A 129,606-nucleotide genomic window follows, 5' to 3' on the forward strand; every position below is an offset into this window, starting at 1 on the left:
TTGTTTGCCTATTGAAGGTTGAGGGAAAGATCGCTGTGTTGCAACCACTATTGAAATAACGACCACTATTGAAATAATTATATCAATAGTGGTTGAGAGTGCATTTCAATAGCAAACATAGTTAGTAACCACTATTGAAATAATTATATCAATAGTGGTTGAGAGTGCATTTCAATAACAAACATAGTTAGTAGCAACTATTGAAATACGACCACTATTGAAATAATTATTTCAATAGTGGTTGAGAGTGCATTTCAATTACAAACATAGTTAGTAACCACTATTGAAATACGACCACTATTAAAATAATTATATCAATAGTGTTTGAGAGTTCATTTCAATAGCAAACATGGGTAGTAACCACTATTGAAATACAACCACTATTGAAATAATTATATCAATAGTGGTTGAGAAAGTATTTCAATAACAAACATAGGTAATATCCACTATTGAAATACGACCACTATGGAAATAATTATTTCAATTGTGGGTGAGATTCATTTTAAGAATTGACAATATTTTTTTTTTCATTTCACTTGCATAGTGGTCAAGTATTGAAAGAAAAGTTTCACAGCGTAATTTTTAATTTTTTATCCAAAATTTCACAAAAATTGGATTTTAGGTGATAAATATATAGATTAATAATTAAAGTGTATACATCAATAAGGGTGGTTTTGGTGAGGCAAAATTTTGAACAACACGGAAGGTTTACAATTTCTTTATATTCTAGAAATTTATTATTTACATCATTTTCAATGAAATCAGACCAAAAAATACATATCAATCCAGGCATCCATATTTTGTTTGCATCAACTTTCCTCAAACGATCATAGATTTAGATAGTTATTAAAATTATAATTTCAAAAGTGATTAAAATAATTATTTTGATAGTTGCTGATAATACTTCATAACTAAAACCATAATTTAATCCACATTGAAATCTTTATTTCCAGTGAGAACATTATTTCATTAGTGGTTGCAACCTATGTTTGTTGTTGAAATTAATCTCACCCACTATATTGAAATAATTATTTCAATAGTGGTCGTATCTCAATTTTGGTTATTACCTATGTTTGCTATTCAAATGCACTCTCAACCACTATTGATATAATTATTTCAATAGTGGGCGTATTTCAATAGTGGTTACTAACTATGTTTGCTATTGAAATGCACTCTCAACCACTATTGATATAATTATTTCAATAGTGGTCGTTATTTTAATAGTGGTTGCAACACCGCTGTGTTGCACTTCCATGGCGTTTATCTTTGTCTCGTCACCCCCCCCCCCTGCACACTTTAACCCTTTGACACCTTCTCTGTGTTATGGTGTTTAAAATACTGTAGCTTTTATCACACTTTATGAGTAAATTTTTTTAAAAATCTGAAATGTAAATATAAAAACTTGAATGACGATTTTAAGACTATAATCTGTATTACTGAATTTTAATTTACCGACCTCTCTCTCTCTCTCTCTCTCTCTCTCTCTCTCTCTCTCTCTCTCTCTCTCTCTCTCTCTCTCTCTCTCTCTCTCTCTCTCTCTCTCTCTCTCTCTCTCTCTCTCTCTCTCTCTCTCTCTCTCTCTCCTCTCTCTCTCTCTCTCTCTCTCTCTCTCTCTCTCTCTCTCTCTCTCTCTCTCTCTCTCTCTCTCTCTCTCTCTCTCTCTCTCTCTCTCTCTCTCTCTCTCTCTCTCTCTCTCTCTCTCTCTCTCTCTCTCTCTCTCTCTCTCTCTCTCTCTCTCTCTCTCTCTCTCTCTCTCTCTCTCTCTCTCTCTCTCTCTCTCTCTCTCTCTCTCTCTCTCTCTCTCTCTCTCTCTCTCTCTCTCTCTCTCTCTCTCTCTCTCTCTCTCTCTCTCTCTCTCTCTCTCTCTCTCTCTCCAAATACTTCAGCTATTTCCTTAAAACATTTTATTAGCTTCAAGTAAGTGAATTGAAGTATAATTATAACAAGTAACGGATTACTCTTATTTCAGTATCCAGATAACGTACAAGGCGTACTGTTCTGAGGGTTACTATGGATCAGACTGTACAGCTTATTGTCCTGGTATCCACAGAAATGTGTCGTCAACGGTCACACCTACTGTAAAATGGGTAAGCCATATTCATAAAAGTACGAAAAGTATTGGGTTTCATGCAATAATACAACTGATATCTTGATTCTTTTTTTAAAGATATAAGGTACAAAAAATCAGAACTTTGAATTAATTTCTGTTCTGAGAGTGATAAACACCTAGTTAATCACAGGTCACAAATAACAAACACGAGGGTTGTCCCAGAAAAAAAGCGAACATTTTAAATATTTCAAATACTTTTCAATCAAAACTAATAATTTTTGGCATGCTGTTGGGAAATCATCTTTAGATATTCTGACAAAATATTATAGGCCTGTGATGTTATATGCATATAAAACAGCATTTAAAGTAGGATATTTCTCTGGTTTATGACTAGATGAAATTCTTAAAGTACATTTGCTTATATGCCTTCTATATTTAGGTGTAAGTGATTTAAAAGACCATATTTTTCTTTCCTCATCAAAATAATAGAAATGGTAAACCGCATTTGAAAATTAGCAGGGATTATATTTTAGGCGGAATGATAAAATATCTTCTTTTCTGCCCCTCAAATTTATGATAAGACAATGAATTTATTTATACTTTTTACAGAATCAAAGCCTTGAAAAACTTTTCGTTTAATTAATAATAAGGACAAAAGTTCCTTAATATATCAAGCTTCCAATATGAGTAGAGATTTGAGCTAAAAATCCTTAAAAAGTATTTTTTTTCTTTGTAAACGATCAAAACTTTTTGTTTTTGTATCATTTTGTATCTCTATGTAACAACTTTACCATATATGAATATGATAAAAATTTAAATATAGGAAGCATATAAAAATAACTAATTAACCCAAAAATCTAAGAAAAGTAGAGGAAATTCGGATTAGCCAATATCCAATTTAGTTAATTATTTATGTCAATTTAGTAATTTCATCTTATAAGCCCTTTATAGTAGTATCTTTTTTACGCAAAAAGAAATATATTCAATCTTTTGAAATACATGCAGGGATTGCATAATTAGCAAAAGTAACTTTTTATTATTTATGTCCAGGAAAAAGGTAATGACCTTGACCCTTGACCCAAATTTAATTTCACTGATACCTCACTTGGTGATATTATCTTCTTGATTCTGTGAAAATTTCATTCATTTTTAAATATAAAAAAGGAGAAGAATCCTACCTTAAATGATGTGAAATATCGGTGGTCGACACACGACAATTTTTTTACTTTTACAAATAACATTGTGGTTGAAGTTTTTGTTATTATCAGGCTATATGGCAATATACATGTAATGTCAAAAATTTTACTTACATGAACACTTCATGACTTTGGTGTACTTGTGTTTAAAATTTTATTTATTGACATCATTAATGACAGATACGAGGGCCGTTTATAAATTACGCAGACTTGTTGCATTGAAAAAATATTTGACGATATAATCGGGCAAAATGTCACTCATAATATAAAAGAATCTTTACTTATATGTTCTTCAAAATTTCATATGAAAACTTTGTAATTTAGATTTAGAAATTTAGATGCATGAATACGTATTTTTACAGTGCGCCAATTTATGCAGAAATAAAAAGCAGTAAGATTTGCAAACACCTTTTGAAAATATATCATTTGAATGGAACAAAACAACAAACGTCTTTGATTTGCAGGTCCTATGCAATTGATGCATATCGAGAAAGCGCCTCGAACGCTGTAAAAGTACCCATACCTGATATTAGACATTTCCAGAGTTCGCCACCTCGAGCTCGTACTCGTACATGGATAAAGGGATACTTAGGGGATGCGTATCAAAAAACAATTTCATGTTGAATAAATATCTTATTAACGTTCAAAGGTAAATATATATTACCCCTATCTAATTTAACGAAGGTAGGACATTTAAAGTGTTAATAACGTTTACACTATATATAACAATTTGACAAACGATACGTCTAAGACTTTTCAACCTTTCATACGACCCCTCTTTGTTATCAACAGGCAAAGTCCGAGTTCGAACTCGCTATGCTGGAAATGTCTAAGGTTACTGCATCGGTTCGAAAATGTGCACAAGTCAAGTGATATACACCCTGAATTCCATTTTTTGAAATATGCACCACAAAAAAGAAATAAACTCCATAAAAGCTCAATAGTAAACACACTGTCATTACTCCGTACAGACTAGCACGTCGATACACTTAGTCCGTGCCATAGATTTTGGTCAGGAAAAATATCACAAGTGGAAAGAGAAGTTATTTGGTATTTGCGCAGCTGAAAGGGGGGGGGGGGTATTATAACTGCTGTTCATAAGCTATAATTGTGAATTGTTTATCTACATGTAGTTCTAATCTACATTCTATACATAGTCGTGTATATAGTCTGTAATTGGTTTGCGTCGCAAAATTCATTTGTCAATTATAACTGATTATTTTAGTACTAATCTCAAATCTAAACCAAGTTATTTGATGTACGGTAATAATTTACCTCAAATCTTAAAAGCAATTAACCAGAATACAAATTTTTATGTGAACATCTATACATTCTTTAACACATACACACACGGAGAAAGGCCATCCCCTGTTCAGATTGACATTTAGACATTTAATTTTTTGGAGGGGAAGGGGAGGGCATAAACAATGTTCTAAACAATGAAGTAAAGAAAAGTACAAGGAGAGATAAAAGACACTCTAATAATGTAATAGCTACAGAAGCTGAGGAAGCGGCAGAGAAAAGAGACTTCTGTACCATGTACAAAATCACAAGAACCCTGGCTGGGAAAAGACCACCACAGACCAAGCCAGTAAAAGACAAGGAAGGCAACACTATAACAAAGGAAGAAGACCAGAGAAAGCGCTGGACAGAACATTTCAGAGAACTCCTAAATCGACCAGCACCAGAAACAACACCAAACATACCACCAGGAGACTCTGAACTAGCAGTGATCACCGCCCCTCACACAAGGGCTGAGACCATCAAGGCTCTGAAGAAACTGAAGAGTGGGAAAGCAGCTGGGCCTGATGGAATCCCTCCAGAAGCCCTTAAAGCAGACACAAAGACTTCAGCAGACATGCTACTACCCTTCCTGCAGAAGATATGGTCAGAGGGAAAGGTACCAGCTGATTGGAAAAAAAGGACATCTAGTGAAGCTACCCAAGAAAGAAGACCTGGGACAATGCAAGAACTGGCGTGGCATCATGCTTCTCTCTGTCCCAAGCAAGATCCTAACAAGAATAATACTGGAAAGGCTCAAAGATGCTATAGAAGAACGACTTCGTCCTAAACAGGCAGGCTTTAGAAAGGACAAGTCCTGTACAGACCAGATCGCCACTCTACATATAATAATCGAACAGTCACTGGAGTGGCAGTCAACACTGTATCTTAACATCATAGACTTTGAAAAGGCCTTTGATAGTGTTGATAGAAAAGTCATCTGGAAACTATTACAGCATTATGGAACGCCTCCTACCTTTATCAACCTGTTACAACAATTGTATGACGAGGCAACATGCCAAGTCATCCACAATGGAAGCTTACTGAAGCGTTTGAGGTACAGACTGGGGTTAGACAAGGCTGTCTACTGTCACCAATGATTTTTCTACTGGTAGTGGACTGGATCATGCGGGAGACAACAAAAGATAGTAAGACAGGAGTCCAGTGGACTTTCATTCAGTGTTTGGAAGACCTTGACTCTGCAGATGATCTATGCCTCATGTCCCAGCAGTATGAGCATATGCACCTCAAGACAAATAGGCTTGTAAAAGAAGCAACAAAGACAGGTCTAAAGGTGAACATCGAAAAGACAGAGGTGATGCGGCTCCACAATAAACAGAAAACGCCAGTTACACTTGGAGAGCACAACCTTAAAGATGTAGACTCCTCTACATACTTAGGCAGTATCGTCACAGCCACTGGTGGAACAGATGAAGACATAAAAGCTAGAATTAATAAAGCCAGACACATCTTCACCACCCTCAAGCCTGTGTGGAGTTCAACAGCACTATCCACACACATAAAACTCCGCATCTACAACACCATTGTTAAGTCTGTGCTCCTCTACGGGTCTGAAACATGGAGAGTCACCAACACCACCTCCAACAAACTACAAACCTTCGCTAACAGATGTCTGCGCCACATATTAAACATCAGATGGCCAGAAACTATAAGCAACAAGATCCTGTGGGAAAAAACAAACCAAGACCCAATCACTAAGCAAATAGCCCGCAGAAAGTGGCGATGGATTGAACATACCCTCCGAAAACCACCAGGAGACATTACACGGCACTCACTCGAGTAGAACCCACAAGTCAAACGGCGAGTTGGGCGTCCCAGGAAAACTTGGCAGAGGTCATGTGAAGAGGAGATCAGGCAATGTGAACACACCTGGGATAACTGAAAAGGGCTGCCCAGAATAGAGTGCGGTGGAGAACTGTTGCCGAGGCCCTATGTTCCACCAGGAACCAAAAGGATCCATGATGAAAGAACGTGATTGAGAGTGACCAATGTCACGCTATATCTCATGAATAACTTCAGTTTTTGGTTTTAAAACAAATAAAAAGAATATTCTTTACTTGTTTAATAGATTTTAAGCTTGACAAGAAATGGTGTTTGGATGTTGAGTAGATAAGGTAACTTAAACTGTATAGGTACTCTTGGCAAAATGTTGAGAAAATGAAAGCTCAATCACATATTTTTTTTATAATGCTTGTGACTTCGAAGACTTTGCTGCTCCTTGACTTCATGATATGTCCTGATAAATCACTTAAAATTCATACCAATATACAGCATTTTGATATGAAATTTTGAAGACCAAATAAGTAAAGATTCTTTTATATTATGTGTGAAATTTTGCCCGATTATGTCGTCAAATATTTATTTCTGTGCAACAAGTCTGCTTAATTTTTGAACGGCCCTCGTGTTTAAATATACTGTAGACGTATACTTTTTTTTCACGGGGTCATAATTACGCGGAATCTCAATCAATTACACATCTTTTCTTTAATTGTCCCAAAGTAAACCCAATTTGGACTCTTTTACAAGAATTGATATTTGAATAAACTGGAAAAATAATAAAATTTTATGTTTGTACTGTTATACATGGTTCTTCAACAGATGACACAGTTATCAATCTTATGTTGCTTCTTATTTAACTATACATATTTCAACAATCAAGAAAAAAACAAAATGCAAGTATTACTATCAAGTGCTATTTAATACTTATATTTGTATTACAAATGTGAAAAAAAATTGTATTAGTTTAACAATGAACTTCATGTATATAAAAGAAGATGGAATGACTGGAACCATATATTTGAAAACATAAACATCTAGATATAATGACATCTATTTTTTCATATTTGTGTAATTTGTTTTCGGGGTTTTTTTCTTGATATTCCAAAATTGTACATTTTTAACTCTCCCAGTCATGATGTGTCTCTGTATGTGTATGTCTGTTTAAAGTCAATAATGATATGTTTTTAAAAAATTGCGTTTAGAAAAATTACGCGGATTTCTCAGACTGTCATTACATGTATATGCATTGCATTTATACTAAGTACGCTTGGACAAATATCCGCGAAAAATTTGTGACTGCGTATATAACGTAAATTAATACCACGCGGAAAATGTACTTCTGCAGTATATGATTTATAATGTACACAGCACATGTCGATTTGTGTCAATTTATCAGTTGATTTTTTGTTATCTAGGTATGATATGGGCCTAACAAAAATAAACATGAAGTTGTTCTTATTTAGTTAGATAATACATTTTATCAACAATCCGACGTAAATTATGGCTGCACAAAAGCCTATTTTGTTTTTATTGCTGCTATGGATTATTTTAGCTAAGGTACGTACATGTATAACTACTGCTGTTGTTTCTAGCGACCCTTTACTTTTGACAAGATATTGAAACTCCCGCCATTTTCCTATTAAAAACACTGCAATCATTTATACGTAACAGTTTCTTTCATATTTGAATAGTTTTTTTTAAAGACTTGTTTTGTGAAACGATGTATTCTCCTGTCGGAAAAATTCTTCTGAGTTATTTTATAGATCAACTGAGGAAGAGTATTCTCAGTTGATAAAAAATGCACTTTAGCAAAGTCTGACAACAAATTACAATTTTTTTTTTGTCCGCGTATATTATTTATTACAGCCCGGAGGACCAGGCTGCTCTATACACATAAGTTTAAGTGTTGGTGTATGGGAATTAAGGTGGACGTAGTTAATCAGAATTAAAGGTTTTCTAAACATTGAAAAGATTGTTAATCAGAATGTTTTCCCTTTATAAATTACGAGATACATAATATATTTATTTCAATAAAGTGAATCTGTAAAAATATATATAAAGTTGCTTATCAATTACTATCGAAAAAACGACAGGTCCCCTTTTTTAGAAGATGGAATTGAGGCAAACCTCGTTATGCATAAATTATCCCACGTTTCCAACTGTTGTTAATGTCATTGGCATACCCAATTAACATACTAGACAGGACAGTGATTCCTTATATTTCCATTTCATCGTGAAATAAAAATAAAACTTTGGATTTAAAAAAAATGTATCATAGATTTAAACTACACAAGACCTCCCATGTCAATTTCAATAGTTCCTGTCCATGTTTTAACTATCGTTGATGCCATGGCATATCCATCATTGAACAAACTAGACAGTGATTCCTTAAAATTAAATTTAAATATATAGCAATATAAAATGCAAAATGGAAAAATGAAATACGTTATACGCTTTTCAAAATACCAAATACATGCATGTACATTTACTCCATGTTATTTTATTCATTTTTACTTCTACAGGTGTCAGTAGGGAAGATAACTTTCTTCATACACATAGATGAAGTGAAGAGTCCCAGTAATAAACTTCACGGAGGAGGATGTTGTCAGGGTGTGGCGGATAGCCAATGTACCAAGTTATGTAAACCTGTACTCACCGTATGTCTTAAGTAAGTGATGTATGACTTTTCTCACTTTGATAATACTGAGCATCTGCACACAGATTTTAAATATTTCATTTTTAATTACTTCAGAGACAGTATTCATTCCTGTGTGTCTAGTTTCACCACCACATTAGACATGAGACGACAAGATGTCTTTTATGGTTCTAAAGTTGGGAATACAACAAACCCCAAGTTTTTAGAAATAGATTCATGGGTAAATCTTATTATACCCCACGCAACAAGTTGCGTGAGGTATAATGTTTTTGAGACGTCCGTCAGTCAGTCAGTCAGTCAGAGTGTCAGTCCGTCAGTCCTGTTTTTTTTTTGTCAGTGCAACTCCTCATAAACCACTGCACATAATTTCGTCAAACCTTGCAGATATTTAGTACACAATGTAAAGATGTGCCTATTACCAAGAAATTCCGATTCCTTTTTTCTGGGAATTTCCACACTTTTCAACTTAGACTTTTGGCCATACCTTGAATAAACGAGGGACGTTCAATAAATAATGTCATTAGCTCAATGACATACAACATAGAAATCATTTGACATTAAGCTTGACTTTCTCTCATTATTGAATCTTTAATGAATTGATAACAGTTTATTTGACCACTTTTCATCACATAGTTTCATCGTGAGAAGCTGGAAAACAAGGGCTATTCGAGGCACTGCATTGTAAATGAATGGTAAAGAATCAATAAACTAGAGTGAAAATAAAAGCTACATTAAAGCTGCTGTAAAACGTGTTAAAAATCCCAAAGAAATTTTCACTGAAATATGTGACATTTGCATCAATCAATGCCTGTTTTATAGACAAATAAGGAAGTGGATTTCAATGATAAAAAATTATAAATGAGTGAAAACAACAGGGTGTAGAAATGTCTTAACAATTATTTTAAAATATCAGTAACTGTAGTTATCCAAATTTGTTTCATATTCAGACAGATAATGGAACATGAATCTATTGCTAAAAACACTCAATACAAAATTTACCATAAGATGTACTTGATAAAAACAGCAATGGTCCGACAAGAGCAAAGGTATGCAAGAACACAAAGACAGATTTATATGCAATTTTCTTAAATATTAGTTGTACTGTTGTTCACATTCGTATTCGGGGAGACAGTTTAATTTCTGGAGGAGTCTAGAAAGCAATCTTTTTGCAAAAAGATCGAAAGGTTTATTAGAGGAAGGACCTAGAATCAGGAATCCACTACATTAAATTTCTTCATGACAGCGTCCAAACCCTGCACCCCTGAAGAGTAAAGGGGTTTTCGGGATAAAAAGAAAGTTAATATTTTTTCACATTAACAATATTCGCTAGATCTTTTACCTTTTGACTTGTTTCTATTTCCAAACTTGAAAAACCACCTTTCAGAAAGAAAAAAACAAGTCCAGGAAATCATTGGATCTGCTATTTTCCAGTATACTAAGGGTCATACCCAAAAATGTGTTCTAAATACAATAAGAAATTATATAAAAACTTTAACGGACATCTATTTTAATCAAAAGAGATTAATAAGTATAATCATGAAGACTAAATCATTTAAAAGCGTCTTTTGCTTCTTTCCGAGCCCCGATGACATTATTTATTGTACGTCCCTCGTAGAGATGTACATTTTGTCAGCGCAGCTCCTCATAAACCGCTGCACAGAATTTCGTCAATTTTTGCAGATATTAAGGACACAATGTATAGATTTGCATATTACCAGGAAAATCCGATTCCTTTTTTTTTCTTGGAATTTCGGCACTTTTCAACTTAGATTTTTGGCCATACCTTGAATATAGAGATGAACAGTTTGTCAGCGCAACTCCTCATAAACCGCTGCACAGAATTTCATCAAACGTTGCAGATATTTAGGACACAATGTGTAGATTTCATATTACCGGGAAATTCCGAGTCCTTTTATTTCCGGTATTTTCAGCACTTTTAATTTTTGGGGAGCGTGGGGTGTGTGAGCTTGTTCAAGTTTTCTTTCATTAAGCACAAATATGTACACTGGAATAATTTTTTAAAATTTTGTACAATTAATTATTTATATTCAATAAATGTTATCTTATGAACTTAGAAAAATTATCTGGACAAGATATCAGTGAGAGTGGTAGATTTACAACACTCCTCCTCACCACTCATCTACCAGACAGAGTTCTCTGACTACAATCTTAAAATAGGAGACAACATACTGTCACAACACTGGCGACAAAAGAAACTAACAGCAAGTTATTTCTCGGATAAAAATTCTTTTTCGTAAGATAGAATTTGTTCTTTATTCACACCAACTAAACAATCCTCACAATCCTTAACTTAAAAAACTATTTTTTACTATAAAAATGTCAAATGACTTTCGTTTCAGTATCCAGTTAACGTACAAGGCGTACTGTTCTGAAGGTTACTATGGATCAGACTGTACAGCTCATTGTCCTGGTAATCCACAGAAGTGTGTCGTCAACGGTCACACCTACTGTAAAATGGGTAAGATATCCATACCTACTGTAAACTGGGTAAGTTATCCATACCTGCTGTAAAATGGGTAAGATATCCATACCTACTGTAAATTGGGTAAGCTGGAATAATTTAACCAACTAACCACTATGCTAGTCAATCTACAAATACGTGACGCTTTGTAAATTTTATGTTGAAACATCATAATTATAATTTTAAGGTCAAATTCAACCCCATGACATATATGCATGGGTTGTACTGAAAAAAAAAACTAGTAAAAGTCACAAAGAAGACTATTAAATTTACTTTTAATACAGCCAAAAAATAGTTTTACTAGGTATTTGGTAGATTTACAAGATAATATTAGAAAATCTTGTATATAAGTACCTCTCACTAGGATAGCATGTATCTATACGACCCCTTAAATATGAACGAAAATTTTCTAGAAATCCACTAGTGTTCAGCTGCACGTTTTTGTCATTTCATTTATCAAAACCAATACGAAGCGTTCTGATTTCATTGCATGGGATATCCAAGAACTTTTTTTTCTTAACATGTTCGAAATCATGTCGCAGTGGTTAGAGCGTTTGCTCTATATAATTAAGGGGTAAGGAGTAACCTAACATCGCGGGTTAGAAACCCAACGCGGGAAGTAAAATCCAGTCTTATGAATTTAGATGCTGTGTCGAAGTTTGTAATGGCAAAAACAAGATCCACTGCTCAAACACCGAGTATGTGTCCAAATTTGCAGCCCTCCACCTGCAAGTGGCGGTTTTTATTGCAATAGATTAACCTTCAAGAAAGAATCTACTTCCATGAACTCCGACCCGAAATTTTAATTATGTCTCATCGTATCCATGTCAGACTTCTAAAATCATTTTACACCTATATAATGTTTACTAAACATTGGAAATATATTAAAGGTAAAATTCATGTTTGATTTTTGTTTGTTCTTTTTTAATGAGTCCTACTTGCCCTTGGATATACATGTTCAATATATCAAAATTGAAACAAAAAGCAGATATATGGACCATTCTATTTTTCTCAATTACACTAATATGTCATAATATAGAGCATGGGATATATAAAATTACATTTTTTATTGTTTTGATTTTTACCGTAATTGACCTTTAACTTAGAATATTAAAGTCAACACATCAGTATCAATATAATTAATGCAAATGCTGACCAGGAATTTAGAAGGGTCATTTAGATGGTAATGTTTGACTATACTGTATAAAAGGTTATTTACCTCTATCTTTTTTATTTAATTTTCATCTTATCACACTTGCAACCACTTGTTTCCCGAATTTACCGAGATACATTTGAATTTGTCCCATTTTAAATTTGCCTAATCGTGACAAGGTCAAGAGGGCAAAAATTAAACGGGAGCAAGATTTTTCCTGCATTGAGAAATTTCTAATATGCTAAATAAATCTTTCATACAGATATTTTTTGTTCATTTTTCTCCTTAACGAATCTGGGGGGTGGCAGCCATTTTCAGACTATTTCGATCTATATATAGAGCTCCATATAAAAATACGAGGGTTGTCACGTAAAATCGTGGACAAGCTAGTTGTCTAGTGTGAAAAATAAACATCACTGCGTTCTGAAATGTTCACTATTATTTAGTACATATTTTAGTAATATATACAGTAAATTTCAGATAAATATATGCATAAATAAACAAATTATGTGATTTTATGCCATGTATTGTATCAACTTACGGCGCATGGATTATAACGTCAAAGTGTCTAAAACAGCGTTGTTGCAACCACTATTGAAATAACGACCACTATTGAAATAATTATATCAATAGTAGTTAAGAGTGCATTTCAATAGCAATATAGTTAGTAACCACTATTGAAATACGACCACTATTGAAATAATTATTTCAATAGTGGGTGAGATTTATTTCAATAACAAACATAGGTTGCACCCACTATTGAAATAATGTTAACTAATGAAATAAAGATTTCAATATTGATTAAATTATGGTTTTAGTTTTGAAGTATTATCAGCAACTATCAAAATGATTATTTATAACACCTTTGAAATTATTATTTCAAGAATTTTATATCTAAATCTTCCCTTAAGGACAGATTATACAAAAAATATGGATGCCTGGATTTATATATATTTTTGGTCTGACTTCATTGAAAATGATGCAAATAATATCTAGAAATTGTAAACCCTCTTTGATGTTCAAAATTCTGCCTCACTTAAACCATCCATATTAATTTATACACTTTAATTATTAATCTGTATACGGTATCTTTTTCACTCCAAATCCAATTTTTGTGAAATTTTGGATAAAAAATGAAAAATTACGCGGTGAAACTTTTCTTTCAATGCTGGCCCTATCTCAATAGTGGTTGAAACCTATGATTATCATATTGAAATGCACTCTTCCCCACTATTAATTATTTTAATAGTGCTTGGTTGAAACCTATGGTTGTTATATTGAAATGCACACTCACCCACCATTGAAATAATTATTTCAATAGTGGTCGTATTTCAATAGTGGTGACTATCTATATATGCTATTAAAATGCACTCTCAACCACTATTGATATAATTATTTCAATAGTGGTCGTATTTCAATAGTGGTTATTACCTATGTTTGTTATTGAAATGCACTCTCACCCACTATTGATATAAATATTTCAATAGTGGTCGTATTTCAATAGTGGTTACTAACTATGTTTGCTATTGAAATGCACTCTCAACCACTATTGGTATAATTATTTCAATAGTGGTCATTATTTCAATAGTGGTTGCAACACAGCGTCACGTTTTATCTTTGCTGAAAATGAAGTTGGATCAGTCCGACTTAAATTTAGGAATCTCATTGATACACATTCTTTAGTCTCCATAAACAGTCGAAGAACCAATTGGCACCCTCAGGTGATCACGAAGATTTATCAGTAGCTTACGGACAATATTTTCACCGTCATTCAACTAATAGAAAATCTCATATCGGCGGTCTACTGTGACAGCGTCTTTTGCTATTACATTAGGAGTTTTCTCGTATGTTTTGAACTCTCCAGGGACTCGATCAAAAAAGACTTCGCTAAGAAAACTCCTATTTCATTTGTATACTAAAGATATGGTGATATTTTTATAATCTTTTTTCTTCTATGGTCATTTCAAGTCTCTAAAAGTGTCATTACAACATCGAATTAAAACGAAACTGATCTCCGGTGCGCCGTAACGTCATAAAACGTAGCCATTTTTCGTGTGTTGTGTTTACCACTTTTCCATTTCGAATGCTCGAGAAACTGCCAAAAATTAACCAAATGCCTTAAAATTTTTACAAAGACTACAAAATTGATTGTGGAATTGAATAAGGGTAATTTTAATCCAAATCTTATGTATTTAAAACTTTTATTTTGAATTCAAACTCGTGTATTCTTTAATAAAACTTTGGTTTTTTGTCCGCGCGCCGTAGGACAATACCCCGTGAACATTCAAGCATAATAAAATCTTTTTTTTGTCTATATTTTATCAAATAAATTATCATGCATTTAAATATGATAAAGAAACATTTGCTGAAATTTTCAGCTAAGTGCGCCCATTACTTTTCGAGAAAAACGCTGTGTCCTCGATTTTACGGGACAACCCTCGTATACAAAAATGATCAAATTCTAAAACTAGAATGTATGATTTTTTTCTTTGCCCAATGATTGTTGACAGCTTAAGATACCATATCTAAAAAAATCAGTTAAATCTGGTGATTAATTTGTTAACCCCCAGCCTCCTTAAAACTAAAAAATGGATTTGCAAAATTCAAACAAATTTTCAGCTTGTCCTCGTCATGTAGACATTATATATCAAATTTTAATCTAGATGTTCAAACATTATTTTTTTTATCAAACATTGTGCTTTTTCAATTATTGATTCTCAAGAGGGTTGCACGAGGGGTTGTCAAAAAGTTTGTGAAATCTTTGAATAACTTCCATTAAAAATGGTTTGAGCATAGAATTGAGTTGTCCTCTCCGATTGTAACGGGCATTTGCAACCATTCTGTCCATGCGTGAATCACGTGATGTAGGCGATCTTGTAACATAATCCCTAGAGTTTTGTTACAGAAGTTCAAAGATATTCCTGATTCTTATATTTCTTATTTTGTGAGTTATTTTTAAAAAGGACAAAAACACCCATTTGTTACGTTTGCTAAAGTCGCTATGTTTTAGTGCTCTCTGTCATACTTTTTGATAATGTCAAACATAGTTTGATAACATTTAAAGTGACGGTATTTAATTTTTATTTGCTAGAAATACTCCCAAACCGGTACTACTTTGTATTTTTTCTCCCCCCCCCCCCCGTGTAATTTGCCCTTTTAGTTATTTTGTTCATTCTATTTTTCTCTTTTGTACAATTTTTCTTTATGACTTTTTTCTGTATTTTTTTCATGTTACTTTGTTTTTTTTTCTTCTTTTGTACATTCTTTTATTATTACTATTTGCTTTGTACCCTGATCTAAATGTAGGGAGAGGGATAAAATAGGCTGCGCCTGCTGCCCAGTCCTATTCACGATAACATCAGTGAATAACATACTGTTTAATTTAAAGTGACAATATGGCGCATATCTTCAAAAACAGACTTGTTAAAATTTTTTGATAAGATTTGGAATTTTTTTCATACTCATAAATGAATACACTTTCAGAAAATTACAAATTTCATAAGTAAATTATTCTGATTATTTCATTAAAATTAATAATTATTTTTGATACATAAATATATACATCGCAACGTGTTCGAGGTTCCACATTCCATGCTATACACGCATGCGTATAGGTATCACACCGGTAATTGTTTTCACTATATAATTTTGTAATAATGTGGTAGTTGTACTTTTTATATTTTTAGGATATGTATTTTAAACTGTACACATTATTCTCATTCTTTATTTTGTTCATTCAGTCATTCACTCATTCATTCAGCGCTGCGCAATGCCGATTTACTAACACTCTATGTTGTCTTGTTCAGTGTCTGTTATAAACCTAAACACCCCTATTTAGTTAAGTGTTGTATTCCAGGTAGAGTACCAGGTAATGTTGTGAATGGGTTATTCCATTATGTAGTGGGATATTGATTTCTATTGGTCAGTGTGGTTGATTGGTTGTAAGGTAGAATTGGCGGGAATTACTATAATGATTTCCCTTATTCTGAAAACTGGTTTATGAAGGGTGTATACATATATATAGTGAAAATACCTATTTCATAGTGTTGGAGACACCACCCTTATTCATGTAAGTAATTTAGTAAATAATTAAACTACAAAATAAGTATCTGAATAAGTTCTTTATGAATGAAAAATCTAAATAATTAATTTTAATCTAAACTTGCTAAATAAAGTGTGAGTGTGTAAGGAATGTATATGAAGATTAGTAAAGAACTATAAAAGCAAGTTAACCATTTTAATCTATATTCTTGCATCCTAAATAAGGGATATGAGAGTTTGTTGTAATTTTTAAGTATTGTTAATTAGGTCAGATATTTGAAGTGAAGTCAGATTGGTTTAGCTAGGAGTTAGGAATTCACCTTATTCCATAAATGGGTATGTGTCTGTGTATTAATCAGATTGATTAATGTAAATATTGTTTATAAGTTATTTCTATGAATTAGAAGTAAAGTATAATGGTTTAAAGAGATCATTAAACTGAGTGAAATGTGCCCTAATTATTTTAAACGGTATAAATGTAAGTGAACTATAAATGAATGTGTTAAAGATGTGATTATCTGTTTGTATTGTCTTTGTATTGTTTTGTGTGTGTGTGCTTATATGTTACTGTTATTGTAGGGTTGATCCTATCCTATTCCTATCTTACACCAAAATAAATTTGGATCCACACCCTGAGCAATCGATCTTGTTGTTTCATATTGAACAAGAACAAGAAACGGTTACACTATATAGAATAAAAAATCGTTAAAAATTAGGTATTTGTTTACATGAAAAAATATTTAGCAGGAGGTGTTAAGCATTACCTGTCACATTAGCTGACACCAAAAAACAGGGTACCTACACGGCATTTTCGGACTTTTTCCATCTGCAAACAGGGCTACTCTCAAATCCACATGTTTTCACTTTGTTTATTTATTCACAAAGTACATAAAATTTACTAGGCACAGGTAACAAAGTTGTAAAAATGGCTTGGAAGGAAATAGAAAAAACGCCTCAAAAGAAAAGAAAATTTATTATATATATATATATGGACCTACATTTGACTAAGTTCATTTTCATTGGTCAATTACCGGTGTGATACCTTGAAGGACCTTTGAAGGTGTTCGATTTTTTTTCATTTTTGCACCTGAGATTTATTAGATAATTGTCCCTAACATCCTTAAGTCTGGTGATCTAAATCCCCTTATTTCTGAAGATATGAAGCATTTATCTCCCTTACTCCAGAGCAGTCAAGAATAACACACAAAACACTCTGGAAGCAGTTTTTTGTGCATCTTTTGAAGCAGAATTTCATCATTAAAAGAATAAGCTTGGCTACCAATTTTTTATCTGTGGAGAGTATATGCTTTGTTCTTCACAACAAACAAAGAAGAGGTTACAAGTCTAAGACCATTATGTAATTATTACATAACAAATTTGCATTTCCCCTACAAAGAATGAACAAAAATACAGAAATTGTTAAATTTTGGGTTGATAATGAAAACTGTATCTGGTCAATTTATGTTCCAAATAAAGCCTAGGTATTTGTCTACAAGCTGCTGTGCAGAAGTTTATCTAAATGTTGTGTTGTAACTCAGGGCAGTCTAAATGATATCAGCATCTAGGGAGGTTCTTGACAGCTCCAACACTCCAATAAACTGGCTTTGATGATAAGAAAATGGAGACAACAATTCAGGTGTAATTTATTGTTGTGATTTATGTAACTGGCTTTCTCTTAAGACACAAATTAGCCATGAAATTTCAATTTCACATGCATAATTATTCTCTTTTCATGGATTGAATCAGGAATTCCAAAGGTGTTTAATGAATTTCCATGATTTATGCAAGATTACATCTTTTTGTTTCACCAAATTTACATAAAAAATAAAAATTTAAATTTTAAAATATAAATATTAAATATTTGTATGGGTTTGAACACTTTTATATGTGACAAAATGCATCACAGGGACCAGTTTCAGGACATCCTCCATGATTCTCTGAGGTAGGTGGGTGTACAAAAACTGCTGATAAAATTTATAGGAGGTTATCTGAGAGGAAAGGTACACCTTATTAGCTGAATTATAGTTATTATGATATTTTAATTATGTAAATATGCTAAATTTCTTCATCAGTTAAATTTGCAATTTATTAATATTTCAGTACAATGATATCCTTAATAGATCATGCCCTTACCAAAGTAAAATTATTGCAGCAATATTGCTGCTATATAGCGGCAACATTGCGGCAACTCATTTTTGTCACTAGAAACAAGCTTTTTGGGTTAGTGAAATATCACCGCTAGCTGCAACAACGTCTGGTGACATTCTGGCAATACTGCCAGAAAAAAATGAAATATCACCGCTAGCTGCAACAACTTCCGGTGACATTCTGGCAATACTGCCAGAAAAAAAACTTTCTGGCAACATCTAGGATTACCAATGAGCCATTTGTTGAGCATGCTCAGCCATTTACTTCCTCTTTTTAAATAAAGTGGAGGGAATTAAAAAGCAAGCATGTTTTGCTTCATTACTGACTTGTATCAAGTTAATTAGAGTTGTCAATTGTGTACAGTGGGATTAGTCAAGATGAGTAGTAAGACTGCATAGTGTGGAATGACTAAAAAAAGAATTTAAGCAGAATTATAGGAATGCACTAGCGCTCTGTTTCTATATATCATCAGACTTGGTGAGTCAAAACCAATATTCTTTTTGAGATGGATGATTCAATGGAGATAAAATTGGATATGTGATGCATGCATACTAGACTTGTATTTCTATATATGTCCTAGAGTAGCAGGAAAAGATGAATTAAAGCATGTTATTTGGAAATTAATGCAGAGTTGCTGGACATTTTCACAGTGGCATATTAATATTGCTTCTATAAACATTTTTTATGCGTCCGCCTCGATAGATCGGGGGCACATATTGTTTTTGTCCTGTCTGTTTGCTTGTATACTTTAACCTTCACCATTACTTTTGAACCAATGAGAGATAAAGATTTCATATTTGGTATGTCTACTCCACTAATTAAGTTCTTTCAAATGACATCAAGGTCAATGACCTTGTGACCTTGACTGTGACCTATATGCTAAAAATAGCTTTTTCGAATATCCATCATAACTTAAAATTAATGAAAGATAGAGACTTTATATTTAGTATGCATAAGTCACTAATTAAGCTTTTTCAAAAGGCACCTGAAGGTCAAAGACCTTGAGACCTTGGCTGTGACCCATATCCTTAAAATAGATTTGTTTAACCTTGAACATAACTTTTGAGCCATAAAAGATAGAGAACTTGTATTAAGTATGCACCCTTCGTTAATTAAGCTCTTTCAAATAACACCAAAGTCAATGACCTCGGGACCTTGACTGTGACCATATACTTAACATAGATTTTTTGAAACTTCGAGATAACTTTTGAGCCATAAAAGAAGGAGAATTCATATTTGGTATGCGCCCTTCACTAATTAAGCTCTTTCAAATAACACCATGGTCAATGACCTTGTGACCTTGACTGTAACCATATGTTTCAAGTAAGATTTTTTGAAACTTCGACATAACTTTTGAGCCATAAAAGATAGAGAACTCATATTTGGTATGCGCCCTTCGCTAATTAAACTCTTTCAAGTACATGTAACACCAAGGTCAATGACAATTTGACCTTTACTGTGACCTATATGCTAAAATAGCCATTTTGATCCTCAGCCATAAATTTAGAACTATGAGATAGAGACTTCATATTTAGTATGCATACTCCACCAATTAAGTTCTTTCAAATGACACCAAGATCAATGACCTTGTGACCTTGACTGTGCCCATATGCTATAAATAGCTTTTTCAAACTTTATTGGCACCAGGCGTATAGTGTTTCACAAACATATCTTGATTTTCATTATGATGATCAACATAATTTTCTATCTGTTCAAAGAATAGCAGAAGTAGCTATTTCTTATTCACCCTTTGGCTTGCTATTGTTTGTTATATTCCTCAGCACAGTTTGTTAATTGTTAGATTGATAGATCATTATTTCTATTAATTACCAACATACCAGTAATTATGTAGTACTGTAGTGGTGCCCAAATATTGCTGCAGCACAGCCTGAAATAATACATGCACTGCAATTGCTTTGAAGCAACATTACCGCAACACTTTTCTGGCAATATTGCCGCAAAACTAATTAACATACGAAAAACGATATTACCGCAATATTCCGGCAATAATGCCGGAAGATGTTGCCAGAAGATCAATATTTTGGTCATGCTTTGCAGCAATATTGCCGCAACCCCTTTCTGGCAATATTGCCGCAAAACTAATTAACATACGAAAAACGATATTGCCGCAATATTGCGGCAATAATGCCGGAAGATGTTGCCAGAAGATCAATATTTTGGTCATGATTTGCAGCAATGTTGCCGCAACCCCTTTCTGGCAATATTGCCGCAAAACTAATTTACATACGAAAAACGATATAGCCGCAATATTGCTGCAATGTATTGCCAGAATGTTGCTGTAATATTGCGGCAATAAAACCAGAAGATGTTGCCAGAAGGTCAATATTTTGTTAAGGGTGCTCATATAAGCATCACTGACTGAGACTTAAATCAAAAGTGACAGTCAACACCTACATATAAATGAAAAAATTACAAAAAACAGTCTCCGACAAACTGAAAAAACATCAATGTCAGCTGCGAAAGCATGAATAAAGTCCTGAGAACCACAAGAGGCATGCCATGCTGCTAAGTGACATTCTGCACTACATGTATGATGCATGGTTAGAACTCAGAATAAGTATTATCATGCAGACTCTGACAGTATTTAAGGATTTTTTGGTCATAACCTTCCTTCCTGTGAAAAAATTTTAATGAATTTTACTTATGTAGCTTATGTATGAAGTTTATTAGACAGATCTGACTCATTTCATTCTTTCTTTTCTTCCAATGCAGTAATATATGTATCAATGGAGGTGTGAATAAATTAAAATAAATCATGTGTCTGTAGAAATTATAATTCTGTGAGAACATATTTACTTGTTTACATTTTATTGCAGTTGTTGCTTGTGATGAAAAATCATTCGCAAACATAGAATTAGTCTATTCTTGAAAAATCAGCTTTAACACCCTTTACCGCAAAGTCTGTAGATACTAAAATTGACTGCGGTCAGCTGGTGCAAATAATGTAAAGTCATATAAAATGAAAAAAAAACATTCTCTGACTTCTTTCTACATTTTAGTTGCATAATGCTACCTCTTCACTCATATCTTAAAGTATTGAGTGCAAAAAATAACCTATCGTTAATTTTTACAGAGAAATCTGTGAAAAATAATGTAAAATCTAATTCTAATTTTAAAATTGTGTGTTTTCTAACAAAAAGTTAATAAAATCACATATTCTGTTCACACCGGTAATTGTTTTCACTTTATAATTCTATATAGAATAAAAAATCGTTAAAAATTAGGTATTTGTTTACAAAAAAAAATATTTAGCAGGAGGTGTTAAACATGACCTGTCACATTAGCTGACACCAAAACACAGGGTACCCACACGGCATTTTCGGACTTTTTCCATCTGCAAACAGGGCTACTCTCAAATCCACGTGTTTTCACTTTGTTTATAAACACCTCGAGTGCATCACAGGAAGTAGCTTCCTGTGCCCTGAAAAAAATAGTTCCTGTCAAAAACCTTTATTTATTCACAAAGTACATAAAATTTACTAGGCACAGGTAACAAAGTTGTAAAAATGGTTTGGAAGAAAATAGAAAAAACGCCTCAAAAGAAAAGAAAATTTATTTTATATATATGGACCTACATTTGACTAAGTTCATTTTGATTGGTCAATTACCGGTGTGATACCTTGAAGTTTTCATAAACAAAACAGCATGGTAAGAGAGGGAAACCCGGTAGGCCTGCTGCATTGACAAAGTCGACCAAAACGAAAAACAAAATAGGGCTTGAAATTAAAAAGCAACTTTCCTGACAAAAATTTAGTTGGGAGATTAACATAATCATTGGATGAAGAAGAAACGGGATCTCGACGACATTCACGTGGGGCTCGCGAAGGTTCTACCCGATACATGCTATCGAATCATTTCTCATATCTCCATGGCTTTCAAAGAAAAAAATCAGCATAAACTCAACATAAAAATGCACTCATGAAATATAAAAATTATTGCCATTTAAAGTGCAAATTGTATTGGAACCGCAGAAAGACATTTTGTTTGACATTTTGCCGCGATGACGTGTGATTTGGTGCTTTTTCCTTTCCTGCACCCAAATACACAAAACGTCAACATTTGGCCTTAATCATGTTAAATTCCTCTGAATGCAGACTAAAATGTTAACTATCATTAATTTAGCAATAAAATAAGAACAAAGAATTTGTATATATATATATATATATATATATATATATATATATATATATATATATATATATATATATATATATATATATATTCAAAAAAATTATTTTTCCTTGGTATAGGGATAAAATAATAACTTTGATCAGATGAACTGTAAAACTTTATCTGTGCGCCTCATTGAACTGTGATTATTATTACGTCACAATCATTATGTTTAACGTTGCCTACATAACGTCACGAGAATGACGTCATAATGTAACTTGTTTACAATTTCAAATCTACTGATGAGCCCGCATGGGGCGAAAGCGCTTTAGATAAAAGTTTGAGTTTATCATTTGAATTTGGATTTTATATATATATATATATATATATATACATACATATATATATATATATATATATATATATATATAAATCAAAATTAAATCGAAGATAAACAAACAAGTTTACGTTTAATTTTTTACACTAAGCGCTTTCGCCGTTACGGCTCTTCAGAGTGTAACAATGATAATAAAAACAATACAACTTCGTTGTTATGACGTCGTTATTATGACGTCACAAAGGCAGCGTTATACATTGGCACAGGTAAATGTCAAAAAAGCGCCAAATGTATAGAGTTAAACACATGTACATTGTAATAAAATGGACCATTTCTTTAGAGCTAAAATGTTCAATTTACATTTAATTTAGGATGAAATAATTTAACAAAATAATCTTCCTTGGCCCTCCGTAATTGTTCATTATCTTCTGTGATTTTATAAAATGGAAATATCAAAAAGTTTCCATTCGCACATGAATCAAAATGTTCACTGCAAGGTGTATTCCTGACGGAGGGGTCTCGTATTTGTTGTTTATGGACTCTTACACGGTCAGCTAGTTTGTTACCGGTCTGTCCAATATAGTTTTCCCCGCATGAAGTACAAGTCATACAGTAAATTAAATTTCTAGTTTTGCATGACATATTCGCATTGACGGTAAACGTTTTACCACATTTAAATGTAAAATTTTCTCCGGTTTTTAAATAAGGGCAGGTTCCACACAGGGGATCCATACATTTGGCTACAGTGCGTTTTTCCTCATCCGATGAGAATCTGGCTCTTGTTAGGAGTTTCTTTAGGTTTGGAGGTTGGCGTCGGCTATAGATGATGCTCTTCGGGTCAATTAATTCCTTTAAATTTTGGGATTGCTGTAAAATAGGAAAACACTGTTTTACGGAGTTATATATATTAAGGTTCCGTGGGTTATGGGTAACGACCAGCGGGATTTCCTTATTGTTTTCCTGGCGTCCTCGTCTAGTAGAACGGAGATCTGCAGTCGGTATTGACTTGGCCTTTTCAATTGCTATATCTATTAAGTCGTTAGGATATTTTTGTCTGAGCAAAAATGCTTTTAATTCCTGTAGACGGCCATTTCTTCTGGTTTCATCTATGACAATGGTACAAACACGTCTTGCCATATTAAAAGGTATGTTACGTTTAACGTGTGACGGGTGGCAAGAATTAAATACCATTGTCATAGATGAAACCAGAAGAAATGGCCGTCTACAGGAATTAAAAGCATTTTTGCTCAGACAAAAATATCCTAATGACTTAATAGATATAGCAATTGAAAAGGCCAAGTCAATACCGACTGCAGATCTCCGTTCTACTAGACGAGGACGCCAGGAAAACAATAAGGAAATCCCGCTGGTCGTTACCCATAACCCACGGAACCTTAATATATATAACTCCGTAAAACAGTGTTTTCCTATTTTACAGCAATCCCAAAATTTAAAGGAATTAATTGACCCGAAGAGCATCATCTATAGCCGACGCCAACCTCCAAACCTAAAGAAACTCCTAACAAGAGCCAGATTCTCATCGGATGAGGAAAAACGCACTGTAGCCAAATGTATGGATCCCCTGTGTGGAACCTGCCCTTATTTAAAAACCGGAGAAAATTTTACATTTAAATGTGGTAAAACGTTTACCGTCAATGCGAATATGTCATGCAAAACTAGAAATTTAATTTACTGTATGACTTGTACTTCATGCGGGGAAAACTATATTGGACAGACCGGTAACAAACTAGCTGACCGTGTAAGAGTCCATAAACAACAAATACGAGACCCCTCCGTCAGGAATACACCTTGCAGTGAACATTTTGATTCATGTGCGAATGGAAACTTTTTGATATTTCCATTTTATAAAATCACAGAAGATAATGAACAATTACGGAGGGCCAAGGAAGATTATTTTGTTAAATTATTTCATCCTAAATTAAATGTAAATTGAACATTTTAGCTCTAAAGAAATGGTCCATTTTATTACAATGTACATGTGTTTAACTCTATACATTTGGCGCTTTTTTGACATTTACCTGTGCCAATGTATAACGCTGCCTTTGTGACGTCATAATAACGACGTCATAACAACGAAGTTGTATTGTTTTTATTATCATTGTTACACTCTGAAGAGCCGTAACCACCGGATAGAACGCCGCATTCGGGGTGGCGGTGGGGCGTGACTCGGGGTGGCGGCACCGAAGCGAGAAAAACACCATCAAAGTGTGTTTACCTGAATTTTTTTCACATGTTCAGACATCTTAGATCAGAAAATTGTATGCTACGGAAGAGAACAAATATCAACGTACCTCTGACTGTTTAAAGCAGCCTTTGAGAGTGCTCCGTTTTCTCAAACACTCCTCCTCACTTTTCGGGGTATCAACGTTTTCGACTTCTGACATGATATTCTGTTTCAAAATTGACCTCAAAGGGGTTTTTTCCTCAAATCTTCAACAGTTATAAATTTTTACGATAGAATTTAACTTCAGTCCTACTTTAAAAGTCAATATATGTTACTAATTAAGCCAATTTAGGCTTCAAACTCTATGCGACGATCGGGGTGGCGGTTGTTATGCCCTGCGGGGTGGCAGCATGTCCGAGAAATAAGGATTATATTTTCATTCAGCGTTCTCCTGGCCCCCTTGCGAGACAAAAAAGATTCAGATCACTTAGAGAAATTTAGATTATGGCATGGCATGATGTTATAAATGTGGCTATGTCAAACTTTAAGAAGTTTATTTTTATAATTTAAAGTCCGAACTGAGCAAGAAATTAACACGTACTTTATCATGATCAGTGCGTATTGCTTTATACGTGCAGTTGCAACATTTAAGTTTTGAACAAAATTCCAAATAAAGCAGTATAAACCACTTTACATTATAAGAGAGAGGTATTTTTGTGGAGCGATTGTTTTGGGATTTTTACGATTTTTACCTATTGCACACATGATGAAAAAGTATAAATAATTTAGTAATTCATTTATGAAGAAAGATTTAATATAAGGGGGTGGGCAGGGGTTCTGTTCACACTGTGGTCCATAATTTTGCGACAAATTTTATCGGTTTCATTTCTTCAAAAGAAAACTCGAATTTATGTATTCTTTTAGGGATGATGGAGGGATGTCAATCTTGAAATATCACAAAGTCACTGTCCATTTCGGTTCTGGTTGTCCAGGCTAAGATTTGATAGTAGTGCATTGATTGGCTCATGATGTTTTTCCAGGAATATTTTCCAGCAAAGCTTGCTTCATTGAGAAATATCTGTAGATAATTTAAAAGATTGTATTTAAAAAAAATTGCCAGATGTCTTGTACAAAACGAGTGATCTGATTATATTGTTGGAGTGTTAATTATCTGATCTGCGATTGGCAAAAAGATATGACAAAAATAGTTAACTTCAAAGAATAATAAACACGAAAAGAAAATTTGGTAAAAAACGACTATGGTTTGTTTTATTGATGTGTTGTTACAACACTAGGTTAGTGAAAACTTAACAGTTGAATGGAACAGTTGAATGGAAATCATGTTATTTCAAATTATATTTATCCCTGAACATTTTTCTTGTCCCATGTTAAGGGGGGAGGGGGGGGGGCTCAAAGACGTTTTTACTCCAACACATACATAATTATGTATGTTACCGGTCTTGTAGAGTAGGCTTTCCCCCTAAACCCCCCCCCCCTCCAGGAAAACTGGCTCTTAAGTAGACTTTCCGGCGGAAAGCTGGCTCTAGAGTAGAATTTCCCCTAGGGAAATCCCACAGCAGCGTCAATTTTCGGGGAGGGGGGGTCCTAATCTGTATAGTAAATATAGAGTTTGATTTCCTCAGATTCAACCACCCCCCCCCCCCCCGATGAAATACTAGTATAATTTAAGGACAGACGATACAAACAAACCTAGAAAATTACAATTTATGTGCTACTGAAATCACTTTTTATTCGCTAGAGCTTTATTTTCGAGTAATTACGCGAGACAGTGTGTTCGCGAAAATTTGATTCTCGCGTATAATAGTATTCTATTTTTTTTGGTTACAGTGCATTCAAAGAAGGGTGAGTTGTGCATGGGGTTTTGAAAAAGAAAATGGTACTGAAAGAATATATATTGATCTATCCTAACACCTCCCCCAAGAAACGGGATTTAGCATTTGAATAATTTACTTCTTTTGCTTGTCTAATTTTTTTCCAGGTTTGAATTTTGTTCTCTTTCAATTAGCATCACTCCTTTCATTTTTTTCTTCTGAAGCTAATGTATGGTAAAGGTTTTGTCCATTATTGAGGGCCGTATTGGGATTACTTAAGGTGAAATTATTTTTTTGTTTTGCATTTAGTGGATGGGATACCCCCCTTCTCGCCCCAATTAAAAGATATAGGAATGGATAGCGATCATCTATGACAGATTTTCCAGTTTTTTGCCCATAATTAGTCAATTTTGGGGCTTTATAAAAATTGGCTAAGACTTATGCACCTAATTAATGCATTTTACAAGTCAACTTCTTGTAAAACGCATTAATTAAGTGCAGAAGGTTTGGCCAATTTTAGCATTTAGTGTGATACACATAAATCGACAATTTCAGTTAATTTCATATCTTTCGGCTATGAGCCTATGAACATATATGGCACGCCAAATACACAAAAATGAGATATACATAGTTTCACAATTGATAAGGTTATCGATTGTAAACTATAGTTAACAAACCGTAAACTATAGTTAACGATTCGTTAAGCATAGTAAACGATTCGTTAAGTATAGTTTTCATCTGTAAAACTATATTTAACGGTTGTTAACTATAGTTCACGAATGATAATCTAAGTTTATCTGTCTGTAATAAGCGTTAACAATAGATTTTGTTGATAAACATAGATTCACGTTTGTAAACTATAGTTTACAATCGTAAACTATAGTTAAGAGTTGTTAATCATAGTTTCACAAATCGTGAAACTATATTTATCAGATCGTTAACAGTAGTTAACGGTTTGTAAACTATAGATTACAAATCGTGAAACTGTATTTATCAGATAATCTGTTTTGCAATCGCAAATGATTGTTTTCGGTGTTTAGTATAGTTTACGGTTGCGAAACATAGATTATCGCGTTAACTACGGTTTACAGATGTAAAATATAGATTAACGTCGTTAACTACAGTTTACAGTCCGTAAACTATAGTTTACAAACGATAAACCTAGTTTATCGATTGTGAAACTATGTTTAACTCATTTTTATGAATTTGGCGTGCCATAAACGTATGTCCCGAATAAACAGATTATCACAATATGATAATGTAACAACAGTCACCCAGTTGTTGTTTTGTCAGTTTATAATTAGGGACAAATACAAAGATGTTTATATGTGCATAAAAATTGTGATTGAAAATATCTTGATTATTCTGCTTAACATGGACTTTTGTTCATTCAATGTACAATTGTATATAGCAATACGCACCACTACATTGTATGATTATAAAGTGTCTATTCCTTGTTCAGTTCGGACTTTAAATTATAAAAATAAACTTCTTAAAGTTTGACATAGCCACATTTATAACATCATGCCATGCCATAATCTAAATTTCTCTAAGTGATCTGAATCTTTTTTGTCTCGCAAGGGGGCCAGGAGAACGCTGAATGAAAATATAATCCTTATTTCTCGGACATGCTGCCACCCCGCAGGGCATAACAACCGCCACCCCGATCGTCGCATAGAGTTTGAAGCCTAAATTGGCTTAATTAGTAACATATATTGACTTTTAAAGTAGGACTGAAGTTAAATTCTATCGTACAACTTCATTACTGTTGAAGATGTGAGGAAAAAACCCCTTTGAGGTCAATTTTGAAACAGAATATCATGTCAGAAGTCGAAAACGTTGATACCCCGAAAAGTGAGGAGGAGTGTTTGAGAAAACGGAGCACTCTCAAAGGCTGCTTTAAACAGTCAGAGGTACGTTGATATTTGTTCTCTTCCGTAGCATACAATTTTCTGGTCTAAGACGTCTCAACATATGAAAAAAATTCAGGTAAACACACCTTGATGGTGTTTTTCTCGCTTCGGTGCCGCCACCCCGAGTCACGCCCCACCGCCACCCCGAATGCGGCGTTCTAACCGGTGGTAACGGCGAAAGCGCTTAGTGTAAAAAATTAAACGTAAACTTGTTTGTTTATCTTCGATTTAATTTTGATTTATAACTTAACCTATACCATGGACTTCTACAACATTTTCCCTATATATATATATATATATATATTAAATACGAGGGCTGTTCAATAAATAATGTCCTGAACTGTACGACATACATTACAGATATCATATAACATTAAACTTGAATTTCTATCATTATTGAATTTTAATGAATTTATAACAGTTTATGTGACCACTTTCCATCACATTGTTTTATCGTTAGAAGCTGGAAAACAAGGGCTATTCGAGACATTGCATTATAAATGAATGGTAAAGAATCAGTAAACGAGAGTGAAAATAAAAGCCTCATTATAGCTGCTGTAAAACTTGTTGAAAATCCCAAAGAAATATTCACTGAAACATGTGACATTTATAGCAACCAATACCTGTCTTATAGACAAATGAGCAGGTGGATTTCAATGATAAAAAAATATATAATGGCCATCAAAAATGGGTACCGTCCTTACCAACAAAAATTGTAACAACTTACGTACTATTCGTCAAATTTCAACAAATAATATTTGATAATGTATGATTGACTTTATGACACATAGCAAATGTTATAGACATCATATCGGGAGAAGTTTACACTGTTTTTAAGAAATGTTTGGTACTCAAAGGTCACCCTATATTTTAAAAAATGAATGAAAACGACAGCATGCACGAAACTCTTAACAATTATTTTAAAATATCAGTAATTGTAATTATCCACGTTTGTTTTATATTCAAACAGATATTGGAACATGAATCTATTGCTTAAAATCCTCAAAGCTAAATTTACCATAAGAGCAGAGGTATGCAAAAACTAAAGACAGATTTATATGCCATTTTCTTATATATTAGCGGAATTATTGTTCAATTTCGTATGCGGGAAGACAATTTAATTTCTGGAGGAGTCTAGAAAGCAATTTTTTGCAAAAAATGGAAAGGTTTATTAGACGAAGGACCCAGAATCAGGAATCCACGACAATGAATTCCTTCATGACAGCGTCCAAACCCGCACGCCCTGGAGAGTAAAGGGGTTTTCGGGATAAACAGAAAGTTAATGTTTGCTCACATTAACGATATTCGCCAGATCTTTCACCTTTTGAATTGTTTCTATTTCCAAACTTTAAAAAAACACCTTCCAGAAGGAAGAAACAAGTCCAGCAAATCATTGGATCTGCCATTTTCCAGTATACTAAGGGTCATACCCAAAAATGAGTTCTAAAAACAGAAGTTGGATAAAAAAAATGTTACGGACGTGTGTTTTAATTAAAAGAGATTGATAAGTAAAACCATGAAGACTTAATCATTGAAGAGAGTGTCTTTTGCTTCTTTCTGAGCACCGAGGACATTATTTATTAAACAGCCCTCGTAAATAAACTATAAAAACAAAGAGACTTGAGCAAGTCTACCCATTTGTAAGAAATGGCCAAATCTCAGCAATAGTTTTGATAGATAAGGGTTACCTTTTCCAGAATGCGCATGGTGACTATCATAAACCGACTCATACGTCTTATGAGCGTCGTTTATTTAACCTAGATTATGTATGAGTGCCTCCTTTTTATCATATCCCATATGATAGAAGTAAACGATATTTTAGGGGTTTAATGTATATAATGTTGTTAATATATTCTACTTTTATCCTATTGTAAGCGATATTTTATATCTAATTGCTTAGCTAAGGACACACCTCTTCCCAAGCTTGCTTTCACTGGGCAATAGAACAATTAAACATCATTTTTACCATCTCCCTTCATTCATTAAAACAACTAATCCAATCAATATCTTAACATCTGACAAGTCTTTTGTCTTCATAAACCGTGTACAAATTAATAATACTTCTGCATAGGAATTTCCAAGATATACGTTTAACTTTACGGCCGTTCGTTGCTCGAATACGACTGATTCAACCATTTTTGTCACAAGTTATTAGCTCACCTGAGCCGAAAGCTCAAGTGATCTTTTCTGATAACATTTTGTTTGTCGTCCGTCCGTCTATCTAGCTGTCTGTCTAGCTGTCCGTCCGTCTGTAAACTTTTCAAATTTTCGACTTCTTCTCAAGAACTATTGGGCCAATATTAATGTTAACCAAACTTGGTACAAAGCATACTTGTCATTAAAAACTCTTCTTCTTCTCAAGAATCACTTGCCCAGAAAAGCTGAAACTTATGTGGAAGCATCATATGGTAGTGTACATTCTAAATTGTAAAAATCATGACCCCTCGGGGGTAGGGCGAAACCACAAAAGGGAATCAAAAGTATTACATAGAAATAAATAGAAAAAATCTTTTGAAGTCTTCTTCTCAAGAACCACTGGGTCAGAAAAGCTGAAACTTATGCGAAAGCATCCTCGGGTAATGTAGAGTTTAAATTTTCCAAATTATGACCCGTGGGGTAGGGCGGGGTCACAATAAGTATAATTAGGTGGAATCTGGTAAAGAACAACATGGTCAAAGCTACGCAGATGAGCGATGTGGCCAAGGGGCCTCTTGTCTACATGTCATTTTCACATTGTAACGTCACAAACACGGAGCAAAACATATCATTACATATGCTATTTATGGAACATGTATCATGACACCGTGTGCGCGAAATCTCATTGTGATTTATTCTTCTTTGTGGTTTTGTAAATATAGAGATAGAATATAGAATTTGTGATCACCCATCGTACAGACTGAATAAATTAAACTGCGAGACAAGTTTTGGACACAGAATTTGAATAATGCCAATATTTTTCTTTCCATTAATTATTTCGAGCATGTGCTTTTATGGATCAATTTCTAATTTTTAAGGTAATTTGGTTTTGTTCGGCATTTATCATCTTATATACAGTAAAATTCATTTAGTGTGAACACGGATATAGCAAAGTTATGGATATAGCGAAGATTTTTGCAATCCCTAGCTAAATTTTTCACAAATCCTTCTACAAATTTTACGCATATGTTTTTGGATATATAGAATTTCCTGTCATGGCGATCAAATTTTGTAGTCCTCATCAATATATAAAAAAACATATTTTAAAGCGAATTCTGGAAGATTATTTTTTTTTTTTTTTTGAAAACATGAAACTGACATAAATTTTGTTAGTACATGTATTTAAATTTGAAATTCTTGTTTTTTTTTTTCGAAAACGTTTGCTCCCCCCCCCCCTTCCCCCGGTAATTTTTGTATTTTATTCATCCCTGAATATATGTTTTGTATTCATATTTGATAAAATTGAGAATTAGCTATAAATACTTTAAGAAATTTTTCATACAAATATACTAGTAACGCATTACGAATATAGCAGAGTATATTGTTTTCGAATTAACCAAATGTGACAGAATTATATTCATTACAGCGACATCAAGAGGTCAACAAGGATTGAAATATGGAAGTCCCAGTCTGTTTAGATACCCATATAACCATATAAAAAGCTAGTTTTTTTTATTTAAAAATGATTTCAAATGATAATATAATAAATATCAAACATAAGTGTATAAACGTGTATTGTAGGATGGAATGGAAATAACTGTGATCAGGACATCAATGAATGTGCTGTTTCAGTATTTTGTGGACACGGTACCTGTACAAATACAGCTGGTAGTTTCCTTTGTACCTGTCCTTCCTCTGTTTATGGTCTGCGGTGTCAGCTTGATGAGGATGAATGTCTTCTGGAGCCTTGTAATGGAGGAGAGTGTGTCAACAAGATCGGGAGTTACTCGTGTCTGTGTAAAACTGGAACAACTGGTAAAAACTGTGAATCGTTGACTGCTCACCAATGTCATGGTGATACGTGTAAAAAGCATGGGCATTGTCATGTTCAGCATGGTAAAGCTGTGTGTACGTGTAACAATGGATATACCGGCCCTGATTGTTCCATAAAAAATTCGTGTGCTAACAACCAGTGTCAAAATGGTGCTACATGTGTGATATCTGGAACAAATTACACGTGTCACTGTGCTAAAGGCTTCATGGGGGAACTTTGTGATAAAGTAAATTATTGTGCAATTGATCCTTGCAAAAATTCTGGATATTGTATAAATACCGCGTCTGGATATAATTGTTCATGCAATGATCATTTTATGGGACAAAACTGTAGCACGTACGATTACTGTTTTCGACAGAACTGTAATAATCGTGGACAATGTCAAAACAGGCCAAACGGTTATTCATGTCAGTGTAGGTCTCAGTATCTTGGTAAGAATTGTGAGCTGAATAATCATTGTTATAACAATCCATGTCAACACGGAAACTGTTCAAATACATATACCAGCTATACATGTCACTGTTTATTTGGTTTTACTGGAGATCTTTGTGACAAACGTGATTATTGTGCTAGTAATCCCTGCAAAAATTCAGGGCTGTGTAGTAATACTGATTCTGGATATAACTGTTCTTGTATTGGTTCTTTTTATGGAGAACAATGCAGCAAATATGACTATTGTTTCAATCAAACATGTAATGGCCATGGAACCTGTCGTAAATTAATAATACCATCCAATGGGCAGAACTACTATTTGTGTGAATGTGATGCTGGATGGACTGGCTCAGAATGCCAGTATTATAATAACTGCCATAATATATCTTGTTCTAATCATGGAACATGTTTTAACAGTGGCACTGATTTTCTGTGTGTATGTGATCCTGGATTTTCTGGAAGAATGTGTGACTTAACTCAGCACTGTAAATCATCGTCTTGTGATGCCCCTCGAGTATGTATGGAAAATAAAATGGGATATTCTTGTGAATGCCCATTTGGGGTGGCAGGAAGCAACTGTGATAGAATTGACCACTGCCTGAAAAAACCATGTGGGTATCATGGTACATGTAAAGACACAGACATCGGATATAACTGTTCTTGTTACACTGGGTGGACAGGTGCTTCATGCGATGAGATAGATCATTGTGCAAATATTTCATGTCAGAATGGTGCGATTTGCAAGAACAGTTTACTCAACTACACTTGCTCTTGTAAAGACGGATTTTATGGTCAATTTTGTGAAACCACAGATTATTGTTACACTAATCCGTGCATTAATAATGGCACATGTCACAATCAGGCTAACTCATTTACCTGTTCGTGTCCTAGTGCGTGGACAGGGCAGCTTTGTGAGAAGGAAAATCTGTGTTTCACTTCTCAACCTTGTGGACAACATGGTCATTGTTTACAAGTTGATATGCAAGTGCATTGTTCATGTTTTGCTGGCTGGATAGGAGAAAATTGCACAATTAGGGATTACTGTTATAAGTCTTCTTGTGGCTCTATGGGAACTTGTCAGAGCTTAGCAGATTCTTATGTTTGTAAATGCCACCCAGAATGGACGGGGAATTACTGTGAAACGTATGCTTGTGAAAACAACACCTGTCTACACGGAAGTTGTCACGCCGCTAAAGATTATCTTTATTCCTGTGATTGTGATCCTGAATGGATTGGAGATGATTGTGATGTGGTGAATCCATGTAACTCCACGTTATGTGAAAACGGTGGAAAGTGTATGGCCCATTTATTTAATCCACAATTAAATTCAACTGCAATAACAAACGCAACAGCATCATGCAGATGTGCAAATGGATGGGAAGGTGAATATTGCACAGTTGATGTTGATGAGTGTCAACAAAAACATCCTTGCCATGGACATGGCTCTTGTTTAAATAGTGCTGGTTCTTTTACGTGCAATTGTGATCAAGGCTTCACTGGCATCGATTGTGATGTAGATATTAACGAATGTGCGTCTACTCCATGCCATAACAATGCAACCTGCGCAGATGGTGTTGACAGTTTTGCGTGCTCATGTTCTTCGTTTTACCATGGTGAACTGTGTGACAAAGATATTGATGAATGTCAGTATTTTGTTTGTGGTTCTCATGGGACTTGTATTAACAAGTATGGAGATTATAAGTGTGTGTGCGCACCAACCTGGACAGGACGTCATTGTGAAAATCATATCAATTCTTGTTCTCTTGACCCTTGTAAAAATAATGCAACATGTCATGATGTAGGCGATTTATTCTTCTGCACATGTGACAATCGATTTACTGGGCAGCATTGCGATATTGATGTGAACGAATGCATAACTAGATCTCTCTGCAAAAATGGCGCATTTTGTGCAAATACATATGGGTCATTTTATTGTTCCTGTCCAGAAGGCTGGAGTGGGGAATTTTGTGAAGAAGACATAGATGAATGTCAAAACAATGTTTCTTGTCCAAAAAACACTACATGTGTTAACAAGTTAAACGGATTTGAATGTCATGATTGCTCTACTTTTCATTGTCTAAACGGTGGAAAATGTCTTGATACAGAGTTGGGACCAGTCTGTAATTGCACAGAAGACTGGACAGGTACTCAGTGCAATGAAATCAATTTTTGCAAAGACGACCCCTGTGGGGCACTTCAGATCTGCATCAATGAAAAAAGTACCTTCACTTGTGAATATCACTCCTGCAAGAGTTCTCCATGTCAAAATAGTGGCAAATGCATTGAAAGGGGCCTTGAATATCACTGTGAATGCAAATCTGGCTGGAAAGGAAAATTATGTGAGGAAAAAGATTATTGTGCAGTAAATGTTTGTGAAAATAATGGAACTTGTCATAGTGGGTATTCTTCTTTCTTATGCGTTTGCTCCAAAGAATGGTATGGAAAACGTTGCGAACTCCATAACTTTTGCGTGGACCATCCTTGTAAAAACGGTGGGCTTTGTCAAAATTTGTTAGATACATATTTTTGCAATTGTCCACAGGGATGGATTGGTAAGGATTGTAATATTTATAATCACTGTGTAAATTTACCATGCAGAAATGATGGTATCTGCATCAACAAAAATACATCCTACACTTGTGATTGTCCAGATGAATGGAAGGGAGAGAACTGCGAGGAATACAATTACTGTTCAAGTTCCCCCTGCCACAACAATGGAACTTGTCGTAGTGGAAAAGATTCTTTTTCTTGTTCATGCTTACCAGGCTATTTAGATAAAACTTGTGACGTATTCGATCAGTGTCTTTCAGCACCATGTCAAAAAAATGGGACCTGTATCATGAATCAGACTAATTATGAATGCCGATGTCATGGCGGATACATCGGAAAGCAATGTGAAAAGGATCTAGACGAGTGTAAAATGAATCTTTGTCCGGCAAAGTCGACCTGTTTTAATCAAGACGGTGGATATTTGTGCTTATGGGAGAGGAGACTCAAGAGGGCATACATTTCAAAGGGTGAACTAAAATCTTAATTACCTTTCAGAAGTATTTTGGGGGCTAGAAAAGTATTTTGAAAATCCTTTTATAGCAACTGAGTTAAATAGAAGAGTTTTTACAAATTGATTTCTTTCTTAAAGATATTTATTAAAGTTTATTACTTTTGGTTTATTTCTAAAGAATTGAAATATGGTGTCCTGGAACTGCAGTATGCTATAGACAAGAGTGAGGTACATAGAAACATAGTCCATGCTGAACAACTAGTAGAAGAAAAGTTCTGTCAAACGAGGCTATCGTTGTTCCAGCCGACATCATTGGTATCAGAAGGGTAATCTAAAATTTATGACATTAAATTCAAGGCAAAATTTTGACGGATTGAAAAATTCTTCAGCATTTTTGTATGGAAATACAATGTAGTTAAACAGTAGTAGCGGTTTTCTGACTAACCCCTCTTCCCTTACTTGGATTATGCACGGGGTAAGTCCCCACCTATAGTGAGGGCACGAAATAATACATGTGTCTCACCCGCTTATTTTAGTATGCCCACAGACACCTCACGTTTATATTTTTCTTGCAAAAAAAAATAATAACCCATAGGTTTTTTATCTTCTTATGCGTAAAATATGTAATGTCAGGTGCCTGTGGGTTTGTCATAACCGTTATCAAGATTCTTCTGTATTTTGTAGGTTGCTGTTTTTATTTTTCTACCTTTTCCTATCATTTCTATATATTTTCCATATCTGTTTAGTACTTTACTATGAATTATCAGTATGTCAATGTTTTAAACCAGTGTCAAAAAATAATTAGTAAATGTAAATAATTTCATTTATTTTATTATTTTTTAATTTCAGGAACAGAAAAATGTACCTCCATTTTAACTACCTGTGCAAAGGGGTAGAGGACTACTTCTGATGATGTTTATGCGACCACCCAATTGAATTAATACTAGTTCTCAAATTTATATATTTACCTTTTTATTGTGTTAAATATATTGAACTACTAGGTAAACTGATTTATTGATGATTCATTGGAGAATTATTGATTTTCATTTAATAAATTTACATGGGATGCATCATTGTGTATTTTGATATTTTGGAGTAAATTATGAAATTTCAGGCAGTGCAAAATAAACATGAATCATTTGAAAATTTCAATTCCTTTACTTTTTAGCTCACCTGAGCCGACGGTTCAAGTGAGCTTTTCTGATCACATTTTGTCCGTCGTCCATCCGTCCGTCTGTTAACTTTTCACATTTTTTACTTCTTCTCAAGAACCACTGGGCCAATTTTAACCTAACTTGATACAAAGCATTCTTAGGTAAAGGGAAATTTAAATTGTGAAAAATAAAGGACCAAGAACCCTCACAAGGGGAGATAATCAAGAAAATACAAAAATGGGGTGGGGTCATTAAAAAATCTTCTTCTCAAGAATCGCTGGGCCAGAAAAGCTGAAACTTATGTGGAAGAATCCTAGGGTACTGTTGAGTTTAAATTTTTCAGATCATAACCCCCGGGGGTTGGGCGGGGCCACAATAGGGAATCCAATTTTTACATAGAAATATATAAGAAAAAGCTTTAAAAATCTTCTTCTTAAGAACCACTGGGCCAGAAAAGCTGAAACTTTTGTAAAAGCATCCTCGGGTAGCGTAGATTCTAAATTTGTTCACATCATGACCCCTGGGGGATGGGCGGAGCCACAATAGGGAATCCAAGTTTTAAATAGAAATATATAGGTACAAACTTTAAAAATCTTCTTCTTAAGAATCACTGGGCCATAAAAACTGAAACTTATGTGGAAGCATTCAGGGGTAGTGCATATTCTAAATTCATCAAATGATGACCCCCGGGGGTTGGGCGGGGCCATATTAGGGAATCCAAGTTTTACATAGAAATATATAAGAAAAAAACTTTTAAAATCTTCTTCTCGAGAACCACTGGGCCATAAAAGCTGAAACTTATGTGGAAGCATCCTCGGGTTGTGTAGATTCTAAATTGTTCAAATCATGATCCCCGGGGGTTGGGCGGGGCAACAATAGGGAATCAAAGTTTTACATAGAAATGAATAGAACAAACTTTAAAAAACCTTCTTTTGAAGAATCACTGGGCCATAAAAGCTGAAACTTATGTGGGAGCATCCTCGGGTTGTGTAGATTCTCAATTGTTCAAATCATGACCCCTGGGGGATAGGTATTAGAAGGGGGAAAATGGGCAAAGATCGGCATCACCAATGCTACTCAGGTCAGCGATGTGGCCCATGGGCCTCTTGTATTATTGTGTTAAGACCATATGGAAAAATTTTGAACCTACCAAATCATAACAGACAACTTGATGATATTTTGGTAGATTGTATTGGAAAAGGTAAATACAGTAATGCGGGATGTTTATTATCTGCTTAGGACATTGAAGCATCACTAGATATCAGTTGGAGGAGAGATGGGATAAACTACAACTCAATCTGTTGCCAAACAACAATGAGACATGTAGATATAGAAAAAAAGTACAAATTCTGAATAGCCGCAAAAACATGCACAGCATCTGATCATGATTCAAAAAGGCCAGATACCGACCCAGGGTAAAAATTTAAAAAGAAGATACTGAAGAGAGAACGTTTTTCCACAAAGGAACAGGATTAATGCCACAGACTTTGAATGTTGCACAGGAAAAGCCGCCGCTTATTTTCCTCATTTGCATCTTTATATGAAGTATGGAGATAACAAACAGTATACTTACTTAAGCCTGCAACTTTCTAATTAAAACACAGGTCCCTAACATTTTTATCCATTTTCTGATTGTTTAAAGAACATTATTTCGTGTGGAACTTAGGCCATCCAATGAACTGTGCTTTTAGTTCTGACTCACGTCTCCTGTAGATGCATCTTAGGCGTTCTCTCTTTCTTTTGACCTATATTGGTTTAAACTTAGGGTCTGGCCTAGCTGGGGGCCATAAAACTGAGACTAGCTCACTTTTGATCTCAGTCTCACTTTTCACTATATATTCCTTCGGAAAAAGTAAAACTGAGATCAAAAGTGAGTTGTCTAAGTTTTATGGCCCCATGCCTGGTGTACGATGCTGGATGATGACACTTCCTTATAGCGTTTGTCCAATCCAGCCCCACTTTCTCTGTCTTATTTGAACGTCCATTGGTTCCTGTTCTGCTCTCGTAGCTTTCACCGTTGGAGATCCTTTTAGGTCATCGGATGTTTGAGATGTGCCTGAGATAGTTGTTGTAAGATGTCTGGATCTTCAGCAGACTTCACGTGTCTGCACCATACAATAAGACGGGCTTTACAATTAGAGTTAAGGATCTGCAGTTTGGTGGCAATGCAGATGTTCTTTAACATGGTAATTACGTTGTGCCTCCAGGGATAGCATCAGACCTACACCTTCGGAGAGATGGCTCCCTTCGCGGTGTGTCCTGAATACAACGATGTTCCCCCAGTAGTCAGCCTCAGCTGTTCCTGTCCGAGGCTGAAGCCACCTCGTCTCGCTCAGTCCTAGGAGACAGATGCTGTATATAGTGCTTCATATCCTTTGCTGACTGTGCTGTTCTTCCTGCTTCATACATTGTTCTGATGTTCCAAGTGGCAAATCCGATGGTTTTCCTGGGTGTCAGAAAAGGAGTCAGCTCTGCCGTTTTCTTTCGGCTTTCATTACAAAGCATCATATTCATGCCCTGTTCACACGGAGAATTTAATTAATGCGAAGTAAACTTACACAAAGTCTGAAAATAATAATTAAATTGCGAACACACGACAGCTAATGCGAAGTAAACTAATGACCAATTAAAATTTTTTTTGTAGCAATTTAATCAATTTGTAATTTACCGTAAGATACTGTATTTATTAATAAATCAATTAAGTTGGATATACAATAGTATTTGACATAATGGCAAAGTGTCTGTTTTTTTAATTTTAACACAATTTTTTTTTTTCCCAAAAATAGCATAAGTTACCTATAGCTGAACACCGACAAGTGGCATTTGACTTTGAATTTTGCCATTACGCACGCGTCAAACTTTAATTCGAATTAGCTTACGCTTTAGCGTTCACCGCGAAGCGGATTATAAAAAAGCGTAAATTCAATGCGCAGTAAACTAATTCGCATTAAATTCTCCGTGTGAACGCTAAGCGAAATAATTCTTATAACTTTAATTTTAAAATAATTAAACTCTTTTGTGAAAAATTGTGTTGCTTTTTATAGGTTCAAATTTACCACCCAAAACCATGCACTAGTAACGGAAGGGATTTTGAAAGAAACTTTACACAAAGTCTGAAAATAATAAGCTTATTTAGCAGCCATGATGTTTGTTTACATGAGGTAAGAACGAGTAATTGATTAAAGTTGAAGGTACATTTTTATTAAATTCAATCAATTTTCAATTTGGATTCCGAGATACTGGAAATTAATTAATAAATCATGATTAAGCTGGATATACAATAGTATGTTATAATAAATTTTCAAAATGTTATGCGTTGAATTTTAAATGGTAATCAATTTTTGAGAGGCAATACAAATAAAATTAAATTACTTACGATTAACATCGGAATAACTTGGGTTGCTTTTCTAGGTTTTGTTTCATATAAAAATGGCGACTCCAACCCGGAGGCCGCGGAATTTAAATTCGTCTTTAACTCCTCGAAAGTATCATCCTTATTCAAAGGTAAAATAAGTAATTCAATTCTCCTTATTTTATGTGGATAGTTTCACTCTAAAACAGGGAAGTTCGTGGCCCTCTTCAAAGGAAAATGTTCAAGTTCAAGACAAACCAAACACTCAGAAACAGCTGTTTATGAAATAAGATCTTCCTCTGATAATCCCTTAGAGAATATGAAAAAACTTATGACAAAGCAGTACTCAAAATTTTACAGAAGAATTAATTTTTCCTCAAAGTTTGAATTTTGATTTGTCTTGTTACACTAGTTTGTAGGTTAACAGGTTAACAATAACGTTTCATTTTTATTATTTCAGCAAATACGTAAAGGGGTAAATGAGACATTTGACAGAGTGTATGCCTGTGTTTATGGCCATTGTGTTGGAGATGCTATTGGATTGCTGACAGAAACTTTTTCAAAAACAGAGGCTAAAAAGGTGTTGTTATCAGTTATCTTAATCTCTGTGGAGATTCTGCTGGGCTAGATATTTGGACTGACGCCCACTGAATCTTATTTCTAGCATCTTTATTATTATAACATTAACAAGGACATGTGTATCATACATCAATTATGATAATATTGTGAACAGGTGAAGAAACAGGTAGAGTTTGAAATATACTGTAATTGTATTATATTTGGCGTTTATGATATTTGGCGGAAATTAATTTTGAACAAGTTAGCGGCGATTTAGCGCATTCTTGAAGTTACAAATTTATGAGTACCGTATAATCCCTATTAAGGACAGACGAGACGTTCCTTAATAATCTAGATAAATTTTTCAAAGATTTTGTCATTGAAGTATTGCTACTTAAACATGTTTACTCACAAAAAATTTAACCATCCAGGGATAGTTTTCCTTATATAATCCTTTTTGGAAGAAAAATAATTTTCCAATTTTAAATGTTTAAGTGTTTGGATTTTTTAAAGATGTTTTGAAACTGGTTTAGAAATCAGAATGTTATTAAAATTTTGAATATTTTTCATACATTACGAAGATATACAAAACAGATATTGAGGAACATCTCGTCTGACCTTAACCAGTCCAGTCCAATACGAAAAATCGTAATGTTACGAAATATAGTAATATTACAAGAAATCGTAATATTATTCTTATATTACTATTTTTCGCAATATAGTTAAATTACGGAAACTCGTAATATAGCAAGTTGAGAGAGACTATATTACAAGTTTTCGTAATGCAAGACAAAATAAAGCATTGAAAGAAACTGAATGATGTTTATGGAAGTATGATGTCAGAAATACATTATGCACACAAATTAGTATCACGTGGTCATTTTGGTCAGTGATTCGAAAAATGGAAATTTTACAATGGTAATGGGTGAGTGAACATTTTGTTTTATTATTCTTATATAAGAATTTTCCCAAGGACAATTTTCATAAAATTTTGTTCCTCAAGCTTGTCACAATGGTCTATAACTTTTTATTTTTCCCGAAGTCTACGAAAATCAGACCCTCATCTCAAACAACGAGATGTTACGAGAGATAACTTGTAAGACTCTCACTAGGCTCTGAATCCGCCTGCACTTGGATCAAATGCACCAAAACAAAGAAAATGCACTAACCATACATATCCACGGGGAGACCAATAATCTCTGATGAAACATAACAAAGAGGTTGAATCAGAAAAAAGGGAATTAACTCTTAGAATAGTTAGAAATTGCTTATATTACAAATTTTAGGGATATTACGGTATATGTTAACTGCCCCGGGCAAGAAAATTGCAAAAATTTATTCTCTTTATTATGATATTTAATGTCATATTTTACCTTCAAAAAATCTTTTGAAAAAAAAAATAGATACAAGGAACCAATAAAACAATGTGTAACTTTACTTAAATTAGGTGAAGATAATCCATCCAAAATATGCTAAATTATTCATTTTACACTGAGAAATTTGATAATAGACACATTTCATTTTCACTTTCTTCAATTTTTTGATACGATTCAATTTTTGAATGCAGAAAAACTGCAGAGGTAACTTAGTCATAATTCACAAAATACAATCATGTTCAGGTTTGGAAATTTGAGTGAAATGCACAAAATTTTTATTTGCTATTGATGTGGATCAAATTATAGTTCTGAATTAAGAAAAAGATCAATTTTATTCATCTTAAGTATTTATTTCTTGTCTAAGGGCCTGGGCCCCATTCCCAAAAGTGTGTGGAAAATCCCTGGCCAAAGACACTAAAAAGAATACACAGCCAAATGTAATGGTAATACGTTTACAGTAATACTCTGAGGCACACAATTTTTATTTGCTATTGATGTGGAATTAATTTGGTTTTAGAAAGAAATACTATGCCAATTATTCCAACTTCCTTCTAAAAAAACCATGTGTGATTTCATGTTTTATTCAAATTTAATCTTAATTCATTACAAAATCTATAAATACTACTAAATCTGATAATACAGTAGTGTACTATTTTCGTATATGTCTTCTGTCTTGTAAAAGAATGCTTGTTTATCCAGAGGTACAGAGAAGTGTACAAAAGTTTAGAGCTCATCCACAAAAAGATTGTCCCTGATGCACACAGACGGAAATGGCTGATAGGAGAGTGGACCGATGAGTCGGACATGATGATTCTTATACTTCAGACAATTGTCATGAACAAAGGAGAGGTAAGAATTGTAACAGAAAGAAGCACTGTACTTGACTGTAGTCAAGGGGAAACAAGAAATTTTTCTTGGAAAATACATACTTCATCAACATGGAATCATGAAAATTCATTGTTTATATTCTTTTGATTTATGGTAATAAACAGTGAAGTAAAGATTTTTCTTGGAAAATACATACTTTATCAACATGGAATCATGAAAATTCATTGTTTATATTCTTTTGATTTATATTGCATGTAATAACCACAGTGACAAATGAATGCCTATTATTTTGATAGTTGTGACTTGTCTTATAGAGTGAGCTTTTATAAATACATTATTTTTAGGTGAATGCCCATTATTTTGCCCGTTGCTTGATGGAGTGGGCAGAGAAGGGCTTTCCAGAACTGGATGATATTTGTGGTAATGGCTTATGTCCACAAATAAAGGCAGTCATCTCTCACCCACAGTTTTCTGAGGAGCCAGAAAAGGTTAACAAGTTCATGGGCTTCTTAACACATGCATAAAAATTGTAATGCATATGGCTAAAATAATTACTGATTATAGATAGAAGAAGTCAATTTTTGTTGGATAAAATAACATCTAATGCAAATCATTTAAAAGATTAATATTATAAAAATTGGGTAAAAATGCAGCCAAATTAAACATTCTTTCTAGACATGTTGGATCTATATTTTTAGGCCTCTGAGATTATGTGGCGAGACTCTGGGAAACTGAATGCCACCAACAGTGCTTTGTCACGGACGGCCATCTTAGGAACTCTTCAGTACCACACAATCGGAACTGTGATAAAAAATACACTAGACATCTGTAATATCACACACCCAGATCCAAGGTACATTTATATTGTCAAATTGGTGACCATTCAAGTCTATTTGTGTGGGAAGAGAATTGTATGTTTGTCTCACACATCTCCATATTTAATTTATACTTAGGTGAGATACTTCCTGTACATATATATGGAATCAATAAAACCCCCTTGTGCATGACCTTGAGAGTAAGGTCACAAAGAAATACAGTTATAACAGATGTATTTATGTGTTGTGTGTTACGGTAATAATTTAATACTTTTTTTCATTTTAAATTGACGTTTTTCAGGTGTCGGGCGTCTTGTGTTGCATTGACGACAACAATAGCCCTCCTTCTTCAGAGAAATGACCGACAAATCAAGAAGAGCGGCAGTTATGACATTGAGGCTGTGGTGGACGAGTCGTTTACTTACGCTTCTAAACTACTAGTAACTTATGAAGAGGTATATCTGAAAGAACTTTTACTTACACTTCTAAATTATTTATAACTAAAGTTTTAGTCATTGCAAAAACATGGATATTTTCCAAGATGCATTATCGTAGTCATCCTAGGGGGGTGGGGTGGAAAAAAAGGGGGCAACCCCCCACCCCCCTGCATACTACGTGCCTGCAGTCTGCAATAATTGAACATTTTCAGGTAAAGGAGTTGAAGAGAGCTATGCATCCTAGTAATCTGAAGGACCTGAGATTAGATGAACCGGGGAAGACGAATTACACGTATAAAACCCTGGGCGCTGGCTTCTGGGCACTGAGACAGAAAAACTTCCGAGAGGCCATACAGGATATTGTCTTAGAGGTGCCAAGCCTCAATTTCAATGCATTAAATTTATGGTTTCTGAAGTGTAACTTTTACAAAAACAAGTCAAATAAATTTTGCACTAACATTTTAAGAAACTATGATTTGTAGGGTAAGATTTAATGAAAGGTAATCAGTACAATGTGCTTATTTTTGTTTAATTCTTTGCTGATAATTATTTAACACTAGTAATCATTTTGAATGTTGTAGGGTATTGTTCTACTGCCAAATACAAACAAAGTCTTGAAAATAATGCTGCAAGTCTATTTAAAATTTGATTTCATTATTTTTTTTTAAAGGGAGGTGACTCTGATGCTAATGCTGCAGTAGGTGGCGCTTTATTGGGCTGTAAGCTAGGGCTGAGTGCTATCCCCAGGTCCTGGAGAGAAAATCTCATTCACAGAGAATGGCTAGACATCTTACTAGACAGGTAAACCTTCTGATCTGGCCCAATGACCATAAACTGAGAAAAGACTTAAGTCAAAATTTTAATTCAATATAACTTTTGAAAAAACAAATGATAAGGCTATCTAAATTTAATTCCCTGGTTCTCAGGCCAATTTTCTCCAAAACAGATGCGGGAGGGCGGCATTTTATTTTTCATTTTATTGGCAATGAAGTAGATGAGGGAGGTTTTTTTTTTTATTTTAATTTCCGAATTTTCTTTAACATAAAGATAATTTTTTAATCACAGATATACTTTCCAATTCTGATCAAAATTTCTGCTTTATCCATTGCTTAACAGCGTGTAAACATCGTAGGTAATGTCCTCGAATGTATTTTCAAATGAAGTAGCCAAAATCTCATTGTAAATAGCTACCGGAAGTGATATTTGAATACTAAACTACAAAACAAATGAGGTCGGAATTTTTTTTCCCGGATTGGTCTCCGCAATACCAACTTTTTATTTTATCAAAAATACACTAAAATCGGCAATGTGGCTACCTCAAAACGGATGCGCGCGGGCCTGAGAACCAAGATTTCAATTTTATATGGCCTAATAAAACTGAATTTGCATCATTTGTTGGAATTTGAATATTATACAATTATGCAAAATTTTCTGAACATATGTTAAATAAAGCTAAGGATATTCAGAATCAAAATTTTTACTTTAGTCGGTTCTCAGTTTATGGCCTTGAGGTCTATTCACAATTCATACACATATCATCATAATACATGTACAATGTATTATATCTATGTTATATAATATGTATGGTGATATTCATTGGATAAACTCCAATATCATCATTAAATGTATTCACCATACATGTACAGTTGTATTATTATATCTCTATCTTAAATATGTATACCTAGATGGATAAACTTAAATTAATGTCATACTGTAAAACGAGAAAATTTGGCGCATACGTAATTTAGCGCAAACACAAGTGGGAATGCATTGATGCAATTACCGTAAATTTTAAATTATATGAATGTGATATTTTTTTTATCCAGGCTCGTATTTGACTTTTTGGTTTGTCAAGCACAGAAACATAACATAGCACTCCCGTATATCAGTAAATATTCGTCAACTTTACCATGGTGTTGCAATCCCATGGACATGGCACAGTACATGTTAAATTTTATCTTGATTTCATTTTAAATGAAAGAAGTGGAGTATTTATGCATTTTATTCATATTAAAACAATGCATACTTCGAAAGAAAGTTACTTGGATAAACGGTAATCAGGTACTGTAAAATAACAGATTTTCATGGGTTCAGATTTTCGTGGTTTGAGTAAAAACTCCTGGTTCATGGGGATTTGAATTCGAGAATTGAGAATTGTTGAGTAGTTATGTATGTATTATTATACACTTTGTGGTGGACATGAATTTGTGGGTCTCTTCCTATCTTGAAAACAATGAAAATTAACCCCCACGAAAATTTGTGATTTCACAGTATTGTCTGAAAGCTCAATCACCATGCTTGATTGCTTTGTTTACCTGGAGGCGATAGATTATTGGCACGCCGAGAAGCCAAACTTTGAAGATGCTTAAGATAAGTATCAAGTAACAATAACAATAGTTTAATTGAATTATAATTTGGCAGAACTTTCTCGATCGATCCTACAATGTACACTGATAGTGTGTATATAAAATCCAACTACCCTTCAACATTACGTAATTTCGCGTTCCGATTTACATGTACTTATGTTAAAGCTTTGAACACACGCATACAAAATAATATTTAGAAATCTGTTAGCTCACAATAAATTTTAGCATTCAGGGGCTCTTGTGCCAAAGGTGCTAAAATAATCAGTGCACCAAATATTCTCGTTTTACAGTAATTAAATGTATTCATACATATTCTAATACATGTATTATTATTTATATATCAATGATAATTATGTACAGTTAGATGCATTACAAAAATTAATATAAATTTGATTCCTAGTGTTATTTGATTTATTAAATGTATACCTTACCTTTGAAATTGAGCTGCAATCACTGTATCAAGATGTAGAGTTGTGCTTTCATTCTGTCTTAATTTTATTCATTGTTGGCATTCTGTTTTGCAGATATTTTGACATACATGAGGGAAGACATATCAAGAAAGAAACGACCCTGTGATAACGTACAGACCCTGTGTGATATTAGACAGATAATTAGTATCAGCTATATACATGTATTTGGTGCAATATACAATGTAAAGAGCAAACCTTTTTTTCTCCACATATTTTACTACATGTTTGAATGATACATAATTTTTATTGCATTAGAAATTACTGATTTGATATCAAGAGCTTTGAATTGTATTATATTAAATATAACTTTTTTTTAGACCAAATTATGAGTAGAGATGCTCTTTACATTCCTTTTATCTGTTATACAGCCTACTCCGGATATATTGAAATTCAGGGGACCATGCAAATTATTTCAGTATATCCGTAATTCAATATAAGCGAAATCGTGAAGCCACCATTTTTTTAAATTAAAAGTTCAATCTCGATCTTAAAATAAAGAACAAACCCGAACAAATTAATTTTGTCATTGTTTACCATAACAGTGTACAGATCACATGGAATATTAGTCCTTGAAAGTTTAATTGAAATTGTATCTTTGTAATTCTTTTTTATCGATAAGACAATCTTCAACTTCATTATTATTCCCCGATCACATTTATTTACATTTTGGAGAAAAATCACCGATGTCAATTTAGGTTTATCATTAGCCATTCACAGTAAGTATTTAATTTGAAAATTAAGTTTTTTCTAGATCTGTGGGGGTTTCTATGTTGCCTTTAGCCTAAATACTTCCGTATTATATACATGGAAACAAAGAATTTAACAGTGAAAAATTTTATTTCGTAAGAGCATGCAGTATTAAAAAAAACGTAAGGTGCACGTGAAAACTGAATTATTCACACCTTTTTTAGGTCACCTGTGTAAACTCAGGTGACCTATTGCTATCCGTTGTTGTCCGTCGTCGTGCGCTGTGCGCCGTGCGTTAACATTTAAACATTTTCAGCTTCTTCTCTGAAGCCGCTCAACCAATTTCAACCAAATTTGGCACAAAGCATCTATGGGTGAAGGGGAACAAAAATTGTGAATTTCATGGTCCCTGCCCCCCTGGGGCCTGAGGGGTGGGGCCAAAACCACTTAAATTAGTGCAATCTTTAAAAATCTTCTTCTTTACTCCTGGACATCAAGCAGTCAAACTGTTTGCATGATTGTAATCAGCATTGAGTCCTCTACCAAAATTGTGAAATTCATGGCCCTAGGGTTAGGGGTGCTAGTGCTAGGGCGGGGCTAAATATACTGTAAAGTGAAAATGCATTACTACTTTGGAGATCTTCTTCTCTGCTCCTGGGCATTAAATAAGCTAACCAAGTACATAATTATGTTGAATAAGATTGCCTTTTCAAATATTGTGAATTTCATGGCCCCAGGGTCAGGGGTTCTGGTGTAAGGGCGGGGCTCTATTGGTTATATAGTGAAAATGCATTAGTTCTTTGAAAATCTTCTTCTCTGGTCCTGGATATTAATCAAAGAAACAAAGTGCATAGTTATGATGACCGAGAATGCCTCTTCTAAAATTGTGAATTTCATAGCCCATGGGTGAGGGGTTCTGGTGTTAGGGCAGGGCTCTTTAATTGTTTATGTAGTGAAAATATATTAATTCTTTAAAAAATCTTCTTCTCTTCTCCTGGGTATGAAATAAACTAACCAAGTACATGGTAAAATTGAATAAATCTGCTTCTTCCAAAATTGTTAATTTCTTGGCCCCAGGGTCAGGGGTTCTGGTGTTAGGGGCTGGGGGCTCTGTTGATTATATAGTGAAAATGCATAAATTCTTTAAAATTCTTCTCCTATGCTTCTGGGTATAAAACCAATAAACTATGTACATAGTAATGATGAGGAAGGATGGTTCTTCCCAATTTTGTGAATTTTTTTACCCTTGGGTCAGGGGTTCTGGTTTTAGGGTGGGGCTCTATAATGATTATATTGTGAAAACACATGAATTCTTTGGAAAGTTTTCCTTTTCTCCTTGGTATAGTGCCAATGATCTAAGTATATATTTATGATGAAGAAATGTGCCTCTTCCAAAATGGTTAATTTCAGGGCCTCTATGTTAGGGGTACTGCAGAACGGGGGGGGGGGGGGGGGGGGGGGGGGGGGGGATATAGCCTGAAAATAAAGTAATACTTTGAAATCTGCTATTTGATATTAATCACCCATTTCTGATGACATGAAATTTATAAAATTCTAAAATTTTGAAATATGTGGCAATAGAAATGCATTTTCTCTCTATTTCTCTGATCTGCCTTTGGGTATTAAGTAACAAAAATAAGCATGCTAAGTGTATATTATTGATAAACAATGGTGCCTCTTTCAAAATTATGCATTTCAAGCTAGGCTTATGGTTTAAAAAAGTCAAACCAAATTCAGTTGTTGGAAAGTTTTACATGTTACTCAGGTGACCTATAAGGCCCGTGGGCCTCTTGTATATCAACTGGTCAGTCAGACATAATTTCTGTCACCAAACGTAACGACAGTGCCGCCAGGAAATACTTCAATATAACCGTTATGAAAACAACTCATTATCACCTGTGGGGACCGATTAGTGGCTTCAATATAAGCGAAATTTCAATATAGCCGATTTCAATATAACCGTTTATTTTAATGCAAAGAATATGAGAGTCAAAAACTGGGGATTTATTTTTATTTCAAAATAAGTGGAATTTCAAAATAAGCGAGTTCAATATAAGTGGAGTAAGCTGTATATTGTTTGTGCTGTCTTATGAAACAGTTCTGTTCTGTGATAAAGAGAAGTAAATAGGAGGACATTTTCCTTTTCAGTGATTTCATGTACACATTTAAACATGATTTGTTTGTGAGAAGTGTTCATTATAAGGTGTTGATCACTATATGAAATGTTTCAATGTTTAATACAATAGCCATTTGACATTGAATGTTGTTTCTATGATAAGGAATTGAACAGGTATAATCTTCATTGTTTCAGAGTTAATAGTTTTTAGCTCACCTGAGCGGAAGGCTCAAGTGAGCTTTTCTTATCACATTTTGTCCGTCGTCCATCCGTCTGTCTAGCTGTCTAGCTGTCTATCTGTCTGTCCATCTGTAAACTTTTCACATTTTTGACTTCTTCTCAAGAACGACTGGGCCAATTTTGATCAAACTTGGTACAAAGCATCCTTATATGAAGGGGAATTTAAATTATTAAAATGAATTGCCAAGTCCCCTCACAAGGGGAGATAATCAAGAAAAGACAAAAATAGGGTGGGGTCATTAAAAAATCTTCTTCTCAAGAACCACTAGGCCAGAACAGCTGAAACTTATATGGAAGCATCCTGGGGTAGTGTAGATTCTAAATTGTCAAAATCATGACCCCCGGGGATAGGGCGGGTCCACAATGGGGAATCAAAGTTTTACATAGAAATATATAGGAAAAAATCTTTGAGAATCTGCCTCTCAAGAACCACTGGGCCAGAAAAGCTGAAACCTATGTGGAAACATCCTAGGGTAGTGTATATTCTAAATTATTCAAATCATGACCCCCGGGGGGTGGGCGGGGCCACAATGGAGAATCAAAGTTTTACATAGTAATATATAGGAAAAATCTTTGAAAATCTTCTTCTCAAGAACCACTGGGCCAGAACAGCTGAAACTTTTGTGGAAGCATCCTGGGGTAGTGTAGATTCTAAATTGTTCTAATCATGACCCCTGGGGGTAGGGCAGGGCCACAATGGGGAATCAAAGTTTTAGTGTAGATTTCAAATTGTTTAAATTATGATCAGTTGGGTAGGATGGGGTCACAATATGTATTTTAAGGGGAAATCTGGTAAAGAACGGAATGGTCAAAGCTTCTCAGGTGAGCGATGTGGCCCATGGGCCTCTTGTTTTATTTCAAACAACACTCTGACTTTTTAGATAGGTGATCTTACCCAGTAAATCAGGTTTTATAAGCCTAAGTGGCAAAATCTATCATGAATCCTTTAAGATTTTAATATGATTTTTTGGTAACTTTAGTAACTATACTCTAGCAGATTGATATTATTCGCATGTATGTGTTTTTATGCTAAATTATGAATATTTGTACACAGGAAGTATATATTTGAAATATTTTTGAAAAGATCTTACTGAAGCATCTTTAGTGTTTTCCTGCCATGTCATATTTATGCAGTATATTATTTAAGGAATGAATTTAATAGCTACCCATTTTATACGGTATAAACTGGGTTGCGGCAGTTTACGCTTTATAAACCATACCGCGAAGCGGTTTATAAAAAAGCATAAACTGTTCCAACCCAGTTTATACCATATAAAATGGGTAGCTATTAAATTCATTGCTTATAATTTAATTTTCATTCATTTGATGTAAGAAAAAAAGATGATTGTTCTAACAAAATGACTTCAGTTTGTACAAAATTTGAATGTAACGTCGGGCGGATTGATACGTTTTTGACGCAAGTCATTGTGATGTAGGCAACCCATTTTATACGATATAAAGTAAATTTTTTATCCAATTAAATGCAGCGTAACAACCAGAATTGAATTATTGCGTTATAAGTTAAAGAGATATACAATTATCATATCTTTTTAAATTCTAATGGTTGTAAAAAAATATTGGTATTAAATGAATTAATGTATGGTTGTATGTTATTAATGAATAAGAGACCAATGTTTAAATTTTATATGTCTGTTAATTTTTTACTCTTCAAAATATTTTAGGGAAAAACATTATTGCTACAGGTTGGAAATTTGTAATACAATGTACTTGTACATGTCATCTATTTATGAACCCCAAGAAAAATGCTTATGTGTATTGTCACTGCTTCTCTGCCTTTTGAAATAATTACTTGAGGAGTTTACAATAAAAGTATTACATTCTTTTCTCTTATATATACATATGTATATCATGTGTATGAGCATTTTTAAGAGAAATTGTTATACTGCTGTGTTGATTGTAAATTTGTTAACTGTGTACAAACATAAAAAGATTCTGTTAGTTTTGGATTTTCTTTTTCAGTAACTTGAAGGACAGAACAGAATTTTTGATAGGATTGTAACTGTCTACCTGTCAGTTGTAAATTCTTCAGAAGATGGTGTTCTATTGTAAACTTATATTTACTTGGGACAACTGTAAGTCACGATTCATAATATCAACACTATCCTCAATTTGATTTTTGCAACCAAACAATTATTCTTCATCAATACACAAAAGTGCTAATTAAAGCACCTTTTCATAGTCTAACTTGTTTATTGAAAATTTGCCCGATTGCCTAATGTATCTCTATAAAGCATAGGTGTCAGAAGCAAATTAAAAGTGGTGGGGCTAAACTGACAAAAAAGTTTTCAATACCTATATATACATGTAATGTATATATTTGCAAAAAAAGTGCCCCCCCCCCCTGATTCCGACGCTTATGAAATATGCTTTAATTTACATGTATGCCCATTCAAATGCTCATGTCCTAAACAATTACCCAAAGTCCACTGTTCAACAATTTTGCCATGCAGTAAAATTGGTGAATACCAATGGTGGTCAGTATTTTTAGGTCACCTGAGTAAACCTGTTTTTGTCTGTCGTCGTGCGTTGTGCGTCGTGCATTGTGCGTTAACATTTGAACATTTTCAGCTTCTTCTCTGCAACCACTGAACCAATTTCAACCAAATTTGGCACAAAGCATCTATGGGTGAAGGGGAACAAAAATTGTGAATTTCATGATCCCTGCCCCCCTGGGGCCTGAGGGGTGGGGCCAAAACCACTAAAATTAATGCCATCTTTAAAAATCTTCTTCTTTACTCCTGAACATCAAGCAGTTAAACTGTTGGCATGATTGTAATCAGCATTTAGTCCTCTACCAAAATTGTGAAATTCATGGCCCTGGGGTCAGGGGTTTTAGTGCTAGGGCGGGGCTAAATAAGTATATCGTGAAAATGCATTATTTCTTTGAAAATCTTCTTCTATGCTCCTGGGTATTAAATAAACTAACTAGGTACATAGTTATGATAAGCAAGAGTGCCTCGACCAAAATTGTGAATTTTATGACCCCAGGGTCAGGGGTTCTGGTGTTAGGGCGGGGCTCTATTGATTATATAGTGAAAATACATGAATTCTTTGAAAATCTTCTTCTCTGCTTCTGGGTATTAAATAAACTAACTAAGTGCATAGTTATCATGAGTTAGAGTGCCTCTACCAGAATTGTGAATTTTATTTCCCCGGGGTCAGGGGTTCTGGTGTTAGGGCGGCGCTCTATTGATTATATAGTGAAAATACATGAATTCTTTGAAAATCTTCTCTGCTCCTGGGTATCAAATAAACTAACTAAGTGCAGAGTTATGATGAGCAAGAGTGCCTCTACCAAAATTGTGAATTTTATGACCCCAGGGTCAGGAGTTCTGGTGATAGGGCGGGGCTCTATTGATTTTATAGTGAAAATACATGAATTCTTTGAAAATCTTCTTCTCTGCTCCTGGGTATTAAATAAACTAACCAAGTGCATAGTTATGATGAGCAAGAGTGCCTCTACCAGAATTGTGAATTTCAAGGCCCCAGGGTCAGGGGTACCATGGAGGGGGGCTGTACTTATATACAATGTACTGAAAATGATTGAATTGTTTGAAATCTGCTCCTTGGTATTAATCTGACAAATATTTTTGAAAAACAAGCTAGGATGCCTTTTCAAAAATTGTGCAATTTGTGAATCTAGGCCTACTGGTCAGGGGTTCATGTGTGGTAGGGGCAGTACTGATTATTGCTGAATATTACTAATTAGTTGAAATGCATTTTTTGTTCTCATACCCTACCTATGGGTATTAAGTAACAAAACTAAGCAACTGCTAAGTGTATAGTTATGATGATCAATCGTGCTTCCTTCAAAATTGTGAATGCCATAGCATCTGGCTTAAAACATGAATCATTTCAATCACTGGAAAGTTGTTGATTCTCAGGTGACCTATAAGGCCCATGGGCCTCTTGTTGGTAGCAGAAGCGGCTCCGAGTCAGAATGTTGGGAGGCGTGGTGTTATATCTCTAAGTTGTCACCCCGTGCTTTGTTTTCCATAGCCCCTACCGGTACCACCACCACCACCACCACACTTCTGCTTGCCTAGTTTGGGGAAATAGTTTTCCATTGTTTGCATGGTGAAGATGACAATTTACTGAAAACATAATTTGGGAGAAATTCAAATATTTCCGTGAACTTAAAAAAGTCTTTGAAAATCGAAAAAAAGTTAAGATTATAATCTCTGGTTACGGTGGTCGTAGTCGCTATGGTTACGGTCGTGGATTGTCCTCGCCTTGTATCATATGTATACCCTCATAATATTTATAGGTTTTTATACCTCTAAAAACACAACTTTCAAGTAAACGTAATTTTGAAAATATAATAATTTATTTTGAATTTTATGAATCAATTTAGTTATTGAAAGCACAGGGACTTGCTTCTGACGTGTAAAAAATATTTTATTAAAAAAAAAAAAAACGATATACGATAAAACTACACTGTAGTTAAATAGTATATCGTTTTTTTTTTTTGTTTTTTTTTTTGGGGAGGTTTTTTTTATGAATATTTTTTACACGCCAGGAGCAAGTCCCTGTGTTGAAAGCACAGGCACTTGTTTTTGAAATTTTTTCCAAGACATCTAATTTTTAAATATACGAACTGAGTAACTAACCCCCCCCCCCCCCAAATATATTTTCCGGAACTAATTTTTCCGCATGAATTTCTGTGTTTAGAAATTTCCTACTTTCACTTTCTGGTGCCGACCTTGCAAACGCAAGTTTTGGGAGAACATTTCCCTTCAAATGGGGGGTTCTAGCAGTACGAGGCGGGTCGAATTTAATGATCCAAACGATCCTATTGTGGTCAGTACCTTTTTTTAATTATTGGCTCTGAATGGAAGAAAATGACAGGATACTGAGAAATTAGAATTCGAATTTCCTCTATCATATATGTTGTAAAGAAAGTTATAACCTTAGTTATCAATATCAGAACTGCTTTTGTACCTGTTAATTTTTACTTTTTAAATCACATTTTGAAATCTTGGAATGTATTCTTTTGGTAATCTTTACATCTTGAAAACTCAAAAGTATTCTTTAATTTTTACAACTTATATTATATGTACCCTTATTCTACAGATTTCTCAAGATGTGGCAAGGAGAATTGGAATGGATCCAAACAATCCTGCTAAACCTGGTAAGTTAAGGACTTGTTGGTTTAAAAATTGAAAAAATGCAACCTTGGACAAGTTAAATTCCCACTCACCACAATTAGACTTTGTTTCTTGGCAATGTAGTTAGAATAATCTAACTGTGTCTCGGTACAGGCCCTCACCACAGTTAGAATACGTCCCATATACTTGCAATGTAGCAAATCGGAGCGGATCCGCTCCGAAACGATTTTGAAGAATATAAAATGATTTGCACTGGGAATAACTACCAAAATAATCAAAACAAACCTTCTTGAGATTGCTTATGCCTTTTATCCCAAAAAATAATCCATATAAATACGTAAATCCAATTAATTTTCTCAACGTTTTTCTCTCCATTCAAATGTTTACATTCGGAACTCTCTAGATTGTTCCTAGTTAGGGATGGGTATCGCCAAAAATTTCGTATCGCGATATATCACGATTTTTTCCCACAATATCACGATAATATTATGATATTTTTAAAAGCAGTTTTTACAATGATTTTATATGAAAAGTCATTATTTTTCTAAAAAATATGCTAGAAAAACAAAATTTTACTTTCTTAGAATTTTTATGTATATAAAATGAATTATGTTTGGACGGTAAGATGCCGTTCTTTTCACTTTTTACAACATTTTTTATACTTTCTGTAATTGTAATTTGAAAGATTGAACAAATAAATGAATAATTTCTGGACTTTATAATATGTACCTGAAGACCGGTATTTAGGTCTTCGTATCACGATACGTATCACGCAACAAAAAATCGCGATATACCGGTATACCGATAAAATCGCACATCCCTATTCCTAGTAAATGCACTATCGCCCGTGTTTCTTTCTGCTACATTACGAATACACGGAACGAATTCTATCGTTAAACCGGGTCCGTAGGACAATATCATTTTAACGATAGAACATTCTATCTATTGGCAATGTAGCAAATTGGTTTGGATGACTATTTGAAATGGAATCACATCGGTGAGAATAGCAATAAATTTACCACAAGAGACCTTTTTTGAAACATATTTGTCCTCCATCTAATGGTAATCGTAATCCACATAAAAATTGAAAAATTCACACTTTCTTCATGTTTTTGTTTTCTTGCTTCAAATTTACATGACATGATTGAACTCTCTATTTTGTTCTTAGTATGCACATTTTTAGAATTGTCTGTTCTTGATCATTTTGCTACATTCCTAATGCAAGGAAGGCTTCTTTTGTTAAACAGGTCATATCATTTTGATGAGAAAATGTTCTATCTAAAAAAAGAGCCATATGAATATAGAAATATCACAAAATAATTTTAAAGAAGTCAACTTAAATGATTTGCAATATCAAATCCTTAATCATGTCAGCATTATTTTTTTTTTCAAAATTACATATTATGATAGAAAATTTTGGAATTAAAAAAAATGTATATACATAAATATTTTTTTTTATTTTTAGCAAGGAGGAAACTGGTAAGTACTGTAACAGTGATTTGTAATAAAAGTTTATAAAATTCACCGTGTTTTGTAAAACATATACTAATGTAGAGATTGATTCAGATTGTGATGTTAATTGAGATGTCTTTATAAAAGCAAAAAAAAAAATTGGTTTGTATTTTTTTTGTATAAAGATAAAAAATGTGAAATTTCCTGTTTATCCCTTTGCCTGTAGGAAAGTGAAGAGGAACTGACAGATTTATATAACAGTAAAATTAAAGAACTGGAGGCCAAGGTAATTGTTTTGAAATAGTTACTGAAAATTACTGAGATGCATGTATAAAATTTATGAATAATGAAAATTACTGAGATATTTTTGATTTATGAAAATTACTGGTATATTTATAAAGAAGCATATAGTGAAGCATTTAGGAATGTATTCCATAATTTTCTATATCCTTCTTTTCCATATCTTTCCCGATTTTCTTTAAATAATAGTTCTGATATAGAAATTAATTTTGAATGTCCAATTATTGTTTTCACGTAAATCATGCATCTGCTTTTTGTGTTGAACATGTTCTTTGTTGTCATTTAGAATGCTGATTTGTTAAAAGCCAGAGTTAGTGAGTTTGCACAGGCTGTGCAAGAAGTAGAGAAGAAATTCATGTAAGTAGAAGCATACAGTCTTAGGTACAACTATGTACTTGTATATAATTAGTCTATGAGTAATCTCAGTGAGATGTCGTAGTGACTAAAATTTTTAATCTCGTGTTCCTACTACATCTCAGAGCAATCCCACACAACGTGATAAGGGATTTTTTGCCCCGACTTAGACCGCTCATTTCAATCAATACGGGCTGAAATGAATTAGCCGCCTGCTTCCTTTGGTCATCTCTTTTAGTCTCTATTAATATAAAACTTTCCTTTCTTACCTTTAAAAGGTCTAAATCCAACAAAATATAAAGTTTTTGATTTTTCATAGATATATCCCATTCATTTAAACCTCTAATGCTGAAGAGTTCTACAATAGTCTGCTTTGAATACTTCGTTCTACAGTTCATTCCTATAGAAATGGTATTAGAACAAACAAGAAACACAGTAATTAACAAAGGATAAAACTTCTCCTGTCAGACAACTGATCGAATAGTCACTGAAAAATCTGGAAAGATGATTGAACAGCAGATTACTGCCATTGAGTCACCTTTCAGGCATAGAATGCTTATCATAATCAACAAACAAACCTTGTAAACAATATAGAACACTTAAAACTTACTGTAACAGTGTGAATTTACACATTTATGATTTTACCTTAAAGAACTTGCACTGCTTAGCCCTTGGATAGACCCCACATGTAAAGAACCATCGGAGGAAGTTATCTCCCTTCTTCCTAGTTTGCGTCATGGAGCAGGGCTTACTGTGACCTGGACAGAGCGGGATTTTACTGGTACTCTGACCAACTGGAATTTTACTGGTACCCGATCCCATATCCTCTGATGATGGTCTCTGTTGCACTGATGCTTTACTGTCTCTTTTATTATCTTTTATATGTTTGTTACCATGTAATGAATTGATCACATTTTGTGGGTGCACTAATTTATTTCCATTAGCAGCCTTTAATTTTTGAGATGCTGCAGAATCGAAATGAGGAGAGGAGACGGTGGTTTTTCTATTTGCTTGAGAGTGATTGCTCTCTTGAATTTGTGTAGAATTCAAAGCCTTATTGTTGATCAAAGTCTTTGTTCCACTTGTATCTTCATTTCTTTTTATTCTTTTTATTGTCTGTTCATCAGAATCTGTTGATAACTTTCTCTTCAAATCTGATACTGCAGTACCTATTTCAATATAAAGATACTCTACATGATTCAACAGAAAAGAGGACAGAGTCAAAAATTGCTATTCTGGTAAATTTTTAAAAACTGTCACTTTGTATGGTATCAAAAACGAAAGTATTCAACTATAAATTATGGAAATAATGCAGATATGTAGATTGATTATGATTGATTTAATGAAATAAACATTGGTTACTGGTAATCAGAGATTACAGAGCCCACTACAACAAATGTTGTCTTTAAGTAAGGCAAAGTCACACAATTACTCAACAATGTGTACATCCAAAAATGCAAAATTTATGCAATTTTGATCTGATACTTTGGAACAGACCTATATAAAAACTTCAACCTAGTTCTTCAATCTTCATCATGAAAATGTAATTAAAATTCAGCATCTGATGCAAGTTTGAGAGTTTTCATCACTTGATGCACAGGGGCCTGTAACATACTGTATTTGATTTTACGTAATCACTATATGCATACAAAAAGAGAAAGGGAAACAACATCAGCTCGAATTTACACAGGGTCGATCTCGGAAATGACTCGTGTTTTCAATAAAATACCTTGCAGTTAGTGAAATAACGTCTGGGATCATTCAGTAATAATCACTCTTTAATAAAAATACCACCGCGGTCATTTAAGAATCGTGTAAGTCGTGTTTTGCAGATCCAATACCCTGTCATGCAAGTGATGTAGTTTAAGTCGTCCACTAAATTCGCTAAACATTGCATCCAATATTTAACGCGAGATGTGATTGGTCAATGGTGCTTTTCTAGAACAGATCTGACCAATCACGCTCCGCCTTTTACCAATCATGGGTTTTTCCAAAATGTCGTCTGTTCTGGGCTTGAGCCTCTCTGTGAACGAGAAAGCTACCTGCATTTATTCAAATTGGAGATGTTGTACCTTTTGATTGCAATTAACAAAAGAAAAAGATGATTTTCGTGAACGCTGGATCTTAACTTTGTGTTTTCCATCTCCGGAAAGACTTCAAAACTGGAGAAAATGTGCGAATTTTGCCTCGTTTTAGTGGACGACTTAAAGTTCATCGACTCGCACAACGGGATATCGAGTTAGAATTACCCAACTTAAACGCTATAAAAAGTAACGAGGTTTCTGTTTTATTAAAAAATATTTATTGTAGTATGATTTCTAGTTATAATTTAATTGGCTACATTCTTTTTTCTATGAAATACGAAATATTTCCGAGATCGACCCTGTGTAAATTCGGGCTGACGTTGTTTCCCTTTCCTTTTTTGTATATATATAGTGATTACGTAAAATCAAAAACAGTATGTTACCGGCCCCTGTGACTTGATGCATCATTTGTGCAAGTTTGGTTTATATAAGCCTTACAGTTTCTTGGTAATAGACCTGCACCCTTAACTTTTACTTGGTCCATTATCTGGAAATGTATGTCGAATTCAGCATCCAAAGCAAATCCATTAGTGTGCATCCTAAGATGTATCATCCAAGCAGGTTTGCACAACATAGGGCTCATAGTTACTTGGAAATGACACCTGCATAAAAATTTAACCTCTTCACTCATCCAGAAAATGTAGGTCAGATTCAGCAACCGAAACTAGTCTGGTAGTATGCATCTTAAGATGTATCATCCATGCAAGTTTGGTCATTAAAGAGCTCATAGTTACTTGGAAATGAAACCTGCACCAAAAACTTTAACCTGTTCACTCATGTGGAAAATGTAGGTCAGATTCAGCATCTGAAGCAAGTCTGGTAGTTTGCATCCTTAGATGTATCATCCAGGCAAGTTTAGTCAACATAGGGCTAATAGTTACTTGGAAATGAGACCAGCACCAACTAGAACTGTCCAAACGGGACAAAATACCCCCCGCTGGGTTTTTCAGAAGTAAGTTTTTCCATAATAAAAATATGTATCAAATACCAATTATGAAATTTTTATTCCAGTGACCTTGAACTTCCCCAGATAATCTTGGGTCAAGGTCATGACACATCCTTGCGTCATGGGCAATCTTTCAGTGAAATGAGAACCTACCAAGTTTATCCATAAGAAAGATATGGACCGGACACAAATTATGATATTTTTCTTCCAGTGACCTTGAACTACCCCAAATGACCTTGGGTCAAGGTCATGACACATCCTTGGGTCATGGGCAATCTTTCAGTGAAATGAGAACCTACCAAGTTTATCCATAAGAAAGATATTACGGACACGAATTATGATATTTTTCTTCCAGTGACCTTGAACTACCCCAAATGACCTTGGGTCAAGGTCATGACACACCCTTGGGTCATGGGCAATCTTTGTGTGAAATGAGAATCTACCAAGTTTATCCATAAGAAAGATATGGACCAGACACGAATTATGATATTTTTCTTCCAGTGACCATGAACTTCCCCAAATGACCTTGGGTCAAGGTCATGACACACCCTTGGGTCATGGGCAATCTTTGTGTGAAATAAAAACCTACCAAGTTTATCCATAAGAAAGATATGGACCGGACAGGAATTATGAAAATTTTCTTCCAGTGACCTTGAACTTTCCAAATTGACCTTGGGTCAAGGTCATGACACATCCTTGGGTCATGGGCAATCTTTGTGTGAAATGAGAACCTACCAAGTTTATCTATAAAAGATATGGACCGGACAGGAATTATGAAAATTTTCTTCCAGTGACCTTGAACTTTCCAAATTGACCTTGGGTCAAGGTCATGACACACCCTTGGGTCATGGGCAATCTTTGTGTGAAATGAGAACCTACCAAGTTTATCAATAAGAAAGATATGGACCGGACACGAATTATGAGGTTTTTCTTCCAGTGACCTTGAACTTCCCCAAATGACCTTGGGTCAAGGTCATGACACACCCTTAGGTCATGAGCAATCTTAGTGTGGAGTAGTAGATTCTAATGTCCCTCTGTAAGAAAGATATGGACCGGACACGATTGCACAGACAGACGGACAGACAGACAGACGGACGGACAGCTAGACGGACAGACAGACAGACAGACGGACAGACGGACAAGGTGATTCCTATATACCCCCCCCCCCAAACTTCGTTTGCGGGGGGTATAATTATTCAAAGGAAACTATTGCGGAACTCTTCTTACAATAAAAGGGTGAAGATAATGAACACTATTGAGCACTTCCTAATCTCAAAAACTCTTGAAACAATCAAATCTGTGAAAAGGACAATTTATACAATAATTAACTTATGCTTTAATTAGCTCTTATGTACAGTATGTAACACAGGTACATGCATATTTGACTATATTTTAATGCATGTATCCTTAAGCTGTCTGAATCATTCATGTTTTAATGTGAGGGATCCTATTTATTGTATTTTCCGGTTACTGTTAATGAATCAGTATTTGCCTTTGCGTGACAGGAACACCACAGGATCTCCGGTGTGCCAGGACCTACAAGACAAAGTTTTCCGCTGCTACACAGAAAACAATAAAAAGACACTGCTATGTTCTGAAGAAGTTAGAGCTTTCTTTGAATGTGTAGAGAGAGCACGAGCGGTATGTATCGCAGATTTACTGGTAATGCAGGGTGATAAAAAATATATAAGTACTTTAATCTAAAGAATTTGGTACAAAAAAAAAATGTTAATAAATTTTGTAGAAAAAGGTGTAGTTTAGGATAAATCTGAGTAATGAGGAAATTTTAAGAAAGATAGACATGTAGAATGATGTCATAAATGAGAAAATACAATTTATTGCAGAGGAGTTACTTCCCGTTGATTAAAAAAAAAATCAAATTACTTAAATTGTCAACGTTTTAATCTATTCCTTTAGCTATATTGTTCTAGATTTTTGTTTTTTATTTGATACATGTTCTTAATGCCAAAAAAAAAAAAGATTTTAAAATTACCCGTAGATTCTGTATGTTTAAACAGTCAAGAAATTTTCTCCTATTTGATATCTACATAAGAGATGAATGTTTAGTTTAAGTCTGTACATTTTGTGACATCAACAAGTTGATAAGTCTAAATGCTGTAACATTTTGATAATATTTACTTTACAGAATGCTCTGATGAGAAAAGGCTAAGGAGGAGTACTGTTCATCATTTACTACACACATTTATAACATAAAGTGACATTAAAGCATCACTATATAATAGTGGTATTGACATTCTTGTTGTGACTATTAAGCAATGCAGTAATTAATAAAGTTTGTATAACATGATTGTATACTTTTTTTTGTCTTATTGCCGAGTTACTCTAAAAATTTGGTGTCAGTAAGGGCTGTAGCAGTATCTCATTAGAACAGATGAACATGTAATATATGCATTATTGCCATGCTACAATTGTAATGTTTATTCATGATGATAGGATGACAGATCTACTCAATGGCAAGAAATAGCAAGAAGTTAAAAGTTTCTTTTTCTAGCTCACCTGAATTTAAAGCCACTTGCCACAAAGTATTCTTAATGAAGGGGATTTAGGTTTGTTCAAAGGAATTGCCACTTCCTCTTTCAAGGGAAGATCATTGAGATATTAAAGTGAAATTTTATGCTATTTTTCAAAAATCAAGTCATCAAGAACAATTTTAAAACTTCAAGAAAGCTTCAGTACATAGTGTAGATTCAAATTGTAACACTGGGGTGTAGGATTTGGCTACAATGGAAAATCGAAAGGGAAATGGAACAAAGCTAATATACAAAAGCCATGTTTAGTCATATTTATACATGCAGAAGCATCCTTAAATAGTGTAGATTAAAATTTGTTCAAGTTTTGACCTTTGGGAAGGTGCAATCACAATGTGTGATCAAAATTCTACATAGGAATAGATGGAAGAAAAGAGCAAGAAGGTTTTATGTGGAAGAAAAGAGCAAGAGGGTTTTATTTAATATTCAGTACCGAGTTTTACTAAAAGTCGTAAATTTTGCCGTAGACGTAGACGTAAACGTAGACTTTACGACTGAATTTACGTGTGCGTAGATAGCGTTTTACTAAAGGTCGTATCTGCGCCCGTAAACGTAGCCCTAAACGTAAAGATTCTCGTAACTTACGACAGGAACTCTTCAGTAAAAGGTAGAAAAACTAACCTAGTAACGGAAGCTACGCATGCGTATCAGCTACATTTATTCAGCTGAATCAAGAAGAAATATTAACTGAAATGAATAGACAGCATAATTAATCTATTAAAATAATTATTAGTAAAAGACATAATAGAAATATGACGGGGTTTTTGATTTTCAAATTAATTTTGCCGACAAAAAATTCGAGGTGTTGTTTTAAATGATTTCAATTAATTTGCTATCAAATAAATAAGCAATTACATGTAGTCTTTATTTCTAAAAAAAAAAATCAGAATAGATGTCAGTTGCGATTTTTAATTATCCATTTAATTTAGAAATCGATCTTAAAATGGGAGAAAGATATTAAACATTTAGAAGCCAATCAACAATTATGAACCAAATAATTGCATATATATATATTTTTTAAAAATTACCTTTTACCAGGCTGTTTGCATATACTGTACGATTACGAGTTAGGTTATGGGCATATTGAAAAGTTTGTACAGTACATGTATCTGCGCGCTACACGTGACGCATTGAAAAATAAAACTCTGAAAAAAAAAACTTTCCTCTTTATATCTCTCAATAAATAGCTGAAAATATCTGGGGGTATTTTACTTAGTCGTGCATTATAAGTCTTTAGAGATTAAAAGTCCAAGTATTGTTCATGATAGAAAAAGCATACTGTTAATTATTATATTTTTCTTAAGGTAAGTCACTCGTCAGCTTTTTAGAAAAGTTCACGCAGAAGCTTTTACTTCAAAACTACTAATCAAAATTCAATTTTTATAACATATTTAAATTCAACAATGTAAATTTTTTAACATTCAATGAAAAAACTGCTCAAAAATCTACAAAGAAGTAAGATTTATGAGGGACTATTTCTTTTGGTGGAAGGATATTTAGCAGAAAATTCTGCAAATCTGCACATTTATAAAATTTAATGTAATGGAAATTTAGCCTCACATACTTTTACTGGGAGAATATTTTCCGTTTTGATATTGCTAAATATATTTAATATAGGTCTTAATTTATATTTTTAGACTAAGTTTTACACCTTCCCTCAACAAACTTTTCCAAAAATTGAAAATATATTAAAGAAGTCAAGGTCAAATTTACACCATTTTTTGCCTGAAAATCACATATTTTGACAAATATTTCAAAATTAACATCACTGACCCCACCTTTTTCTTTCATTATTTTAAACTACTCGATACTTGTGACTGATCAGCACTCAAGTCGTAAAAAGTTTGATATAAGAAAATTTTTTATTGCCTATTAAGTTTTTTAATACCCCAAATATGTTATTTTTTAGTGCAAAAAGGTCACACAATAATTTACGCGCATTAATTTGCAAGATTTGTTTAATGATAAATATTATTCAAACTATTTTACGTAAAATAAGGTTGTATTTATTGCCATGCTTACATCTAATCAAATATAATAAGGGTTAAAGTAATTAACCAAAGAGATGAAATTTAAGTGCAAAAAGGTCAACTTAAATGTACCGTAGATCAGTAGGATGCACACTGACCCCCTATTTTCTTTGCGATTTTGAGTTACACTTTATGAGTACTTATTCAAAATATACTTCTCAAAAAATCCTTGATATAACAAATTTCAGGAGTGACTTACCTTAATTACAATATACAATATTGTTTTGCTGAAACTTTCTCTAATTTCTTTTCTGTAAAAACTTGAAAACAGAAAAACAACAAACTTACAATCGAATCTCATAGATTGTTATTTTTAATTCTCTCTCTCTCTCCCCCCCCCCCCTCTCTCTCTCTCTCACATATCTAGTTTTTTTTTTATTTTATCAATGTACAAGAAGGCCATGTGATTTGCGATAATATGTCACAGAAATTAGCACATGATCCGTGAATTTTTTTTTTTTAGAAATTTATTCTTTACATACAATGAATAACAAAGTACTGATAAGAGTTTACATTGTATTATGTAACATGTCTGCATATTATAAAAAAATCTTTTACAAGAGGTGCATTCTTTTAAATTGCATTTCCAAATTATGACGTAATTTTCTATATACATTGCGTATATTCTTCTATGACGTCATATGGCTCCGGGAAAAAAAAGATAGGCCTTTACAGTGTGCGGTATTTTTATTTAAATGCCTTTGTTAAGAAACCCTGTCATTTTTACGTGACAAATAAAATTTTGCAATATATTTTTAAAAGTTTTCTTCCGTAAAAATGTATTTGTACATGCAGGCTTCATATTTATAGGTGTAACATGATAGTAAAATAAATTGCAAGTGCTCAAATTATATAAGCGATTGAAATCGAGTTTTTTGGGTTTTTTAATTTTCAATTTTATATTTTCTTAAAAGTTCATGTGACAAGGTAATACGAAGTTAACATGGGATCCCCATGTTTTACGAGTTTTTTTTTTTTTTTTACATGATACAGTATATAAATTTAATAACTAGTTCTGTAACCCCCTCCCTCCCCCTCACTTGTGCCTATAAGATTTTAAAACAACAAATCGTTTTATAAATACTCTAGACTTCAAAATTTATTGCAGAGTTCTTCTTTACGTAAAATTTCGAGTATGTCCATTAGGGCATTACATTGCACAAGTTGACGTGTTATTATTATTCGATAAACTCCAAAAGAAATCACGGGAAATAAAAATTGTGACATGAGCATCGTATTAATAAAAAAAATTAATGATTTTTATCCCCCAAAGACACGTTCAGTCATATTATAAAGTTATAGAATTTATTTATAAGGCTACGTGTTTCTCTACGACTGCTATAGGGCACACGTAGATTTTCACGTAAATCTACGTCAAATCGTAAGATACGACTTTTAGTAAAACGCAAAATCGGCGTAAGTTACGGCTACGTCTACGCTTACGTCTACGTTTTGACTTACGACCTTTAGTAAAACTGGCTACAGGTGAGCATGTGATCCATGGGCTATAATGGAATGCTGTAGTACAAGTACTCTATGAAGCAGTATCTGCTGGACTGTTGTCTTTACTAGGAAAAGAAACTATTTCTGCTGTTGATCAGTTTCTATTTATCTCCACACTGGTATAAAGATAATGAATGTAGGAAGTTTTTTCTATCATGCTGATAAACATCACTCAAAATAAATCATCACTCAAAACAGATGAGCACCATATATTTTAATTTCAACCAACCATTATGCTGACGTGTAACATAAAACAAAATATGATAACAACCATTAAAGGACAGATTTCTGATATTCAAAAGAATTCCTCTTCTGACCCCAAGAAAAAAAATCAACTTTGAAATCACAACAAAGGAATGTAATAGAAAGAAAAAAAGCACAATGTAAATATTCATAAAACTTAATGAATGGATTTCATAACCTAATCTGACCCAAAGAAAATCAAAGTACTCAGAAGTACAGAGAGCCGGGCTCATTTACAGAGTAGAATGGATTTCTTACATGAATCACGTTTATATTCTGATGAAAAAATTATTTTAAAACTATCAATATAAATGATAAGACACTGACAGTGAGTTTTTTCAATCCTAATACCACGGTTCGATTTTGTCAGAATCAGAATTAATCTGGTACTGCAGCTGAATGTAAACAAACAGGCAAGTCTGGTTCCCTCTCCTGCTTTACCTCGTATGTGTAGAGAACTACGGTAACACTGATTATCAAAAATTCTTACGCTAATGAACTATGTTCTGTGACTTATGAAGTTTTCAGTCATTACTACTAATGTTTATTTTATATAGATAAAACTTCGTTTTATTTTTGTTGCTTTATTTAGCGTTTGTATTATCTCCAAAGCGGTTGAAAGTAAGAACTATATTTTTGCACGTTACTTTAAAATGGCGACTATGGGGTCAACATCCTGCCTTGAACAGGATCACATAAGGCGGCAATTGCTCTTTGAGCAATAAGCCCGGCTAAAAATCATAACAACTGAATTATGTATTGCAAAGTAGAAGATTAAAATAAAACATGAAAAAAATACAACAAAGGAATGTAATGGAGGAAAAAAAATGATGCAAATAAAGTGAAGCCTGTCTAATCTGACATACTTTGGGAAATAAATATTGTGTCAGAATTGGAAGGAGGTTGGATTACAGAGTAAAAAACACAGAAAAATAATGAACAGGAATGAAAATAAAAGTTGGAATTCACAGAGATACGCATTGCACAATTGTCAGATTAGCCAGTTTTACTGTACTTATAAAACATGAATGGATTTCATAATATGGATAATTTTACAAGAAAATCAAGAATTTAAAAACTTCACAACCACCTGTCATATAACAAAGAATATATAATACATGTTTATAGACATCAATGTTAATGCACAACTACCGAGAAAGAAGATATAGATAACCAAAAAAATATATAAAATGCTCCAAGTGTTTACAACTTACAGTAGTCCTAATGCATGTAATGAAATCATATAACAATCATTCCATCAATCAACGGTGATCACCATATAATTAAAGCATGCAATATCACTAAACAAATCCTCTCTACAATAATTTTTAAGTAAATCAATTCAAACTGTTTAAAATTGCCCAAGTTTTCTATCCATTTATTATTATCATTTTTAAATTGTTATTAAATAAAACAATTAGGTAATTTCTGCTTTGATATTCAATATATATTATTGTAACAGTAACTTGATCCGAAGGGTCGTATCATGTCGAGTTTACTTTACGCGAAGCGTCAAGTTTGATCTGATGATCCGCGCCTGTCAACAAGACTTGATATGGCTCTTTGGATCAAGTTACTGTTATAATGATAAATTTATTATAAACCCCCTTATAACTAGCTAAATATGGCAAAATAAAACTTAAAAGATCAATTGTATAATATTTATCCATAAAACAAACCATAATAACAAGGGACTTATTTCTGCGTACTACATTATCAGTTTCAGAGACTTGTGATATGGATTAAGAAAACCAGTGTGGTGATACGGAAAGTTGGATTACAACATCACGTGATGCTTAAAATCACAGTAAAATTTAGTGATACACATAAGGTATAGTATAATAAATTCAGATACATGTATACATGCATCTGCCACTGTCTACTACATGTATGGCTCAACAATTCCAAATCTCTCTCTCCCCATTTTTCGAACAATTCTTAAAAATTGACTAAAGTAGTTCAGTAGTAAAGATTTTTAAACAATTATCATGACAAATGGAATCTTCCAAAGGAAAGAAAAGTAAACTATAGCTTATAGAATAATTAATGTCAAAAAAAATACTACAAACAAAACTTTAAATCACCACAAAGGAATGAGAATTCGTCGTCCATGTCAGACAAAAACACTGTATGAGATCAAAACTGAGGGGTTTACATAGGTTCAATCGTAGTAAACTTAATTACAACAGCAGTTAAACAAATGGATAGACATTGTTCAACCTTTTTAAGTTAATTAGAACATATATAATACCAATAGGCTTACAATGATAAATATTGTAATGAGATTCACACACTGGATTGAGTTTTCGGAAAAATAACGTTATTTCAAGAGGTGAATTCCAAATAAAAGAATCAAGCTTAATGTAAATATGCTGAAACATTAAAAACTGTTTGATACCATAATTATAATGCAGAGATTCTGAACTATGACTAGTCACTGAAGATATATATCTGTACATGTTCTTTGAGACGTAGAGAGTTGTATTAAAAAGTTACACAATGTACATTATTATGACTTTTACTATGCAGCACTTAAAATTCTGTCATAATGTATCTAATAGTGGACCCAGCAAGAACATGAAGAATAATTTAAAAACTCTGTAGATTGAGGTAGCACATTAAATAAATACATTGTAAATACATGCCCCCTTACCCTCAAGGGCTGGTAAACTGTCTGGACAGACTGGTCCCCAGTGTGTATCCAAAGTGTCAAGCCCCCCTGTTTCACTTGAAAAATATAGTTATGAAAATTTATTTTACAGTTCACAAGGGAAAAAAAACCCCAAAAATTCCATCCCAACACCAAAGAAGTAAATGGATTTCTTTTTTCAATATACTACATGTACTATATTATAATTCAATAAAGAAAAACAAAGAACAATACATAAATAATTGAGCTTGAAAACATTAAACAAACTTTAAATTTCAAATTGCACATAATAGCCACTTTATGTCTAAAAATGAAAAACAGAAGCCTTAGTTATCTCCCTTTTCAAAAACAACAACATTCTTGGAGAATTCTCACATACTTTTGAAATATTTCTAAATACTGCATACTAAAAAATAGAGCATATTATACATGTATAAACCTATTTGCTCCACAATGTGGGTCGTTTAGATTGCTTCTCCAACTCTTTAAATGTTGAAGTTTTATATAGTCCCAGTTTGATTCCAGTCTTGGCACGATTCTCATTGATATGCCTCACGGGAAAGGGATTGAAAGGTTTCTTTATTGCACAGAGTGGGTTCTGAGAGTGACTAGGAGATTTAACGTCACTGGACCAGGACACAGACTTTCCGGCCGTTGGGCTCATGTTATCACCAGGAAAAAATCTCGGAGACTCTGAGTCATCAGGACTGAAAACCGAACCAGAATCTGAGTCAGTCAAAGGTTTGGAAGCACTAGACTCCACACTACAACTGGACATTTTGCGTTTTGAGTGTGCATACTGAGCTAAGCTTAAACTCTGTGACATGGTGATAGCTCTGGAATTGGATCCATAACTAGTCCTCCTCACTTGTTTCTCAAAACTCTGTCCAGAGTAAACAGACTTTTCATCTTCACTTACAGAATCCTGAGAAATGCTTCGTAGAGGAAGTTCCATCCTTCTGCTTTCCAGCTTCTCATTTTTCGGAGATTTTTCACTTGGATCCTCCTGCGAGTTTTCTGTTTGATCCTCCTCCTCCTCCTCTTCACTGTCTTGTGCCAGCTGACTGGAACACGCCTGGATCATATCCTCGATCTCCCTCATTAACTCCTCCTCGTCAGAATCTGGCTCCATGTATCCCCTATCCCTCCTCTGGATACAATTCTCATTGAAATCCTCCACACTACAATCACTTGACTCCACTGAGATCTGACGGTCCAGGTTCTGCACACTTCCATCTTCCTCAATAGAATTTTCACAGTCATTGTGTATATCCTTATTTTCTTGCACCCCGATTTTCTGTTCTGAACAACTGGCAATTCTTTCATCTTCATTTTGATTGGCACCACCTTCCTCTTTAGACACAAGTCCATTAACTCCATCTGAAGTTGCCCTACTTTCCTTTTCACAAACAGAATTTTCCACCCCTTTTCCGCTTTCCTCTTCCTTTTCCTCTTTAATAATCTCGGAGGTCTTTCCTGACTGATTATCCATTACATTATTTTCAATACTGGCACATTTCTCAGAATTCACTGACGTTTCTGTACTGTTCTGTTTTGTGTTGACTATCTCTTGAACATATTTATTTGGAGTTTTCTGTTCCTTTTGCAGAAATTGGGGAACCATCATGACTTTTCCACCCCTGAAATAAATACAATTATTTATACATTTTAATATGTGGAATCTAGATTTTACACTTGTATTTGTGTATCTTTCTAATTGAAATCAACAGCAATGACATTTGCCAGATTCTCAATATCTGTATCTGATGTGGCTGATATTAAGTCTGAATAAGCTACATTTCTTATACATGTACCTGTTTCTGGCATGATTAACGTTAGGAAGCATTGCCTTGCTAACAAACAGATGATTAATGGCTCTTGGTGGTTCCATTTTTGGAGTTAAAGCTTTCACTTTGGCCTGTTGTTTGGCTGAGGCAGCTACAAAGGATAAAATTATGATAAAAAGTACTGTTAATTTAATTCCTTTTCAGAAATACACAGTGCATGAAATGTATTGCAAGTCTTCTTCAAAATTATTAAAATCATACTATATGGTTATTTTTGCTGTTTTATTTTTGCCCTTTTACTTTGTTTGAGATAGCTATACTGACCTGCTATGACATGAGCCTGTGTCTGCCTTTGTTTGAGCTTGCTATACTGACCTGCTATAATGACATGAGCCTGTGTCTGCCTTTGTTTGAGCTTGCTATACTTTTGTTTGAGCTTGCTATACTGACCTGCTATAATAACATAAGCTTGTGTCTGCCTTTGTTTGAGCTTGCTATACTGACCTGCTATGACATGAGCTTGTGTCTGCCTTTGTTTGAGCTTGCTATACTGACCTGCTATGACATGAGCCTGTGTCTGCCTTTGTTTGAGCTTGCTATACTGACCTGCTATAATGACATGAGCCTGTGTCTGTCTTTGTTTGAGCTTGCTGTACTGCTTCTTCAGTGAGCCTATGTCTGTACACATCCTCTCCAGATACACTGAGGAGTTGTTAGATTGATTTGAGTCTCCACCCATTCCATATGCCCCAGGCCCCACCATTGAAATGTCTGCTGTGCTGCTGTTAGGGTCAAGATCAGAACCTGAAAAAAGGGGGGGATAGAAATGGAGTAAATGAACACTGTTCAAAATCCAATTCTTCTTTTAAAAAATTATTCCAGGCTATCAAAGAGAAATATTTCATGCTAACAAACACTTATCTTCCATAATTTCAGATGAAACAATGAGCATATTCAGAAAAACATGGTAACAGATTTACAGAACAAAATAGCAACAGCCTAACGTTACACATATAGGCTTCTTTTTTTAAAATGGTACAATACTGAACAAAAACCTTCATCTAAAGAGTAAATGGTTATTAATCTTAAATTGGTTTACTGTATTTCTGATGTTTGGTTACCTTTTCCTTTACTAATCCCACTTGCTGGCATAATGCCAGTAAAACAACTGATGGCTTCAAGGTCATCTTCATCGAGGTCATCCTCATCACTAGGCAACATGTTGTTGGCCCCTGACCTCTTGTTGGTGTTTGAAGCACTGGTGAAGGGTCTTATGTTATAGGTATATTTCTCTCGGAGTTCTGGCAATTGTTGCATAGGCAATGGTGCACATGCATATATGAACTATAAAATCAGAAAGTTTGGTATGAATTTACTGACTGACTCTAAAAATTTATAATCCTTTTATGTAACTTATTCAAAATAGTATGTAAGATTCTTTGAAATGGCTTTCAAAGTCGCATAACAAGGGTAGTGTCAGCCTTTTGTTACTTCCATCTTAAAAATTTTTAATGCATAGGAATTAAAACAAACCAGCTGATGTGGTAGAGAGGAATATCTTGCCTTGATTAAGAGATCAGCATTAAAGATTCGTCCATCCATAGTTTCCTGAGTGAGTGTACCCATCAAAGAGTAGAACTCATCTGCACTACTTGCAGACAAAATCCTCCTAAAACAATTATTTTTATAATCATAAAAGTCTACTCTTGAACTTCACAGCATAACTTGTAATTTTATGTATCAGAACACAATAAACATACATGTACTAGCCAAAGTTTGTGAAAGTTTTGTTTTGCTCATAAATTTCACAATTTCAGGAAAAAGTTTTGAGAAATATTAGAGACCTATGGTACCCTTTTTTCATCTTTCTATCAGTATGTTTCTCACTGGGAACAACATTTCTTTATTTAACATTCAATATTGTGTAAAGGACATGTATTTTTGTATACTTACTTAGTGAGTTTACCCCAGATTGCCAGAGCTGTTCTGAGTAAGATCTCTGAGCCCTCCAGTAAAATTGAGTCCCACACCCTCAGTACTATATGTTTTGGCAGACAGGTGGCAAAAAGGGTCAGGAACCACTGCATTGTAAACACATTTGTCAGAGGGGGCTCATAGTTGGCACCTAGAGAAAAATAAACTCCAAAATTAGCAATATAAGCAATATAAAAGCCCTTTTAATCAACTGTTGTGGCTAAGACTTTAATTTTTTAATGATCTGATTTTTGTCAGGATAAAAAAAACCTGCAAGAGCATGCATTGAGGCAGAGGATTCCAATACCAACAATGGATTTTGATGAGGGTGAAAAAGACAATTACAAATTCTTCAAAATCATCTAATAGTATATAATTAGCACAGTTACTGTCATGTATATGGGCACCAGCTTCAAGTGATGACTACTTTCAGGCTCATCCATTATGAACTGGAGAGAGAGAAGAGAGAGAGATACTAGTATTTACCTGTGGTTTTGTCCTGGGCAGCACTCTGAAGGTGGTCTAGGTGTTTTGAGAGCTTAGGAAAGGTCACCCTCAAAAGGTCACGGAATACCGCCATGTCAACTGACAGGGCCCTCAGATTGTGAGCATAGTAACCCTCAGGTAACACATGGTCAATCAGGTAAATCATCACCTGTAGGAATAAGTGTACCCATATAAATCTTTAGCAGTTGGAGAACTGTACCAGCATTAACTATTCCTAGTATGAATTATAGTACCAGCATGTGTTATTTACTGAGTAAACTTGAGGAATTTAACATTTTAAAAAAAATCTGCAAGATTTTCCTTGCTAATTGTAAACTTCATTTTAAAGGAGCTGCATGTAGGGCATATCTAAACTCAATTTAATAATGTGCACTGAGTCAAAATAGGCAGACGAGATCAGTATACTGACTTCAAACTGAGCTTAAAAGAACTTTATTCGGTATTAACCAATATTTGCCCCCCAAATCAAACTTTGATGGAGATATATTTAATTAAGTTCTTAAAAAAGGGATTATATATGCTGACTTCAAAGCACTGAATATTTTCATAAGTAATCTGTCACAAACATGACGTAAATTTCAGTTTTTTATGAATTTTACAGAAAAATGTATATTTCATTGATATTTTTGTAAACATGTGTGTTCAGGATCAATATTTTGATATAATGTGTAGAATGATAATATCAATGAAATATGGCATTTTCTAAACCCTTAAATTTTTAAAATTGAAATTTTGTGCACAGAAAAAGGTCAAAACATAAAAACAAAAATTGTGAATACACTGCTTTGACACTTTAATATTTTCTGTTAATTTATATTTCTCATACAATTTATTGAATTCAGCACATTTCAGGAAGTTTTCAAAATTTGACTTTTGTGGGGGCAAATATATGCAATATACCGCATATAGTTCTTTGTGATTGTACTAAGTTTCTGTGTTACCAAATGAAGAGTCGATCATTGTCTCCCTTGGATGGGGCACCAGTCTACAGTAGTTAACCACTAGCATAATAAAACTCAGTGTCCACTCACAGATAACAGGACTGAGACTATTCCAATGAAAAATGACTTGTCCATTAGGGTAATTATTTTAACTGTCCTATCAAGTACCCACAATGAATGGGATTTGAAGCAGCTATTTGAAACATCTACAAGACTATGATGACAGAACTATGAAGTACCTTCTCCAATAACACCTTAATAAATATGTATTTATGTTTTATACATAAAATAAGAAGTTCGACTCAAAGATTTAAGAACAATTTATGAGAATCTACTGTAATTATGATGTGACAGCTTTTATATTTATGAATGATCAATAAAAAATTTCATAGAATGAAGTGGACCTAGGCAAACCACCAGATTTCACAGGGGGAGAGGGGGGAAGTTTGCCATAATTGTTTCTTCCAATATCATGTCTTTAATATAAGTGTTTCCTAGTACATTACAAATTATTATATTGTATATTTTACATTGTAAATTATGAAATGTCATCAGGTCTTAGAAAAAAGGGATGAAAAAATATTTATTAATCCTTATCTAGAATGTAAATATGAGAATTCTATAATAAACTTATTTATTCTATGGCAACACGACACTGACCAGTTAGTAGATAGCTGGCAGAAAAACAAAGCTGTTACTTTGAAATTCATAGCATGTCAGGCGATTGACCCAAAAGAATCCCTCAGAGTTCTCCTGGCAGTCCAGAGTTTTATGTCAATCAGACATGCAGACTTGAGAACATTAAATTGATTTACCAGGAAACCTACTCATCAATATAGCACTAGTCTTGTATTGTCAAAGGAACTGACATACCACGCAGGAGTGGAATATTGTTGTTGACCAAACATAAACAATTACATAGATATTGTAAATCACGGTCTACAATTAATGAGCATTTATGCTTTGCAGAACCTGATAAAAAAACTTGTTTAGTACAAACACGGATATGGCGAATTCAAGGATAAAGCGAAGTTATCTTGGATCCCCAGCAACATTTATTTCACGAATTCCTTATACTAACATAACAAATTACGGATACAGCAAAGTAATTTCATACATCCCAGTGATTTCATTATAACCAATGTTATAACCGGGTTTTAGTGTACTAGCTTATTTAATGGAATTTTTTTTTTTTTTTGAAAATTTATATTTTAATGTGATGTCAAATGCCTTTGAAAAAAATTTAATATCTATTCCCTCCAATGAACATTGAGGCATCTCCATATGAGGGAAAAATTCTCAAGAGGGGGTGTTAAACGACAAAACAATCAATAAATCCAATGAACATTGATATAAATTCTCATTTAAGTATAATGTTTATGTCTTAACCTCAATATTAGTCACCAACGAAAAAATAAAAATGTCTATATATTTCACTGAATTCTTCAAGATATTTTTTCCCTGAACTTGAATATCTACTTAAATTAAACATGTGATCATATGCATGATTCAACTTAATAACAGGTGAAAAGCATATTGAATCAAGAAATTGTGAAAAAATGTCAGCTGCAATAGGAATGGTTTAGACGTACTTTTAAAATGTTTCTTTATATTAGACCTCGTCCATTTTATGAATATAGGTGTAAAATCACTTGTGAATAAATGTTTATATGTATATAGTAACAGATTCTGAGATACACTGAGTTAACACTGGTTTTAACAGACAACAATAAAAGTAAAAAAAAAAAAAAATTAAAAATGCATTACATCAAACTTAAAACTATTGTTTAGTTATCATTTTAATCAGTCTTCAAACTGGGAAAATGACAGAAATCCATGTAACTTAAAAAAATTAAAAATGTTTAGACATGAAAAAAATATCAACCATAATTATACATAAAAGCATTTACTTGTTCATACAATTCCCTGATGAGAAATTAAGTTTCTTTGATAAGAGAAATATCAATAAAGTATTGCCACACAATGAATGTATAAACATTCTTTATCAATGCTCAACTAATTCTATAAGTTACACATCAATAGTTGATGATGTAGCTAGCAGCGAATAATTGTGCACAGATATATTGACTTCATTTCTATCATTTTAATACACTTGTTCATGATGTACCATATAAAGTAAAAAAAAATGTTTTAGAAAAATAAAATTGTGTGTGGGTGAGGGGGGGGGGGGTCGATATTGAAAGTTACTCATTAAGTGAAAATAAGGCTGAAAGCTTGCTTGGTAATAACAGGCAGTTTTAATAGTTTTTGTTCTTTCAAAAAAGAAAATTATTTAGTTGCCTTTTAATAATCTTTTGAAAATCAGTTGTTATATGTCTATCTGATTCCCTTATGGCATTTTACATACATTAAGTTATTCATAAATTTTATCTGACAAATTAAGCATTTTCTTGGTTGTAATTAAAATATTACTAACACATTCTGTCCAGTTTATGTTACAAGTAAGCATGTTACTGTCACATAAGCTATAGAGCTTCAGGAAAATCCAATTTCCTGCCAATCTCCCAGGAAGCCCCGCTCTATCACTGTGAGGCTCTGATGAGTTTACTTCAAGCGTGATAGAATTGTGCAACCACAGCAAAAATTGAACCACAGCCATATTCCAGGGATGGGCATTTTTACTGATTTGAACAAAAACTTAATAATTCAATCAGTTCCCTCCTTTAAAAATTTGTTTCTTGATCTGTACAATTTATGGTTAAACTTTGCAATGTTTTAGGTGATCTGCATTTCCGCCTTCTTCGTGCTAGACTTTCTGTATACTAGCTGTCAAATCCCAATCTTTTAGTTTTTAAAACATTTTTATTTTGTAAAGTAAGAAAGAGGTTAGGGAGTGGCATTGGTAGTTGAAGAAAATTCACTAGTTATAAAAGAAAACTTTGTTTATTGTTTTCATTTTTTAATTAAGAAAATGTATAATTATAAATATTTGAAAATCTGCCCCAATTCCCTATATTAATTATTTAATACTGGCATTTATGTTAAATATATATTACATTTAATAATTAACTTATTTTAAATCATAAAAACTTTCAAGTTTTTGACAATTCACAACCAGAGAGATCTATTGCCTTCAACTTCAGACTATAAATGCCAGTTATATCAGAAATCAACAGTATTAGATTCCATTAACTTTTTTTTGCTTTGACAATAACTTTGACCTTCCTTTATGTGGTATTAAATAGATATGGTATCCTTGACAACACAGATAGATCAGCTGACAGAGAGGTGTTAATATGTATTCCAACCTCCAGATTTCTCACCATTATCCCCCGTAATTTTACAGAGCTTTATAAGAGAATGTTATAAGTATTGATTTCTGTATACACTCTTAATTAATAAAGCACCACTGAACCTTACATCACAGGCTGCTCAATTAAATACCTATTTTTTTCTGTTTTCCAATATAATTATTTCACGGAAAGAATGTACTAGAGATTTTTTTTAATACTAAACAGATTAAAAACAGTCATGCAAACAAGTTTCTAATTATATATATATTTTTTATCTTCAATGAAGAGTATTTAACTTACCTAATTTATCAACTCTGTTTTAATTTTTAACTATTTTGAGCACTGGAAAAACTGTTTGTTGATAATTTCTTGCAACTATTAAATAATTATTGTAATTAAGCTACAAACACAGATATGCTGCAGATGACATTTCAACATACTATTTTCCTATCACAAGCATCGAGACATTCTAAGCTCCTCTGATACTATGCAGCTTCAAACTAAATGTCATTGGTTAATCATCACTGATAACTCTTGACCTAATGGTCTTGACTTAAACCTTGGACTTGACTTACATTTGAACTAGAAAACTGACCAGTCAGCAAGGGCCCCGCTATGGGTAGAATTATAAGGGTGCAGCTTATGGAATGATTCAAAAATATATGACAAATAAGAAACAGCAATTGTATTTACATAAGGCAGTAAAGAACAACTCAACACTGAATGTATATCTAAACAATAATGAAGCCTGCATGTGTTACATAAAATGCCAGCCTTCAATGAATGCTGCTTTATGCAAATACATATCATGAAGGCTTGACCTTAACTTCAAAACAAACAGCAGTTGCAGACTAAGGTTTTCATTAATCTTAAAGAGACAGATAAAGATAAGCCTTCTAAATTTTCTGCAGCAGACTAGATAATTAATCCCAAGGGATTAATTGTACTTCTCTCTTTTCATTTTCTTCTGAATTTTTAATAAAATTTTTTCAGTAATGATAGAATGATGTTTTTATCCTACTACCTTAAAAATTAATAATATTCTTGAATTTTTTAAATAAATAAATTTTTTTTATATATTTTCTTTAATCTATTTCTTGTTTTAAGAATTCAATGAAATCAGAACTCATTGTGTAGGGTATTTCAACAAAAAAACATTAATACTTCAATCCACTTAAGGCCAGTTTACACTTATGACACATATCTTGGATGCATTTTTAAAAGCCCCTTGTGTCAAATTAAATGGGTGTTGCATTTAACGATGGAATAGAACTTGTTCTAATTTATTGGAACTGACCAATGAAAAGAAAGGTCAGAGTTGATATTGAATCATGAGTCTTATTTTTTCCATAAAGTTTCAAAAATAGCTTCCCAAGATAGACAAAAACAGAAAATACTGATTAAAACTACAATTAGAAAAACTTATTTGATTATTATAATATAGAGGAGTTTTTGTTTTGCAATAAATATAAATTATATCTTCCAAGAATTATCATAAAGAGGAAATTAAGAACGATTTGTTCAGCTAAAATAAATCTGGAAATGAAATTTGAAGGTATTGTAGAGAACTTTCATCTTTACAAAGTATTCTAAAGATGCATGCATCAAGACACATAGTGTAAATAAGAAGATGCATGAGGCAAAATTGAAGCATGAGTTTAGATGCATGTGTCAAGATGCATAGTGTAAACCGGCCTTTAAATGGACTTAACTTCAAAACAAACTTCATTTGCAGACAGAGGTGGTAATTAATCTCAATGTGACAGATAAAGATAATGCTTTGGATTTTCTTCAGGAGGAAAGCTAATTAATCCCAAGGGACTCATTCATTGCAGTATTCGGTTTACAATGGGAACACTTTCAGAAGTTATCTCTCTTTACCAATTCATTCTTATATAAAGTTAAGGAATCTACCCCACCACCACAGCTCCAAACCAGAGGACATACAGAAACAAACTTAGCATCAAAATATGTCTTTTTGCCTACTTAACTACCATACCAAATTTGAACTTAATTGGGCTACCATAAAAAAAGTTATTAGGAAAAAACAGAAAATTTGTGGACGGAAGAATGACAGACGGACAGCTAGACAGACAGAGTGATTACTATAGGGCACCCGCAAATCCTTGCGGGGCCCTAAAAATTTAACTTGGCCAAAGCTGTTAAACCGGCTTTCATATTCTGCAGGTGTATTCCTTGTGAACTCAAGCAGGCTTCTCTCTGAGTAACAGCATTTTTTCATATATCGACCTAGGAGTTTAACTTGCAATTGAGAAACTTTAACCTTTGCCATGAGCTGTCATATGAGGGTATCAGTGTTTTCCAAACAGATCTCCTTTTAATTCTAAGTTTATCAACAGCTCTAATCTATCAAAAGATCACTGCAGACACTGGGTGACCTTCCTATCAATCATAACTCCTGTGCGACCCCTGTAGGATCGCAAATTCTTCCTTCCTGGAGCTTTATCCTGCCTATCAGTATTGGATATTTACTGTCACCAGTATAACTGTATTTCAGATGTTCAACAGGACATATATCAATTGTTACTCAGCATGAGCTTCTGCCATAAAGCCATATATGTACTAAATCTTACATTCAAATGAGGTATTATCTGAGCCTCAATTGCTCTCCATGTAAATGTCAACCTCATCAGCATTATCTTCAATTTCTTATGACGCAGAAGCCAACTTGCTAGAATTGCATGTTGAACAAGAGCCCAGAGTAAAAGACAGATCTGGTGTTAAACAAGAACAAATTAAGCAGGCTCTGATATGATTCCTAGAGCCATTAACTTTCTGTGACAAAGGACCTGAGTGTCATTAGTAAGCTAAGAGCCATTACTGTCACATTTCTCACTTCATAAGGAGACTAGAAACTCCAAGATATTGATATTAAGAATGCTTATAATGTCCTTTTTTAATTTACTTTCTCACGATTTTTATGAAGATACATATAAAGCATGATTACTAATATGATATCAAGTTTTAAACTGTATCAGATTCTTTTACTGTCAATCACAGAGCTTCAGATCTGCGGCAGTTAATTCCTTTTCTACTTTGGATGACAAAATATAAATAATCACAAAAAATAATGTCAGTTCAAAATTTTAACTTTTTGAGATCTTTAAACATTATTTACTATTTTTTCTCGACACCTTACTTATCAAGCTAGCAAACTGTTATTTAGTATACAATACATTCAAAATTTTTGTGAGCTGTGTGTGATGTTTGATTGTGATAACAAAAATACGCATATGCAATAAAAAAATGCAGAAAGATTCGTGTAATTACAGAAAGTAGTTCTAACAAAAACAAACGGCAATCCTCAGCTGACTCTGCTTCGCTCCATTCAAACCTCGGACGTGATTAGTGGAGGAATACGCATCAGATCCTTACATTTCTCCGCCGAAAACTGCCTTATCACTCATTTCATATTTTGCTCTGCATAACGTTCTTCGAAAATGTTTCTTAATTTGTACAATTCTTTATCGTAAACAGGTTTTGATTACAACCTCATGTTAATAGGCTTTGAAAGCAGATGTTCACAAGAAAAAACTGTTGAGTGTGCCACAAAATAACCTTGATTTCAAATATATGACATTTGAAAGAAATTCAAATAAGATCACAAGACTAAATCAGCAAGATGGTAGATCACCGTTGACGTCCGAGGTTATGTGGTACGAGTCATCTGAGGAACTCCGAGTGAATGAAAAGTGAAATGTAATTTTCCTTATTTTTATCTTGTTTCTCAGGGACATGAAATAAATTTGCCATGTACAAAAGAAATATGAGAGTTTCTAAGATTTGATTAGGACTAGCTAAGAATTTAGGAACGAAAAAAAACATCACTATATCAGTTAATCTGTGATATCCATGTTCTTAGTAAATGAGATTTACTGTACTCTAAAGGTGTCCTTTTATCTATATCAATAAAATGTTGAAACTTGACCCTAATCAATTATCATAAAGAGTTTTGAAAGAATGAAAAAAACCTATCATCTGTTACCATTAAAGCATCATCTTAAACATAAGCTTGACTGAGAGTTCAGAATGGACAGAAAAACAACTTGTACTGAAACTTGACAGAGAGGTTTATAGTGGACAGAACATCAACTTATACTGAAACTTGACAGACTTGACTTCAAAGTGGACAGAACTTGCTGTCTGTTACCTTTAAGGCATCGTCTTCCTTTCTGTCCATCACTTCCAGTAACATGGCCGCTATAACGTTGAAGCCCTGACAATACCCAACGCTCTTGTTCCATCTCGCGTATCCCAGCAGCACCCTCTTCAGTACCGATCGGTCTTCATCATTTTCCTGTCCACTAAATCCACTACATCCTGTTCTGTGCAAGTCCTGAAATAAAACAGATCATCATGTTTTAGAATTGATTCTTCTATGATTTCCTCTGTTTGTGGTTAATTCTACTGTAACAGATGTATTTTTTAATAACTTATCATAAGCAACTTTGAAGTTCACATATTAATGCAATGCAGTTGTGGTGAAACAATAAAAAAATCTGGGAATATCCTGATAAATAATATTAACTTTAAAAATTATATCATTAAATTATAAGATGACACAAAGATTGTTTTGTATAATTGGTAAACTGCCATAAGGATCATGTATCAGTATCATACTCATGCAACATAAAAAAAAATCAATGAAATAATATCCCAGGCCATATTACTGACTCTTATCCAATGTAAATTTTTGTGCAGCACTATGATCTGAGCTAATTTCCCAATACTGTACTCTATGATTAGAATACAGCTGTATGTGAAATGTCATTTTTAAAATGAATTTTTATCAATGAAAAATTTTAGGTGCAAATACATGTATCAATGTTATCATTAATATTAAATTGCTTGGACTTGTAACAAATTATTATGTTTGGCATGAACTGCTGAGCATTCTTGAAGTGATAAATATTTGTCAGAATCTACTACATGTAGCTGCTACCATATTTGGCAATTTTACACCTTCCATATATAAAACAGTTGACCACATTAGATGTACTTTACCTTGACGATTTGAATCCCAAGGGAGTCGTCATCTGGATTACTGCGGTCATTAAACGCAAATCGGAGAGTCTTCGTCCAATCAATGCTCTGCTCCCTTATGTAATTATCAGCCAGGCTCAGCCAAACCTAAAATACAAACTCAATATAGATAAAAACAATGAAAACATTACGAGATTCTGTAACTATCACAGGCAGGGACTTCTGAAGACTTCCATTTCAATTTTTCATGATAAACAGACAATTATATCATCATAATGGGTCTCCATTGATCTTCTATGTATAATCAATGTGCAAATTTGTCTGATTTAAGAACTAATAAAATTTGTTTGTCTTGTAACCTAACATAATCGTCATTCCATGAGGCTGTCTAAAGTTAATTCTATGTTTAATAATGTCACCTGCCTGAATAGATTTTGGAGAAATTGGCATGCTTAAAACTAGAAAACTGACCAGTCAGCAAGGGCCCCGCCATGGGGTAGAATTATAAGGGTGCAGCTTACAGAATGATTAAAAAATGTACGAAGAATAAGCAACAGGAACTGTATTCTTAAAATTTCAAGATAATTCATAAATATTCAAAAACCTGTAAATAATATATATACCCTTGTATTTACATTAGGCAGTAAAGAAAAACTTAATATTGGATTTATATTTAAACAATAATGAAGCTTATGTTATACAAGAGGCCCACGGGCCTTATAGGTCACCTGAGTATTGTGTTACAACTTTCAAACAATCAAATTTGGTTCGTGTTTTAAACCAGAAGCCATGAAATTCACAATCCACAATTTTGAAAGAGGCACCATTGCTTTTCATAATTATTAACTTAGCATCCTTACTCTATTTACTTAATACCCAGAGGTAAATAAGTGTAACAAAGAGAAAATGCACTTCCACTTTATACACAGTTGTGCACCTTACCCCAAAGGAACCACTGACCCAGGGGCCACATATTTCAAAATTTTGAAAATTTCATCATAAAATGGTTGATGAATACCAAAGAGCTGATTTCAAAGCATTGATTTATTTTCAGACTATGTAACACCCCCCCCCCCGACCCAGGGTGCATAAAAACTACTTTGCTAGATGCATCTTTCCTCATCATAAATATATATACTTGGATCATTGGAATAAAGTCCAGAAGCAAAGGAAAATATTTTCAAAGAATTAATGTATTGTTACTATATATAATCAATAGGGCCCCACCCTAACACCAGAACCCCTGACCCTGGGGCCATAAAATTCACAATTTTGGAAGAGGTACTCTTGCTTATCATAACTATGTACTTAGTTAGTTTATTTAATACCCAGAAGCAGAGAAGATTTTCAGAGAATTCATGCATTTTCACTATATAATCAATAGAGCCCCCCTCCCCTAACACCAGAACCCCTGACCCTGGGGACATTAAATTCACAATTTTGGAAGAGGCACTCTTGCTCATCATAACTATGTGCTTAGTTAGTTTATTTAATACCCAGAAGCAGAGAAGAAGATTTTCAGAGAATTAATGCATTTTCACTATAAAATCCATAGAGCCCCGCCCTAACACCAGAACCCCTGACCCTGGGGCCATAAAATTCACAAATTTGGAAGAGGCACTCTTGCTCATCATAACTATGTACTTAGTTAGTTTATTTAATACCCAGGAGCAGAGAAGAAGATTTTCAAAGAATAAATGCATTTTCACTATATAATCAATACAGCCCCGCCCTAACACCAGAACCCCTGACCCTGGGGGCCATAAAATTCACAATTTTGGAAGAGGCACTCTTACTCATCATAATTATGTGCTTAGTTAGTTTATTTAATACACAGAAGCAGAGGAGAAGATTTTCAAAGACTAAATGTATTTCACTATATAATCAATAGAGCCCCACCCTAACACCACAACCCCTGACCCTGGGGCCATAAAATTCACAAATCTGGAAGAGGCACTCTTGCTCATCATAGCTATGTACTTAGTTAGTTTATTTAATATCCAGGAGCAGAGAAGAAGATTTTCAAAGAAATCATGCATTTTCACTATATAATCTATATAGCCCCACCCTAGCACTAGAACCCCTGACCCTGGGGCCATGAATTTCACAATTTTGGTAGAGGACTCAATGCTCATTACATTCATGCCAACAGTTTTCCTGATTGATGTCCAGGGGTAAAGAAGAAGATTTTTAAAGATTGCAATAATTTTAGTGGTTTTGGCCCCACCCCTCAGGCCCCAGGGGGGCGGGGACCATGAAATTCACAATTTTTGTTTCCCTTCACCCATAGATGCTTTATACCAAATTTGGTTGAAATTGGTTCAGTGGTTTCAGAGAAGAAGCTGAAAATGTTCAAATGTTAACACACGACACACGACGCACGACGACGGACGAAAACGGATAGCAATAGGTCACCTGAGTTACTCAGGTGACCTAATAAAATGCCAGCTTCCAATGAATGCAAATATCATGAAGACTTGAACTTAACTTCAAAACAAACAGCATTTGCAGACAAAGGTTTTCATTAATCTTAAAGTGACAGATAAAGATAAGCCTACTAAATTTTCTGCAGCAGGCTAGATAATTAATCCCAAGGGATTAATGGTACCTCTCTCATCCTTTTCTTCTAAAGTTACTATAACATGTATAAGAACTTCTTCAATATTTATAATGATAGAATGGGGTTTTTATACAACTACCTTTAAAATTAATGATATTCTTGAATTTACATAAAGGGGGAAAAAAGTAAAAATAAAAAATATATCTTCTTTAATCTATTTCTTGTTTTTAGAATTCAATGAAATCATATCTATTTTAACAAAAATAAAGTATGAACATTTATATTTAAATCCACATTTCTGAGTGTTCATAGCATTCCAAATTGACTTAACTTCAAAACATACTTCACTTGCAGACAGAGGTGGTAATTCATCTCAATTTGACAGATAAAGATAATGCTTTGGATTTTCTTCAGAAGGAAAGCTAATTAATCTCAAGGGAATCATAGCAGCATTCAGTTTACAATAAGAACATCTTAGCAGTTATCTCTCTTTGCCAATGCATTCTTATATAAAGTTAAGGAATCTACCCCACCACCCAGCTCCAAACTAGGGGACATACAGAAACAAACTTAGCATCAAAATATGTCTTTCTGCCTATTGAACTACCATACCAAATTTGATCTTAATTGGGCAACCATAAAAAAAGTTATTAGGAAAAAATAGAAAATTTGTGGACGGAAGAGTGACAGACGGACAGACAGACAGACAGACGGACGGACAGACAGAGTGATTACTATAGGGCACCCGCAAATCCTTGCGGGGCCCTAAAAACACAAATTGATATTTTTAAACTTTATATTTCTGCAGTTTTCTTTGATTTTTAGCAACTGAAAACAGTATTTCACAGGAATAGATAATATTTGGGTCTTGGATGTGGTTTGTTTGAGGTGTGTCTCTAATTTATACTGAAAAGTTGAATACAAATTCATCACAATACTATTAGAAAACTTGATGCTCAGATATTTATGTATTTGTAAATGAGTGAATATTCATTTGTTATAAGTTTTTGTTTGTTTGATTTTATTCTTCATCCCTCTTAGGTTTTGAGATTTAAGGTGACATTAAATGAAGAATTAATTTCAGCCAGCCTAATCTTTAACAAGTTTGATTTTTAAACAGTCCATTTGTCAATTCTTTCTATGCCCAAGAAATGACAAAATGCTAAAAAAAAATGCAAACAAAAATATCATCCATTTGTGAAGTGTGATAACAGTCAATTAAAGATGCCTGGTAGGAAGATTCAGAATTGCTAACACTATGTCAAGCTAGTAATGAATGTGCATTAAAGTACATCTATAGATCTAGAAGGTCATATTTTTCTGCAGACAGGAAAAATCCATTATAATGCAATATCTTGACATTTGTACGAAGAACAGATATCCTGCCTCAGACCCAATATAGTTCATGTTGCCAGATTTTGCATAGAATGATTACTAAAATTAATCTTAAGGACAAATGATGCATACAAAAAAATGGATGCCTGGATTGGTATATATTTTTGAGTCTTTAATTTTTGTTGCAAATGATGCAAATAATAAATTTCTAAAATATTAAGAATTTGTAACCCTGTAACGATGTTAAAAATTTTACCTTTCTACAACCATTGTTATTTAATCTAATGTGAAATCTTTTTTCACTTTAAATCAAATTATAGTAAAACTGTATAATTTTTTTTTAATCATTTTAATCATATATAAACATAAGCCAAATTGTTATTTTCAATTTTTGGGGGAAATATTTCCACATGGGGTATGTACTTTAAACTTAAGTTTTTTCTTGTTAAGGCGCGTACAAACCTTTTTTTACACCTGGAGTATGTACATTTCTTGTTAAGGCACGTACAAACCTTTTTCCTGAAGCTGTCAGGTATCCCATGAGGCAGTCTGGCCACGGCCCTCATAGCGTCCTTCCATTGGTCAAAGGCACTGGCTCCGGGCAGGGGCTCCAAACTAAATCGGATCCTGGTGTCGATTCCTAAAATAAACGGAAATAAATGTATGATATCCATTATTTACACTTTGTACCTAAAAATACCACTGCAGAATGAAGAATCCTAAGTTGAAACTTAATTTGCATAGTGTGTAATTCTGAAACATCAAATACATATACCTCAGTTGGTTGTTACGTTTTTATAACTAACAATATGGATTTGTAATTGAGTTCTCCACAACGTAATTACTTAATTATTAATATAAATCAGTTATTCTTTAATATGGGGTTTACTGGTAAAAAAGTGGTTGTGGAAACTTGATTTTGTAGATGAATAGCAATAGGGCTGACTTGTTGTATGTTTGAAATTTTGCATTTTGTGAAGGACATAAATTGTGCCACTGGGTCTCTTCACACAAAAACAAAGGAAATTACAGTAATGTAAAAAAAAAATATTGATTTCATAGTATTTGTTAATTTGAAGATTTCTAAAAATTAGCAATTCCTGATAAGTAAGGAGAGCCCAAGAAAATGCCCAACTTTTTTTTACTTGTTTTGGGGAAAGGGGGGGGGGTGGTTGTTAAGTAATGATAGACAATGTTTGTTAAAAATATCTTGTTCTTATACACTCTGTATATTTACCATTTGTTCTCATGTTTGAACTTTCTAATTCCTGCATAAATCATTCTGAATTGGGGAATACTTTTCACTTTGTTTTGGATTTTTCCAATTATAAATGTTTATTTGAATAAACAAAATACTCTGAATGATATTAATTAATATTAAATTAACAATGGAAAATATATTTACATCTAAATCTGCTTGATAAGAACATATACTAAAAACTTGCTTACTATGGTTATTAGCATCTCAAAATGCAACTCTTATTATCTTGCTCATCAGGCAAAAATATCCAATTAGGAATTTCAAAAATAAATCAATGTAAATCACTGGCAGTGTATTGATAAATTCTTACAGAGGATGATGACAAAATTAACCCAACTGAAATCTTCTACGTCAATAAACCTCAACTCCGCAAAGGTACATAAATAGATTTATTATAAATACACCCCCTCAGAAATTGACAAGAACAATGCCATTATTAGCTTAATTTCACTTGCTGATAAAATTCTCTGATCTCCCAGGAAACTAAACCCCAGAGAATTAATACAGGCCAAATGGGACTCTTAAAATAGCTCCTTGTGACAGGGCATGTACAATAAAATACCATTAGCCAACACAAAAAATTCTTCTATTCCATTCATGATGGTAAAAAAAAAATTACAAGAAAAAAAAAATTGGTAGTATTGATCAAGGTTGATAGGGCAATTTACATTAATGGGGAAAAATTAATAATAATATAACACATTAGTAGCTTAAATTTGAAAATATGCCACACAGTATTTAAAACTTACTTCTAAACTACATACGTATCTACTGATTTATCCAAGTAAGCGTTTTCGTCTGATCAGAACACGTGTTGGGGGGGGGGGGGGGTTACGTTCTCTGCTTTAACTTATTCGTAATTATTGTTATTGAAAGTATTGATATTTTTTATTAGACCGCGATTTTTTCTGTTCAAATTCTCATTCAGAAAGAATGAAACACGTGAAGACTCGTAGCCCATATACTCACAAATGTAAATATACCAACAACTACGTACCTTCATTCACGGTTTTTGTTCTCTTTGGTGAAAATGACAACTGTCCAATGCTATTTAAAAATCCAAACATCGTTTTAAAAATTTTTCTTTAAAATTGACATTAATTCATTGCTGTTGTCTTTGAATTAACACACACGGGTACAGCAGGTGTAATTCGTGATACTCAGCTTAGATAACTATGCTGTCATAACTCGCGATCCCTAGGGACTATCATAGATTTAATCTATCCACTGTCCAAAAAATCGATAGTTTTGAGGTGTATATGTCATCAACGTTATTATGGAATTCAAACAAAGTAACTTGCGATGTCAAGAACATATCAGAAATAATTCGGCTAAATCCATAGCGGTTTTTCAGAGCAAATCTCATATAAATATATCTGTAATTTTAGTTAAAACTTTTATAACACCGAATATTCATGAAATAACTGTCTCCATTTCAGGGTTTTTACCGCCTTCAGTCATTAAAAAAAATCACACATCGGAATGATCGCTGAGTCTAAATGCTAATGTCTCTATCTCTCTGGGAACATATTCGTCCCACTCAAAAGCGGACAGCCTCCTCTGGAAACATCGATTCTACTCTCTCCGTTTTATCTTGGTCTCATCTAAGATAATATGGAAAGAAAGTCCAACGTTCCTTCTATTTACAACACCGCTCTATCAATAGCTGTCTCTAAATCATTCACAAAACTAGTAATCAATTCTCCAAAGGACTCAAAGACAACGAGTTCGCTCTTTAATAACTATTCTCAAAGACGATCCATTTTTTGTGCGCTTAAGTAAATTTCCCTTCCATTACAGATGAAGAAAATAATAAAACCAGATAGAGTAACAACAGAGTGATCAATATTGGTATCTAAAGGTCAAAACAAGGGTCCAATATCGATATTTCTCTCCCAAGATTAAGTATAGCGTGAATATGTACAGTAATGGAATACAGACACACCCTGAAGTTATTTCCAATCAAAGCACCAAGAAATCAAATTTAACAAAAAGAATCGAACATTTAGTAAGTTTGGCTACAGAAGGAGCGTTACCCCGGCGGTTATTATCACCTTCGGAGAATTTCCAATAATGACGTAGGTTAGACTTTTGTTCGACTCTTTCGATAACCGTTTACGATGGTGAAGGTTTATAGTTTTCACTGCCCCTACCTTAGATAAACACCCACGTTTATTAATACTGTTTGTTTGTCGAGTACTCTTTGATGACAGTTGTTCCGACAAACGGAAGGAAAAGACAAAAGTAAACGACTTGGAGCACTTGCTAGAATTCTCAGTATACTGTAAAAGCTTCTGTTTTCTATACGAAATGGACGAAAATAAACGGTAAAAACGAACATAACAACGTCAATGAAAATTGGAATGGAGACATCACAATACCGATATTGTTTTTTTAAGAGCAGGATCATCTGTGAGTAGTTATTTTTATTTCTTGTTCAGAGACATAAAACATGGTCAGATTATAATCTGTAGCAGAATATTTTTAGGCAACCTTTAAAAAGATCTTACTGAGCGACATTTTTGTATAAAATGCGAAATAAGATAGGCAGAATTATTACTAATTAGCATACTAGACAGCTGATACATTTTTATGCTTTATTTCCATGTTTTCATGGAAATAAATGGCCTGTATTTTGCATTTTCTATAAACTTTGCCCCCAAACTGGAAGCTACATAAGGCCTAAAAAAAAATATGTTTGTGTCCGCTTTCCCGACCGACCCTAATTTATAGTGCCGACCCTAAAAATTTTTTTAATGCTTTTGTCCCATGTAGTGCAAGATTTCACCCAGGGAATTAAGTCTAAAGAAAGATTTTCAAGCATGTATATTGCATTTTTTAAGTCACAGAAATGCTTGAAAACACCATTTCTTTTGTCATTAATGTTACTTCTATACACGTTTTGATTAAAGAAGTAAAAATAATTTTCAAAAAAAAAAAATTTGCTTACCGACCTATCCTATATTTTTTCAGCCTGAAAGCGGAAACAAACATACTTTTTTTCTAGGCCTAAGCTGAAAATTTTGGGGTCCAATTTCATTAAGCTTATTTCGCTGAATCTCCTTTACATTCATGTCATGATGCAAATAGTTTTTCTCTTATTATGGAAAAGTGCAAGGGTAAGTAAACTCAGGACTCTCAAAGTCTTTCTTTTTCTTCTTTCAAACAAGTTCACTCTGTTTGCAGAATTAAAATTTGGGGGGGTTGCTATGAAGTTTGGCCCTTTTACCTCAGGCCATCTGAATGTAAGGTTCAATCCTTGCACCTTAGGCCCTTTGAGTGTAGGGTTTGTATCTTAAGCCCCATGGGTGTGAGGTTTAACCCTTTTACCTCAAGTCCTGTGGGTATAAGGTTTGCTCCCCAGTGCCACTGGCCTTATGGGTATAGGTTCTGGCCTTATCGGATATCCTATACCTCTGGCCTTATGGGTCTTAAGTTTGACCCCTGTACCTCTGGCCCTATGGGTATAAGGTTTGAGCCCTGTAGCTCTGGCCCTATGGGTATAAGGTTTCACTCCTATACCTCTGGCCTTATGGGTATTAGGTCATTGACTCCTGTATTTCTGGCCTTGTGGGTATAAGGTTTGACCCCTGTACCTCTAGTCTTCCGGGTATAAGGTTTGACCCCTGTACCTCTGGCCTTATGGGTATAAAGTTTGACCCATTTCTCTGGTCTTATGAGTATAAGGTTTGTCCCCTGTACCTCTGGCCTTATGGGTATAAGGTTTGACCCCTGTACCTCTGGCCTTATGGGTATAAAGTTTGAACCCTGTACCTCTAGTCCTATGGGTATTTGGTTTGACCCCTGTACCTCTGACCTTATGGGTATATGGTTTGACCCCTGTACCTCTGACCTTATGGTATATGGTTTGATCCCTGTACCTCTGGCATAGTGGGTATAAGGTTTGACCCTTGTACCTCTAGCTTTATGGGTTTAAGGTTTGACCCCTGTACCTCTGGCCTTATGGGTATAAAGTTTGGCCCATTGCTCTGGTCTTATGGGTAAAAGCTTTATCCCCTGTACCTCTGGCCTTACGGGTATAAGGTTTGACCCCTGTACCTCTGACCTTATGGGTATAAGGTTTGACCCCTGTATCTCTGGCCTTATGGGTATAAGGTTTGACCCCTGTATCTCTGACCTTATGGGTATATGGTTTGACCCCTGTATCTCTAGTCTTATGTGTATAAGGTTTGACCCCTGTAAATCTGGCCTTATGGGTTTAAGATTTGACCCCTGTACTTCTGGCTTTATGGGTATAAAGTTTTACCCCTGTACCTCTGGCCTTATGGGTATAAAGCTCTGTCTTATGTGTATAAGGTTTGACCCCTGTACCTCTGGCATAGTTGGTATAAGGTTTGACCCTTGTACGTCTAGTCTTATGGGTTTAAGGTTTGACCTTTGTACCTCTGGCCTTATTGGTATAAAGTTTGACCCATTTCTCTAGTCTTATGGGTATAACGTTTGTCCACTGTACCTTTTGTCTTATGGGTATAAGATTTGACCCCTGTACCTCTAGCCTTATGGGTATAAGGTTCAAACTCTGTAGCTCTGGCCCTATGGGTACAAGGTTTGACCCCTGTACCCTTTGTGTTATGGTTATAGGTTTGACCCCTGTACCTCTGGCTTTATGGGTATAAGGTTTGGCCCCTGTACCTCTGGCTTTATGGGTATAAAGTTTTACCCCTGTACCTCTGGCCTTATGGGTATAAATTTTGACCCCTATACCTCTAGTCTTATGAGTATAAGGCTTGACCCCTGTACCTCTGGCATAGTTGGTATAAGGTTTGACCCTTGTACATCTAGTCTTATGGGTTTAAGGTTTGACCTTTGTACCTCTGGCCTTATTGGTATAAAGTTTGACCCATTTCTCTAGTCTTATGGGTATAACGTTTGTCCCCTGTACCTCTAGCCTTATGGGTATAAGGTTTGAACCCTGTACCTCTGGCCCTATGGGTACAAGGTTTGACCCCTGTACCTCTGGCCTTATGGGTATAAGGTTTGACCCCTGTACATCTGGCTTTGTGGGTATAGGGTTTGACCCCTGTACCTCTGGCCTTATGGGTATAAGGTTTGAACCCCTGTACCTTTTGCCTTGTGGGTATAAGATTTTACCCTTGTACATCTAGTCTTATGGGTATAACGTTTGTCCCCTGTACCTTTTGTCTTATGGGTATAAGATTTGACCCCTGTACCTCTAGCCTTATGGGTATAAGGTTCAAACTCTGTAGCTCTGGCCCTATGGGTACAAGGTTTGACCCCTGTTCCCTTTGTGTTATGGTTATAGGGTTTGACCTCTGTACCTCTGGCTTTATAGGTATAAGGTTTGGCCCCCTGTACCTCTGGCTTTATGGGTATAAAGTTTTACCCCTGTACCTCTGGCCTTATGGGTATAAATTTTGACCCCTATACCTCTAGTCTTATGAGTATAAGATTTGACCCCTGTACCTCTGGCATAGTTGGTATAAGGTTTGACCCTTGTACGTCTAGTCTTATGGGTTTAAGGTTTGACCTTTGTACCTCTGGCCTTATTGGTATAAAGTTTGACCCATTTCTCTAGTCTTATGGGTATAACGTTTGTCCCCTGTACCTTTTGTCTTATGGGTATAAGATTTGACCCCTGTACCTCTAGCCTTATGGGTATAAGGTTCAAACTCTGTAGCTCTGGTCCTATGGGTACAAGGTTTGACCCCTGTACCCTTTGTGTTATGGTTATAGGGTTTGACCCCTGTACCCTTTGTGTTATGGTTATAGGGTTTGACCCCTGTACCCTTTGTGTTATCGTTATAGGGTTTGACCCCTGTACCTCTGGCTTTATGGGTATAAGGTTTGGCCCCTGTACCTCTAGCCTTATGGGTATAAGGTTTGAACCCTGTACCTCTGGCCCTATGGATACAAGGTTTGACCCCTGTACCTCTGGCCTTATGGGTATAAGGTTTGACCCCTGTACATCTGGCTTTGTGGGTATAGGGTTTGACCCCTGTACCTCTGGCCTTATGGGTATAAGGTTTGAACCCCTGTACCTTTTGCCTTGTTGTTATGAGATTTTACCCTTTTACATCTAGTCTTATGGGTATAGGGTTTGACCCTTGTAACTGTAGTCTTATGGGTATAAAGTTTGAACCCTGTACTTCTGGCCTTATGGGAATAAGGTTTGACCCCTGTACCTTTTGCCTAGTGGGTATAAGTTTTACCCTTGTACCTCTAGTCTTATGGGTATAAGGTTTGACCCTTGTAGCTCTGGCTCCAAGGGTATAAGGATTGACTCCTGTACCTCTAGTCTTATGGGTATAAGGTTTGACCCCTGTCCCTCTAGTCTTATGAGTATAAGGTTTGACCCCTGTATCTCTAGCTTTAAGGGTATAAGGATTGACTCCTGTACCTCTTGCCTTATGGGTATAAAGTTTGACCCCTGTACCTCTGGCCTTATAGGTATAAGTTTTGACCCCTGTACCTCTGGCTTTATAGGTATAAAGTTTGACCCCTGTACCTCTAGTCTTAAAGGTATAAGGTTTGACCCTTGTCCCTCTAGTCTTATGGGTATAAGGTTTGACCCCTGTACCTCTGGCCTTATGGGTAATAGGTATAAAGTTTGAACCCCTGTACCTCTGGCCTTATGGGTATAAGGTTTGACCCCTGTACCTCTGGCCTTGTGTGTAATAGGTATAAGGTTTGAACCCCTGTACCTCTGGCCCTATGGGTGTAAGGTTTGACCACTGTATCCCTTTTCTTATGGGTAAAGTTTTGTTCTACTACCTCACACCCTGTGGTTTTAATATTTGACCCTTGTAGCTCATTGACAAGCTCTGTTGGTGTCAAGTTTGACCCTTGTACCTTAAGACCTACTGGTGCAATGTTTGAAACTTGTACCTTAGTCCCTATAGGTATAAGGCCTTTTGTGTGTTGAAACTGATACTCCTGTACCTGTCCTATGAGTGTAAAGTTTGACCCTTATACATTTGGTCTGATTGGTGTAAAGTTTGACCCTTGTACCTAAAGCTATGGATTTGACCCCTATACCTCTAGTCTTATGAGTATAAGATTTGACCCCTGTACCTCTGGCATAGTTGGTATAAGGTTTGACCCTTGTACCTCTGGCCTTATGGGTATAAGGGTTTGACCACTGGTACATAAAGTTTGACCCATTTCTCTTATGGGTATAAAGTTTGACCCTTGTACATTTTGTCTTATGGGTATAAGGTTTGAACTAGCCTTATGGGTATACAAACTCTGGCCTTATGGGTACAAGGTTTGACCCCTGTACCCTTTTGCCTATGTGTACCCTTTGTGTTATGGTTAAGGTTTAACCCTTGTACCCTTGGCTTTATGGATATAAGGTTTGACCACTGTACCTCTAGCCTTATGGGTATAAGGTTTGAACCCTGTACCTTTTGCCTTGTGGGTATACTATAAGGTTTAACCCCTGTACCTTTTGCCTTGGCTTTATGGGTATAAAGTTTAAATCCCTGTACCTCTGGCCTTATGGGTATAAGGTTTGACCACTGTACCTACCCTTGTACCCCTATGGGTATAAGGTTTGACCCTTGTACCTTAGTCTTATGGGTATAAGGTTTGACCCCTGTACCTCTGGCCCTATGGGTGTAAAGTTTGACCACTGTACCTCCCTTGTCTTATGGGTAAAGTTTGTATCCTACTATCTAAACCCTGTGGCTTAAATATTTGACCCTTGTATCTAAAGCTCTGGTTGGTGTTAAGTTTGACCCTTGCACCTTGTGTGTAATAGGCATAAGACCTACCTACTTATGGGTGTAAGGTTTGCAATGTTTGAAACTTACCTCACACCCTGTGGTTTTAATACCTCAGTACCTAAGACCTACTGGTGCAATGTTTGAAACTTGTACCTTAGTCCCTATAGAAGTAACGTTTGATTCTGGTTTCTCAGGCCTTTTGTGTGTTGAAACTGATACTCCTTAAGGCTTTGGTGAAAGGTTTGATCATTGTACCCCATGTCCTATGAGTGTAAAGTTTGACCCTTATACATTTGGTCTGATTGGTGTAAAGTTTGACCCTTGTACCTAAAGCTATGGATGTATACTTTGGTCCTTGTACCTTAGGCCCTATGAGCGTAAAGTTTGACTCATGTTTTGTAGGCCCAGAAAGTATGGTGGAATGTTTAACCTCAGGGTCTAATGGGTGAAATGTTTGATCATTTTACCTTAGGGCCTATGGTTATAAGGTTTGAATCGTGTGTCTCAGGCCATATGGTTTAAGGACCAGAAAAAGACCCAAAAAAATTATTTATAATCTCTTTTATAAAATATATAGATTTGGTAACATTTGTTCTCAGCTGTTTTATGCCACATTATATTATAATCAGACTTAAACTGTAACATTTTGAGAGTATAACAGAAATTTCTATTTTTAGTAACCAAAGCAAAAATGTTCATCAAAGTCAAAAACTGATACACAAAATTGTGTATCTTAGTGTAGTCTACTTGTGTGCCAAGTTATATTGAAATCAGACCAAAACTGTAGGAGGAATAGCATTTTGAAAGAATTTCACAGAAATTTCTATTTTTAGTAACAAGCAACAGCATCGAAATCAAAAACCGTTAAACAGAATTATGTTTTATATAGTCTACTTGTGTGTCAAGTTATATTGAAATCAAGAAATATGAGAAGCATTTTAAAGAATTTCACAGAAATTTCTATTTTTAATAACCACGGCAACACCGTTCATCAAAATCAAAACCGATACACAGAATTATGTATCTTAGTGTAGTCTACTTGTATGCCAAGTTATATTGAAATCAGACCAAAACTGTAGGAGGAGTAGCATTTTGAAAGAATTTCACAGAAATTTCTATTTTTAGTAATCACGGCAACACCGTTCATCGAAATCAAAAACAGATATACAGTATTATGTATCTTAGTGTAGTCTACTTGTATGCCAAGTTATATTGAAATCAGACCAAATCTGTAGGAGGAGTAGCATTTTGAAAGAATTTCACAGAAATTTCTATTTTTAGTAACCACGGCAACACCGTTCATCGAAATCAAAAACCGATATACAGTATTATGTATCTTAAAGTTGTCTACTTGTATGCCAAGTTATATTGAAATCAGACCAAAACTGTAGGAGGAGTAGCATTTTGAAAGAATTTCACAGAAAATTTTTAGTAACCACGGCAACACCGTTCATCGAAATCAAAAACAGATAAACAGAACTATGTATCTTAGTGTAGTCTACTTGTGTGTCAAGTTATATTGAAATCAGACCGAAACTGTAGGAGGAGTAGCATTTTGAAAGAATTTCACAGAAATTTCTATTTTTAGTAACCACGGCAACACCATTCATCGAAATCAAAAACCGATATACAGAATTATGTATCTTAGTGTAGTCTACTTGTATGGCAAGTTATATTGAAATACCAAAATTGTTAGCATTTTGAAAAATTGTTTACAGACAGACAGACAGACAGACGGACGGACGAATTTACATCGCATACAATTTATATATTAATTTATAATCTCTTTTATACATAGATTTGGTAACATTTGGCTCAGTTGTTTTAGAGAATTTCTAGGACTTAAGTAACAGATGTATATTTCTATCTAATATTATGACACATACAGGCTCTGTAATATTCTGTAATGAGCTCTGGTTAGTTTCTGCTATGAAGCATTATTGTAGTTTTGTTGAATGTTTTGTGATCAAGAAATATGAGACTTTATACATACATGTATACTGCTGATTTTATTATGCATATACTCAACAGTATAGAATTAGCCAATAGGGCCTGAGGTACCGTATATCCATTTTTTTTTGCGATGATCTATTTTTTGCGACCATTTTTAATTCGCAAATTTTAAAACACGTAGAAATTATGTCAGCTCTAATGTGACATAAAACATTACCATTTTAAACTTTAAAAAAATGTTTAATCGTAAAAAATATCTTTCACAAAATAAAAACTGTACTAATCTACCCCTTTTTCACAAAATTTCCAACACACGAAAAAAAGAAAACAGATATATGGTATAAGGGCCTATATCAATGTGATTTTATTAATCTGAATCTTTTATATTTTAGAACACAACTTCTAGATGAGGGCAGAATCACATTAATTTAGTTACTGTAGTATCTCTTTAACAATAAATGTACAAATATTTTTTTACTTTTTTATCAGGCTGATGAAAGGAATTTCATCAAACAATTTATATATTTTTTAATCTTAATCATTAAATTTTATAAGAAAGCATAAAGCTTGAGAAAATACAGTAAAATTTTTAAAAATTTAATCTGATTAGTAGTACAGCATGCTAAATTACACAGTGATCATGCTCCAAATATCCACTGGAAATCAGTGCCACGAACTTGAGCTAAAATCAATTTTAAGCACAGAAAGGAGCACTTAAATAGAAATTCCAAGACCTAAAATTCCTGACAGTTTCCTGCCTCATGAAAAAAAGGAAGTTTGGTAATAAATCTAATTACTCAGTGCAACGAATAAATAAATTATATATTATAAGGTGTCTTATCGTGATAGATAAAATTCACATTTCTTTTTGCTTTTTTTTAAAAGAAATTACACTTACATTTTAAGCAATTCATTTAAAAGCTGCTTTAGTACATATCATAAAATATTTTTGATCATTGAATACAATTCACTATAAAAACTTCATGAAATCTATTGAAATTTTACGGGGCAACAATTGTTTTCATTTAATTTTTATTTTCCTATGAAGTATATATTTTAAAACATCTACATGAGAAGCAAATTAACATACTTGTCTTGGTTGTTGTGGCTCACAACTCCAATTTGTTGAAGATGATGTTTTATCACTTATCTATAATGTTATTTTCATTCACATGTTAACATGATATATCTAAATGAAGTTGAAATAAGTCTGTCACATCTGTTCCATACTTGGATGTTTTACAAACTATAGGTTTTTAAATATTTTCCTTTTTTAAAATCAAACTGGATAACTTTAGATTTTCCATCATCAACTCCATCAATATTTATGTAATTATATTCCACTGTGACAGTCACATATAGATGGTGTTCAAGGCTCTAAAATGATTTTTCAAAAGAGAAAGTTACTCTTGTAATTTATTTTAAATCTGGCAAAAGCTATTGACAAATAAGTTGATGTTCTAGGGCTTGTAACTCTCTGTTTAATGCCAGGATTTAAAAAAAATCTTTGGTCAATATAATGACTTTATACTTCAAATACAGCCTATCATAGAGTTGTACTTTTACCCACACTCCTGATGATATTACCCATCAATGGTTTTAAAAGCCATTGTTTTAACGACCTTCGATCCTGATATTTAAAGTCTTAAACTTTTTTTGTCAAGTATATTTTTAGTTTCTACATACATAGCTTAATTAAAATTCAAATCAAAATCAGATCAATATGCTTCTTTTGGCGCTACAGTGCATTAAATATGACCTTTTTGCACTGAAATTTGTGTCTTAATTAAAAAATCACATATTCCATGTTTTCCCTCCAATATTTGCAATTAAAGCATAAAACAAAATAAACTCTAAGTCGATTTAAAAAAAGACACTTTAAAATTGTGACTAAGAAAAAGTTTCAAATTGCTACGCATAATCAATTATTTGACCTTTCTGCACTAATAAAATGTGATTTTTCTGGCATTGAAAATTTAATAAGCAAGAAAATTATTTTAAAGTCTTAAACTTTTTCTGATTTTAAATAAATAGCTCAAAGTTATCTAGAATATTTCGAAAAGAACATCAAAAGTGGGGGTATATGATGTAAATTTTCAGGTATTACTAAAAAAGTGTCAATTAATTACATTAAAATTGGCTCAATTTTTCCCCGGGTTTTCAGAATATATTTACTAAATTTGTCACACTTTGTTGATAGAATTCATGAGAAATAATTTAATAGATATTTCAGAACCACCATAACACATTTCACTGCAAAAAAAAAAACCAGCTTTGTGTGCAACCAGCATGGAAAAATAGGAATCCAAAATTAACAGTACTGTTATACAAAAAATGTAGTTCAAAAGGGAAAAACTGATCATTTTCGTCTAAAAAACCTTCCACCACAAAATATAGTCCCTAGCTTAATTCTATTTGAATGGAATTTAATCGCATTTTTTTTCATTGAATATAGTTCAATTTACATTGTAGAATTCAGATTTAATGTTAGAACTTAAAAATGATGCAGAATTTTATAAATAAAGGACATCAAATGTCCTTAAACCTATTTTTCTATGGATCTCTCCATTTATATGATCAATACACATGAAGCAGTTGTGCACGTGATTTGGATGCTTATTCCTCTTAGGCTCTTATGTTTAAGAACCTGATCTTAGCTGGTTTTGTTTTTTCTTTTTCAGTATTCTTTACTGGATTTTTCACTGTTAGTGGTCTTCACTCTCTTCATGTTATCCCTAAGGTAGCTTTTCACACTATAGACTCAAGAGTACAAATTCCAAAGTAATTTTATGTAGTTAGATAAGATTTATACAGTTGATGTAAAAGTAAAATAAATGGAAATCAAAAGTAATGACCCAAATTTAAAATACCGGTAGATTAAAATATTTCTGACATTATTTTAGACACTGATAAATAACTGAATTCAGGAATTGTCTGAAAATCCAAAAAACTACTTTCATTCATGTATAGAGTATCTTGAGAAAGTCCTTTTCATGCATGCATCAACTTTACTTTGTCCCGTACAATAAGGCTGGAGCTTCCATTATTTAGATAAAGAATGCGACATGATAACCATGAGTCATTATAACAAATCTTTTCTGTATCTGTATTTCCACTGCATTTTTTACTGTGTAACTAATGACTCTTTACAATCCCCATATTCCACTTTAAACAGATTACTTGGAGGAGAAAAAAGATATGGCACCATTCCTGTCATTGCAGCAACATTTTTGATCTTGTTATCAAGTTCCCAAAAGACATTAAACAGTCACGCAGTCAACATTGATTTTTCGAATCAAGTAAACATGATTATATAGTTTTAATTTACCATTGCCCATGCCGCACCTTATAAAGCTGGTATTAATACCATAACTGTTTTAAACAATGAATAATGAACATGAAGGATGACAAAAGACAGATTATGAAGTTCTTTGTCTGAAAGACAAGGATTTTAACATCCATTACCAGGGTTATAATCATCCATCTTCTCTTCTCATTGATAGTAATTAAGCCCCAATCAGCAAGTTAGTAGCTATATATTACTCTAAACTAAAATAGTATGTATTCCCTGGAGATCTTGGGGGTGGGGGTGGTGGTTTCTATCTTGTCAGTAAATGCATTAAATTAATGCATAACACTGATGCATATCAAATGTTATGCTTAATGCACTATATAGGTTGAACTTTGAAAAATATTTTTTTATGTGCAGGTAAATGTCTCTCATATTAAAAGTTATTGAAAGATAGTGTTTGCCATATTCACAGAACATTCCCAATAATGGCCTGATGCAAGATGCAAATATTTTGGCATTCAGTAAAATATACACATAAATATATACCGTACTCAATTAACCAGTCTCCTGTTCACCAACAGGGAGATAAGAGAAGGATTTCTTGAATGAAAAGTTTATGTAAATATTTTTCTGAATTGTCTGCTAAAATGTCTGCATCCTGCATCCTGCCTATTTTAAATTCCACTAAAATGTACAAACAGCTTCTACTTAACTGCATGTCAACAACTTAACCATTAAAATGTCTTTATTTTCATGCTATATTGTCCTTTGGATGAACTAAAAATGCCCAACACTGTAACAACCACATGTAGCATTATTAGCTTCCTTTTTTAACAGTGTTTTAGAAAATGAATATATATTTTTGCATTGTCCATATACTGTATACAGTATTTCGCCCCTTTCCTCCTTGTCACAAGTGGGTGAATTTAAAACTGGGCGAATTTTAAATTCTTAAACAGAAATGGGACTGAGCTAATTAAAAACTGGGCAAATTTGTAAGCAAAGGGTGAAAATAGCCCAGGGTCAATAATATAACCCTGTATACAGTATATCTATCTAACCTGTATATACCATTCCTTTTAAAACATTTTGAACATTCCCGATTTCTATACCATATCTTCAGACACCCAGTACTTACTTCTCTTCTGTGATGAGGCCTGCAGTATGGCCGTTACCAGGTCCGAGTTGTGCTGGAGCTTAGCGACTCTCCTATCTCTTCTCTTCAGCTGACGGACTAATCGAGACGACACAAAATTAATCCGATGTTGTAGTTCCTCTACGGTCTTCTTCAATTGATCAACACCTACAAAAGAGGTTTGAACTCATCATTTTCTATAAATGCGTATATTTATATGGTTTTTAACTGAGAAATATCTTTACAAATACTATTATTTCCTGCATGCTACCATAATTAGACATACACATGTATATGAATAATTCAAAAAGTAAATACAGTATGATCAAGCTAGCTTGCAGATTTGTCATAAATTGAAAATTAATCCAAAGTTTATATAATATATAAACTTTGGATTAATCTTCAATTTATGACATATCTGCAAACTAGCTTGATCATACTGTATTTACTTTTTGAATATATTATATGAAAACTTTTTGAATATATTATATGAAAACTCTTTTTTCACTGATACAACTTTACACTCAGTAAACTTCAGATCTTTCAAAAGATATAAAATGTTAAATTATTTTTAAAAATTCATCCCTTAGTTTCGATAATCATCCCTCTTGAGAGAAAAAACTATATAATTTATATTAAGAGCCATTCTCTGTAATGACTTGAAATTTTATATAGGAGCCGTGGCACGCATAGTCTCAGAATTTCTCCAAACTCTCTATGATAAAAGTAATTGATACCCTTAACTGAAATCAGGCAAAAATTGGTTGCTATGCTTTATAGTTACCATGGCAACATGTCTTAAAGTACGAAAAATGGCATTTTTTAACATGTTTAGAGCCCCATAGTTAACATTTGCGGCAAAGCAAACAATTGGCAATGACTGTTTCCAAAAGTTGAAAGTCAGATGTCTCAAATGCATGATAAACATGTTTGGTAAATAAACTATTACATACGTTACTATGGTAACAAAGTAATCAAAAGTAAAAAAAAACATTCATTGAATTTTATAAAGTCATACACGTTAAATAAAAAGCAATCATAGGATGAAATGTGACCAAATAATAGAAAAAAGAGCCTTGAAACATATACCAAGAACAAAATATGATATTTCATTTTGGTTGGCAATGGTTGCCAAGGTTTTTATACCACAGAGAGCCTTCAAAGTAGCACTCTGTAGGTTTAAATCTGATCCTATCTTTTCAAAAAGCACATTTCCTCATAATTAATGATCAATTTTTAAAGATGTTAGTGTGCTCCTAGTTTTCCCATTTGAAAAAATTCAGATTAGATTCTTTAAATAGAGCGTTGCTATGGAAATAAGCAGGAAATATATGCTTTAAAACCTGAAAAATATTTTATTTCCTTGGATACATACCCTTAAATGTAGATTCCCAAAACTTTTATGATTGATATTTATTAACAGCTAACCTGACTTTTAATTTTGAATATCATCCAATCTCTAAGTGGATGCAAGAAGTTGGCACACAGGGTTTAATATTGATATAAAGTTCACAAAATCGAACATTTTCCCTTCTTGGTTACCATAGCAACAGTGTTGTTTTCTTCATCAAATTTTATCAATATATGATATTCAACTTCAGTTCTACAGATGAGAAATATCTTTGAAAAGTACTATTCAAGCTGAGTCCTTTAATTTGTTTCTTGATTTTATGGCATTTTAATTCTTAATGCAGCGAAAAATAATTCACTTTTAAGCACTGGTACTTTTTTTCCATGGTTACACTGCAAAGTAGCAATTATATCCAATTTTTCTGATGGTTTTCGTGTTGCAAGGTCCTAAGGATGCATATTTGCCAGTCTTGAATTTTCATGTTTTTCCTAAGATATAGCATTAACCCAATCTTAGTTACTGGTTTTGCATGGTTACACTGTGTTACCATGGCAAATAAAAGTTATTTATAGAATAATATTGCTTATACCTATATACTTAAGGTCAAACATTTTGATTGTTTTTCTTAAGTCGTTGATTGAGTTTGAGCATGTAACACCTACCATTAGTGAATACGGAGTGTTTTTCAGCATATTTCCAGCATTTTAAATGTATTCCAAATGTATTTTTCTTACCACTTTCTTAGAGATATATTTAAACAATTTCTTTACAGTATAAGTGACATCAAGGTGTCATGTTTTTGTGAGAATGGATTGTTTGCTTTTTCTAGTTTGTATTAAGCCACAGTCAAAATTTAAAGTGGCTGAAAATCTCGATTTTTCAAAGTTTTCCGGCTGTTGCCATAGCAACCGAGACACTTAGCAACGAAATTTTGTTTGATATTTGTTTCTGGTGTCATGTACTAAGCATGGGTGAAGTTTCATCAAAATCGGTGACCATACAGTTTCAATAATCAATTGGTTACAGGAAAATATATAATTTGAATTATTTAACTTCAAAATGAATGATTCCTCAGTACCGTCATGAAGTCTACTTTATAGTCGGCTTACTTTATTAGACTTTTTAAGAGAAAGAAAGATAACTCATACCAATGAGCATGAAAATCTACATCTCAACAGCATACATATATAATCATGATATACATGTAGTTTTAATTGATTATATTTTCTGACTCATTATTTCATTTTATTATAAATCTAAACTTCATTTTCTTGACAAATCGATGTATGATGTTAATTGGAAGGGAACTATTAATAGTACATATAATTGTAAAAATATTCAGATCATCACTTCTTTTTAATTTTAGTAAGCTCAAACATATTAATTAAATAATAACAAATTAATAAGAGCAATATTTTTAATTGAACTTAATTTACAGGCATTAACCTTGTGACCCAGAAAAATGCAGAATGTAACATACTATAAAGTTGATATGAATTACAGAATATATAACATAATCAAACATGTAGCTAGCTGTTGTAGAACATACCAGTCTTAGCTATTTACATTGGCTGCCATGCCATTCTAACAGATGTTGCAATGTTTTATCAAGTTTTATTAGTTTGTAATGCAATAAACTGTCAAAAGAAATCAATATGTCTCTTATATTAGAGCATCTGTATATTTTCTCATTTTCCTTCATACGAGGATACATCATATGTATTAATTACTGTATAAGTTGAAATAAGTAATTTTATAGCCATTTTAAAATTCTCACTTAAGAGGCTATTTACAAATAAAACACAATTAATTTTTAACGATATTTTAATTTTGGCAATCTCAGCACCCTCACTAGTACAGCAAAATATAAATATTTTCCCAAAAACTCTTCTTATGTATTACTGTATTTTTTAAAGTATATCAAGAAAGTTTTTCAATGATGATTTAACTCAAAAATTTCCTAACCTATTTTATATTGCAATTTTGACACAATATCTAAGCATAATTTTATATGCATCTACCATCTTTAACTCTTTTTGCTCAATTTAATTTTTTTGAAATGAAATTTTATCAATCCTGAAAATAACCACCATTCCCATCGATCATCATAAAATATATATGCATTGAACATGTACATAAATTTATGCATTTAATCAAATTAATAAACTATAAAATCTAATATTCTGTTCAAAAATAAAATGGATCAAATAATGATAAAAACAATATATCCATAAAGCAAATGGATCAAGTGATACACTATGACTATTTTAAAATATCTAGAAGTTAAAATATCTCCATGGGGCTTTGGAAATGACTGGTACGTGTAGTACTTATAATGACCAATGCAACATGTCAGTCCAACTACTGTATAAAATTATTGGTGTGTAAATTAATAATACAACACATGTAAAATCTAGACTTTTACAGCTAGGGGTTCTACATGTTGAATGTGGACCAGTAACCCTGGTATAATAGGATTGATCTAGGTGTCAGATAAGTTTGAGGAGAGTATATCACCTGAGGTATGGTGTCATTGGAGTGTCCATGCAGTGAACTTGTTATAATAACAAACTCAAGTAATAAATAACAACATAAATCTAATCCACTCTTCAATTTGGGAAAATTAAATCATGAGAAATAGTTGCCTTCAGCAGAATGTACTTGATGATAATGAAGTAGATTACACATGTTAGAGAAAGGTCTTATTTGAGGATTAGCACATTCATTATTATGTGCATGTAATGGAAGAACCTAGTATAAAACTATTATAATACAACTGTATTTCACATATTCTGCCATCAATTGGATAGCTATAGATTCTGATTATACATGTAAAGTTAGATTTCAGAGACTTTAAATTCTAGTCATGCAGACAAATTTTTTATTTCTGTAAAATTAATGCATTTAAATTTTATTGCAGTTCACAAATTTTTTATATACTTTAGCCATCTCTAGGGGTTCAAGGGAAGGCCATCTGCCGGCATCGGATGGCACTAGTAACAAAAGTGTATTTATTACCAAACCAGTCAACTTATTTCAATTTAACTTACTAGAAGATGATCAGCTGTGAATCATGACCTTGAATCAAACTGAAATCGCAAGAAATAGGTGTATATCCTTTTTTGTTCTCATCATCCATTCAGATCCATTCATACATGTATACATGCAGTATTTAAAATTATCCTGTTTTATTTTTTGTTTGTTTGTTTTTTTATTTTTCTTAAAACAGGTTAAATGAAATAATAACATTCTCAAAGGATTTAACAACAATCCTCAAGCAATACTATAAAAATAAATAATCTGGTAAATAATATTGTTAAATGCAAGTATAAATTGAAGTGTATTTGAAAAAAAATCATCTCCTGCAGAAAATTCAGAAATTTTTATCAGTGAAAATAAAATTATCGTAGCTACTTCTGGCTAGTAGACTTGACTTTTTAGAACACAAAAAACATGTACATGTACATCTGCTAAAATATTATAAAATGAACATAAAAATGCCTAAAGACATGAAAGTGTAAATTGCAAAATGAATTCATTCAACAGATATTTATGAGAAGAACAAAAAAGAGATAGATAGAAGTGAGAAATTTCTGAAAAAAAGTGTACTTTGTGTTTGTAGAACAGAGGGGAGGATCCGGGTGGAGTGTTTGTTGTCATTCTCCAGTTGAAAAGAATTCCTTCGCCAATGATACACCTCCGACGTGCTGGAACATTCAGTAAATGTGTCGCTCTCAAAACTGTCATGGCGTCCATCATGCCACCGATCATAGATCTCAAAGAGAAGATCATCCACAATGGATGTTTTGCGGTCTTGGTAGGATAAGTCGGAGACTGATCCAAATGATGATGACATTTCAAACTGCATTTGAAGATGCTGCCCACTCTCTAAAGAGAAATAAAACAATTTTGTAGTCATGGTAATGTTTGCAATAGAATAAATCTTTATCATTTATTTTATAAAAGCTTAACCCATGTTGCACATGACTATTTCTTTCACCTGCAAGTAATAAGTAATACATGCGTAAATGCAATCACCAAGTAAACGTAGATGCATGCCGTTATAATTCATGTTAGTAGCATACTCAGTGCATCCAGTGGCTATAGTAAAATTTTAAACAAACATTTTACTATAAAAGCACAAAATATGAACACAGACAATTAATGCTTTGTAAGAATCAAAACATAAAAAATCTGAACAAAATTTTAACATTATATAGTTTACCATGTTTACTGCTGAGTAAGAGTTGCACATAAAACATATTGTAAAATGAATATGGAAAATGAATAAAGATTATTCTTGACTTTTTAAATGATAGTACATTTTTCATGCTGGAATATATACATGACAATAAAGACTAATCAACTCACAACTGTCTGCTTTTTCCATTCTCCATCATGTCCATGTTCAAAGTCATTTTTTAATATCAAAATAAGGCTAAATACTAAGTCAGACTGTCAGATAGTAAGTACTAAAAGTTTACCACAATTTTAATACCTCACTATTGTCGGAAAAACACAAATAAGTTTCACTCTCCCCGTGTATTTTATATAGTTTGCATGATCATTTCATTAAAATCAATTTAAACATATTACTGCGTTATCAAAAAAAATCACCGTCCATGAGTTAAAATCAAAGAGACTTTGCAATAAAATGAAAATCACCCAGCTGTGGCAGTAAATGTTTGGTCAGTTCATTTATCTTAGCTGTGTTTTCAGTAACACTGCCACTGGCTATGAATACATTTTATTTACAAGTTCAACATCATTAACCACTGCATCATCTGTCAATAACGAAAATCGACTCATTGCAGACTGAGTCACTCAGCGTAAAAAACGTTTAAATGGTTGGCTCACTACATACCATTTTCTTCCAGTGCACTGCATTTTAAACTAATTCCTAGAAACAAATTGCGATATAATTAATCGGATGAGTTCAGAATTTGTATATTCCATATTTCACGCTTGTTGCAGACTTGTTGGCAAAACATTGAAGAGTTCGATGATTTTCTTACCTCCAATTATAAAGAGTTTAGTTTCACTTTGATTGGCGCGAATATTTGAACATGAAAAATGTATATCTTGTGCACAAGTACTTAATTTTCATCAATAAGTAGTCAAAAAAAAAAAAAAAATTAACAGGAGTAATTCCGACACTGTTTATATAGTTAGGACCTAATTTTGTTTAACAGTTACTAACAAATGCCCTGGAGAAGTTGAGGACCTGAGCATCAAATTTAATTGGGCCTATCGTCTAGTCCCCTTGTCGGCTATTTAGAAGGTGAATCTTATGCTGAATCCATGCTGCATATCAGATGTAATGTTTTGTTGGTCGAAGAATCCCTTGTTCGAGCTATACCTTTTATCATCGGTACAAACTGTACATAGTGCAAACACGGATCTCCGACTTAAAAAAAAACCTCGTCAAACCCAATTTAGCATTAAAATAATGAACTAAAATTTGCAAAAAGGACTTCAAGTTCAACATTCAACTTGACGACACCATTCATTTCTGTCATGTGAATCGTCCATCAAAGGATGACTTTAATATAAATAGAGTCGAGCTTGGTTTTCTCTCTATACAAAAAGGATATGGAGATAACGTAGCTGCAGAACTGTAGCTCTCCAAAAAATATAATATTGACAGACCGGAGAGCTACAGTGCCACCCATTGAAAAAAAAATGTATATTTATTGCAAACAAAAAAGTGCGTTCGGTTACAAACCATTGCAAAAAAGCTAGATTTCAAAAAAGTCCTTACTCCTCTATAAAGTACTCTCGTAGTTTACATCTGTACGTAGCGCTTTGGGCTGAATTATCTTGCAAAGCAAAATGGCAGGATACATAGACGAAATTTTCGATGGTCTCAGTTTCAGGGCCAGGATGGCTATCATAAACAATTATAAGGAATGTTTTGTTGTGAAAACAGTGAAAGAATATTTTAGGAACACACGATTAGTAATATTTTGAGAGGACAGTTTTAAAAATATGGAGAAATAAATTGAGAAACAGCGCACTTTTTTGTGCGCAATAAATATACAGCTTTTTCAATGGGTGGCACTGTATAGCCCTCCGCGGTCTGTCAAAAAAAAAAAAAATCGGAGAGCTACAGTTCTGCAGCTAGAGATAACGAACAGTATTCAATATCAAAGTCCGTAAGACAATGCAAAATAGGAGCAGAGCAAACACGGACCTCTGAAACATAAGAGGTGGGATCAGGTGGCATGGAGGAGTGAGCGTCCCTGCTGACCTGTCACATCCACCGTGACATTGTCATAATCGGGAAATAACGGTAAAAACCGTCGTCAACTCAGTGTATAAATAATTGACTAACAATTAGTATAAAAAACGCAAGTCAGCAACTGCCCCAATGATAAATCGTATCTGCTGACAAGGTCAATCGACCATAGAACTTACGAAATGATGACTTTAAACAAAAAGCTTGTCGATTTCTTTCCGATTAATGACTCTAGGCTGAATACATGTAACAATTTGTTTCTTAGGGCACAGGAGTTGGCGTACCTAACAATTTCACAGAAATTTTCAGTATATTAAAAAATACGTAATAACTTATATAAAAGGTTTTATTATTATAGGTACTACCTTTTTTTATTTACTGAAAAATTCATACTGTAAAATTGATACAGGTACGCGAACTCCTGTGCTTAAAGCTTTATTTCTCTGAGTTTAGGTAGACGAGAGAAAATGGAATCATCATGTTTATCGAAAAAAAAAATTCGCACAATAGATAAGTTAAAGTTATTTATCAAGTTTATCATAATGGATAAGTTAAATTGGCAACTGTATACTTTTGTAAAAAAAAATGTCCAAATAAGAAGCATTTGTGTCAACCACCGTATGCGTTGTGTCTTTAATTTCTAACTCAATGGGATAGATGATAACGAATCAATATACATATATGCTGAAGACTGGGGAGATCTGCATCAAATGATATGACATGAAGATAAAGAACAGTAAGCAAGATCAAAAGTCCACCTAAACAATTTAATACAAATCGGAAACAGACACATACATGTCTCTTAAACACCAGAGGTGGGAACACGTGCCACAGGAGTGGAATTATAAAATATATCAAGATAATGAACAGTATTCAAGTTCAAAAGTCCGTTAAACAATGCAAAATTGGAGCAGAGCAAAGATGGACCACCAAAGCATCCGAGGTGGGATCAGGTGCCATGGAAGAGCGAGCATCCCCTGCTGACCGGTCACTCCCGCCTTGTGCCACTTGTCATGATCGGGAAATAACGACGAACTCCATCCACAATTCAGTGTAAATAATGGCCTAACATTAACAAACAATTTAATGAAACAAGAATATCAGCAGACTCTTTAAAGTAATCATTTTGTAAGTTCTATGGTCAATACAATGACCTTGTCAGCAAATAAAATTGATCATTGAGTCAAATGATGACTGACGTTGTTCATACTTATTATTACACCATTATTTACACACTGAATTATTGATGGATTTCCTCTTTATTTCTTGATCATGACAAGCTGCATAATTAAGGAAAGTTAACGTTTGAAATGTTGAAGCCATCACATTTATCATAAAGCTTGGTTGTTTAAAAATTGCCATTGACGTCTTTTTCAAATAAAGTATCCAATTATAAAACAGATGTGTCAGACTCTGTGGTATGTTTTATTCAAGCACCACTGGAATATATGGTATTGGCATTAGAATGGCAATAGCCATTGATAATCGACGATACATCGTCGATATATCTGAATGTCCATTCGAAGGTCATGCATAGCAAGTGTCCTCTTCTTTCCACATATAAGGTCTAATAACGGGGTACCAATGAGAATTCCAATAGATTATTGGAAGACCTAGTCTCCAAAAACTGCATAGATGTTGTGAATCAGAAACTAAAGAACGCTTTTAATATCAACTTGTGTTTATAATATATTACAATGTTTTAAGCATCTCCTGTCAACTGGTCCGAGCTGTCTTGTGCTCTTTGACATGACTGGACAAACGGGTGAAAATTCCTCGATAAATCAGGGTTTAAATAATGGCCAAACAATTAGTCTGAAAAAAGTCAGTCAGCATTTGAATTAATGTCACTTGTAAATTGTATTTGCTGACAGGGTCATTGCATCAACGATAAAACTTGCGAAATGATGACTTAAAACTAAACTGTTGAGATTCTTATTTCATCAACTTGTTTGCCAAAAGTTTGCCTCTTTTTAGAAATTGATCGTGCGTGGAGCATGTTCTTCCATATTGAATGAACTGGGAGACAAAAACACACACAGAAAATAAGCGTATACGAGTTGCTACATAAGTAAAGACCGAAAAATCGTCATCATGTTTATCATTAAGTTCTGTTGTTGGATTACAAAACATGTCTACCATTGATATTCATGAAAATTGCAATAGAATATGATGTATAAATATTCTTGAAGGCAGAGCACACTTTTATAACCGTTTCTATTTAACAACTTTAAACCAGTTAAGGAAGAATACTAGTATATAAGAAATATGCATATTATACAGTTTTAAAATTAATATATTCCGCTCTCTATGAAGATTGTAAGAGAAAATTTAATTTCCCTTTTAAATTTTCCACATACGAGAAAAGTTTATTTAATTTTTGAATAAAAAAAAATAAGCAAATGAATCGACATCTGTTTAGAATAAAAGTGCAATGTTAATGGAATAACATATATATGATCTTAATTAAAGACCAGATTTTCACATTAGATTTTCATCAAAGCACAAGTGTAACCGTTTTTCTTTTTCTTTTTTTTTCTTTTTTTTTTTTAATATTTTCTTAGCGCCATAATAATGTTTCAACTGGGGAAAAATCTGTTGTTGATACCGTCTAACATTAAATCTAATGATTTTAGAAACTTGGTCCAATGTTCTCGTCTTTGTTTCTTATTTCTAGTTACATCTTATTTCGTTTAATTAAGGAAGTGTATTTCCATCTTAAATTGCAGCATCGTGTACTTACTGATTTACAAAGACAGTAATGAAAATCAATATTTCTCACCCCACCTCATATGAATAAATCCTTGCCTTATCAAACTTGAAAAAAATGTTGAAATCAGTTGGCATGCATGTTTTAACGTTAGTTACATTAAAAAAAAAAACAAACGCGATAAATATTTTAAATTAAATTAGGAAACAAACGTTAAGAAATAGATATTTTCGAGATTTAATTCAGAAGAAACTCAAGAGTTTACCTTAAATTTCAGTTAAGAACAAGGAAACTTTTTAATATTAATTTTGAAACTGTGACAATTTCAAAATCTCGACACGTTTTATTTTACGATTTCTGTGAATGGAATACATCTTGCCAAGAGAAGTTCGACATTTTTCTCTCAAAAAAGGGTAAGTATACAAATCTGAGGATGAACAGAGTAAGTGGTGTTCTCAGAAACAATCAGTACTATAAAAGACTTTTAAGTAATGCAGAATTTTAAAGATATTTTTATGATAAAATATTCCAAAATATGAGTTTGATACTTTTTTTAATCAAAGGACAATACCTGCTTATGTCTTATTTTACGAATAACATCGTTTATTTCGTCTATTTCCTGTCGATAGTCAGTTTTCAGTTAAGAATGAAAACTAAATACTTTTAATATCCCACTGTCTACTTTTGTTTAACGAGTGAGAAAATATTTGAAGAATGGAAAGGAATTCAACAGAGGAAAAGGACCATTAGGGTTAGGAAAGTAGCCACATTTTTCTACATTAAATGTTTTATTTTAAAAACATTCGATCAAACCTTCTTTTGGTATGTAAGTGTAAACCTCTTTTTTTTTTTCAATTTTATCACACAAATAAAGGTAGATAGTGAAATTATAATTGCTTTAGTGATTCACCAGATTTTACTGAAGCTTACTTATGCATGTACATAACTAATATAAACTTTCTCTTTTTCAAAAGCAGCGATTTTGAAAAAACAAAACAAAGTACACATAAAAAAGCAGGTAATCTATGAAAAATGTATGTTTCATAAGAAAGTTGGATGCTTGTCATTATCCCAAAATTTTGGATTGAAAGTGTTACAAAAAATTTCAGCATCTTCTAGGAATACTAAATATGATTCAATTCATAATTCATTAAACTAAGCTGATTTGAAATAAACCGATTCATTTTAAATATATCCTACAATATGAATTGATGAGAAACCTTACAATGTACTATAAAATCAAATTTTCGGGGGTCAAATTTTCGTTGCTTGGGTAAAAACTCTTGGTTCGTGTGGATTTGAATTCGAGGAGGAGAAATTGTTGAGTAGTTATGTATGTAACATTTTACATTTAGTGGTGGACATGATTTCGTGGGTCTCTTCATACCTCGATAACAACGAAAATTAAACCCCCACGAAAATTTGTGATTTCACAGTATCCTACATTTTCTATTTCCAAGACAATAGTTTTCTTCCAGGTTAAAATGGACAAAGCTGTAACCTTCTTCATATTTTGTCCTTTTATCTACATTGCGTCATCAGATTCTTTGGGTGAGTTTTTTTTCTTTTTGAAAATACAATAAAATATGAAAAATTCAGAATTAAAGACAATGTACAACATTCAAGCTCAAAGTTCCTTTTTTACTTATTGATAGCAACATTTTGTAAAATATATTATAATTACTTAAATTTCGATGCATTCCAAATATAAATGTCTTTTTGTTTGAATAGTGGACTGTGAATTCGATAGAGATTTCTGTTATTGGAATAGTTTGGAAAAAGATTACGACTTTCTACAGATTGATACAGCATTTTGTGGATTTGGTGGAGAGATTAAAAAATGTCGTTCTACAAACTTTATAGCCGGCGCAAGACACTGGCAGATAGCCAGTCTCACAAATAACAGTCTATTACTAAAGAATATTCCACGAGGTATCAAAACCAAAACATATGTCAATCATCTTCTAAAGAAAACTTGTGAAGCGTTAGAAAATATTTTATTTTTTTGCTCAATATTTTTTGTTCAAATTAAAGTATTTAAACATTGACTCACTATTTTTAAATACATGTACATCAAAAATTGTATAGCCTTTAATTTGCTTCATTTAAACATCGTACCTCTAGTAATTTTAAACAACTACTAGTAAATTAAATGCAGCTCCAGGTTTGCAGAACTGTATGTATCTACCAGAGCGTACTAGTACATGTACATGTAAGCATATACAATCAACATTTTAATGTGTCAAAAAATGTTTTTAAAAAAGGATTAAATATAGAATTCTCTAATCTTGAAATTTAAGGCTGAAATAGAATGTTTTTCCTTTAAATATCTAAAAATTGTGAATAAATAATATAGAAATATTATATGTATAAGGCGCTTGAGTTTTTAAAGTGTTTTGTTCGGGTTATTGTAAAAGATCACAGTCTGACGCTTAAGAAACACTTTTTTTACATGATTGTTTCTTTTAGATCTGAGAGACAAAGCCAAAAAAGTTGCATACAGTGACAACACGCACTCCCACCAGCATATCACTACCCCATTCCAACAAGACTTTACAATGAGTCTGTTGTATTCACCGATTATTTCTGCCTCCTTTTTGCCTCGCTGTTTGAAGTATAGATACCTGTTGACCGGAAAAGCCCATATTTCGGTGTCATATTTGACAGCCTCTGATGATATCTACTCAGGCACTCCACTGATTGCGCATGCGCCTCTTGACATTTACAATTTCACCTACGGGTTTATCAATTTGCCATTTATCAATGATATCAGGGTATGTAGAAAAATATTTAAAATGCCGCAATATTCGTAGTACCTTTACATTTAGATATATCGACGACGTATTGTCAATTAACAAATTGTAATTTCCATTCCTACGTCGAAACGATATATCCTGGTGAGCTTGAGATAAAAGATAGCACAGAGTATGACACATCTGTTTCACACTTGGATATTTTACTTGAAAAAGACGTTAATGGTAATCTAACATCGAAGCTATATGATAAACGTGATAACTTTAACTTTTCTATTGTCAACTTCCCTTACTTATGCAGCAATATACCTTCATCATCTGGATACGGAGTATATATATCTCAGTTGATTCGATATGCAAGAGCATGCTCTACGTATGAACAATTTCTAAAACAAGGTAAATTATTGACAAGCAAGTTGATGAAACAAGAATATCAGCAGTCTCGATTAAAGTTATCATTTCGTAAGTTCTATGGTCGATACAATATCCTTGTCAGCAAATACCATCATTGAGTCAAATGCTGACTGATGTTTTTCATACTAATTGTTAGTCCATTTTTACACACTGACTTGTTGATGGTTTTCCCCGTTATTTCCCGATCATGACAAAGAGCACACGATGGTTGTGACCGGTCAGCAGGGAATGCTCACTCATCCATGGAACCTGATCCCACCTCAGGGATTTTAGAGGTCCGTGCTTGCTGTGCTCCTATTTTGTATTGTTTTTTGGACATTGATATTGAATACTGTTCGTTATCTCCATATCCGTCTTGATGAAAGTATTCTTATAGTTTTCTGAACATTAATTTTCGTTGCTTCATGGTGGTGCTCAACGAACTCCTAATGTGACGAGGAAGCTGTCCACCAATTTTACATTACTGATAATGTAGTGTTTAACAAAATATATATTGTAAAAACAAAACTCAGGAATTTGCTTGAGCAGATCGTTTTTCTATTTTTGCAGATACAATTTCGAGCATTTTTTCTGAATGAGGTAGATGGTATTGCAGCCCTGGATTATGTTCGCCTTATGGACGGATTTTGTATCAGTATGATATATATGTTTATCATGGCTTGTAACGAGAATATTTCAGTAACTGTAAAATTGTCTTACTTTCAACATGTTTAATGAATAACTATACCATATTTAGTCCTATATCAGAAATAATACAAAGAATATTATTTACCATTGCTGATCACTTTGTATATGACATATATCTTATAGAATAATTTTAGTCAGTTTCAATAAAGTTGTAATAAAAACAAAGTCCTAGATGGATTTATGCTGTTTGCATATAATTATGAGAAACCTCAATCAGAACTGTAAATAATTATGTAATTTGTTAGTAATATTTGAATGTTTTTTCACTAATATATAGATACATGCCCATGGAACTCTTTTACGTGTGACAGTTCTGAGTGTGTATCTTCTGAACAGATGTGTGATGAAAACATGGACTGTTCTGATGGATCAGACGAAACATTCTGCTGTAAGTAAAAATTAATTTAAGTTTTCTCAAAAATTCCATTTGTAATAATTTTGTAGAAAAACTGTTAATTCTTGGATGAGAATAAAAATAATTAATTTCGGCATTGCAGTTTAAAAAGTACTAGCAAAAATTCATGTCTTCTGTATTACATTTATATAGTGTCGTTCTTCTGAGTCTTATATTCTTGCTTTAAAGTTTTAACGAATACTTATCAAATGATTTAGTATCTTGATGGATAGGTTAAAATTTCATTACGTCTCCAGCACTGTCTTCGCTTCTTATTCATCAGATAAGAACTTCTTCATTGATGAAATAATACATTTTTTGCAAATATTTTGTTTTATGCATTAATATCATTAAGTTTCAAAATTATTTGTTCTGTACATTTTGTTTCATGTTCTTTTGGTAGTCATTTTGTTCATTCGAGCTACTATCTTTTCATTTTATCTCAACTGAGTTAATGCATATAATATGCATGTACTAGTATAATACTAGTATCTCAATGGCCTGGGGAGAGTTTATGTTAATGAGTAGACAAACGAGTTCTCGTCTTTCAAAAAAAAATATAATAAATACCTGAATATCTAATGGCTTTCTTAATAGATGATGCCAGTTTACTGACACCAAATCTGAACTGTAGTAGTATTTCCTTTCCAACAAAAAAGACGACAGAGTTTGATGACAACAGAGAGAAAGATAAAAATGATACCATCCCAGAACTGAATACATTTTCCACAAAATGCAATTTGAACATTTCTGAACCACAGGAGAGATTGAAGTTTACAGTTAAGGTTCAAGGCGCTTGTTTTCCACATGAGAGGCTTCAAAATTCTCACAAATTTAATGCTTCGATATTTAACATATCTTTTAATTTCAACAAGTCTGATTTTATTTTTTGCATCGATTGTTCATCAGAAAGAGTATCTAATTCCTCAAAGAGCTTGCCTTTATTTGCTTTTGCAGTGAATAAAACTACAATGCTTGTATTATCATCAAGTCCTCAAAGCAATTTATCCTTACAACATTACTGTGATCATTTTTCAAACAGCACTTCAAGAACCATGCGTAATTGTACCGACCCTGAAAACCATAATAAGAAATGTTCTTCAGATTTTTGTTCACAATGCTGGTTGTCATCTTTTCAAGGTAATGGTTTTACTAATGTGACCGTGAATGACTCAGTGTCTATCAGGAAAACAAATATATCAGCCCTCTTTATCAGCTATGACGATTGTGCTCAACTTATCAATTCCTCTGTAAAGAATCTTTATAAAGTCTGTACACTGGACGTTGTGACAAAGAATATTTCCCCGTTTCTACACAATTTCACAAAATGTGGTGAGCTTGATAACAAGAATACTTCATCTGATGCAGTCATAAGTACAAAATGTGGAAACACTTATGCATCCATGAACTGCAGTCAACAGACTACAGAAGATTCTTTCCCGTGTTACAGATTTTGTCCATCTGGATGTAACTGTTCAGAAGAAAGCAATACTTGTGTCAAACAGGATTGTCCTGCTTTAGCCCAGAGGATCTTTTTAAAGGGTGTTGAATGTGACAGAGTTGATGCATCTACATTTAAAACTAAGCATATTTTTCAACTTGAAATATTAAATGCAGTCATCAGGAGCTTAGAAATTAGAGCAGTTGGGAACATCTCATTGCATAGTATCGTAATTAAAGACAGTTCTATCGGTCACATAGATATAAGTCAAGAACCCTCTACGTTGAAGTCAATTTACATATTCAATACTTCATTATCTTCTTTTGAGGGTACTTATTTTTCAGCCACAGGAATGATATATGAATATACAACGTTTTCATACTTTTCACTTGGAATAAAGAAATTAGATAGACACCTACCACAGCACCTTGTTCGAGCGGTTATACGATTACAACCTAGAATACTTGACATATCTGGAAATAGCTTTGAAAACATGTTACCTTTGTTCCTTGCTGGGTTTGATGACATTGTGAATATAAGTCATAATAAATTGATGAACGCAGCAGAAATAAGTAGCAGGGTTGTGGACCTATCTTACAATGTTCTTGCGGCTTATTCACACTCTTACAGCAGTGTAGAGGTCCTATACCTCAACAACAATCGTCTCCAGTCGGCCTGGAGAGCCTCGTATCTTCCAGATCAGGACGACAACCTACGGACAGTGGATTTATCATACAATTATATAACAGTCATCCACGAGGGAGACTTACTATCAAGTAACCTTATCTATCTGAATCTGTCTAGAAACCTCATCCATACCGTCGAGGCAAGAGCTTTTTCCTCCACCACATCTCTAATCACTCTAGATTTGTCGTACAATGAGATCTCTCAAATCATTGACGGAACCTTTTCGCCACTGGGAGATTTAAAAGAACTTTTTTTGCAAGGAAATCCCTTTCAAGTTGTCGATGGGATGTTTACAGGTCTTTATAATCTGCAAATGATACAAGTGAGGCATTATACGATTTGTTGTGCAAAACCAAACAGCAAATATAAAGTAAACTGCATTACACCTGGGAATGAAATTTCTTCATGTGAAAATTTGATCGCAGCGCCTGTTCTTAATGTAGCTATATGGTACATAGCCTTAATAGCAGTTTTTGGAAATGTGCTTGTGCTTATTTATCACTTAATTAACCTTAAAAACAAAAGAGCAGGGGTGAACAGCATTTTAATGATTGGTTTAAGTTTTGCAGATCTTCTGATGGGCATCTACTTGTATGTCATCGCTATTACGAATCTGCATTACACTGGACAATATGGTCTGAAGGATCATGGTTGGAGGCATAGTTTAATTTGTATTGTTTCAGGAATAATAGCCACACTTTCAAGCGAGGCATCTGTATTTATTGTTCTCCTAATTACTCTTGAGAGATACATTGTTGTCAAATATCCCCACTCAGAATATAAATTTACCAGAAAAAGCACAATACTTTTCTTGATCATTTCATGGACACTGTCTCTCCTATTGGCTTTGATACCATTACTACCCGACACTGATCTAGAAAGTTTCTACACACAGTCAGGTGTATGTATTTCACTCCCTCTCTCTGTTGTCAAAAAGTCTGGATGGATGTATTCCATGGTTGTATTTGTGGGTATCAACTTTCTTCTTTTTCTTGGTATCATTGTTGGACAGGTCATCATTTTTGTGACGGTAAATAGTGCAAATGAAGATGTTCATTTGATGAAAATTAGACAAAAGGAAACATCGCTGACTTTGTCATTGTTTGTGGTCGTTATCACCGATATGTTATGTTGGACAGCAATAGGAGTTACAGGTAAGACATATTTGTAATCACCCAACCTACTACTCTTCATTTTCTTCGCAAATAAGACCATGCTATTTATTATATTGCATGTTTCTTCTGTCCATTTAAGGGATTTTAACATATCTGAAGATTGAAGTACAGGCAGAAATGTATGGCTGGGTGTCCTTGGTTGTTTTTCCCATTAATTCGGCCTTGCATCCCATTTTCTATTCTTTTGCTGAGAGCATAAGGAATAAGGTTTGGAGTTGGCCATTGAAAAAAAAATCGTTTAATTGATATGATTAAAGCTTTCAAAGAAGTCCATTTGATGCATTCTAAATTTACTATGTCTTAGTATGAACAAAATAAACTAAATGTGATTTTGCAGAAAAACAAAGATGAAAAGGTAGCACAACTTAAAAAGCAGCTGTTTCAGTTAAAAGTAAGTATAAATAGTCAGTTTCTTATGTCATTTATCTTTGGAATTACATTTTCTTTATTGATTATTACGAAGATAAATCTTTGGTAATTATTCTTTTGATGAAAAGAGCTAAATGAAAATCAAATATTTACAAAAATCTGTCCAATGTTTGAAATGACCAAAACTTATTTAAAACCTAAAGCTAGTTAAGAGTTCAGTTCACATTTTAATTTTCACTGTCAAAATCTAACTATTATAATATTAATTATTTTAACTTCAAATATTCGTTCTGCAGAACGTCTTTTTCAAAATCTCTGCGTACAATCTCTTTTACTTTTTTGTAGTCGAGACCAGAGGGCGGTAAACAGAAGGCTGTCAGTGCTGTTACAAACAAGGTCAAATAACCGCCGACATCAGGTTACTCCGTCAGTAAATTAAAGTCAAAGATGCTTAATGATTATATATGTTAGCTTGAAATCTAGAGCATTTTTTTCTTGTTCTATATTCTACTTTTAAAATGCGCTATATATCTTTTATATATAGATATTTCTGTATTTTGTGATTGTACAATTATTTGTAAATATTTTATTATTTAATCAAGCTTATTCTGTGTTTAAACATTCCCAGTGCTTCATATGATATCTTTTGCTATGTTTTGAATTAAATTTGACATTTCCTTTGAATTATTGCACGGTAATAGATTTTATGTCAATCACCAGCAAGGACATGCTTCTGCATAACTGTCATACTCCTGATTCCAAAGAATTTGAAAAGTCAAACATAATGGTTACCCGAGCACCTCCTGACAGTAATGCCTTACTTGTAATCGCCCCTTACTGATAATGCTCTCTGCTGCAAGTCACTGACCCTTTACACTTGCAATACCGGTCAAGACAAGAAAATTTACCCTTTTCCTTAAATGCAACATATGGAGATAACGAACAGCATTCAAGATCAAGAGTCCATAAAACAATATGCAATACAAAATAGGAGTAGAGCAAACAGGGACCTCCCAAACTTCGGAGGTGGGATCAGCATGATTACCATAGGATTACCATGGAGTAGTAAGCATCCCCTATCGACCTGTCACACCCTCCTTGTGCTCCTTGTCATGATCGGGAAATACCTGGAAAATCCGTTGTCAAATCAGTGTATATAAATAATGGACTAAAAATAAGTGTGAAAAACGTCAGTCAGCATTTGACTCGATGATAAATTGTATTTGCTGACAAGGTCATTGCATGTATCGATCATAAAACTTACAAAATGATGAATTTAAACGAGACATGCAGCTGAAATTCTTGTTAATTCAACTTGTTTGTCAATAAATTACCTCGTTTTAGAGATTGTTCATACATAGAGCAGTCTTGCTTATCGAATACAATGAGATATATAAAATCCGTATGCAGGTGATGAAGGTAATTAGTAAGGGAAATGTTAAAGTCATCAAGATTATCATAGAGCTTTGGTTGTTAGATTACCATTAACGTCTTTTTCAAATAAAAATCCAAGTATGAAACAGATTTGTTAGACTTTGAGGTATATTTTATCTCTTGCTCAGCAGAATACATCATATCTACATAAAAATGTAAATTGTCATTGTTAATTGATAATACATCGTCGATAAATCTAAATATACCGAGTTGAAGGTCACAGCAAGTGTTTTCTTCTTTTCAAACATAAGATTTTGCATAAATTCTGCTTCATATGAATACAAAAATAGGTCTGCTAATAACGGAACTCAGTTGGTACCAATGGAAATTCCAATAGATTGTTAGACGTGTTATTGTGTAATCAGAAACTCATGCATCTTTTTGATATCAACTTTAGAGTACTTGTCTGTCCAAACAGAATGTTTTTAACAAGATAATTTTGCGAATGACCAATGAAAAGGTAAGTTAATTTATGAATTCCATTTTTATTGAAAAAGCAGCGGTCAATAATATAAAACAGCCTGGACTTTAATCTATCATTGGGAATGGTTGTGTATAATTTTGAAAAGTCGTAAGTTTTTAAGCTGTTGAGTTTGGTGAAACTTGTGATTTCAAATTGTCCAAAAGTTTCTTGGAATTTTTAAGTACTCGGTATCCACATCTGATTAACACCACTACTGTAAATATCTTAGTGGGGAGTAAACAAAGAGGCTTGGTTGAACATTTACTGGATCCCGCTACGTGTCTTTGTCTGTAAGGATTCTTATGAAGTTTTGGAATCCAATATATATATGGTAGTTCAAATTCATTTTTTGGGGGATACTAAAAATATTCAAAACTGACATATTATTTTGAAGAATTTCTTCCTTACAAAGGGAACTACGAGTATAAGTTGCTTTACCATTTGTAGAATTAAATCCAAATTCTTCTAAAATACAATTTATATATTTTAACATTTTAACATGGATCTGATACATTTAATCCATTCTGAGAAAGTGTCAACGGCTTCTTTTACATATCTGGCCCATTGTTTGGCGTAATCCTCAACAGGGTCCATGATATTTATGAAATTCCATGAAGGATCAATTTTGGACCTTTTAAAATAAGTGATTGTCCTCATTATTAACTATATTTACGTCACCTGTAATAACGTGTCCAGCAGGACTATATATAGTTATAGGGTGAAGAACATGAACAAGCTGGAGGATTATGTTTCATATACTCAATATCCAGGCCGTGTAAGGTTTTTTTCATAATTGAAAAGATTGGAATCAACAGTCGATGTATATTTGTAGGAAATACAATGTGTAGTCTTTAACTTGAAATGTGGTGGAATACAAAAGTGGACCATTTTGTGATTACTTATAATAACCACGAGAAGAGGAAAAGACAGGTCATGCTAGCTGCATTCTCTTCAGAGCAACATGGGTCTTTAAAACGCCTATGATTTGCAATATCCATAATCACAGATCCGAGCCTATATTCTGGTGTTGAGGAATCCAATAATGGGCTTTCCTTCACCTTTTCAAGGAGACTATTTAAAAGTTTCAAAGGGACAGAGTAAAGTTTGGTGCAAATATGATGTATATGGCACGCCAAATTCACAAAAATGAGCTAAACCTAGTTTCACAATTGATAAACTAGATTTAACTGTAAAATATAACCGTGAACTATAGTTTACAATTCCTTTATTGGCATATTGCTATATTTAACGGTTGTAAACTATAGTTTACGAATGATAATCTAAGTTCATCTGTCTGTAATAAAACGTTAACAATAGATTTTGTTGATAAACATAGATTCACGTCTGTCAATTATAATTTATGATCGTTAACTATAGTTAAGAGTTGTAAATCATAGTTTACAAATCGTGAAACTGTATTTATCAGATAATCTATGTTTTGCAATCGCAAATGATTGTTTTCGGTGTTAAGTATAGTTTACAGTTGTGAAACATAGACTATCGCATTAACTATGGTTTACAGATGTAAAATATAGATTAACGTTGTTTATAGTTTACAGTCCGGGACACAACCGATAAACCTAGTTTATCGATTGTGAAACTATGATTATCTCATTTTTGTGAATTTGGCGTGCCATAGATGTAAACCTTACTTTTGATTTACATAGTAATGAATCAAGAGACGTTCACAATATGTATTGCTCAATAGACCTTTGGGATTGGTTACCATTTCTTATCTCTTATAAATGTAAAAATATATTTATGTATATTTAGTTACCAAATAGGATTGATAATATAATATATGCCTTATTATGACATCTACTTAAACTTTTTATTTGAAAGAAAAATAAAAAAAGAAAGTTTTTTTTTCTAAAAAAAGGGTTCTTACAGATAGCATAAAGTATTGTTCTTATGAGCAAGCACAACAATAAGATACTGTGTGTATATTGGCATCACTTGGGTTGTGTGCACATTTATGAATTAATGCTACATACTATTGCATTCATATATGGTTTCTTCAAGATACATGCATCTAAAATATGAAGCCCATCTTTTTTAAGTTCACATATGTAATACACAATGGACAACCCAAACAAATTAAAGGGTTAATGCATGTATCACAATTATGTTTTAATTTAAAGTTACATTTTAAATTTTAAATGACAAAACATATAAAGTATAGAATTTTGTGAAAAAAAATGTTGATATAAAACTGGTGTAACAGTGTTATTTGAACAACCCAGTTTAAAACAGTAAAGCTGAATGACTTTAAATAATTTAGAACAAACTTTTTACAAAAACAAAAAATCCTCAAAATATAAAATTTGATTTTAACATCTCATTGTTGTAGATTCACTGTCAAAAAAAAGAGAAATTTAAACAACCAAAACGCATGGAGGAATGGGAATAAATCTTAGAATACTATACTTCTTCAAGAATAGAAGGTTCTAAAATATACATTGCATAAGTCTGATTTATTATCCTTACCAACATAAGAATATGAATCAGTCTGCCAACAGTCAGGTAAATTATACATTAAATATAGTTTTATATATATGTTATGTGCACATAAGAATGATTTTGAAACAGTTGTGTGGCCAGCCTTGGCGAGGGGTAAAAACACACAAGTAAATTATACACTTAATGTTTTTATACTGTTTTTATATAGACTAATATATCACTTAACGCAAAATCCATTGTGACGTCACAACTGTGTGATATGAAAACGATATCACATGAGCTATATCAACGGGATCAAGGGTTAAACATGGGATAAAGTAATATATCACTTTCAGTTACATTTAATATAGTTTTATATAGTAATATATCACTTTCAGTCTGCTTATTCTCTATAGCTAAAAAAGCAACACTAATCCAAGTAAGATGTTTATCTCATTATACAGACAAATAAAAATAGAATAGACATTATACCTACTGACATCTTTGTAGATACATGTAATTTACATTGCACATTTTGTTAGCATAAAGAGGACTGTCATAGCATTTAGGTTTTCACAATAATAGACAACATCTACTTAACATTTATTTAATTACAAGCATTGCACTTTGCGTTTCATATGTCACTTCAACAACAAAAATATATTCTGAGATATGTATAAAGGAGGATTTATAATAAATCTTTTAGATAAATTTATAAAACGGATACAATGACAAAGGTTTCCTATTAGCAAACTCAGCTGAGTATTGATTGCAGGCAGGAGGAAAACAAATAAATATCTGAAAAATTTACAGAGGTTTGGAGATACAAACCAGTTCAACCTCCCTCAACTCAATTAATGTGATTATTTTATTTTCATCAAGAATAATGAATCATTACTTCTGCTAACAGTATTTATTGCAGAAATAATTAAACACTCAAATTCTTTTTGTAAAAGACTAATAGATAACATAATTATGAAATTTAACAAAAATCACATGTATGTAGCTTGACAAAAATATAAGTATAGCCCTGACAAAAATACAGTATTCTCTGGACAGAAAATAATAAAATATCTATAAAAAATATTTGCATATAATTGATATTCTACCATGTACTTTAGCAATCAGCACTGACTTTTACAACTGATCCTTAACTCCCGGCCTTTACTTAGAAGCAATACCTAACACCATACCAGTGACCATTAAAAAGGATTTCTTAAGTATTATCAATTCTGTATACTACCATACATGATACAGGTTTAAATGTCCAAGTAAACCTTCAACAGTAATGATCAGTGCTTCTAGCAAAAGTCCACTAGCAAAAAATAAACAGAGAAAAGCAAGCCAGTTTCATTTTCAAATAAAAACAGCACTTCACTTTTCAAGGATATACTGTACCTCTTACTGTAAAATCATCAATTTTCACGAGGCTTTAATTGTCATTGTTTTCGAGGTATCAAGAGACCCACAAATTTCTGACCACCACAAAATGGAAAATTTTATATGCATTAGATCTACTACTAAACATTTTCCAACCAAGAAATCAAATCCTCGAAAACCAGATTTTTTTCTTCAAATCTTGAAAGTTTGACCCCACGAAAATATGTGATTTCACAGTATTTGAATTCATTTGATGATTCTATTATTCTATGAAACTAAAAGCAAATAATAAGGAAATGAGTTCTATTTCCAGTTATCCAACATTTAAAGTGAGTATTTTTTTCTATATTCTATAACAATAAAATTATCAAACAAGGTTAAAGGTAAATTGAATCTCAACCAATTATATAAATAGTAATGCAAACAAAGATTACAACAACAAAAAAAATCTGCATTTCTGGAAAGCACCAGATAAGTTTAAAGTAAAGAAATAAATCTCCAATTGCTCAGTAAATCCTTATACTGAAAATTAAGTATGAAAATCAGCCACCACATGCCCAATATAACCAGTACTACATTGTACATAAGAGAAATAACAATAAAATCATTTTTGGGGGAGGGGGGTTAAAATGACTTTGAAATGTTCATACTTTGGGTGCACTACGGTCATTTGTAACAGTTTTCTTTAGGCCCCCTTTAGAGAAGTTGTTGATGGACCCTAGGAGAGCGGCTCTTCCATCCTGAGGGGGAGGGGGTGCCATCTTTCCTGGAGCAGGTGGTGCTGGTGGACGGGGAGCTCCTGGTGCTGCTGGTGGGGGTGGTGCCACCGGAGCAGGTGGGGGTGCTGGAGCAGCAGGGGCGGGGGGAGCCGCTGGTATACTGGAAACTGAAATATCAAAAAAACTCATTAGACTCTAGTAACTGAAAAAAAATTCCTACTGCATATAGCCACCACCAAACAAAACTTATAATAATTATTAATGAATATATTTGCAATCTACTACCGGTACTTTATGGTTTTGAATAATTTTCAAACTCTAACGTGAATTAATTCACATTTTGATCCCTAATAAAATAATATTTCAAATGGTGGAACATTCATGAAGATATAGCAAAAAATGTCATTATGCTTGCTGCCCAAGATCAAAGCAATGCAAAAATTATAGACATTTTAAACATTAAAAATTGTACTGTGGACTTTACCTCTATTTTATATTTTTTTTTTATTCAAGTATCAGTTTAAATGTCAAAATAATGATGATTACATTTTCTACATTTCAAAATATTATATATATTGAGTAATCTATACATTTTTAAAAATTTGCTGATAAATTTTATTTGATTAGGAAAGAATTGTTAAGAATTCTGCACGTTTTAAACTCTAAGGTAAAAAACTAAAAATATATCAATTTCAAAGTTTTATTAAAATACAGCATGTAAGGCCATTCAAAATTTCTATGTTACATTTCATATTATGCTTTCGATTAGCATATGCATGCAGCACTTACTGACAAAAAAAATACAGTGAAAGAAAGAGTCTCTAAGATATTGAAATAATAAAACAGATGATCAAGGAAATCATAAAAAGGAATCTGGCTGCTAGCAAGTTTATTTTCTTTTAAATGTTGATAAGTCTCGAGAAAAATATAAGTAATTTCATAAAGATGACAATAAAGCACCAAGTAGAGCTACAAATGCATATTATTGCTCTTGTTAGCATTTTGAAAACACTGCAGAAATATATTAAATAATTCATTCTACAGTCATGGTATGAGTTGTACGAGTGTTACTTAAGCCAATCAAATAAGGCCATACAAAAAATCCTTTTGTAGTTCAATTCAAAATTCAATAGAAGAATCATGAATTAAAATAAAATTATCCAATGAGAAAATTTAAGCACAAGATTTACATGTACATACATGTAAGATATACAGTAAAACTCATTTAGTACAAATATTACGAATTCAAAGATATAGCTTACATAACTTTGATCTCGAGCTACTGTATACAGGGTTATTTTTGCCCCATCTTATTTTCGCCCTTTCACACTTGCAAACAATTTTGCTCTGTTTTCAATTTGCCCAATCATTGTTTTGTTTAAGAAATTATTATACTGAATTCTTAGAATTCTCCCCGTTTTAAATTCGCCCAAATGAGAGTAGGGCGAAAGGGGGGAAAATAAAATGGGGGCGAAAATTTCCCTGCATACAGTATTTAAATTTTACAAATTTCTTATACGACTATAACGAATTACGAAATAGCGAATTTATTTCATAGGTCCCAGTGACTTCGTTATAACCGGGTTTTACTGTAAATATCTTGATCAAATTATTTCACATTTACATAACGTTATCTACTAGATAGATGTAGATCTATCCCCTTTACAATGAACATGGAGATGAGATTTACTTTTGTATGGCCTAATACATGAATTAGTTTCTGCCACCATAACTAGCTAACACCACAAACAAGTACACAGTGACAACAGTCATGCAAAATGTACCTATTGTTCTGGGCTTTTGGGTTCTTGTGATAATTTTTCTGGAATTCAAATTACAATACATGTGAATCGTATTGATTCACTCCCAATCAAAGTATGTGTCTTCTACTAACATATCAATTCAGGATATATTTTGAAATAACCTGTAATTCATTTGTAAGAACATAAAGAATTTTTCTTTATTATAAAGGAGGATTCTTGTCAGATGAATTCAG

At 33.5% G+C, this 129,606-nt stretch overlaps 7 protein-coding genes across 8 annotated transcripts in view; 5 read left to right on the forward strand and 2 right to left on the reverse strand.

The window, feature by feature from the left end:
* The first annotated feature begins 9,086 nt into the window (after positions 1 to 9,086).
* Positions 9,087 to 11,515, forward strand: LOC134255259 (uncharacterized). Its single transcript, XM_062737774.1, has 3 exons — positions 9,087 to 9,203; positions 11,059 to 11,237; positions 11,344 to 11,515. Exons 1-3 carry the CDS (start codon positions 9,126 to 9,128, stop codon positions 11,513 to 11,515), a joined length of 429 nt encoding a protein of 142 aa, XP_062593758.1. The 5' UTR covers positions 9,087 to 9,125.
* A 12,874-nt stretch (positions 11,516 to 24,389) lies between these two features.
* Positions 24,390 to 37,735, forward strand: LOC134255260 (neurogenic locus notch homolog protein 1-like). The gene is made up of 4 exons (XM_062737775.1): positions 24,390 to 24,912; positions 32,923 to 36,624; positions 36,787 to 36,934; positions 37,458 to 37,735. The coding sequence occupies exons 1-4, from the start codon at positions 24,390 to 24,392 to the stop codon at positions 37,516 to 37,518; spliced, it is 4,434 nt and encodes a 1,477-aa protein (XP_062593759.1). The 3' UTR covers positions 37,519 to 37,735.
* Positions 37,736 to 41,171: 3,436 nt separating this feature from the next.
* Positions 41,172 to 48,258, forward strand: LOC134255219 (ADP-ribosylarginine hydrolase Tri1-like). The gene is made up of 9 exons (XM_062737731.1): positions 41,172 to 41,266; positions 41,575 to 41,694; positions 43,748 to 43,897; positions 44,221 to 44,364; positions 44,575 to 44,729; positions 44,993 to 45,146; positions 45,341 to 45,499; positions 45,799 to 45,929; positions 48,019 to 48,258. Exons 1-9 carry the CDS (start codon positions 41,192 to 41,194, stop codon positions 48,068 to 48,070), a joined length of 1,140 nt encoding a protein of 379 aa, XP_062593715.1. The 5' UTR covers positions 41,172 to 41,191; the 3' UTR covers positions 48,071 to 48,258.
* A 7,442-nt stretch (positions 48,259 to 55,700) lies between these two features.
* On the forward strand, positions 55,701 to 63,580 carry LOC134255230 (MICOS complex subunit Mic19-like). The gene is made up of 7 exons (XM_062737744.1): positions 55,701 to 55,828; positions 56,102 to 56,159; positions 57,602 to 57,615; positions 57,815 to 57,874; positions 58,175 to 58,245; positions 62,778 to 62,913; positions 63,419 to 63,580. Exons 1-7 carry the CDS (start codon positions 55,769 to 55,771, stop codon positions 63,440 to 63,442), a joined length of 423 nt encoding a protein of 140 aa, XP_062593728.1. The 5' UTR covers positions 55,701 to 55,768; the 3' UTR covers positions 63,443 to 63,580.
* Positions 63,581 to 68,190: 4,610 nt separating this feature from the next.
* On the reverse strand, positions 68,191 to 109,302 carry LOC134255231 (TBC1 domain family member 30-like). The gene is made up of 13 exons (XM_062737745.1): positions 109,172 to 109,302; positions 107,917 to 108,195; positions 102,960 to 103,124; positions 88,122 to 88,249; positions 83,736 to 83,861; positions 82,882 to 83,067; positions 74,495 to 74,663; positions 73,988 to 74,159; positions 73,598 to 73,703; positions 73,156 to 73,378; positions 72,641 to 72,838; positions 72,062 to 72,185; positions 68,191 to 71,887 (listed from the first exon to the last, which is right to left on the reverse strand). The coding sequence occupies exons 2-13, from the start codon at positions 108,173 to 108,175 to the stop codon at positions 70,687 to 70,689; spliced, it is 3,057 nt and encodes a 1,018-aa protein (XP_062593729.1). The 5' UTR covers positions 108,176 to 108,195; positions 109,172 to 109,302; the 3' UTR covers positions 68,191 to 70,686.
* Positions 109,303 to 114,739: 5,437 nt separating this feature from the next.
* On the forward strand, positions 114,740 to 121,693 carry LOC134255261 (relaxin receptor 1-like). Its single transcript, XM_062737776.1, has 9 exons — positions 114,740 to 114,806; positions 114,987 to 115,187; positions 115,725 to 116,029; positions 117,446 to 117,497; positions 118,101 to 118,295; positions 118,644 to 120,785; positions 120,886 to 121,013; positions 121,144 to 121,197; positions 121,521 to 121,693. Exons 1-9 carry the CDS (start codon positions 114,740 to 114,742, stop codon positions 121,578 to 121,580), a joined length of 3,204 nt encoding a protein of 1,067 aa, XP_062593760.1. The 3' UTR covers positions 121,581 to 121,693.
* A 5,548-nt stretch (positions 121,694 to 127,241) lies between these two features.
* The window catches only part of LOC134255216 (PX domain-containing protein kinase-like protein), a 16,542-nt gene continuing 14,177 nt past the window's right edge, over positions 127,242 to 129,606 (reverse strand). Inside the window, exons 14-15 of one of the 2 annotated variants that reach the window (XM_062737726.1) lie at positions 129,395 to 129,432; positions 127,639 to 127,777 (exon numbers count right to left, since the gene is read on the reverse strand). In XM_062737726.1, the coding sequence (XP_062593710.1) occupies positions 129,395 to 129,432 (38 nt within the window). In that variant the 3' untranslated portion in view covers positions 127,639 to 127,777. Of the gene's footprint in view, positions 127,778 to 129,394; positions 129,433 to 129,606 lie in introns of both variants that reach the window. The other variant, XM_062737725.1, reaches the window with a different exon arrangement.

The sequence above is a fragment of the Saccostrea cucullata genome, unplaced genomic scaffold (assembly GCF_032062105.1).
Source record: "Saccostrea cucullata isolate Sc308-1 unplaced genomic scaffold, CSIRO_AGI_Scuc_v1 ctg127, whole genome shotgun sequence".
NCBI classification, from domain to species: Eukaryota; Metazoa; Mollusca; class Bivalvia; order Ostreida; family Ostreidae; genus Saccostrea; species Saccostrea cuccullata.

Coding starts and splice junctions, on each gene's coding strand:
- LOC134255230 (XM_062737744.1), top strand. CDS start 55,769: ATGGGGGGTTCTAGCAGTACGAGGCGGGTCGAATTTAATGATCCAAAC. Junction 55,829..56,101: donor ATCCAAACGATCCTATTGTG/GTCAGTACCTTT, acceptor CTTATTCTACAG/ATTTCTCAAGATGTGGCAAG. Junction 58,246..62,777: donor GAAGTAGAGAAGAAATTCAT/GTAAGTAGAAGC, acceptor TTTGCGTGACAG/GAACACCACAGGATCTCCGG.
- LOC134255231 (XM_062737745.1), bottom strand. CDS start 108,175: ATGCAGTTTGAAATGTCATCATCATTTGGATCAGTCTCCGACTTATCC. Junction 83,068..83,735: donor TTGGGATTCAAATCGTCAAG/GTAAAGTACATC, acceptor GTTTTATTTCAG/GACTTGCACAGAACAGGATG. Junction 71,888..72,061: donor GTTAATCATGCCAGAAACAG/GTACATGTATAA, acceptor TATTTATTTCAG/GGGTGGAAAAGTCATGATGG.
- LOC134255260 (XM_062737775.1), top strand. CDS start 24,390: ATGGTACAAACACGTCTTGCCATATTAAAAGGTATGTTACGTTTAACG. Junction 24,913..32,922: donor AAATTTTACATTTAAATGTG/GTAAAACGTTTA, acceptor CGTGTATTGTAG/GATGGAATGGAAATAACTGT. Junction 36,625..36,786: donor GAGGGCATACATTTCAAAGG/GTGAACTAAAAT, acceptor TTATTTCTAAAG/AATTGAAATATGGTGTCCTG.
- LOC134255219 (XM_062737731.1), top strand. CDS start 41,192: ATGGCGACTCCAACCCGGAGGCCGCGGAATTTAAATTCGTCTTTAACT. Junction 41,695..43,747: donor CAAAAACAGAGGCTAAAAAG/GTGTTGTTATCA, acceptor TTGTTTATCCAG/AGGTACAGAGAAGTGTACAA. Junction 43,898..44,220: donor TTGTCATGAACAAAGGAGAG/GTAAGAATTGTA, acceptor CATTATTTTTAG/GTGAATGCCCATTATTTTGC.
- LOC134255259 (XM_062737774.1), top strand. CDS start 9,126: ATGAGACGACAAGATGTCTTTTATGGTTCTAAAGTTGGGAATACAACA. Junction 9,204..11,058: donor TTTTAGAAATAGATTCATGG/GTAAATCTTATT, acceptor TTATGAACTTAG/AAAAATTATCTGGACAAGAT. Junction 11,238..11,343: donor TCGGATAAAAATTCTTTTTC/GTAAGATAGAAT, acceptor CTTTCGTTTCAG/TATCCAGTTAACGTACAAGG.
- LOC134255261 (XM_062737776.1), top strand. CDS start 114,740: ATGGACAAAGCTGTAACCTTCTTCATATTTTGTCCTTTTATCTACATT. Junction 116,030..117,445: donor CATTTATCAATGATATCAGG/GTATGTAGAAAA, acceptor TCTTCTGAACAG/ATGTGTGATGAAAACATGGA. Junction 121,198..121,520: donor AGCAGCTGTTTCAGTTAAAA/GTAAGTATAAAT, acceptor ACTTTTTTGTAG/TCGAGACCAGAGGGCGGTAA.